Below are 144179 nucleotides of genomic sequence, written 5' to 3' on the forward strand. Positions count from 1 at the left end.
GATAGCTGTCTCACTTTATAATGAAGCGATGATTTGCCATAATCAGATACAGTGAATCATATTTTGCGTACAGTACCATCACCATCCCTCTGTATATGTTGTCCCAATAGAAGGCAGGGATGCTGGCAAAGTAGTAAATAGTTGGCATGGTGTTCCTTCGAAATCCAGCCTCCGTGATTGACTAGTATCTGAAATTATTCTAGTATTCTTCATTACCATTTGCTGTTATTAATATTAAAAACAAAACACATGGGAGTATTGCACTTCCTTGATTTTTTTTAAAACACAAATAGCACAAAGAAACTTTGCGAATCATCAAGGGATATGTATTGGTTTCTTCCCTCTTGCACAATTTATTAACACCTCTTTCCTTTTTCTTAGAATTGATATCGTATTTGGTGGCTTGAAACTGCTTGTAAACTGTCGTGACTTTTGTTCACATTTTGTCCGCCGACAAAAGTTTTAACTCACTTTATATGATACAGGGAGAAGAAAACAAATTACTGTTGAAGCCAGAGGCACTAACTCTTGCAAGAAGAGCAAAACAAAGAATCCAGTGAAATTTCCATGCTCCACAGGAATCAATAAAAACTATGAGATGTATGTTGTCATGCGCGCAGGAATGTCAACAAGGCCGGTCGTGTATGGGATATGCTGGTCTGAATAAAGCTGAGCACATTAAACAAAATCTGCTTAATTTGCGACTGGAGTCCTGTTTAGACAACAGTTGGGAAAGTGAAAACTTTCATCCCTTAAATTGCATGACTGAAATTGATGCTGTCACGACCACTTGCTGTTGCTCATTAGTGGTATTTTCTCCAGATCGCATCACAAATCAATAGAAGGTCACTGAAGTCAATGTTGAAATTGCCAGTCGCATTTGCTGGGCAACCAATAGTTACGGCTCAGTTGCCCAAAAGACATCATAACTCCCCCTGAAACAAGTCTCCCAAACTAGCAACTCCTCTCACTGCCCATAGTTTGAAACCTGAGTACATCATCCCCGGTTAGAACCCTGGCATACCAACTATATGTGTAAGTGGCGACGCCTTGGATAAACAACCCTAACTCTGACGCATCGCCCTCTATGCCTTGACTGTACTAATGGGGTTCCGGCAGTGGTCCATAATTGTCCTCATCTTATCCATGAAAAACCGGTTAATAGGAGGGCACTTTGCTTGGGAGGTCTCAATATCCAGCCATATTGAGTTTGGATTGTTACCTACCCAATCGCAGACAAAGGACAGCAGGGAACTCAATTGATAAATTCTGATGTCTGGGAAATCAACTCCTCCCCCTTCTTGAGGCAACTGCAATTTAGTAAGGACCTGGGAAACATTATAGGGAGCATACATATGGGATAGAGCAAACGAGGAAGAACATTCATCGTAATGAGAGATATTCGGCCCAGCCATGAAATTGGAAGAGCTTCCCATCTCTGGAGATCTTACTTAATATTGTCGAACAAGTGAGCAAACGTAGACCGAAATAACAGATAAAACTTGGGGGTAATAAAAATGACTAGGTATCGGAATCCTGCCCGTGACCACGGAATTTAGGGCCGCTTTCAACTTCTGGTACATCCTTGAGTTTCCCCAAAGGCAAAGCCTCCGATTTTGTAAAGTTAATCTTATATTCTGAAATAACCCCAAATGAATTGATACATTGTATCAAATGGGGTACGGAGGTCATCAGGTTCGATAAAAACACAAGGACATCATCCGCATACAGCGCAATCTTGTGTGCCCTCGGTCCCACTTCCGGAGCGGTTACTTGGACGTTCTGACGAATGGCCTCTGCCAGCGGCTCTATCACCAACATAAACAACAACGGTGAGAGAAGGCAGCTTTGCCGACCAACCCTACTAATCCTAAAATTCCCAGACTTCACTCAGCTGGTGATGACTGCAGCCAGAGGGAGGTGATATAAAACCTCCACCCACCTAGCAAAGACTCCACACAGCCCAAACTGTTCTCAGACATAAAAAAGATACGGCCATTCCACCCGGTCAAATGCTTGCTCTGCCTCTAGGAAAATCACCAACTCCTGAATCGATCGTTGCTGACAAACTTGGACCATATCCAGCAACCTTCTAATATTATTAGAGGACCTACGGCCCCTTTTAAAGCCTGTCTGGTCCTCTTTGATAATATGGGGCAACACCCTTTCCAATCTCAGCGCCAGGATCTTAGACAGAATCTTCAAATCTGAATTTAATAGAGAAATGGGCCAGTTTGAGGCACGATCCTCAGGTACCTTCCCCATCTTAAGAATTAAGGAAGTATTAGCTTCGTAAAAAGATGGTGGTAGACATTCATGCATGTAGGAGTGATTGTACGTCTCCAACATCGGCTCTGACAGAATACCTATAAACTCCTTATAAACATCACCCGGGAGACCATCAGAGCCAAGCGGTTTCCCAGTCTGACGTTGCCTAGCTGCCTCCTGTATTTCCTGAACTTTCAAGGGGACATTAAGGAGAGAGGCCTGTTCCAAGGTTACCCCTGGGGGGTCCAGGTTCTTAAGAAAAGATCTCCATTTAACCGTCCTGATTTCGCAACCTTCAGACCAATACAATTCAGAGTAAAAGTTCCGAAAAGCCTCATTAATCTTTTTAGCATCGTATGTAAGGACCCCGGCACTATCTCTGATTGCAGTAATGGATTAGGGAGCACGCTTTTTCCTAGTCAGGTACGCTAAATACTTCCCTGGCCTATCTCTATATTCGAACAGTCTCTGTCGAGCAAAATCAGGTTCTTCCTTTGCGTTTTGCATCAGTATTGAATTCAAGGCGGCCCGGAGGACCGTTATCCACTGTAGCTTAGTCACCAAAAGCCACGCGAAATGTGCCGCCTTGGCGGCTTTCAACCGTGTCTCAAGTAGACGCTGCTGTTCCTCCTTCTGTCGTTTCCAGCTAGCCGAATAGGAAATAGCTAACCACCTAGCAAAGGCCTTAGCAGTTCCCACAGCACAGATGGACTACTAGTCGTTGATAGTCAAGAATTCCTGAAACTCCTTCAAAAAGTATTCCACAAATTTGGAATCCTGAAGGAGAAAAGGGTGCAAATGCCAATGCCGCAAACCTAGCCCATACTCTTGGCCTTAAGCTCCAAATATACTGCCCCATGATCAGAAATAGATATGCCCAATTTTACAACCCATAATCAAATCCAGAATTGCCGTGGGAGCCAGAAAGAGGTCAGTCCTCGTGTGACATTTATGTGTGCTCGGAAACAAGATGAAATCCCTGCAGGTAGGGTGAAGACATCTCCACATATCCACCAGCCCCATAAGACTTATCCTCGCATAAGTCAACCACCTGCTTGGCCTGCGAAGAAATAGTTAGGGGCCCACAAGGCATCCTGTCCACTGTTGGATCCAAAAGAAAATTACAATCCCCTCCTATAATAATGTGCCATGTTCCAAAAGCACTCAACTTAGAGAAAGCACTAATCAAACATTTGAGGGGATGCACTGGAGGACAGTAGACGTTTAAAATGCCATCTTCCTCCCCATGTATCAGGGCTTTAAGTATCACAAACCGTCCCTGCTCATCTTTCACCTGCTCTCATAATGTGAACGGCAGAGTTTTATGGATAAGTACCCCCACTCCCATTACTTTTAGTAGTAAAGGTGGCACAGTGGTTAGCACTGCTGCCTCACAGTACCAGAGACCTGGGTTCAATTCCCGACTCAGGCGACTGACTGTGTGGAGCTTGCACATTCTCCCCGTGTCTGTGTGGGTTTCCTCCGGGTGCTCCGGTTTCCTCCCACAATCCAAAGATGTGCAGGTTAGGTGAATTGGCCATGCTAAATTGCCCTAGTGTTAGGTAAAAGGGGTAAATGTAGTGGAATGGGTAGGTTGCGCTTCGGCAGGTCGCTGTGGACTTGTTGGGCCGAAGGGCCTGGTTCCACACTGTAAGTAATCTAATCTAAAAACAAATACCCGGTCATAACCGCCCTGTTGTAATTTCATGTGTTCACCATCATCAAGATGGGTTTCCTGCAACAAAGCGATATCAACCCTTTCCCTCTTCAGGCTAGAAAGCACTTTTTTTCCTTTTGATAGACAAATGACTTGCCTTAATGTTCCGGGTGCAACATTTAATAAGCCACTTAGCCACGTCCCCTTTCAGAGACCCTTGAAACCCTCGGAGGAAGAACCTTGCTTACAAAGCGCCCATAATAAATTAATAAAGACTCAGATAATCGAAAAACTATACATACAAAAACTACTCTATCATAACTTTAAAGAACTATTATTATCAAAAATCTACAAAGGAAACTAACTATAAAATCTTGAATAGAAGACGCTTCCCCCTGCCCATAGGAGGCACTCACCCTACCCATCCCCTCCTTCACAGCTCCTTCAAACCCGGACTGTGGCCCAACCTTAGGCCAGAAAACAAAACAAGGAGATGATTCTTAAATCAACAGAATAAAGACAAAGTCAGGATGAGCCCTCCACCCATTCCTGGATCCATATCATCCCTACCTGTGACTAAAAGGGAAACAGAAAAAGCACAAAAAAAGGGGAGAGACAAGAAAGAACATTCACAAAAATTTCCATCAGAAAATCCAGTTATTAAAAGAAACAGGAACAACGTATTCCAAGGTCTTTCCCCCCCCTTTCCAAAAAGGAAATTGTTACGGAGCAAGAAAGGGATTTAAAAAAGGAAGAGAAAACTTAGGGAAAGATAGAAAAGAGAACGAAAATTAAGGCCAATCCATCTATTTTAAAGTGTCTACAAAGTTTTTAGCCTTATCCGCCAAGTCAAATGTATAAACTGAGCCCTCGTGGCTGAAATGAAGCAGTGCAGAGTATTTCAGGGAGTACTGGATGCCCAGGTTCCTCAGCCACTTTTTACCTAAATCGAAGGAATTCCTCTTTCGAATTACAGCTGCAGAGAAACCCTGGAAAAACATGATTTTTGACCCCTTATACAGCAGTGCCTGTGGATCCTTACCCAGGGATCTGGAAGATTTTATGACTTTTTGCTTGACCTGAAATGAATGGAAGTGCACTAGGTCCGAGCGGGGGCGCTGCACCTGGGCCTGACGAGTGCACTGTAATCTGATAAACCCTTTCAATCTGTAGCCTGCTGGGCTTGATGTGTACGCCCAAAACCTTCGGCAGCCAGCTTTGAAAGAAGCAAACTGGCTGCTCACCTTCCGGGAGCTCGACAATTTGGAGATTTATCCCCCGACCTCGATTTTCGAGGTCGTCGATATGGTCTCGCAAGGCCCGTGCCTCTCGCTCCAGCACCTAGATCCGACTGGATGAGGACTCCAGCACAGCTTCCGAGGCCTTACTTCAACCCTCCATCTCCTCCAGCCTCTCCCCGAGGCTCTGGATATCCTGCTCATGCTTCTGCAGCATGGATGCAATAGTTTGGACCTGGGCACGTATCTCCCCACGGATCTCCTCAATCGCAGCCCCAACTTTCAAGGTAAGTCTCTCCATCGCCGCAGCCAATTCCTTTGAGTCTGTTGGGTCTCCGGGGGGTTCAGGAGAGGCTGCTGCCTCTGCTGTCTCTGGTGTCGTAGGTGCTGCAGGGGGGTGTCCTCTTTGCTGTTGTTTGCTTGTTCCTTTTCCCTTTCGCATCCTTCCCACTCCCAAATATTAACAAATATGTGATCTGTAAGGACTTAATCTAATAATTCCACCACATAAGTTGGCCAGGGATGGCAAAGAAAAACCCACCAGTATGCCTTGGCTGTTAGGCAGAGCTCTCCACAGTAGTTCTACAGAATCGCCGCCATCTTGCCGAGTCAACAGCCATCTCTAATGTCTTGCACAATTAGGCTTGGCTGATCCTGTAGCAGTGGTTAATACAGCTTTCAGACTGTCAAATGCCTTCTGGCGGTCTGCTGTTTTCTGAAACTTCTTGCCTTTCTTGAGCAACTTATTGGCTGGAGCAGCCAAGCTGCCAACCTTTGGTACACGTTTTCGATGAAATCCACTCAATCTCAGGAATTATTGTACTCATCGCTTTGTCCATGGTATGGGAAACTCCCCAATTACTTTTGTTTTTGCATCCCGTGGGGCCTTTAATAATATCCAACAAAGTGGCCAAAGAAAGTGACTTTGGCGTTGATAAATTCACTTTTAACCAGATTTATCATCAAGCCTGCCTTCCGAAGTTGATCGAACAAGTCGGATAAATATTGTAAATGTTCTTTCCCTGTGCGATAAAAGTCACTATGTCATCGATATATACAACGCAGTTGGGTCGACCGGCAATTAACCTGTTGGTTAGTCTCTGAAATTTGGCTAGCGCATTTCTCATACCAAATGGCATGACTTCAAATCGATACTGTCCATTCAGTGTTACAAAAGCCAAAACTGCCTTCGATCTTTATGACAAAGTACCTGCCAGTATCCTCTGAGCAAACTCCCACTCAGATGTATAAGCTGCTTGTCCCACTTTCTGAATACAATCTTCCAAACGAGGAATCAGATATATACATCAATCTTTTTAACTGCATTTAATTTGCAACAGTTCACACATAACCCTTTGGTACCATCTGGTTTGACTTCTTTACGATTGCTGAGCTGCAGTCACTATAATTCGCTTCGACTATGTCTTCTTGGAGCATGCGTCCAGTGTCCTTGTGAACCTGCGTCAATTTTAAAGAGTTATGACAAATAAATGTTGCTTAATAGGAACAGCATTTTCTGGATCTACACCATGTATAATTAGGTTAGTACTTCCCAGAGTATTTCCACACATCTCCCGATGTGATAGTTATCACTCTTTCAGGGCATTTCAATTTTCCTCTGGAAAGTAACTCAATAATTTACCCCAAGCTTTGACAACTTTCTCATTGTCCAATTTAACTTGAGGAGTGTCTAATTCAGAATCCCCTGAACTTGGTTTTTCCTTGTTTGTAAGCAATAATACAGTCTTCTTTGGCTTTCATTCCCTATCAAAATACCATTTGAGCACATTAACGTGAGAATTGTTCTGTCTGGAGTACTTTCAAATAGCTCACCTCACTCAATTTCCTTTCGAATTGATAAAGTTCACTAAACCTTGTTTTTAAAGGTACATCTTTCACGAGAAATAACACTAACACCTTCTCCCCAACAACAAAATTGCGACTTTTTGATTTCTTGTCTGCTTCCTGTCTCATAGTGTGCTATGATACTTTTAAATGCAGTCAAGCCAACATTCCCGCTCCATTCCTTAAAGTTTGACACGTAGTCCAAATACGTGATCTCTGAATTATGACTTACCCATTTCTCCTTAGTCAGTATTAGCGGTGATCTCACTTTATGTCCATAAACTAATTGAAATGGACAGAATTTGGTCGACTCATTTCGTGAAACTCTGACCGCAAAAAAAAAGCACAAACGAAATTCCCTAGTCCTATTCATCGAGATCGTCTTGACTATAAACCCTCAACATGATTTTTAATGTCTGATGCAACATTTCCAGCACTCCCTGTGACTCTGGATGGTATGCAGTAGATTGGAACTGTTTTATTCTTAAGATGCCCATAATCTTCCTTGAATAATTACGCTGTGAAGTTGCACCCTTGATCTGACTGTATCTCTGTCAGTAGTCCTATGTCGCGAAAATTTTGAGCAATCATCTACAGTCCTTTTCCCTGTTTTATTACGATTCTGGAAATATAGTGGACACATCTATTATTATAAACAAATACTGACTGTCACGTTTGGGTTGAGGAAGGGGTTTTCTGCAATTAATTAAGACTCTTGTAAAATGTTCCTCAAATGCAGGAATAGATATTAAATATATGGGTTTTATCATTGACCGTGGTTTTCCAATTACCTAACATATATGACATATCAGGCAAAATTCAACAATTTCATTATGCAGTCCAGGTCTATAAAAATGACTTTTGTATTTTATCTTGAGTTTTTCTTACTCCTAAATAACCGCCAGAGGTAGCTCACGCGCCACTCGCAACAGCTACTTTCTTCAACCCCGAGAATAAGACTTGATGAACTTCTGCTCATCTGAAATGCCTGAGTATGTGATGATCTCCATTTCCTCATTAAGACGTCATTCTACGATAATAATATTCAGGGATACAATCGTATTCTTTTTCTGTGAATGCCTTTTGATACAATGGCTTAAAATTTTCACTTTCCTCCTGTAACTCATTTAATTTAACTGAGCTAAAGATGTCTGCATTTCCATTTATCGGCTTCGAGCGTGTCTCAACCTATATAATGGGAAGTGCCATTTCTGAGTGGCTGGCAGGGCTGCCTCACAACACCAAAGGCGTGGGTTCGATTCAACACTCAGGTGAGTGTCTGTATAAAGTTTGCACATTTTTTAGTGTCTGTGCAGAATTGTTTCGATTACTTCCCAAAGTCCATTAATGTGCAGATTAGGTGGTTTGGCCATGCTGAATTGTCCATTGTAAGCAGGGATATGTAGGCTAATTATGATAGCCATGGAAATGCAGAATTCCATGGATAAGGTAGAGTTTGGGTGAGGTTCTCTTCACTGGGTCAATGTGGACTTAAATGGCCAAATAACCTGCTTCCATACTGCTTCGATGATGAGATGTCTTGGAAAAGTTTACACTGTAGAAGGAACTAGAATAACTATTTGATCCCACAGTAATTGAGATTCATCGGGTAATTGTCGTGATTCCCTTTAAAGGCCAATCTAAGAATTGTGAATTTCCACACATTCGCATCCAGGCAGGCATTTAGTTGAGCTTTTATGAGCAGCCAATTGTACACTGTAAAAAGAAAAGCCCTCCTGGCAGGGAAAATAGAGCGACAAATGATGTAAACAGCCAATCATTTGGAGAGCAGAAGAGATTTCAAAGCATGGAAAATAATTAATTGCAGCTCAAGTACAGATCTTTGCATCCAAAGATCAAGGGAAAGTTGACATTAACTGAATTTCACCTCTTCATCAATGAATTTCGAATCGATGCTATCTTATTTAGTAAAGAGGTCCAGCCTAGGATCGAGACATTGAAGGTTATTGAGAATTAAAAGTTTGCATCAAAACCAATGTCCAGCGTGCAAATTGCAGGGGTCCTCAACTATAGTTGCAAAACAGAGAGACTGTGTTTGATCTCCCAGTGTTGAGCGAAAGAGAAGCTGTCCTCTATTTCTTAGGCTTGTTAAAGAAATAATTGTAGAAATGCACATTCTTTTGTGGGAAGGGGCCAGACTGGAGCTGGTATTGGGGAATGAGCTAGACCATTTTGAGCATTACACATTGAATCTCAATTACTGTGGAATCAAACAGTCATTTTAGCTCCTTCTACGCTGTAAATTTTAGGCTGTTTGTTCCAAGACATCTCATCACAGAAGCAGTATGGAAGCAGGCCATTTGGGCATTTAAGACCACATTGATCTACTGAAGAGAACCCCACCCAAACGCAATCCTCTACCTTATCTATGTAATTCCGCATTGCCTATGGCTATTATAATCAACCTACATATCCCTGCTTACAATGGAGAATTAAGCATGGCCAAACCACCTAATCTTAACATTAATGGACTTTGGGAATAGTGACCACAATTCTGTAAGTTTTTGAGTACTCGTTGACAAAGATAAGAGTGGTCCTAAGGGAAAGGTACCAAATTAGGCCAAGACAATATACATCGAAATTAGGCAGGAGCGCGCAAATGTGGTTTGGGCATAGCTATTTGATGGAAAGTCCATATTTGATGTGTGAGAGACTTTCAAATATAGGTTGAAGATAGTGCAGGATAGGCATGTCCTGTTCAAAATAATGGATAGGACAGGCATGATTTGTGAACCATGAATGACAAGAGAAATTCTGCAACTAGCCAAAAGGAAAAGGGAAGCATACATAAGATTCAGGTAGATAAGAACAGAATGGGGCTGAAAATGTGTTGCTGGAAAAGCGCAGCAGGTCAGGCAGCATCCAAGGAACAGGAGAATCGACGTTTCGGGCATCAGCCCTTCTTCAGGAATTTTCTTCTTCAGGTTCCTGAAGAAGGGCTCAGGCCAGAAACGTCGATTCTCCTGCTCCTTGGATGCTGCCTGACCTGCTGCGCTTTTCCAGCAACACATTTTCAGCTGTGATCTCCAGCATCTGCAGTCTTCACTTTCTCCAAGAACAGAGTGGGCCTTGGAGGAATGTCGGGAGAGTAGGACCAGTCTTAAACGAGGAATCAAGCAGGTTAAAATGGGTCATGAATTATCTTCAGTGATTAAAATTTAGGAGAATCCCAATGCCTTTTTTTCTTATATACGAAGCAAGAGGGGAACTAGCGAAAGGTTGGTCCAGTAAAGCATTAGGAAGAAAGGTTGTGTCTAACCTGAGAAAATGCGTGAGATTCTCAATTATTGCTTTGCATCAGTGTTCACTGAAGAACGGAAGGTGATGAATGTTGAGATTAGAGACTGAAGTTTGTTTATCAGGAGCACGTTGACAGAAGGAAGGAAGATGTGTTGGGTAGACTAAGGGATATTAAGGTGGACAAATCCGCATGACTGGATGGGATCTATCCCAAACTGCTGAGGGTTGCGAGAGTGGAAATAGCTGGGCCTCTGACAGATTTCTTTGTAGCATTCTTAAACACAGGTGAGGTGCTAGAGGACTAGAGGATTGCTCATGTTGTCCCCCTGTACAAGAAGGATGGTAGGGATATTCCAAGTAACTACAGACCAGTGAGCCTGACGCCAGTGGTGGGAAAGTTGATGCAGAAGGTACTGGGGGATAAAATCGCTTTATGTTTGGAAAAAAATGGACTTATCAGTGATAGGAAACATGGGTTTGTGCGAGGAAGATCGTGCCTTACCAACTTAATAGAGTTCTTTGAGGATGTGACCAAGTTGATAGATGAAGGAAGGGCTGTAAATGTCATATACATGGACTTTAGTTAGGTGTTTGATAAGGTTCTCCGTGGTACACTAATGTACAAAGTGAAGTTACATGGTATGCAGGGTGTTCTAGCTAAGTGGATAAAGAACTGGTTGAGCACTAGGAGACAGAGAGCAGTAGTAGAAAGGGCTTTCTCGAAAGGGAGAAAGGAGACCACTGACGTTCAATAGGGATCAATGTTGGGGCCACTATTGTTTGTAATATGCATAAATGATCTGGAAAAAGGCATTTTTGGTTTGGTCAGTAAGTTTGCAGATGACACAAATGTTAGTGAAAAGCAGAATGCATAGGGGATTGTCAAAGAATACAGGAGAATATCGATAGACTGGAGAGTTGGGTGGAGAAGAGGCAGATGGAGTTCAATCCAGGGAAATGGAAGATGATGCATTTTGAGAAGTCTAATTCTAGAGCCAAATACACTGTAAACGGAAGAGCTTTGGGAAAAGTTGGTGAGCAGAGAGATCTGGGAGGTCTGGTCCATTATACCCTGAAGGCGGCTGTACAGGTGGGTAGAGCGGTCAAGAAGGCATACGGTATTCTTGCTTTGATTGGACGGGGTATTGGGCATAAGAGATGGCTGGACATGTTGAAATTGAACAAGACTTTGGTACAGCCGCATTTAGAATACTGTGTACAATTCTGGTCGCCACATTACCAAAAGGATGAGGACCCATTGGAGAGGGTGCAGAGAAGGTTTACAAGGATGTCGCCCGGTATGGAAGGCGTTAACCATGACGAGAGGTTGAATAGGTTAGGAATATTTTCATGAGGAAAAATGAGATTGAGGGCGACCAGATTGAGGTTTACAAAATCATGAAGCGTAGATAGGGTAGAGATAAGCATTTTTCCCAGGGTGAGGGATTCAATAACGAGAAATCATGAGTTCAAGGTGAAAGGCGAAATGTTTAAGGGGGATATACGCAGCAAGTACATTACACAGAGGTCAGTAGATACCTGAAACGTGTTGCCAGCAAACGCGGGAGAGGTAGGCACGGTAGATTCACTTAAGGAGTGTCTGGACAAATGCATGAGTATGTGGGGAGCAGAGGGATACCAATGCTTAGGAATTGGGCGATAAGTTTAGACAGTGCATTTGGATTCGCTCAGGTTTCGAGGGCCAAAGGGCATATTCCTGGGCTGTAAATTTTCTTTGTTCTTTGTTCTTTATTATTTTTCTCTTGTTTGAAATAAGGTAATTAAGGAATTTGGAAAAAATCATTGCGGTAAGTTATTATCCAGTTTCTTATGATTAGAAATAGACAACATTTCTTTGTTTTTGGGAAATCATGTCTCACAAACTTGATTGAGTTCTCTGAAGACGTAACAAAGAAGATTAATGAGGGCAGAGCGGTAGACATGTGCTATTTGGACTTCAGTAAGGCTTTCAACAAGGTTCCCAATGGTAGACTGGGTAGCAAGTCTAGATCTCATGGAATACAGGGAGAACTAGTCATTTCGACAGAGAACTGGCTCAGAGGTAAAAGACAGAGGAGTGACGGTGGAGGATTATTTTTCAAAGTGGAGGTCTGTGACCAAAGGAGTGCCACAAGAATCGCTGCTGGGTCCACTAATTTTCATAACGTATATAGATGATTTGCATGTGAACAGAGGAGTTATAGTTAGCAAGTTTTCAAATGACACCGACATTGGAGGTGTAGTGCACAGTGAAGGAAGTTACCTCAGAATGCAACGGTATATTGGTCAGATGGCCAATGGGCTAAAAAGTAGCAGGTGGAGTTTAATTTAGATGAATGTGAAGCGCTGCATTTTGCGAGAGCAAATCTTAGCAGGACATAGACGCTTAATCGAAAGATATTCGGGAGTGTTGCTGAGCAAAGAGACCTTGGAGTGCAAGTTCATAGCTCCTTGAAAGTGGAGGCGCAGCTACATAGGATAGTGAAGAAGGCTTTTCGTATGCTTTCCTTTATTGGTCAGAGTATTGAGAACAGGAGTTGGGAGGTTATGTTGCGGCTGTACAGGACATTGGTTAGGCCACTGTTGGAATATTGCGTGCAATTCTGGTCTCCTTCCTATCGCAAAGATGCTGTGAAACTTGAAAGGGTTCAGAAAAGATTAACGAGGATGTTGCCAGGGTTGGAGGATTTGAGATATAGGGAGAGGTTGAACAGGCTGGGGCTGTTTTCTCTGGAGCGTCAGAGACTGCGGGGTGACCTTACAGAGGATTATATAGTCGTGAGGCTCATCGATAGGATAATCAGACACGGTCTTTTCCCTGGGGTGGGTGAATACAGAACTAGAGGGCATAGATTTAGGGTGAGAGGGGAAAGACATAAAAGACACCCTTTTCTCTCAGAGGGTGGTACGTGTATGGAATGAGCTGCCAGAGGATGTGGTGAAGGCTAGTACAATTGCAACATTTAAAAGGCATCTGCACGTGTATTTGAATAGGAAGGGTTTGGAGGGATATGGGCCACGTGCTGGCAGGTGGGACTAGGTTCGTTGGGATCTGGTCGGCATGGAAAAGTTGAGCCGAAAGGGTTTCTGCGCTGTGCATCTTTTTGACTCTATGACTCTTTAACTTGATTTAAGTGGTACATGTCTGGGGAGGAGAATAACTGTCAAATGCATTGTAAGATCCGAAGGACTAATAACGGAGATGACTGGTAGACATCAAGAGATTATGGGAGGAATGAAGGCTGTCTATTGAGCTGTCCGTCATTGATCCTGTGTTTACAGCTTTGAATGTATAGATTAGGGGTGTAGCTAATATTGGCATCCGTGTTGCGTGGGATTATTTAAATGTGAAATGTCCAAAAGTGTTGTGCTTCGTTGGGTAACCAGAATGTCGGAGAGAGAGAGAGAGAGCCCTCTCAAATGCCAGCTGATAAAGGGCTCTGAGCAATGGTCGATTTGTTCTCCTGCACACGGGAATCAGGAGTCCACTTTGTCATTTCTCTCTAACAGTGTCTAATCTTGTCAGTGACTTTACATAAAGTGCTGCACAATCGGTGTCCATTTTCTCTTGCCCCCATTACCCTGAAATTTCACATCGGTCCGTTTTTAACCTCAAAATGGCAATCTAGTTTACTTGGACCGGACGCCTGCGTCCACGGTACCGTCTCAGCTTAAAAAAGAGTGTGATGTTGAGTCTGAAGCTATTTTAACAGCTAAGCTTTACTGTCTGAATCTCTGCAATGCGCAGTTTGTTATTACTATTGAATTTTACTCCATTCCCCTTCCCTTTGGTTTCCTGTTGGAGGAGTGTAATCACAATATCCATTAGCCCAGCTTAACCAAAATATAAAGCTTAGGTAATCATCATCTCATTGGCTGGGTCCCCTGTAAAAGAAATGTAATTTCTGATCTTATTTGCAATTTATTGTCATTTATTTTTCTTTAGTGAGCACATTACTTACATGCTAAATTTCTGCACCCCATCGGCAATTCATGCAAATCAGTGTCACTTCTAATCGTCCATCACTTCATTTAGCGCCATATCGTTTGCGGGGTTAACCACGTCAGTAAATATCCCGCTAGTTTAACCTTTCTTTCTTTATCTCTTGTTTTGTCTCATGATACCGCAAAAGCATTCTATTCCTGGAGGCTTCGGGGAGTGGTATATTTAAAAGGGTAATTGCCCCACCATCTGGTTCGAGTGCTGATGTATACATGGCCAGTCTAACCCAAAGTCTCCCAATTCTGGGACATCACGAATTACTAGAATTACGTGCTTATGGTGGCAATTTTCGTGTTTCATCCAAAGGGCTGTAACTACTTATTTTGGTATCAGCGATTATTTGGAGCTGAAATCGGTTTACATATTGTGGGGCTCACGTTATCTTCTCACCTCATATTGTCCTGCAAATCTCAGGACCATTTGGGTGTATTTGATGCGCAGGTACCTTTACCTTTTGCCAGCTTGCGGCTCCAGTGGTTTTGCCTTGGAGTCAAAACATGCGTTACATGCTTATCCATGATATTTGCAGCTACGTAGTTCAGCATTTCTACACTCTCAACCCCTTGTTTTATTCACTTGTCTTTCATTAATCCGTCTACTTCTGTTGGCTCTGGTCTTGACTAACAGTGGCTGGAGGCCACGCATCTCTCTGCCTGTCATGAAACTATAGAGGAGGCCATAGTTTTTGCTGCTATTATCAGGACATGAGGCTATTTGTCAAGACTATTTACCAAGTGTTGTAGAGGAGGCCATAGTTTTGTAGAGGAGGCCATAGTTTTTGCTGCTATTATCAGGACATGAGGCTATTTGTCAAGACTATTTAACAAGTGTTCTGATATTGCTGTACCATTTTGGTCAGCATGTCCTCCAGGGTTCTATTCATTCTCTCCTTTACTTCACTGGATTGTGGCCCAAGGTATGTTGAACTTTTGCTTAATCCCTTGTCGTGTCATGGCACTCTACATCAACTGGGCCATAAAATACTTCATCCTTGATCTGACTTATACTCGTCACGCAACCCCAGTAATTAACAACCGTTTCCAACGTAGTTGGTGGAATCTTAGTAGTGTTAGTTTGAGTGGGAAACACCTCAACACATTTGGTGATTTTATCCATTATCAGCAGGATATGCTGATGTACTCTCGTGATAAGGGGTTGTGGAAACCTAAAGTCAATTTGTAGATTTGTGCAGGGCGACTCGATTCGCCTTGTGGGTCTAAGAACTATTTCTTCACATTTCTGCTGATATTAATTGAGCAATTATTGGACAAATTCTTATGGATTGTTGCATGTCCCCTTCATTCGTGGCCACCAAAATACCTCGTTCTGCCTCTCCACAGTATTCATCCACCTTGATATCCATATATATTGTGGTAAAAATAAATCATCTGATTCCTTTCTCCCTGAGGTACGGCAAATTTCCTTCAGTACAGCCACACCTTCCTTTCTATGTATGCCCTTTTATCACTCAAGTTCCACCGATTTCTGCCCTTTCAATACTTTTTGCAAATCTTTGTCTTTTCTTTTATCTCCTGCCAAATCAATTCGAAACTATTCTTTCTCTTGCTGCGCTTCGATTCCTTCAATGTGCGCCAAACATTCTTCTTCACCAGTTACCTCATTTTTTGGCACATCGACCTCGTGATCACTTCTAACGAGTCTTCAGTTTCATTATTCCATGTTCTCGTCCTTTCACCATTTTGAAAGTATATCGCAGTAAAGGGGCGGATGGTAGGACATTTCCGTCGCTCAGTGCATATTCTGTCATGTCCCACAAAGAAGGTATTCTTTCAAATTGCTGCGCACATGCATACTATCTGAATAGATGGCAGATCCTGAGCGATATTGTACTGGGTACTCACTATATATACTACTGCTGTCAACTGAGTTGCTTGAGCACTCTTTGTCAGTTTAAGAGCTCTACTGCCAACTTCGTCTCCATGTTAATCGTCTACATTAATAACACAACCTGTTTTCCTTTCTCGATTCAGATAAGGAGCCGTCACAAATTATTTTAACATGATTTTGCATTCTCCTGTTGATCTCCTACTTCTGCCTCTATCTGTCTCCTGTCATAAATAATCACGGTGTTGTTGTCGTGGAAACTAAATTGACTCGACTCAAATGCTAGCAAGAGCAAATAAAACAATTTTACATGCCTTTGCAAAGGGACCCTCTGCACTTGACAAAATGCCTTATGCAAGGGGTCCCGAGTATCATTCACATGTTTTCTTTATAGCATACTTCGCTCAGCCTTATCTCACCTCAAGGACAATCAGCTCGGGAACAGTTCGAGCCCTTTTCCACATAAGGAATTGTTTTCCTTTTCCTTTACTGTTGAAAAATGTGTTTCTGCCCTTGAGTTTTCCCCTGACTCTGCCGAATTAGATTGTTTCCAAAACTTGCAAGGACAGGCTGTCTGTCCACAGAACTCAGCGAAGTTAGACTGTCTGCATTAAATTGACTTAGGAGGGCATTCTGTTACAGATTTCACAATAAATCTTAGCTTTGTTAATTGTCCTGTTCGCCGAGCTGGAAAGTTTTGTTGCAAACGTTTCGTCCCCTGTCTAGGTGACATCCTCAGTGCTTGGGAGCCTCCTGTGAAGCGCTTCTGTGGTGTTTCCTCCGGCATTTATAGTGGCCTGTCCCTGCCGCTTCCGGTTGTCAGTTTCAGCTGTCCGCTGTAGTGGCCGGTATATTGGGTCCAGGTCGATGTGTTTGTTGATGGAGTTTGTGGATGAGTGCCATGCTTCGAGGAATTCCCTGGCTGTTCTTTGTTTGGCTTGCCCTATAATGGTTCTCACAAACTTTGAACACCTACGGGCAAGAGACGCTAAGACAAGCCAGGAAATGGGAATCCTGCGCTAACCGCCTAAGCGCCACATACGAACAACTCCGGTTCCTGCATGAATGCCGAAAGAATCGAATCCTTCCACCAAGTGTCAGATACAGACCGCCAGTCAACAACCCACAAGCCAGAGACACAGCCAGACAGAACGGACTCAGGATGATCCAGGTAATGATGACAGACGCTCACAACCGACTTCACAGATACAGACAAGGAATTGCGCGCCAAAAGTCGTTAATTTCAAAAACCACTAATCAGGAATGGACCCGGACCATAGAACAGGCTGTCACCATAGGACAGAACAGGACTACACACCGCAAAAAAACGGCACTAAAAGAAAAAATGGCCAAACTAACACACAACAAAGTGAACACCACAACACACACCTGGGTGAAAAACCTCTCCCACAGACAGCTCACAGACACGGAAAGAACAATACTGGCCAAGGGACTCAACTACAACCACAGGGACGCCAAGACAGCAGACTTCCTAGCAGCACGAGAATGCACACTCAGGAACAATGGACTGATAGAAGAGACACAACAAACAGTGAGACAAAGTATCGTACCGCTGATAACAAGGAAAAGACAAACACATAACCTCAACACCAAGGAGAGGGAAGCACTAAAATCACTAAGAAACGGTAAGAACATAATCATACTACCAGCAGACAAAGGCAGAATGACGGTCATCCTGGACAAAGCAAAGTACATCCAAAAAGCACAACAACTACTTACAGATACCAACATTTACCAAAAGAGGGAGTTTGACCCCACCCCACAGTTCACCAATAGGATAAACAACACACTGAGGAACCTACAAAAAAACGGACAGATAACCAGGCCTGACTTAGAAAGAATGAAACCTGAAAGCAACAACACCCCCAGATTCTACGGACTACCTAAAGTGCACAAACCAGACATCCCACTAAGACCCATAGTATCACTACCAGGGACACCATCACACAAACTGGCTAAAGAACGACAGCAGAAACTGAAACACCTGATCAGCGGATCCAGACGTAGTGGGCGGCACGGTGGCACAGGGGTTAGCACTGTTGCCTCACAGCGCCAGAGACCCGGGTTCAATTCCCGCCTCAGGCGACTGACTGTGTGGAGTTTGCACGTTCTCCCCGTGTCTGCGTGGGTTTCCCCCGGGTGCTCCGGTTTCCTCCCACAGTCCAAAGATGTGCAGGTCAGGTGAATTGGCCATGCTAAATTGCCCGTAGTGTTAGGTAAGGGGTAAATGTAGGGGTACGGGTGGGTTGCGCTTCGGCGGGTCGGTGTGGACTTGTTGGGCCGAAGGGCCTGTTTCCACACTGTAAGTAATCTAATCAGACACTCTATACAATCAACACAGGAATTATTGGACATCATCAGAAATATACACATAGACAAGGAAGAAACCATGGTCTCATTCGACGTAACGGCACTGTTCACCTCTATTGACAAAGCCCTAGCCAGAGAAACATTAGCCAACCTGAAAACAGACATAACAGACAACAGGACGTTGAACCCATCAACAAAGATGGCAAACTTAAACTACTGGACATGTGCCTCACAACACACTTCACACTCCAGATATACGAACAAATCAACGGAACACCCATGGGCTCACCGATCTCGGGACTCATAGCAGAAGCAGTAATGCAAAGGTTAGAACAAACAGTCTTACCACAAATTCAACCCAAACTCTGGGTCAGATACGTTGATGACACCTTTGTAATCATTAAAAACACGGAAATAGAGAAAACACACCGGATCATCAACTCCACACTCACAGGAATCTGATTCACGAGTGAGGAAGAAAAGGACAACCAACTCCCATTCATAGACGTGAGGGTACAGAGAACACCAAACCGAGAATTCACCACTAAGGTACACAGGAAAGCCACACACACAGACCAAGTCCTGAACTATGAAAGCAACCACCCCAATACACACAAACGTAGTTGCATCAAGACACTATTCAAAAGGGCCACAACACACTGCAGCACACCAGAACGGCAAAAAGCGGAAGAGGAACACCGATACAAGGTATTCGCCAAAAACGGATACCCGGGCAATTTCATCAACAGATGCCTAAGGGAAAGACAACGGAACGAGGACATGCCGCAACCCAAAGGACTAGCCACACTACCATACATCAAGAACATCTCTGAAATGACAGCCAGACTACTGCGACCACTAGGACTTATAACAGCACACAAACCAACAGCCACACTCAGACAACAACTCACCAGAACGAAGGACCCGATACCCAGCATGAGCAAAACTAATGTAGTGTACAAAATCCCAATGCAAGGACTGCACAAAACACTATATAGGACAAACAGGAAGACAGCTAACGATCCGCATCCACGAATATCAACTAGCCACGAAATGACACGACCAGCTATCCCTAGTAGCCACACACGCAGACGACAAGCAACATGAATTTGACTGGGACAACACTACCATTATAGGGCAAGCCAAACAAAGAACAGCCATGGAATTCCTCGAAGCATGGCACTCATCCACAAACTCCATCAACAAACACATCGACCTGGACCCAATATACCGGCCACTACAGCGGACAGCTGAAACTGACAACCGGAAGCGGCAGGGACAGGCCACTATAAATGCCGGAGGAAACACCACAGAAGCGCTTCACAGGAGGCTCCCAAGCACTGAGGATGTCACCTAGACAGGGGACGAAACGTTTGCAACAAAAATTTCCAGCTCGGCGATCAGAACCACAGCAACGAGCACCCGAGCTACAAATCTTCTCACTAACTTTGTTAATTGTCCATCACCGTTGTTTTTAACAGTTTTCCCTTCTGTTTGTTTTGAAAGAAATGGTGCCTTGGGATCTTTTGTTATCACCACCTGATACTCATGGAGTGGACCCTGATAATCAATTTGTCTGCTACTACGGTCGTACATTTAGCCCTAACTGACCCCTTGATTCTCCCTTGTACTATCAATATCCATGGAGCAATTGTTTTTGGCTCATGATGCCAGCTTTAATATATGGATTCAGCAATAGTTAGTCGGTGTATGTTCCGTCAAAATTGTGAATATTTCAATCCTACAATGCAGGTAAAACGTGGTATTCTCCAGAACACTGTCAATAAGTGACTTTTGCACGCTGTGTACACCAGATTCACCGGTATAATCATGCGTGAGGCATAGATATTTGATCTTAAATGACCATGATCTTCTTGCAGAAAGACCATTGTTTTGGGGAATTAATTGCCACAATTTCCAGGGGGAAAGATTCAGTTGGTACCATTGTTGCCCATCGCTGATTATGACAAAAGACGTTTTCTTCCAAAGAGTATGACTGGTCGAGGACAGTAAACGTTCCAGGAGTAGCAAGTAACATTGAAGGGTTAACTGTTATTCGTTCTGAAAAGACGTTTTCTGATCTTCCTTGTATTTTCAGCATTTTTCGATATATTCCATTCATTGGAGGTTAGTTTCAGTGCTGATAGCGTTATTTTAGAATGGTTGCATTGGTGATGCCCAATTCTGGTTATAATGCCATACTGTATTCTAATTCAAGTATTTTCAAGTGCAGGGCTGGCAATCAAGACTGAAAAAGTTAAAAGTGCAAATATGTGAAATTATGGAATTGCAATTTCAGGTATTCACCTGAATATTCAGGTCTTTTCTTTGAGGAAATTTAAATAGTACACAGTTTAAAGGTCCCTTTGAAGCGATTCATTATAATTTTGTCCATGCTAAGACGAGTAAGGATGAGCAGTGCTAGTTGGGTGAGGCAGTAGTTATCAACTTGAACACGACAAGTTTCTAAAATTACATTGAAGTAAATGTTGAGAATTTATTTTGACAATCTGCTGTTCATTGAGAAAGGAATGCTGAAGAATCTACGGAATGATCATTTGCTGCTCTACTTACTTCCACAAAATGGCGAAATGACAACGGGTGTTCACCAAACGATCGATTGAACAACCATGCACATCCAAAAAACATCTAGCAGATCCACATTGTCAATCAGACGATAGTGATCAGACACCCTATTTCCACCTTACTCCCACTCTGGTCACCGCGGAATTAAAAATCTATTGCAATAATGTAAAGGGACAAGAATTTACACTGCTCTTTCGTTCTATTATAAATTTCTGTGAAATCTCACTGAATGACTGAGAAACAGGAATAGCATGTAGCAAGAGAGACGAAACACGCGACTGTATCACGAAATATGGTTTTAAACATTTTCTTCATGTTCCACTGACGTCAGAATAATTTGATATTCATATTTTATTGATACTGCATATCTCATTTGGAGTTATTAACTTGGTCACAGAAAGAAGAGAAAGGAGATAATGTTGCAATTTACCAACACATTAGTTCAGTCTCAACTGACGTATTTTGTACAATTTTAGAGTGCTTTGGAGAGACTTCCGCAGACATTTATGAAAATGTGTGCAAGGATTCAGAGCTTCACTTAAAAAGTAAGATGTGAGAAATTGGGACAATTTCCCTCGGAAAGGACAAGATTCAAAAGAGGTATCATAAGTGGTTGCAAAATCATATGAGGTTTAGAGAGAAATATAGAGATAAACTGAACCCAGATATGAAAAAAATACAAAATGGGAGGGCACAGATTAAATTGAACTTGCAAATGAATCAAATTCTGGAGAAGAATATATGCCTTATCACACAGCTAGTGGTCAAGTTCTCGAATGCACTTTCTGGAATACTGGAGCAGGCAAGCTCAATCAAGGCAATAGGACTGCCATAACATATTTATTCAAATAGAGTAATAGCAAGGATACTGGTAAATGGTAGGAAAATGGTACTACGTCACAACGCCCACTTGATATCACTCTGCAGTGATCGTAAACGCTATGAACACTCTTAAGAATGCACCTGTGATCACGCAGCCAAGAGAGTTTGAAAACTAAGAAAAAATATTTATTGGAAGAAGGGCTATTTGAAATTTGGGCATTTAGAGGAAACGTGTTATCATAAACTACTGGTGCAGAATTTTCCTGTTGTCATAGGTTGAGTGACTTACGTAATAACCTCAATGGATACTTCACCCCATTCATTAATTCTGCTCTGAATTTAGCCTGCACTCCAGCATAAATAAAGGGATTGATGCAAGAACTCAGAAGCTGAAGCATAAATCCATATTCCTCAAGACTGAATGTTGGTTCACCAGAATCAGAACCTGAGAAATAAGTAACATTGGCAATTCGGACATAGAGAATCGTTATCATGAATAGTAAATAGAGTAGGATGAAATTGCACGAAATGGCAAAAAGTAAAACAATGGACTTTTTCCGCTTCTCAACTTCTGGGTCATTCTGGTTCTCTCCATTGTTCTGAGCCCGAACTCTCCTGCGGGCTTTATTAGCTGCTAGAACATGTCTGACCGTCAGAGCATTGAGCAGTACAATCAGAATGAATGGGAGACAGGGGGTTAGAATGGATCGCATCCAGTCAAATGCAGCCCAGGCAGGTGACGTGTAAAATATAACTTTCACACGACAGAACCATGGCATATTTTTAATTACGTATATAGGGTCATATACAAAATAAAAGAAGGCATTTTTTATACAACTCAACGTGCACACGATTCCTATAACCCATGCAGCCACCATCTCAGTGCAATACCGTATTTTCAGCTTCTGGCATGAAATGGCCACAAATCGGTCAAACGTAAAAGTGACTGTTAACCAGGCAGAACTGTCTATAGATGCATAAATCAAGGCAGAACGTAAACTGCACAATGGAGTGATGGAAAGAAAACTTAATGGAAAATAAATACCAGCTATTCGGTTTAAGAGGACAGCAGTAAATATGACCAGAAGATCTGCCACTGCCATTGATACCAGGTAATAGGTGATACAGCAAGAGAGGCCACATGTTCTTCGAGACAGGATCACAATCACGACCAGGTTAGCTGTAATAAACAAGGGAGGCAGTTAGAGACTTCGTTGAGCTCAAAACGAAAACTGCATGGGTTCATAAACATAGCAAGGCAATACAGTAGGAATGAAGAAAATGGAAACAATACTAAATAAAAAGGTGCATAATAATAGACTGGGAAACTAAAACTAACCAATATGATATCTCTCCCTGAATGCATACGATTCATTCAAATGTGTGTAGAATACGTCATCAGTGTTCGGGAACATGTAAGCCAATTTGCTCAGAATTATTCTTAAACAGAGGTAAATAAGCATGCAATGGACATTTTAGCCGACAGTGCGAGCAAATAAAAATGTTAATTGCCAATCACGGGCACTGAAAACTTGGAGCCTTTCCGTGTGCAGTAAAATGAATCTTCTGTTGAACCATCGGAGTTCTGAGTCGAAGCAATACCCTCCTACTTGTAACTATTGATTACCCTTACCCTGCAGTAGATATTTGAAATAAAAGTATTTCACTTTCCATTTCAGAGGTGCTACCAGATATAGTTTCACACTCAACTTGGAAACATTGTTGAAGGTGGAAAGAATATAACACATTACCAGATGTTGTGAGCAGGAGAAAATCCGACTCTCAACAGTTGACAGAGTAGTGCCATCAACAGTGCAACATGCGAGAGAATTGGAATCAAACAATGAGTTTGGGAGAACGAGAATAAAGCAGCTTGCTCTGTCATCTATAGACAGTTACAATTTCACAGAGATAATCCAAAATCTTACTGTCTTGTACAACTGAAACCATAGCCATGCTGCACTGTGCCTGTTCAGGAAACTACTGTATCAAAATCAGCAAAAATACTTCAATATTCCAAAATCGCTCTCAACTGATAATTTGCAGTATCATCACTTATGTACACATTGAATAACGCCGTAACACTTCGTCGACACTCTGAGAAACTTGTGATATTAGGCACACAATGCACTGACAATTGGATGTCACATGCTAAGAAGAGTTTGTTAATTGACACTTGAATTATGTGAGCCACGGAAGAAAACAATATTTTTAAACTGACAACACCAAGATAAACCACATACAATAAGCTCATCAATAATATAATGGGATGCTAGTTATACCTTGAAAACCGATCAAAGATTCGGACGAGACCAATGGCGAGAACAGGATTATATTCGTACTGTAATAACAAGAAGAAAGCTACATACGAAAGCGGTGTGAAAAAAGAGCCCAAGTTTATCTACGTGATGGGTTGTTATTGGTAAATGAAGAAAATATGTAACTGTCAGCAAATAGCAAAACTCAAAAGACGTGTAACTATAACAGATTTGTAAGAGATGTACACTGACAAGTGGTTACATAATAATATTCAAGAAGAAAATTAAGCCACTACTACTGAGAAGTTATGTTACCATTTTGTCGATTGTGTCATCTGAAGACGAATTAGTAGCGTTGTCGTGATTTTGTATCCGGGAAGAGATTAGACAAGTAGAGCAAAGAAAACCTACCTTGACGAAAGTTAATATGCATCGTGAGAGGGAAAGGGAGATGCATTGTTGATTGAATGGTACAAAAAATGCAGTTCAGTGATGATTTGCTGAGTTACTAAGTCCAATACTTAACCTGGAATCCCGGTAACTGCAAGGATAGGATAGTAAATTGAAAACAGCAGACCCTTCGGTATTCCATGCATTTCTGCTGAAGCTCTGAGCGCATTCTGCAATTCACTGAAGATTGGTGGTAATAATAGTTAATGCCAGGCCCCAGGGGGCTAATTAGATGGTTGATTCTTTAAAACTTAGTTTGAGAATAAAATGAGTGCATCTGCTGCCTGCCAGATTTTGCTGGGTGGCACAGATTTATTTTTTTTGTTTTCAGATGGTTTAACATGGCACTAAAGTGAGCAAATAAGAGATTACATAATCATTAATGTCTCCATCTTCTCAAACGCATAATAGGCACTCTATGAGTAGTTGGATAAAACTTGATATCCATGACACAATACATTCAAAAATACTGTATTTTCCGGATGTGAGAGTATATGTACATGTTGACAGAAATGCGCTACTGTTCGCCCACGTACAGCAATAAATATTTGAAAAGGTGAATGGAAGATAGTATGGAATAATGAATGTAAAGGCTAATTATAATTATCACCAGAGAGAAATAACTAGGTAGATGAATTAACCCAAAAAGAAGCAACGACTGAAGAAGAATGACTGCTACAAATTGAAGGAAAAGAAGCGCTGGAAAAGAAAGATGGGGCCCAATTGATTTGGCAGGAGAACAAGGAAAGGATGAAGAGTTTCAAAATGTATTGGAAGGCAAGGCATCAGAGGAAATTAAGACACAAATGACAGCCATTCAGAGGAGGGTGTGGTATTTTGTGAAATTAATTTTGCAGCACGCGAGGCAGACAGGCATCGGATGATTTATTGTTACCATTTTAAATATGGATATCACCGGTGGGTGACCACTATGGAGAGGCCAAAAGAGATATGGTCATGGCAGCCAACAAAAGTACATAGCGAACATTACATTAAAAATATCCAATATCTGTCCAAAACTGACGAAGAGAAATGAGAAGAAGGGAGTGGAAGGTCCCTGATATTGTGTTTCCTCTACCCATTATCGGGGACGATATAAACATATCCTGTTCATAATAAGTTTCTTCACCAAACAGATAGAAACGTTTCCAACTCGAACGTACAGGAGTCTGGAGGTCATGTTACGGCTGGACAGGGCATTGATTAGGCCACTGTTGGAATATTGCGTGCAATTCTGGTCTCCTTCCTATTGGAAAGATGTTGTGAACCTTGAAAGGGTTCAGAAAAGATTTATAAGGATGTTGCCAGGTTTGGAGGATTTGACCTATAAGGAGAGACTGAACAGACTGAGGCTGTTTTCCCTGGACCGTCGGAGGTTGAGGGGTAACCTTATAGAGATTAACAAAAGCATGAGGGATGTCGATAGGATAAATAGACAAAGTCTTTTCCCTGGGGTCAGGGAGTCCAGAACTAAAGGGCATAGGTTTAGGTGAGTGGGGAAAGCTATAAAAGAGTCCTAAGGGGCAACGTTATCACACAGAGGATGGTAAGTGTATGGAATGAGCTGCCAGAGGAAGTGGTGGAGGCTGGTACAATTGCAACATTTAAAATGCATTTGGATGGGTATATAAATAGGAAGGGTTTGGAGGGATATGGGCCGGGTGCTGGCAGGTGGGACTAGATTGGGTTGCAATATCCGGTCGGCATGGACGGATTGGACCGAAGGGTCTCTTTCCATGCTGTACATTTGTATGATTTTATGACTCTATATCTAATGCCACAAAGCTGGATGGAAAGTACGTTGGCAAAGATTTGTAATAATTGATGTTTATTGACGAGTATAATATCAGGTCAAGGAAGAGGCACTTTACAACTCGATGCAGAATGCAGTAACGCTGGAAGGGATTAAACAAAGGAGTCATGTACCTTGGATCACAATCAAAATGAATAATGGAGAGAATGAATAGAACCTTGAAGAACCTGTCAGCCAATATGGTACAGCAATGTCAGAACGATTGGCTGATGATTATACCTCATGTCTTGATGATAATAGGAATTTCTGTGGCCTCCTCTACAAGATGTAGACTCTCGTGATTACTGACAGGCAGAGAGATGCGTCGCCTGCATCCACTGTTAGTACAAGCACGGCACCAACGGAAGTAGGCGGATAATTCAAAGACAAGTGGATACAACAGCTAATTGAGAATAAAAAAGCGCGAATTATGAAGCTGGAAATACCATGGATATGAATATGCAGAAAGTCTCGCATATTTTGTCTCCTACACAATGCCAGTGAAACTGCAGAATTGGCAAAATGTAATGATACCTTTCCTAGACCCTAGATTTGCAGGACCGTATGAGGTGCTAGGTAAGGTAAGCTCCTTAGTATACAAAGTGCTGACAGAGCCAAACAAGAGTGAGTGATACCAAGGTGAGTAGTTGAAGGCTCTTGATGAAAACACGACAATTACCATCATAAACATCTAATGCGAGTAATTCATAATGTTCCAGAATTGATGGACTTTGGGTTGGATTGACCATGGATACAGCAGCACTCGCCTCAGATGATGCGGCAGTTACCCTTTTAGATATCCCACCCCATCAAAACCTCAGGAAATGGAATGCCTTCGCAAAATCAATAGATAAAACAAAAAGGAAAAAAGAAAGAAAGATGCATCTGGGGGATGGTTAATTATGCAGTTAACCCCACAACCAACATGGCGTTAAAGAAAGGGATGAAACTGGAACTGGCACTCAATGTGCATGAATTGCTGTAGATGTGCAGAAAACGGGTTTGAAAGCAATATACTCATTAAGGAAAAATAAACCATAACAAATTGTAAATAAGAGCAGGAAACAAGTCTCTTTAAAAGGGGGCAAAGTGCAATGACAAGAAGATTACTAGAGAGTTAAAGTTTGGAGGATCTGGGCTAATGGGTAATGTGATTGTATTCCTGCAACGGGAATCCAAAGGAAAGTGGTGGAGTATGAAGGGAATGAAGTAACATGGAATAGCAACAGGGAACTGTGCATCCTAGAATGACAGGCGCTACAGTTCAACTGTGAAGATGGTTTCAGACTTAGCATCTCGCCCTTTTTCGTGGTGAGACGGTAATGAGGACGACATGTACTCTGTTTGGGATAACAGAATTCCCACTTTGAGGTGGAACCAGACCCATGTGAAATAGTTGGGGAATGGAGACATCATAAATGGTACACAGATCATTAGTGACAGGAGTTTGATGCCAAGTCAACTGACAGTTTGGACATTGTTGAAGGGAAATATTCGTCTTTCGTGGAATAATTCGAGCTCTTTATCATGTAGCATTGGAGAGGACCCTCACTGGGACACTCTGGTTTGCCGAGTCTGCAGCTTCACTGGCATTGTGTAGGATTCAAATGGATAGCCTTTTTAAACATTTCCTTTCAAATAATGGCATGCAACATCGATGCCATTCTTTGCCACACACCCCTAATCTATGCATCCAAATCTGTAAACGCGTGATCAATGATTCACAGCTCCATGGACAGCCCAAGGTCCTCCCATAATCTCATGATATTGACCAAACACCTCAATCACTTCCGTGGGATCTTACAATGCATGTGACAGTTATACTCCTTCCCAGGCAATTACCAGCTACCTCTTGTTCATTACTAATAAATTGGATATCCACTTACTACGATGAAATCTTCCAAATTCCCTCATCACTTTAGTATAAACAACATAACAGGATGAGAATATCTACACATTTTAATAAAATTTGTAACCTCAAAGTTATATACTTACATTTCATGTTATAGTTTTTTTAATAAGGCGATCAAACAGACAACATTTTATGTCGCTCTCGAACCTGGAAGATCGATGTCTCTCTGGTTTGCAATTGCAGTTTATGAACCTGCAGTTTTCATGCTTCAAATTGGGTTTAAAACAGGAAGGTAATTCTTTATAAACCTAACTCTCTCTATCCATCGGTGAGGGTGAAATTCGCTCACTCTTTGAATGCAAGGATCTGTAATTGAGCTACAGTTGTTTATTTACCATGTTTACAAACTTTTCTGCTCTCTTAGTGATGCTCTGTTTACACCATTTGTGCTCCATTTTCCCCGTGAAGTGGCCTTTTTTTTTTCTTACTGTCTGCAGTTGACTGCTTCGAAAACGTCAACTGAATTTCTGCCTGAATGCCTGTGAGTTGCATTTCGGAATTGTTTTAATGTTAATGACAGTTATCAATGAATCTAAATTACTGTACATTCATATATCTACTTGGGGTATTATTAAACTGCAAACTTCAGGGTGTTTGTTCCTGTACGTCGCTTCATAAACACAGTATGGAAGCAGCCCATTTGTCCCATTGAGCGCACACTGACCCAACCAGACTCAACTCCCTCCCCTATTCATGCAATTCTGCATTTTCAATGGCTAATTCACTTAAGTGACACATCCCTAGTTACCATGGGCAACTCAGCATGGTCACCTAAGCTGCACATTCTTGGACGGTGGGAAGAAATCGATGACATTTACACAGACACCAGGGGAAAGTAACAAACGCCACACAGACGGTCACTCAAAGCTTGAATGGAACCCATGTCCCTGGCACTTAGAGGCAGCAGAGTCAATCACTCTTTATCTTGGCATTTCAGAGATGCTTTCTCTCAGAAAAGCTTGTGTAATTCAGTGCAAAATATCTATCAATTGAAAGAAAACTATTACTATGTTTTACAAATATACAGGTTTGTGTGCACTCATTTATGTAATTTCCAAATTCCTGAACATGCTTTAATTAAGGGAATTCACTTTACTTTCTACTCTGTATCAATTTGAACTTTTACATTAGTTTGCTGAAATGGTTTTCATCTATGCCTCTCTTATGAAGAATGCCTGACTGAGCACTTCTGCCTTTTCTCTTCTATTCTCTTATCCGGTGACCCTGTGTGTATGTCACCAGTCTGGCTGTGAACATCTGCCATAGATAACTATGTAAACCTCTTTCAGCATTTTCTGTCAACTAAAAAGCTCCAGCCAGCCATATTGTCAGCTTTAACCATAGGCCTTTACAACAACAAGGAACACAAGCTTCTTGACAGTTGGGATTAGAGACGTGAACTAACATGGGGAATGCTGGAAATATGATGCCAAATCTGAGATTGATGCTAAGCTTAGATCTGTTCCTGACTGAAAGTGAAACAGTAGGTTCAAGCTTCCATTCGGACAATGACCGTGGATATGAGAGTCTGACAATTTAACATATTTATGTAACATTCCCGATTCTCCTGAGCAGGCAATGAGTTCTTTCAAATAATCGTTCCTGGGTTGTAGATGAATCCGTGCTGGGCCACCATTTATTATCCATCCAGAATTGCACACAGGCCAGTTAAGCATCAACTGCATTGCTGTCATTCTGGAGTCACATGTGGGCGAGATTAGCTAAAATTGCAGTTACCTTCCCTACGAGATATTTGTGAAACTGACGGTTTTCTTTCCCAACAATCAACAATATATTTCATCATTCCACATTTAGCTCCGACTTTTTTGTTGTTGTTGTTGTTTTGAAATTCCATCAGCTGCTTTGATTAAATCTCAGGTCTCGAGAACAGTACTTGCTGTTTGGATTAACAGTCCAGTAATAACGCCAGTTGGCAGTAATCCCACCCCACCTCCTCCACCCTAAGTGACATTGCTCCAGGACTGTGATTAAGAACAGCAAAAATAACAATACTTTTTGCTTCGTTTGCTGAACTTGCATGCTAGTATTTCATGTTAGAGGATGTGGTCACAGTCTGCTAATAGCATTACAATCCAGAGTCATAATGTGGGAACATTCATTGAAACCCCAGAATGACTTACTTTTTTGGGAAGGAAATATATTGCTCCTGACATATCTTTCCTTTGGCATTACCCGAAGCCACTTCAATGTGTTGCTGTCAAAGACCGTCTGAGCAATTCGAAATCAGCATGAAACGTAAGCCAAACCTAATTGTTATGATGTGGAGATGGCAAATGCGAGTTGCAATTTCACCATAGTGTGAAATTGACTTCACTGACATTAAATTGATTGTTGTCTGGTCTGCGGAAATTCCCATGACTGAGCCACAGAAAGTGGTCGTGAAGGCATCAATTTTAGTCATGCATTTTAAGGAATGAAAATTTCCACTGCCCCAACTATTGTCTGCACAGAATTCCAGTGGCAAATCGGGGGAGCGGGGAGGGGGGGTGGTGGTTGTTGTTTAATGCACTCAGCTTTAATTACTCTGATCATCAAAACACACACACGACTGGTCTTGGTGCCATTCCCGCGTGCATTCTTGTGCATAACAGCAGACACCTCACTATAATGATGAATTCCTGTGGAGCATGGCAAATTCAATGGATTCTTTATTGGTGTCTTTATTCCAAGAGTTTTTGCCAATGGCTGCATTTTGGGCATCAGTAGCAAAAATGTTCTTTTGCTCTGCATATTTTATCACATATAGTGAGTTAAAACTCTTGTCCTCGGTACAAAACGAGATACGTCTAGCAGTAACTTGCTAGCAGTTTCAAGTCATCAAATAAGAGATAAATTTTGAGAGAAAAAAATGAGTGTTAATAAATTGCGCAAGATTGAAGAAACCCACGCATATCACTTAACCATTTACATTATTTTCTGCAATTTACAATACACAAAAAAAATCCAAAGAAGTTTAATACTCTGTTGTGGCTCTGAAAAGAATACTGATAACAGGGAATGGCAATGAAGAAAATACTTTTGATAATATAAAAATTATGGAGGCTGGATTTCTCCGGGAACACAATGCCGACTCTTTCCTACTATGTTAGCTTCTCTGTCTTCTAATGGAATGTAATACACCTCGGAATGGTGATGGCACTGTCTGCAAAATATGATTCATTGCGTCTGACAATGTAATTGACTAGAAAGTGATACAACTCCTGTCGAACAGAAATGCAAACAGCTAGCAGTTGTCCTCTTTGCATTTAGTATCTGGTGCTTGCAGCTATCAACGTTCCAGTTCTTTTTTGCAGTTAGTTACTGTGCAAATCAGGTATAACAATTCTCCAAATTTACAATAATCAATCTCTACCTTAGTGATATCCCTATCCCAATGAACAGATACAATCTTCGAATTTGCACTGTACATTTTGCAGTTCAGTGGTTATCACTGCTGCCTCACAGCCTGAAGCAATTCTGCATGTGAAGTTTCATACATTCTCCCTGCGTTTGCGTGGATTTGGGAGGTCCGGTTTTCAACCATAGGACTAGGATGGGCCAATTACACCGGTTGACTATACTAAATTTCCCATCGTGTCCAAGGCAGTGCAGTCTATACAGATTTGCCACATAAAATGCAAAATTTCATGGATAGTGTGAGTCCGGTGGTGGAAGCAGGAACGTTCTGGGTGGGATGTTCTTTGCTAGGAAGATAGATTCCCAACTTTTGCTGATATACTTTCTTCCTCAGCAATATTCATTCACCGTTTTATGTTTACTTGGCATTTGCTGAATAGATATTGAATAATCTTTGTGTTATTTTATCCAAGTTAACATAATTAGTACAGCTTATGATCATTGAGCTTTATCATATTACCTCTACAAATCATCCCCTCAAAGGCGATATTAGCTTCCTGAGGCAGGTACCAATGACAACAGTTGAATTCATGTAAATGCAGTTTTTTATTAGATGTTAATCATGATTTAAGTGCAATACCATTGAGTTAACGACTACAAAGAAAGAACGAAAGGAAGAAAGAATACATAAAAACTATACATGCGTAAAATGCCACAAAGTATTTGTAATTACAAAGACATTCAACAGGGTTTTGGTACAGCATTTGCCTTTTCATTCTGACACACCCATCACAGTGCCAATGATGTTCTGTTGAGTTGTTGCCAGTGCTGTTGCTAGTGAATAATCATCGTGCAAATTTGGACTTGTTTTGCCATTGGTTAAAAAAAAGGAAAGGGAGAATTTTCGTAAGTGATACATTATTTGAGACCATTGAAATATCGGATGAACCCTAATTGAGTTTATTTGAATAAATTATTGGACGGGCATCATGACCAACGTGTCCTGAAGCAATGTTATGTTTGTTGTTTATTGGTTGCTTGCTTTCTGTTTATCACTAACTGAACAGGATTCTTCAGTTCTCAGCTGATTATAAATTAATGACTCCTACAACACAGAACCACAACAATACAGCACAGTACAGGCCGTCAGCCCTCGTCATTGTGTTGTTTATCATACTGCAGGATCAGACTAATCTACATGTCTTCCGTTCTAAAAGCTTTCATGTGCCGATACAAGACTCGCTTACATGTCACTAATGTACCTGACGCTACTACCACTGCCGACAGTGCATTCCATGTACCCAACACTCTGTGGAAAGAACTAACCTCTGACATCTCCCCGAAACCAACCTCCAATTACCTTAAAATTATGCCACCTCTTGATACATTTATTAATCCTCTGGTGTACCACTATCTATTCCTCTCAGCATTTTGTATACCTCTATTTAGACAGATCTCATCCCTCTTCACTCCAATGAGAAAAGACCAAGATCCCTAAAACTTTCTTGATAAGACATGCTGTCCAGATAAGGCAGCATCCTGGTAAATTTCCTCTGCACTTTTTATAAAGCTCTACACCTTCGTTATAATCCGGCCACCTGAACCAAAAAAAAAACCAAGTGTGGTCTCACCAGGGCTCGATCGAGCAGCGGCATAAGCTTAGAGTTCACAAACTCAACCCCCCTACTAATGAAAGCCAACATACCATGCGCCTTCAGAACCATATCGCTCGGGTGACAACTTTGAGGAATCTGTGGACATAGACACCAAGATCCCTCAGTTCCACCACATTGCCAAGAATCCTGCCATTATCCCAATATTCTACATTCAAAGTTGATGTTCCAAAGCGAATAACTTCCCACTTTTCCAGGTTGAACCCTATCGGCCACTTCTCAGCGCAGTTCTGCATCCTCTCATTGTCCCATTGCAACCTACAACATCTCTCTACACTATCCCCAACCCCATGAACCTTCGTGTCATTGGCAAACTTACTAACCCACTTTTCCATTTCCTGATCCAAGTCATTTTAAAAAATCACGATGAGCAGAGGAACCAGAAAACATCTCTGTGAAATGCCCCTGTTCACCAAACTCCAGGTTGAACACTCTTCGTATTCTCAATTAAAACCATTGTTACACCTGAGGTCAATACCTAGGCAGTTCAAGTTCTAATGAAGAAATGCAACTGGGATCATAGAATTCTGCTGGACCCTAGTCAATACCATGAATCAGTCGATTCTACCGAGTCATATACAACAGTACAGCATCCTCTGCACTAACCTGTTTCTTTGCGCAAATCTAAGTAAACCAGACTATCAAGCCAGCTAGCAATTTATCTGGAGCCCACTGGTGCAAAATGGGCAAAGACCTTCTGGCAGTAATGCATGCAATACTCAAAAGTATGGTGTTTACCATTTTCGATCCTGTCCTTGCAGCCATTGGAATTCAAAATAAAGTATTGCAGTAAGATCGGAACTAATCTGTTTCATCAGATGAAGCAATTGCCCCCATTTTACTAGAAATGCTTCTTCACGTTCCAGACATAATTTCTCCAATATATGTTTTCTCTTTACTACTACAGCATGTTCAATGTAACCATTTTTCTCCTGTTTTGCATTGCAAACGTACTCTGACTTCTGACTATTTATGAGTTTTAAGGTATGATTTGTTACATTCCCTGACATCATTGCGCAGTGTTAATTTTATCGTTTTCCCATTTACAATTACCATTTTACCAACATTATGGATTCTTCATATTATTTACAGTTTAGTCATGTTTTACATTGAACTATCCTACCTTGAAAGTTAACATTTTGATGTTTAATTTAATAGGTTTTCGTAAGTTGAACGTGGTTCTGCCGTGCTATTATTCTTGATGTGAATTGCACTTGTCATTATCCCTTCAAAAGATATTTCTAGAATGAAATGAAACACTGCCAAGAATATAAATGCAGGCTTGCAATCATGAAATTGAGTATTAATCTGACTTTGACACTGCATTCACTTTTAATTAAAATACACAAAGTCTGCTTGATCGATTTTGTTTAGGGTGGTGAATTATTGGCCAGCCCCGTTTGCTTTTATTAAGTTCAATCAAGTGACTTGGAGTCATAGAGTCTTACAGCACAGAAACAAATCCCATGATCCAACCAATCCATATTGATCATAATCCCAAACTAAACTCGTCCAACCTGCCTGCATTTGATCCATGTCCTTCTAAGCAGTCATGTACGTATCTGAATATCGTTTAAACGTTGCAACTGCAGTTCCATTCACCAACTCCTTTCGAAGTTCATACCACACAGAATTAATCTCTGTCGAAAAAAGATTGCTCCTCATGTTTTCTTTAAATCATACCCGTTTCACTCTATAGATGGGTTCCCTAATCTTGTAATTCCTCACTCGAGGGAAAAGACACCTGGCATTAAACGCATCTCTACACCTCCATTATTTTATATCTCTACAATATCATCCCTCTGCAGAGAAAGAAGTCCCACACAATCCAGCTTCTCTTTATAATTCAAAAACTCCATTCCTGGAAATAGCCCGGTACATCTCCTCTGAACCCTCTCCTTCTTATAACAGGGTGACAAGAACTGGACACAATCTTCCAGAAAAGGTTTGACTACCTTTCTGTGCACTCTCAACATCACGCTCTGACGAGTACATTGAGAAGTCTATGTATTGAAGGCAAGCATTCCAAATGCCTTCTTAACCATCGTGTCGGGATATGATGCGAATTTCAAAGAATTATGTTTTGAAATCCTTGCATCTCCCTATTATGCACAATGTCGCACCTTTCAATGAACATGTATTGCCTTTGTTTGTTTTCCACGATGTACTACATCTCATTTATTCAACGTAATATACATATGCCACTCTTCAGCCCATTGACCCAACTGATGAAGATCACTTCTTAATTTCAGATAACTTGTTTCACTGTCCACTCGACCACCAATCTGCTGTCACCCGTAAACTTATCAATCCTGTTTTTTATATTCTCATCTAAATCATTTATAAAATGACAAATTCAATTAGATACAGCATCGATCCCTGTCGAACACCGCCAGTCTCAGAGGTCTAGTTCGAAAAGCAAGTGTCAACCATTTCTCTTGGTATACTGTTGCTAAGCCTATTTTGAATTCAATGAGCAAGCTCACCCTGAAACCCATGTGATCTAACATAACTAATTAGTCTACCATGTGGAACCTTCTCAGAAGCCTTAACGAAGTCTAAGTAAATAAAGTCTATTGCACTCCTTTCATCATATTTCTTGGTTACTTCCTCATATACAGAAAATTTGCTTCTACCTGAGTTTATATTTCTGGACGCTTTGTTCAATTGATTCTGAGAATCCTTAGTCCAAAAAAAATCTTACTTGCATTAATCAGAAAGATGTATCTCGACAGGTTACCTTTTACATTTTAAGTAATATTAAAAGATTCCCTTTATTGTCATTTCTCTTGACGTGTGATCGCAATATCTAGCTGCCTCAGCATTTCTGTGTTACCTGGTTGACCTTTAGAAATTGCACTTTGAAAAATGTTTTCCTCGTTCCACCTCACTCTCATCATATTTATCATATTCCACGACTCTTATCACCTGGCACATTTGGTTCTCCTTAATCTCTTCCCTCTGAAAATAAACCTTTTCTGCACATGTGTGTGACGTATCTGATTTTTTGTCCGATAAGCAGAGATATTTATCAAATAATTCACTTCACTAACTGCTCAAACAACTGCATATGGATCACTTAAATTGACTTCCACGTATTTAAGTATTAACGATTGTATCAACACTTCATTCTCCGTCTGAAACAAGCAGCTGAGTGTTTATCTACACATATTTGCCAATGACAACTTGGAATGTTCCTCTGTTATTGCGCGCTAATAGCAGTATTTCAAGAAACACTGACCTGTCGCCCAGCATTGACAATTCACCTTTATCATTCATTAAGAGCTTTCTTATCAAATTAAATTCCCCACGAATCTCATGATTTAAAATCTATTTGAATGCGGAATATCCATTTCATCTATTTGGAGACTCTCTTGTTAGAAATAAAAGCAATTTAGGGTGGCACAGTGGCTTAGTGGTTAGCACTGATGCTTTCCAGGTTCGATTCCAGCCTCTGACAGCTATCTGCGTGGAGTTTGCACATTCTCCCTGTGGGTGCGTTCCAGTTTTCTCGCACAGTCCAAATATGGGCAGGTCAGGTGAATTGGACATGCTAAATTGCCCATGGTGTTAGGTGCATTCGGAAAATGGGTCTGCGTGGTTTACTCTTCGGAGGATCGGTGTGGATTGGTTAATCCAAAGGGCCTGTTTTCACACTATAGGGAATCTAATCTAAATTATTTCTTATACTGACCCTTTGGGTATTTGTGACGTTGTGCCTTAATCGTGTCTTTGAGAGTCTAATTGTTCTGCTCCAAAGTGATTTCAACCATTTTATGCCCCAAAATGGTGATAATTTCAAAGAACAAAAAGAAAAGAAAATTACAGCACAGGAACAGGCCTTTCGGCCCTCCAAGCCTGCGCCGATCCAGATCCTCTATCTAAGCCTGTCACCTATTTCCAAGGCTGCCTGCCCATACATCTACCTGTCGAAATACATATTAACTGACGCTATCGTGCCCGCCTGGAATATTACTTCCTCGAACTTAATATCCCTCATCTGATCATGTCTCGTCAGTAGTCTAAACGATTAAAAAGCTATGCTAATGCTTCAAATGCTGGGCCGGTTGTAATCATTATTGAAGGAACAGCTTCTGGAAATTGCGTGATCATGTACGTGATGTTAACATAATACTGATGTTCTGTTTTTGCTTCTGACACTCGCCTGAACCAAATCCACGAACATTCAACCGAATTGTTATTGAAAAACTGCGATGGGTATACTGTTAATAATTCTTATAATAAATACACGCTTTTAAAAAAAAAACATATGCAGGACAATAAAAGCAAGCTCCTATTAGCCAGCTTCGTTTTTTTTGCAATGTTGCATTTTCACTTTTGCAATAGGTGGCCATATTGCAATTGAACATGAAAGCAATTGTTGACTCAAAATTTCAGTCAAGGCCGTCAGAGATTATGGCAGATCAAATACGATATTGGGCAAGAAACAGGAGCTAGTAATTCCAAATAAACTATAACCTAAAGAAATTAGAAGCTTTAAAACAACAACCTATTGGAGTTCATAGCTTTCAATGAGATTTTGAGACCAACGGTAAGTTCAGGAAACGTTTATTGCAACCCAACTTTGTTGCACCTTCAGATCTCTCCAGCAAAAACGCTTACAGAAATTAGCTTACCTTGAAAAAAAAACAACAGCTCCATGTCGAAGTGCACACATTGCCCACCACACCCCCACTTTCTTTAACATTGGTCAGCTGAGTTGTCCCTTTCTAACTGGATTCTTGGTGCAACCGTAACTGAAGGAAGTATTTCCTCCCCCAGCAATTTCAAGTTATATCCTGTATCCAAGTGAGCAGAATTAGAGATAATCCTAAGCCGTTTATTCATATATAAGAAGCAGGAGGATAACGGAAGAAAAGTCCATTAAATGATAACGAAGGAAGGTTGTGTGTCGAACCTGAGAAAATGGGTGAGATTCTCAGTGATTGCTTTTGCGTCAACGTTCAGTGAGGAGAGGGACATGATGAATGTTGAGATTGGAGATAGAATTTTGTTTACTTTGGATCATGTTGTCGTAAGGAGGGAAGATATGTTGGGTAGGCTAAACGACATGAAGGTGGACAAATCCCTAGGATCAGATGGGATCTATGCCAGGTTGCTGAGGAAGGTGAGAGAGGAAATACCTGGGGCCCTGACAGATATCTTTGTAGGATCATTAAACACAGATGAAGTGCAGAAGTACTAACCGGTTGCGTATGTTGTCCCTCTGTACAAGAATTGTAGGAGGGATAGTCCAGGTAACGACAGACCAGTAAGCCTGACGCCAGTGGTGGGCAATATGGTTTTGTGCGTGGGAGCTCGTGTTTTACAAAGTTGATAGAGTTCCTTGAGGAAGTTACCAAGTTGGTAGATGCAGGAAGGGCTTTAGATGTCATATACATGGACTTTAGTAAGGCGTTGATGAGGTTCCCCATGAAAAACTAATGGAGAAAGTGAAGTCACATGATGTGCAGGGAGTTCTAGCCAGTTGGATAAAGAACTGGAAAAGCAACAGGAGACAGAGAATAGTAGTTCAATGGAGTTTCTCGAAATGGAGAAAGGTGACGAGTAGTGTTCCAAAGGGATCAACCTGGGGCCGGTGTTGTTTGTAACTTACTTAAATGATCTGAAAGAGGGCATTTTTGGTCTGGTCAGTAAGTTTGCAGATGACACGAAGATCGGTGGAGTAGCAGAAAGCATGGGGACTGTCAAAGAATGCAGGAGAATATAGGTAGACTGGAGAGTTCGGCAGAGAAGTGGCAGATGGAGTTCAATCCAGTCAAATGTGAGGTAATGCATTTTGAGAAGTCTAATTCTAGAGCGGACTATATTTTAAACAGAAGAACCTTGTGTTAGGTTAATGAGCAGAGAGATTGGTCACGCATTCAAGGTGACAGGTGAAACGTTTAAGAGGGATACATGTGAAAATTACTTTAAACAGAGGGTGGTAAGTGCCTGGAACTTTTGTCAGCAGAGCTAGTAGAGGCAGGCACGGTAGATTTACTTGAGGTGCATCTGGACAGGTTTATGAATAAGTGGGGAGCAGAGAGGTACAGATACATATTAACTGGGCAATCGGTTTAGACAGTGGATTCGGATTGGCTCAGGCTTGGAAGAGTGAAGGGCCTGTTCCTGGGCAGTAACGTTTCGTTGTTCTTTGTTTTTTTTTGTTCTAACTAAACCGTATTGTCAACAGTATTACGAGTAGTTGGAATATATTCAAAACATGAGTAGTGATCATTTAGCGAATTTTGTTAAAGCTTTGTCACATTTCAAACCTAATTGAGTGTGTAATGCTGGCCATTGCTAAACCTCGCAGATGCTTACTGCCAGTGAGATTAAACTGAGATTGTTGAAACGCCTAACTATTTAAGAGACTACGTGTTTCAAGTAACCCAGTTACACGGTATGCCCAGCAGGTAAACACCTGGAAAGCCACTGGCAATTGAACCGTCACTTAACAGTTTTATTTTTGGTGATGCTAATTTGAGTTCTCAAACCAATTTTCATGAAAAAGCAATTGGAACCAAACCAAACTCAGGATCCACTGAGCACAAGTTTCATTTGTGAAATGAATTACTAACATAAGTAGGAATTTTAAACAATTGTAACAGTTGCCAAAAATGTTCATACTTCTTACCTGCAGTCACTATGACCATGGTTCCTTATTCCCAGTAATCGTGATAGTCGCAGAGTTACAGTGGGGGTGTAGGTCTTCGTTGCTTGAAATTGGAGTCTCAGATACAGGCTGGTGAAGAAGGCGTTTAGCATGCTTGTCTTCATTGGTCAATGTTTTGAGCATAGGAGTTGAGATGCTGTGATTCTTGTGTACAGGACATTTGTTAGGCCACTTTTAAGATTTGGCATTCAATTCTGGTCTCGCTGCTGTAGGAATGATATTGTTAAGTTAGGGAAGGTTGAAAAAAAGATTCACCAGGATTTTGCAGGGAATGACGTTATAAAAATAGGTTGGTTACGCTGGGTCTTCTTTGACTGGAGTTTCAGAGGCTGAAGAGTGAAGTTTATAAAATCATGAGGGGCATGGAAAGGGTTAATAGTCAAGACAATTTTCTCAGGGTATGGTAGTCCAGAACAAGAGAGCAGATGTTTAAGGCAAGAGCGTAACATTTAAAAGCAATGTATTTGGAAACTTTTTCAAGCAAATGGTGGTGTGTGCATGGAACGGGTGGAGCTGATGCAATTGCAACACCGAAAAAGCATCTGAATGAGCACATGAATAGGAAGGGTTTAGAGGGATATGGGGAAATTGGTGGAAAATAGGACTCGATTAGATGGCCAGCATGGACCAGAGGGTTTGTTTCCGTGTTGTATAATTCGATATTTTCACAACTCTTATTTCCAAAGAAAGATAATGTTTTAATCATTGCAGCTGTGAATGACCATATTGTCTTTGACATTGTTTTGCACATTCTGTCGAAGAATCTGTTCCTCTGCACGTGTTGTATTCAGCTTTCAGTTCCTTAAATTGTTCCCATAGCTATTCTAATAGCAATACCAAACTAAATACTAATACCAAGACTCGACAGGAAAAGTTCAAAGGAGATATGTGAGCAATTATTTAACACTGAGAGTGGTAGGGGTCTTGACCACGCATCCAAAGGTGGTGCAGGAGGCAGATATGTTAGGGACATTTCAGGGACTTTTAGATAAGTTCATGAATATGCAAGGAATGAGAGATATGGACGAAACACAGGCAGAAGGAATTAGTTTAATTGGTGTAATGTTCAGCATAACATCATGGGCGGAAGGACTCGTTCATGTGCTGTACTGTTCTATGTTCTAATCAAAAGTCTCAATAAAAGCATGACTGACTGAACAAAGGTGTTGAAATCACAATTAGTGCAATTTGGCAACTTAACCACATGAAACGTGCTACTTTATTTGTGTTACTGCACTAAAGCAGTCAAATATCAAGGTATAATTTCCCAGGAACGTCCCCAAAGAGAATACAATGTTCAGTATAACATCTGGGCACATGCGATGTAACTGAAATGCTCCTCTCTGCTTCGAGCAACTTTTATGTACAGTTTAAAAATTCACTGAAAACCTAAGCCCAAATGAATGTTATGGGGAACGGCATCAGTTAACTGCTGATAATTGGAGTATGCACAAATTATCTAGTAACGAATTTGGCAGCACTCTGCAATAAGCCTACTTTAAATTTACATCGGGATTGATCTAATGTCTCGTTTGGACTGACATAAAGACGTTGAATATCACCCGATTTTCATCATCAAAAGTTCAAATATCGTCCTTTATTTACTTTGCTCAAAATATAGTATACTCCTAGTAGAGGAGGTTTTTGTGCGGACACTGTCACTTCTTTCCACACTGTGTGCAAGGCACAAAAGTAGGTTCCAGTGTCTGTTAGACGCCAGCTTGATATAATCAGAGAGCTGCTTTTCTCTTCGCTTCGACTGACGGCTCGAAATCTACCATTACTTGCTGTCTCGCTTCCGGTCACCATTACCAATATCTTCAGACTCTGACTCGGAGTTTGCATGAACCAGTATATCGCAAAGAATGAAATGGCTGTGTGACAGTGTATCGATACGGTCTTCCATTCACTCGGAGTCTGAGATGGAAATGACTGTAAAACAGTCTCTTCACCTGTAACATGCAATGTGATTCGCATGTAAAGCACAAAAGAAGCTTGCTTCCCTTCCGATTTGTATTCCAGAAATATAGGGACCTGGTCCAAATTTAATTCATTCACAAAAGATTTGCAGCTCACATCCACTCTCCAATACCCAAAGATCTTTTTCTTAGCTAAGGTACAACTTTGCCAAAACTTTGCAAAGGTTAATAATCTGACAAAAGTGGATCAAAAGTTGGCAGTTATTTATTTATCTTTTCACAGGACGATGGCGTGGCTGGCTACATAGCATTTAATGCCCATCCTTAATTATACAGCGAACACTTAATATTCAGTAACATTGCTATGAATATGGAGTCGCAAATTTTCCAGGCCAGGTAAGGATGTTAGTTTCCTTCCCTGACGGAGATTATTGAATTAAATGGGATTTTCTGACAATCGATTATGCATTCTTGGTCATCACTAGATTCTTCATTCCAGACCATTTAAAAAAAATAATTCAAATTTAGCGGTAGGAACTGATGCAACTTCGTATGCAAGCGTATACTGATCACATGTTCCTGAAACATATCTTAAGCGGGCAGAGCACAAATTAATATTAATGCATGGATATAAGGAAGGTGGTGACACAGATTGGCAAGGTCTGGAGAAGCCAAAGGACTACGGGTCTTCATAATAGAAAGTAACAGAAAAGCAGAGCTCTTCCACCGAAGTGAGGCATAAACCATTGCAACTGAAAGAACTGTTCTGATTTCCATATTGATAATGCTGCTTTTACCCAGCGGAATTGGGCAATGAGCTTTGAAATATGGAACTTAGTATGTCAATCCTCTAAAGAGAAGGCTGAGAGTTTACAATTGAATGTTTTCTGATTAGTATGCAGTTTTATAAAATCAGAACAGAGAAGGTGGTTCAAACTATGCAGGAGGCATTTTTGGTGAGGTGAATTGTCTGTTTTTGTTCTGTAAATCCGAAACTACTCTAGATAACGTCCCCGTTATTCCCTAACCAAACGCATTTTAGTAGTGAGAAACCCGCACTGTTATCATCCTTTGCATGTCATTTTACCTATAAGTTAACATTCCATTCCCATTATTGTGTTGGTGACTTGCGCTGTGTTAAAAAAAAACGATTGCTGGAATGCAACAAATAGTGAATAATGTTTGTCAACGGGCTTCACACAAATAAAGATTTATGTTCACTACTTCACAGAGTCACAGAATCAGTACAGTGCTGAAAGAGGCCATTCAGCTTATCCAACCCAGACCCACCCTCTCCCCGTGATCTCACACTTCCCAATGGCTGATTCAAGCAGCTTGCACATTTCTGGCCGCTGTAAACAATTTATCATGTCCAAATCTTTGGATGTAGCCGCCCTCCCCTCCATCCTATAAAAAGGGTAAATTTTAATTTATCATTCTGATTGCATTTTGAACCTCTCTACTCTCTTTGTATTGTGAATTTCGGCTCTCAAGTATTCCATGACTGTACATTTCTCTGATTAGATTTTAAGGATGTTTGCTCTTGCTTTTACCAAGAGTTCCCCTTTATCTGTTTTTTTTAAAATCTACTAAATTGATTTATGGATTTATTCTGTACATCTTTACACTTACTGCTCTCTTTAAGTTTATGAAACATGCCGAATTGGATACACAGCGCTCCTTACACATTCAAAAATCTCATGACAAATGTGATTATTCTACAAGGAGGACGCAAGAAAGCATGAATTTGAATTACAAATGATTATCCATTAACTATTACTTTAATTGAATGATCCATTAATTTAATTACTTGCATGTCATAAATCTGAGGAAAACATTAAATACTAATATCCACCTGAAATATAATTGCATCCTTCACATTGACAACCAGTACAAGAACAAGTGAAGTATTACCACATAGTAACTGAATCATTTATCAAAAACAAAGGGGAAAGCTACTTCTCTCATATATCTGTTTATTTTTCCGGAAAGTAAAGTAGAAGTCCAATTAGCGTCGTAGAATCTGGCCACGTGCATCAATATCAGCATTTGAAAAAGGATAAAAATATTGCAAAGCTAATCCAGCGTTTTCATGTGCAGTCCAGAGGTTAACGTTGATAGGTCCAAACCCTATGTGAAGATCGACAGCTAAAACAATGTGTCCAAAAGTGTGGTGCTTGAAATGCGCAGCTGGTCATGCAGCATCCCGGGAGTAGGAGAATTGACGTTTCGAGCCGAAACGCGTTATCAGGATACATATTAGAATGCGGTGTAGTAGATTAAGAATACTATTTAAAAAAAACGCGCGGAGTAATCGTGTTACTGATAGAGGAACAGTATACAGGACTGAATTGGAATATGTTATGCCTTACGGATTTGCCGATAGTATATCCTGATTCGGATTTATTAGTTTTACTATAGAGGATATTAGTGATTGCCTGTTTGTTGCCGAGATAAAGATGGAGAATTATAGTTCATGAATCCTTTACAGAAAATGAGACACAGGTAGACTTTAAACTGAAATAGCGTTACTTGAGTACTCTGGAATAAAAAAAAGTCAGGAACACTGCACTGTTAAAATCAGATCAAAATGAATTTCATACGCAATTCTACGGAATGATGGAGTACACCTGATGATTGAATGAACTAATCTTCCTCCTGATTCTTACTTCTGGTGCTTTTATGCGCTGATATAAAGCGATCATGTTACAAGTATTTGCTTCTTGCCATCAGTTAGAGATGAATTAAATGGTTATGCTTCTTGTGATGACTTTCGTGAAGTATCTAATTAACATGAGAGATCAATTATATAATTAGATGGATCAGCTTAATGCTATGCTTAGAAGATATTTCGCAAGTGAATAGGGCTCAAAATCATTATTCTCATTTTAGCGAACTGTATTGAAGAAGTTTACTTGTAAAATCTCTGATGCAGATATGATGGGATGCAAGCTACGTTTGCTACATAATGCGTATGATTTTAATACAATTCACTTTGGATTTGTGATCTTCCATATTCACGCTAATCATTTGTGAGACATGATTAAATTCAAATTTCCACTCGTTGAAGGCATTCAACACTTACTCTTCAACGATTTCCTCAATAGCTTTTGCCAAGTTAACGGCATTGTCATCAGAAATACCTCGTACAATGTGGCTGAATTTTGCACTTGCAATTCATTTGTCGAGTTCAGGAAATAAAGGACTGCAGCTGTGTAAACAGTTCTGCTTTCCAGATTTTACATTTAGGTTTGTAAAAATTAAAGTTGCACAAGTAATTCTTAAGTAACTTCCCTTGAAGTTTGCACTGAGTATGATAATACACGTGTATAGTGTAATTTCTGAGACATTCCCCTTTCAGGTGAAAAGCATGGAATCAGTTCTTGAGTTGTGAAGTGCCTGCCCAAACACATTGTTAGTTTAGTCAATGGCCGCATTCAACTGGCGTCACGCACAGCGTCAAGCAGACACTGACACAAAGCTTTCATTGCTGTCCTAGATTGTGCCTTGCTCTGTAGCTGTAATACGTTAACTTGAAGGTAAGCACATACGCATTGAAGTGCTGTCTATCTCACTGCTGACAAATCCATGTTCTGAATTTGATTTAGCTGAACTTTTTTAATAGCTTGATGACACATTTAATCTAAACGGAGATTATTTCCTGAAAGTCGCTTAACCGACAAAGGATAAATTAAATTTGAAAGAAATTCTATAAAATAAACCGTTCCGTTGAGTTAAGTCCTTTTGGTTTTGGTTAAGAATTGAACATAAGAATTGCAATTTCACCATTACACCGGTCACCAAAACAAACTTCGAAAGCTCACTATAGCTGTTGACGTGATTAGGAATTGGATTGAGTCGGAAAGCAGTATCTTTTCCAGTTTGTACTGACGTGATCCTGTATCACTCACATCACACCGAATATCGAGTGATATTCCTCCAAGAGGATGACTGCAACGCCACACATAAAGTCTATCGCCAAGCAACAATGACCAAACAAGTCAGTTGGAAGTGTCCAAATATTTCTGGCAATGAGAGTCAGCAAGCAGGTAAAATGAACTGCCTCAGTCGCAACTTGAGGATTACCAAACTGAAAACGGCATTCGAAGTATACAGCACTAAGGGATAAATCACTCTGACCAGAGCTACCCTTATTTCAATGCCACTGGTTCGATGCTCGGATATTACTGCGTCAACAATTAGTAGAAGGGAAATGGTGATATCGTTGCAGTTGAAAGTTATACTGCTCCTTTCTGTCTTGATTGCTTTTGTTAATCCTTGCTTCACAGAGGTTTCCTGACCATGACCAACAATAAATGAAACTCAAAGTCACATACACGACACTTTTCAGATAATGGTGGTTTTCGCATTTGACCCATAATCGATCGCCAGAAAGCGACCTGTATCAGGTGCTGCAAGCACGGCCGTAATGCCGAATAAATTAATTGCAAGTGTTATTAAACAAACGGGAAGTAGAAATTGCCACAAGATATTCGCTGAAACTATTTGTCTCGAGGGGCAGTGTCCTATTAATATCACGTTTCTATGCCATAATGCTCACTGAAGTGGGGAATAAAGGGAATAACCTCCACCCAGTGGCAAAATAAATGTTCTAATCGCACAAAGCGCCTTGAAAGATCAAGAATAGATAACGATTTGATTTGGAACAAATAATAATTAAAATTTCATAACAGCTTTATCACACGATTAGAAGATATAAAATTGAGTTGAGGAGAAATTATTTCTTTCATAGGATCGCGAATCTTCACTACTGCAGAGTGCAATGTATGTCAAGACATTGAGTTGAGTTAAGAAGGCAACAGATACATGTTTAACTAGTAATGATTAATGTGTTATGGAGTGCAGTTGAAAAGTGGAGGCTGAGATAAGATCAGCCATGTTTTCCTTAAATGGTAAACAGGCTGGATGGGGCTGAATTACCTACTCCTGCACCGAATTTTGATGTTTTTATTTCTGTCCCGCAGTAACTATAAAGTTACTATGATCAAGAAAAATAGTCAAAAGTATTCCTTCCTATTTTTATTTAAATAACAATTAAATTCCAGAACTTCGTTTCATAATTTAATACATAAATGAAATGGAAATGGATATCTCGTAGAATGCCTTTGCACCGATTATGACATGCTTGCCTTGTTGTAGAGCCATGCCAGGTGTCAAGGCAGTTGGTTCTCTGTATGGATTTCACAGGTAATAACCAATGGCCATGCGTTACACAGTTTTACTTCTCTGAATACGCCTGTTTAATTCACAGTTAGCACCTGCTCGTGAGAATGGTATTTCAGTCAGTTTGCATTCGTCCACTCTGGGACTCTACCTGCAACTTTGTTAACATAATGATGGAACTGGTCATTAAGTTGCATATCGGTTTTTCATGAGAGAGAAAAAAACTTGAGTATCTATTTTAAAACTTTGGTGCTGCTGTAACCTGGCAGTGACAGCTGCGGTCCAGGGTATGTGAGAACGTGACAGGTGCATTCCGATTCTAATGACAGTTTCTTACTTCAACTGATACGTGACAGGAAAATAAGTGACTGCGATAATGAGGATTGTTTAAAGACATTACAGCCTGTGCAACTATTGGTGATTGCAAATGTTCACCACTTCATTTAATTCTGTTCTCAATTAAGTTTTTTTTCTCATTGAAAACTTTGACCTCATGAAACTTAACACGTTCAGGGAATATTCCCTTGACATTTAGCACGAACTTGAAACTCTGGGGATTTGGATAGTTTTTACCCATGTATATAGTCAGTAAAAGATGCATGGTCCCCTAATTTTGTGGTATTTTCTTTATATCCGGAAGATTAAGAAGTGATACAATGTATCGAGACTGAGATTTTCAAGTATTATAAAAACACGTACTCATCCTGCCTCCCCCGGCCCCCACTGCACCCTGGTCCAGTTAGAAGCTTTTCGTGACAATTGATAGAGACGTTATAAACAAATAAAGATTCCAGATTAATTTCCCTTAAATTATCTTCAATTCCACTTCGCCGATTCCTGACCCTTGTCAATGGAGAAAGTTTGCTCTGTCACCCTTCCATTTCACCCTCACCAAACCCTGTCCCTCTTAATGTAACAATACCCCTCTCCCAAACCCTCAATCCTTATAAACAGTGCCACAAAATATCTCGTTTCTCTTTTCTCTAAAAATAACAGTCTCAGAAATTCCCACAAATCTGCATCCCTGGACATCTTACAAGACTGATAATTGTGATGGGATTTTTAAAAATATTGTCAGTCATCAGCACAGAAATTTGAAGGAAACAAAAGATAGAAATCCCAATTTCCAAAGGTTTGAAACTTTCAAAAGTGTGAATACCTAAATGGAGAAGGAAAACTTCCCCATGGGCCACAAGCCGTCAAAACAATGTTGGCTTGTTTAAGATGATGGAAGATTGGCTCTGATGTGAGACATTAAACGATTATTCTTCCTGTGCAGTGGGAATTTAAACCTCATCACTTTTTTCAGACTGTCAGAATAGTTGAGAAGAAACAAGACAATGTTCTGGTTGAGGGATAGAACTGATACCAGGGGACATGGAATATAGGGAGAGGCTGAATAGGGTTGGGCTTTTTCCCGTGGAGAATCAGAAGCTGAGGGGCAAGCATATAAAAGTTTACAAAATCATGACGGGAAAGATTTGGTGATTAGTTAAGTTCTTTTTCCTAGGGCAGCGGAGTCCAAAATTACAGGGCATAAGTTTGGGATCAAAGAGAAAAGATTTTTTTTTAAACTCTGAGGGGTAACTTTTTGGTACAGAGGACGGTACGTTTATGCAACGAGCTGCCAGGGGAAGAGGTGGAGGCTGGTATAGTTACACCATTTAAAAGACATCTGGATGGGTGTATAGACAGGAAAGGTTTAGAGCGTTATGGGCCAAATTCTGGCAAGTGAGAGTGAGTCAGATTGGGATGTCTAGTCGGCGCAGATAAATTGGACTAAAGTGTCTGTTTTAATGTTCCAAGAATCTATGATTCTCTGTGTCTACAGTGATTGAGATTGAACTGTTCCCATGTCTCCACACTAAATGACCCGAGCTTTACTTTGATGGAGGCAGAGAACTTCAAACTGGGCAATTGGAAGAAATGCTCTGCTTCCATCAGACGTGAATTCAACGAGTCTTTCTCTCACTACCATACTGCTGTGACCTCTTCAGCCCATCAGCTGTTTGACCACACCATGGAACAAATCCGCTCCCACAGTCATGTGAAATTTCTTAGACGCTATCCAATCCATCAACGCTTAAAAGTACATTTTAAAACCCCCACATTTGGACCTTCCTTAAAAGGATGCCCAACATCATTTTGCAAGGGTGAGATCGATTGAGGATAGTTACCATTCCAGGATAAGCAGGCAACATTGAAGAGTTAACTGTCATTCTCTCTCTACAGACATTTTGTAAACGTCGTGGTTTAAAGAGCATATTCCATTCAGTGGGAGTAATATTCAGTGCTGATATAATCATTACATAATAACTACATTGATGATGTCAATGCTTGTACGACATGGCAACTTTTATGACAGGTTTGTCCAATTCAAGTATTTTCAACTAACAATCAAAATTGAAAACGTCAAAGGCATACATATTTTAAAGCACTTGGAAGAAGGATAAAAGCAAAAGATGTTTCAGATCATACAACAAAATTGAGGGCAAGTCTAATATGAGAAAAGTGTTGAGGAAATTACAGAATTGTATTTTCAGATATTCACCTTTAGTCTTTTTAGATTGGAAATTTTGGTAGCACAAATTTTAAAGGTCCCTCTGAGACAACTCGTTTTGTTTTTGACCGTGGTCTTAGTGTCATGCGTGATGCATTGAAGATGGGTGATGCTGTAATTGTCCATTTGAAGACGATAAATTTGTAAAATTGCAATAAAATAAATAGTGAGCATTTATTTTGCTCAATTTGATTTAATTAAGAAGTGTTGACAAATTCTGGATATTCAATTGCTGCTCTACTTTCTTGCAATGAAGAGGGAAATGATCACTGGCGTGCACCAGACAATTGATCCAACAACCATTTAAATCAAAAAAGCATCGAGGAGAAGCCAAGTTGTCAGTTGGATACTCATTATCATTGACATCAATTCACCCCAGACTTACTGCTTCCACTTCACTTCCACCTTGTTCACTGCGGAATTAAAATTCGATTGCAATAATGGATAGGAAGAAGAATTTACATCCCTCCTTTCATTCTATTGCTCTTTTCTGTGCAATTGCAATGAATAATTGAGAAGCGGGCACAGCAAGTAGCAAGTCAGCAGAACCACACAATTTCCTTATAGAAGATATGTTTAAACATGTTCTACATGGATTCAATGGAGTGAGAAGTGGCTCGATATTAATATTTTATTATTAGAGCATTCAGTAGCTTAGGCATTATTAACTCAGTCACAGACTGCACGAGGATGGAGATAATGCTACACTTTAATCAAGGCATTAGTTAACCCTCAGCTGAAGTGTTTTGCACATTTGTGGACATTCGAGGGAGGGTAAGAAGGAATTGGTTAGAATTCTGCTGATATTTATGGAAATGTTTCTGGGCATGAAGAGTTTCAGTTAAAAAAAGTGAGTTTCGAGAAATTGGGTCAATTTCCCTTGGACAGGAAAAGGTTCAAAGGAGATCTAATAGATGACTGCAAAATCCTGTGAGGTGCAAGGCGGAAAGAAAGGCAAAACACTCTTCCCCCTTCTGAAGAGACAGAGAACGTGAGGACAAAGATTAACGAGAACTTGCAAATGAAGCAAATGCTGTCGAAAAAACAATGTATTTTACGCAGCTGTGGTCAAGTTCTGAAATGCACTTTCTGGAATGGTGGACGAGGCAAGATCATTCAAGATAATGAGTTGGTGTTGGATGATTATTTAGGGACATCAATGGCAAGTTTATGGGGAAATAGTAGGAACACAGCACAAAGTCATAAACTCTACTCGGTGCGTCAGTGCCAGAAAAATGGGGAGAATGATGTTATTTTGTATAGTACCATTTCTTACATTATTTGATATCACTCCACAGTGATCATCGGTGCCATGAACACCCATAAGAATGCATGTGTGACTACCCGGCTAAGAGTGTTAAATGCAATCACTGAAATTATTCACTGATCGAATTTAGAAAGCTATTTTTATGGAACAGGGGCTAAATGAAATCTGGACATGGAGAAAAATAAACGTCGGGATATCACAAACTACGTTTTCCTAACGTGTTGATAAATAACTTAATTTTCCTTCCAAATTCGTATTATAAAATGACATTGCCTAGATTTGAAGTAAGTGGTTAGTTTCTAGAACGTTTGCAAAAAATATTGCATTATCAAGATGCCTATTTATCTTCCTCACAGCTCGAAGTTAAGACGGAATTTTTTTTCACTTTATGCACGTGAAAGCAAAAGTCAAATATGTGATGAGTCTGCAATATTTTCATATACCGAGAGTGGGCATTTGTCACTGGAGTACGGCAAGTTATGAGGAATCCTTGTCAAGGTTTATAAAATCATGAGGGACATGGATAAGGTGAAAAGCAAAGGTCTTTTCCCTCTGGTAGAGGAGTGCAAAACTGAAGGGCATACTTGTATTGCGAGAGAACAAAGATTTTAAAGGGACCCGAAGAGCAGCTTTATCATACAGAGGGCAGTTTCGTATGTTCAGAGAATCTTGGGCAAGGAAATAGACTCTCTTCATTACAAGTTATGCACTTCGACCAAGTTTCCCAAACTAAATCTGCAGAAGCTCTGGGTGCATCTGTAATTCATTGAAGACTTCAGTCAGTGAAAGAGAGAAAACACTGGAGATCGGTACAAATTAAATTGGAGAATCGATGTACCTAACACATCCTTCACACAGTGATTAACTTACTGGAATAATTTATCTGAAACTCTGACAGCTGCAGTCACCAGATACTAAATAGCATCAATGTGAGCTCTTTGTGCATTTCTATTAGATGATTTGCAAATTTTTGGCAGTCTGTTGAGAACTGGTAAAACTTTTACCTAATGTAAGGTTCGAGGGAGCTAATTAATGATTTAGGGTTTCAGACTTATTATATGTATACTGAAAGGAAATAGGTTTACGAACTGACTGATGTTTGTGTTTTGATGGAATACGACTTAAAAACATTCTTCTGAAAGACAAAGAAACTTCAGAATGATCGCAATTACTTGCTTTCTTTTACATAGTTGTCAGACCTAACATCTGGCAGCTAGTGCCAAAATGGGAAAAGCTGTGTCACTTTCTAGTCAAGCAATGGTTTGCCATCGTCAGATACAGCGAATCACAATATCGAGTTATCTTCCTCCCACTGCAGTGTCGCATTTAAGGTTTAACACCAAGTAACAAATAACCAAACGAGTCAGTTGACCAGGGTCCGAGTAGTTCCTGTCCATGAGACTCAGCACCCAGTCAAAATGAACTGCATCAGCCGCAGCTTGATGATTATTAAACTGAAGGCGCCATTCGCAGTATCTGGCACGAAGGGTTAAATTATTCCGAGCAGAACTACCTTTAATTCGATACCTCTGGTTCGATGCTCTGGATGTGGGCGGCACGGTGGCACAGTGGTTAGCCCTGCTGCCTCACAGCGCCAGAGAGCCGGGTTCAATTCCCGCCTCAGGCGACGGACTGTGTGGAGTTTGCACGTTCTCCCCGTGTCTGCGTGGGTTTCCTCCGGGTGCTCCGGCTTCCTCCCACAGTCCAAAGATGTGCAGGTCAGGTGAATTTACCATGCTAAATTGCCATAGTGCTAGGTAAGGGGTAAATGTAGGGGTATGGGTGGGTTTCGCTTCGGCGGGTCAGTGTGGACTTGTTGGGCCGAAAGGCCTGTTTCCACACTGTAATGCAATCTAATCTAATATTACTGGGTCCGCAATTAGCAGATGTAAAGTTGTGCTATACTTGCAGTTGAAAGTTATAATGCTTCTTTCTACCCTGTTCGCTTTTGTTCATGACTGCTTCACAGAGATTTTCTGACCACGACCAACCTCACATGAAAATCAAAGTCACGACAACACACTTTTTAGAAATATTATGATTTTCACACCATCAATCAGCAGAAAACAACCTGAATCAGGGGCTGCAAGTACGGAGCTAATGTCGAATAAATTCATGGTCAGTGCTATTAAACAAGTGACAAGTCGATACTGGCCCAAGATATTCCTTGAAACTACTTTTCTCGAAGGACAGTGTACTCTTAAAATCCCTCTCATGTGCCATAATTCTCACTACTTTGGGGGTAAAGGCAATAAACTCCAACTGATGGCACAGGAACTTTCCAAATCCACAAACTGCCACCAGTAACGATGAAGATTAGATAGAGTTTATTTGGAATAAGTGATAGCGCAATTTATAATTACAATTTCATAGCAAGGGTAGAAGATTTAGAACGGAGTTGAGGAGAAATTACGTCTTTCAAATGTAATGAAGGTGTGGGTACCCTTTATGCAATTTAAAAGCAGCAGAACTACTGGACAAAGCACCAAGACTTATCAATAAGGCCACAACGCAATACTTGGCCTAACAACTCAAGTGGTTCATTCCCTGGAGACAAAAACAAATTCAATTTTGGTCCATCAATTTAAACTATACCCCGAAAAGTATCAACATCATCCAGTTTATATTTTGTATATTGACAATCTTAAAAACCAATGACAAATCCGATGCTTTGGGGATATAATACACGGGAAAATTGAACAGTTGAGAGGAGAACTGCCAAGCCCAACGTGTAAACAGACTGCTTGAAAAAAAAAAGCTCTTTTAGAATTACCTTTTCGTTCAGTAACCCGTGACACAGAAATTCCTCTGAAAAGATAAAAGAAGACACAGGTAGATCCGAATCGAAGAACGAAAGCTGCCCGATTTTGAGATAAGATGTGTGTTTTTTTTATATACATGTGAATTGGGAGTTTTATCGGACTAGTATTACAGTAGGGAAGGTAAAATATAAGCTCGAGGAAGAAATTGGAAATAGTGGTGAGTTAATTATTCTCTGTTATACTTTAGGAAATAAAATTGTTAATTTTCACTTTAAATAATCTTTGACCATTTAATTTTTTTAATAGATTACTACATGGGATAAATCTCTTCTGCACAGCTGGCTTTAAATTAAACAGGCGGGTTATCACGTGTCGTAACACAAAGGATTGTGAATGTTCACTACACCAGACTGCAATGGATGGCAAGACATTTAGTTAAGTTAAGGAGGAGATAGATAGATTTTCAACTTGTATCCTTTGAGGTGTTACTGAGTGCGGTTGGAAAGTGAAGACTGAGGTAGTTTCAGACATGTTTGCATCAATTAGCACAACAGGCTGGATGGGCTGAATTACCTACTCCTACACCCACGTATGCTTTTTTAAATTATTTCTGCAATGCTCAGCGTGACTATAAAGTTACTACGATCATGAAAAATGCTCAGATGTATTCCTTCTTAGTTTTATTCAAATAATGATAACATTCCAGAACTTCAGTTCATAATTTAACAGATCAATCAAATGGAGTTGGATATCTTGCTGAAAGAATTTGCACCTATTATCTCATGCTATCTTTGTGTTAGATACATGCCAAATGTCAAGGCTGTTGGTGCTCTGTATGGATTTCACAGGAAATAACCGTCGTCCATGCACTACAATTTGGCTTCTCTGAATACATCTATTAAATTGTCAGTTACCACCTGCTCGTGAGAATGGTATTTCAGTCTGTTTTTATTCTTCCACTCTGAGACTTTAACTGCAAAATTGTTCATTATGTTGCATATAGGTTTTACTTGAGAAAGCAAAAACATAGCATGAGTATCGATTTTAAAATTTTAATGTTATGTTCGGAGCAACCTTTTCCTGCTGCTGTAATCTGGCAATGACAGTTGCGGTCCAGGGTATGTGAGTACTAGACAGGTTCATTTCCGATTATAATGACAGTTTCTCACTTCCGACTGATTCGTGTAAGGAAAATATGTAACTGTGATGTTGAAGTTTTTTTTTTGAATCGTTACAACCTCTGCAAATATTGTTGATAAGAAATTTAGATTTAGATTACTTACAGTATGGAAACAGGCCCTTCGGCCCAACAAGTCCACACCGCCCCGCCGAAGCGCAACCCACCCATACCCCTACATTTACCCCTTACCTAACACTATGGGCAATTTAGCATGGCCAATTTACCTGACCTGCACATCTTTGGACTGTGGGAGGAAACTGGAGCACACGGAGGAAACCCACGCAGACACGGGGAGAATGTGCAAACTCCACACAGTCAATCGCCTGAGGGGGGAATTGAACCCGGTCTCTGGCGCTGTGAGGCAGCAGTGCTAACCACTGTGCCACCGTGCCGCCCAATGTTCACTGCCTCATCCATTTTTTTTTGTTGTTGTCGATAACGTCAATTAGATTTTGTGTCATCGAATGCATGAATAAATTAAATTATGTAAGATCGAAATAGGAGGAAAGATTTGTGATGGAAAATAGAAAATGTTAAGTGGTCACATACGCCAAACCTATTTGAGACGCGATTTGGATGTGAACGGAGACCTTGACCATTCTGGTGAAAGTGGAACATGATAACCAACTACATCGAGACTTTTACGAAAATCAGACGGCCTAAAATGTCATTGCGAGTTTAAATTAATTGTTTTTTTTTTCGGACTCGTCATTATTGTATTGTAGGATATATGGTCCAACATATTTGCATGCTTAGCAGTCACAGCCTGAAACTGGATCATGAAAAAACACGCAGCACTTGTGGTACTGTTCAAAGGTTCAACATTGGCCAGGGCAAATTCCAGATCTCTTCTCTTCTTTGAAACTATCTTATCCAAACAAAGCATCTCAGACAGTGCTGCACACCACGGCTTGTGCACTGCAACTATAACCATAATTTCCATGTTCATATCTTGGAGTAGGGGTTGATCTCAGAATATGTTAATCGCAAGGCAGGTTATTATCATCTGAGTCTTGAATGAATTTTATATGCATGTTCGGGCAGATAGCAACCTGCTTCTTCACTTGATTGGATTTAGAAAGATGGTGGGTCACAAAGAGGACAGGTAAATGGACAAACGATAATATTAAAGTGGAATCCCAGAGTTCTGGTGATTTTTAGTTGAATAAAGGGACACAAATGATCAAGTAAATAACATTGCAATGATTGATAGAGTATAGCATTGATATGTTAGATAGTTGCATAACTAGAGTGGAGTATGGACATAGAGCGGGACAAGACCATGTCATGATTTGGAAGGTGGTCGTCTTTTTAAAAGAATGGAGGCGTTTCTGAGACGGGAAGTATGGAAGACGAGAGGGCATGGGCAAACTAAAATAAACTTCGGTTATACCCTTGGAAGGAAAGTTGACAATACAATAGTTACCCGCTTAGCATGGCTGCAGAGTCTAGGGCATTAGATTTAGGTTTGTGTCTTATTGGAGGCGTGGTTTTTCATGCTACCACCTCAGGCCATGCAATTGAATGCACTTTTCGAGTGATGGAGAAATCGACGGTGCATTGTTGACTTTCAGCAGGAAGAAAAAATTGGATTGCATACATTGCAGGGTGACTGAGGAAAAGACTGGTTGACTGACACTAGAAGATGCAGTGAGTTATACTTTGTATCTTCTTTAACAAGTTGTTAATATTATACCAGCAAAGTTGGTGCAAATTCAAAGCCTGTTGTCAGGTTTCAATTATTGAAGCAAAAGGTTCGAAAACTGGTTGGGTTTCTCTGAGCAGGTTGAAATGCTAATGATTAGGTTTTTCATTAAACATGAGTTGAAACTGTCGGATTTATTCTCTAACATATGGACAGATCGTATTACCTCGTGTTTAGGCTAGGACAATTATCATTTCTGATCAATCGTTCAAGCTATTCATTCAAACGTGCCCTCCAGGCCTATTTGCCCCTTTCTGTGCTGAATCCTTCTGGACTTGTCTCCTGTTCATCCCAACCACTGCAAGCACTCCACCTTCATTCAACTCTTCCGAGAAAAAAGAAATCATCTTCTCCCCTTGTGTTCAGCTGGTTTCACCACACGAAGCTTAACACGTTCCGGGAGATATTTCCTTGATATTTAGCACGGATATGAAACTCCGCAGATTCCGATAGTTTGATACGATCAAGAAGAGATGTATGATCCCCTAATTTGGTGGAACACTCTTCAGGAAGAGTGAGAAGTGAAACCAAGCGTCGAGACTCAAATAGACATCAAGTATTCTTTAAAAATCGTATTGACTCTGACCCCCACCCACCACCACCATCTTATTCATTCTGGTCCAGTTTAAGGTTATTTGTGACAAATGATACAATGGATATTAACAAATGAATACAAATAAAGATACCAGAGATTTTTTTTCCTTAAGGTTTCTTCAGTTCCACTTCTTCGATTTCTGACCCTCGTCAGCAGACACAGTTTGCTCTGTCAGCATTCCATTTCACCCTCAGTGAACCCTGTCCCTCTCAATGTCCCCAACCTCTGACCCCTCAATCCTTATAAACAGACGCATGAAATATCTCGGTTTTTTTCCCTTGGAGAATCGGGGGGCTGAATGTTTGGCTTACAAAGGTTTACAAAATTATGATGGGCAAGGGCAGGGTTTTAACCAACGTTGTCGACAATTAGAAAGCGTAGGTTTAAGATGAAAGGGGAAAGATATTTTTATAACGCTGAAGGGTAACTTTTTCGCACAGAGGTTGGCATGTATATGGCAATTGCTGACAGTTGGTATAATTACTGCATTTAAAAGACACCTGGTTGGGTGTATGAATAGGAAATGTTTAGAGCGTTTTGAGCCAAATACTGGTAAATGAAACTAAGTCAGATTGGGATATCTGGTCGGCGCAGACGAATTTGACTGAAGGATCTGTTTCAGTGTTGTATGACTCTGTGATTTTATGCGCCTGCAGGGAGTGGAATTGGCCTGGTCACATTTTTCCACGCTAAGTTCCTCCAGCTTTACTTTGAGGGAGGCAGAGAACGTCTTCAAAGTGGGCACTCATCAGAGGTGAGTCTCTCTCACTGCCATGCTGCTGTGACTCCTCAGTCCTTCACTTCTTTGACCACACTATGAAACAAAAACCTCACTACAGCCATGTGAGATTGCTCAGCTGCTGCCTTCACGACAATCTCATCCCTCAAGGCGTAGTGGTACATTTTAAACCATCCACATTTGTACCCAATTTCAAAGGATGCCCACCTTAACCTTGGAAAAGTAAGACTGATTGAGGACAGTTACCATTCCTAAAGAGAAGCACAGAAGAATTGAAGAGTTAACTCTCATTATCTCGCTGGAGATGTTTTCTAGTCTTCGTTGCATTGTAGGGCATATTCCGTTCAGGGAAGGTTTACATTCAGTGCAGGTACCGTCATTCGAGAATAACAGCAACGATTATGCCAATTCTAGTCGTACATGGTAACTTTAATGAAAACCTCGTCCAATTCATGTATTTTAAGTAACAATCGAATTGAAAAAGTTAAAGTCGTAAATATTTAAAGCACTTCGACGCAGGATAATGGCAAAGAATGTTTTAGATCATGTAAAGAAAACTGATGGTATGTCTGGTATTAAGAATGTCTTGAGAAAATTATGGAATTGCATTTTCAGGTATTCACCTATATTACTTTGAATAAAAACTGTAAATGTTAATAGCACACATTTTAATGATCTCTTTGAGGCAACTCACTGTATATTTGGCCAGGGCCTAAGTGGCATGCGTGATGCATTGAAGATGGGTGATGCTGTAATTGTCAAGTTGAACACGACAAATTTCTATAATTGCATGAAAAATAGTTATAATGTCTTTTTCTCAATCTGTTTTAATTAAGAAAAAGATGTCGACAAATTCGTGGATAATGTTTGCTGCATTATTTTCTTCCAATGAAAAGAGACATGACTACCAGCGTACACCACTCAATCTATATAACTATTCAAATCAAAAAAAGCAGCCAGCAGATGCCAAGTCGTCAACTGGACATTCATTACCATGAAAACCAATCCACCCCAAAATTTGATTTTCCATTTCACTCCCAATCTGTCCCCTGCAGAATGAAAATTCAATTGCATTAATGTTAAGGAACAAGAATTTATATCCCCCTCCTTTTCTTTTTATTATTACTTTCTGTTACATTGTAATAAATAACTGAGAAACGGGAACAGCAATTAGCAAGACAGTAGAACCAAACAATTGTCTATTGGATGGTGTCTTTAAGCATTTTCTGCATGAATTCAATTGAGTGACTAATGGCTGGATATTCATGTGGTATCACTAGAGCATTCAGGTTTAATTAACTCGGTCACAGACTAGAATTGAAAGGAGATAATGTTGTACTTTATCAAGACTTATGTCAGACCTCAGCTGAAGTATTTTGTACAGTTGTGGATATTTGAGGGCACGACGGAATGAATTGGTGAGAATTCTGCAGACATTTATGAAAATGTTTCCAGGGATAAAGAGCTTCAGTTAAAAATATGAACTTGGAGAAATTGGGACAATTTCCCTTGGAGAGGACAAGGTCTAAGAAACGATTGCATTATCGCATGTGGATCAGGCAGAAAGATAGGGATAAATGCTTCCTACTTGTGAAACGATAGAGAATGGAAGGAGAAAGATTAAAGTGAACTTCCAAATGAAATAAATGGTGTGGAAGAAAATATGCTTCATTACACAGCTCGTAGTCAAGTCAGGAATGCAAGTTCTTGAATAGTGGACGAGGCAAGATCATTCAAGGCAATGCGGTGGGCATTAGATGAATATTGAAATGCGGTAATGTAGGGTTTACGGTGAAATGGTAGGAAAACAGCACGAAGTCAACCCCACGTGAAGTGTCAGTGCCTGCACAACGGACAGAATGGTATAATTTGTACAATACTATATGGTTGATTAATTGATATGACTACACAGTGATCGTCAGCGCCATGAACACTCATTAAACTACCCAGCTACAACAGCTGAAAATAAAATCATTGAGATTATTCACTAATCGAATTTAGAAACGTAATTCTTTGTAAGACGGGCTATCTGTAATGTGAACATTGAGAGGAAACGTCAGGATAATGCAAATTACGGATGCAGAATATTCCTAATGAGATAATAAATAAATTAATTTTGCTTTCACCCTCTTATTGTAACATGATGTTGCTTAGATTTGAAGTAATGTGTTGATTTATTGATGGTTTCAAAAAATTGCGTTATCAATGTGTCTATTTATCTTTCTTGAAACTTGAGCTTATAATATAATTGGCTTTTATGTGCACGTGAAAGCAAAATTCAAATACGTGAAGGTCCAACAATATTTTCATGCACATTGTGTGGACATGTTTTACAGCAGCACTTGAAGTGGAGACGTGACTTTGCAGAGGGTCATAAAATCACGAGTGGCATGGATAAGGTGAATAGCAAAGCTCTTTTCCCTCTGGTCGGAGTGTTCAAAACTGAAGGGCTTATTTTTTTATTGTGAAAGGGCAAGATTTCAAAGCGACCTGAAGGTCAGATTTATCACACAGTGGGTTGTTACACACGTGGAACGAAGTGACAATGGGAGTGGTAAACGTAGATGCAGTGCCATACTTAAAAGACATATGTATCAGTACATGAATAGGAAAGGTTTAGAGTGGTATGATCAAATGGAGACAAATGAGAAGGTTTTCGTTTTGTAACCTTGACGAAGTGGATGATTGGATCGAATATTTCCTTGCTGTCAGACTCTGTGAACAGATTGTCACAGTTTGAAAGACTTACACAATAATCTTAATGGATATTTCACTCCATTTATGAATTCTGTCCTGAATTTAGCCTGTACTCCTGCATAAATAAACGGATTGATGCAGGAGCTCAGAAGCTGAAGCATAAACCCATATTCCTCAAGAACGAATGTTGACTCATTGGAATCAGAACCTGAGAAATAAGTGACGTTGGCAATTCGAACATAAAGGATTGTTATCATGAATAATAAGTAGAGTAGGATGAAATTGCACGAGACGGAAAAAAGTAAAGCAATTGACTTTCGCCGCTTCTCCACCTCTAGGTCTCTCTGGTTCAGTCCATTGCTCTGAACCCGAACTCTCTTGCGGGCTCTATTGGCTGCTAGAACATGTCTGACGGTCAGAGCATTGAGCAATACAATCAAAATGAATGGGAGACAGGGAGTTACAATGGATCGCATCCAGTCATATGCAGCCCATGCAGGTGACGTGTAAAATATTAACTTTGCGCTGCAGAACCACGGCATATTGTTAATTATGTACATTGGTTCATATACAAAATATAAAAAGGCATTTTTTATGCAACTCAGGGTGGACACGAATCCTATAGCCCGTGCAGCGACCATTTCAGTGCAGTATCGTATTTTCAGCTTCACGCATGAAATGGCCACAAATCGGTCAAAGGTAAAAGTGACTGTTAACCAGACAGAACAGTCTATAGATGCATAAATCAAGGCAGAACGTAAACTGCATAATGGGGTGATGGAAAGGAAAGTTGTTGGAAAATAAATCCCAGCAATCCGGTTTAAGAGGACAGCAGAAAATATGACCAGGAGATCTGTCGCTGCCATTGATACCAGGTAATAAGTGATACAACCAGAGAGACCGCATGTTCTTCGAGAAAGGATCACAATAACGACCAAGTTAGCTGTAATAAAAGAGGGAGATAATGAGAGAGTAAAATCATTTATCATAGATAGAGAAATGCAGGCAGAAATATTCCAAAGAGATCAAAATGAAAATACAATGGACTTAAAAACACCAAATATTAATGCAGCAGTATTGAATAAGCAAAAAATCAAAACTCCAATAACAAAACATTGAAAAAATATGAAGGTGCAAAATAATAGACTGGAAAATTTAAAGGATCCAGTATCATATCTCACTGAATCAATGTGATTAATTCCAATGTATTGATATCAAACTAATCATTGTTGAGGAAAATGAAGTTAACTTGATTATAATTGTTCCTACACAGATGAAGTGAACATGCAATCAACATTTCGATAGATACTGCAAGCATAAAATAATTTGGTCGCTGGTCTAGGGTACAGATAATTGTTATGACACGTGCCAAACTCTCCTGCTTAACTTAAAGCATTGAAAAAACTTATCCCGTGGACTAATCCATAAAACGTCGAGTGTCCAAGGGCTATGTACAGTAAGAATTAACAACTTTATTTCTTAAAGTATAAAAGAGAATAATTAACTAACCATTATTTACAAATTCGTTGTCTAACATATCTTATACCCACCCTTCTACAACACTAGTCCGATAAAACTGCAAATCAAGATTTACAAAACAACATTTCTTATCTCAAATCAAGGCAGCTGTAGATTCTTGTCTTCGGTTCTTCCTGTGCCTTCTTTTCTCCTTGTTTTGGAATGTCTGCGTCACAGTTACTGATCGAAAACGTACGTTTAAGAGAGTTTTTTTTTCAAGCATTCTGGTACATGCTGGGTTTCGCAGCTTTCCTCTCCACGGTTCAATTTTCCCCCAGTCTTATAACCCAAAGCATCGGACTGTGTCATTGGCTTTTAAGATTGTCAATATACTCAATTCAAACTTGATTGGAAATTGGTATATATTTTTCGTGGTGTAAGTTAAACTGATTGACCGAATTGGAATTTAGAATCATAGAGTCATAGAGATGTACAGCACGAAAACAGACCCTTCGGTCCAACTTATCCATGTCGACAAGATATGCCAACCCAATCTATTCCCACCTGCAAGCAATTGGCCCATATCCTTCAAAACCCTTCCTATTCATATACCCATCCAAATGCCTTTTAAATGTTGCAATTTTATTAGCCTCCACCACTTCCTCTGGCAGCTCATTCCATGCACGTACCACTCTCTGCGTGAAAACGTTGCTCTTTAGGTCTGTTTTATATCTTTCCCCTCTCACCCTAAACTTATGTCGTCTAGTTCTGGACTCCCCCGCCCCAGGGAGAAAAAAAATGTCTCGTTACCCTATCCGTGCCCCTCATGATTTTGTAAACCTCTATAGGGTCACCCCTCAGCCTCTGATGCTCCCGGAAAAACAGCCGCAGCCTGTTCAGCCTCTCCCTGAAGCTCAAATCATCTAACCGTGGCAACATTCTTGTAGATCTTTTTTCTGAACACTTTCAAATTTCGCAACAACTTTCCAATAGGAAGGAGACCAGAATTGCACACAATATTCCAACAGTAGCTTAACCAATGTCCAGTAGAGCCGCAACATGACTTCCCAACGTCTGTACTGAATACTCTGACTGATCAAGGAAAGTATACCAAACGCGTTTCCACTATCCTATCTACCTGCGACTCTACTTTCAAGGAGCTATGAACCTGCACTCCAAGGTCTCTTTATTCAGCAACGGTCCCTCGAACCTTACCATGAAATGTATAAGTCCTGCTAAGATTTGCTTTCCCAAAATGCAGCACTTCACATTTATCTGAATTAAACTCCATCTGCCACTTCTCAGCCCATTGACTTATCTGATTAAGATCCTGTTGTAATCTGCGATAACCTTCTTCACTGTCCACTAAACCTCCAATATTGGTGTCATCTGGAAACTTACTAACCATATCTCTTATGCTCTCATCCCAATCATTTATATAAATGACAAAACGTAGTGGACCCAGCACCAATCCTTGTGGCACTCCACTGATCACAGGCCTCCAGTCTGAAAAACAAACCTCCACCACCACCCTCTGTCTTCTACCTTTGAGTCAGTTCTGTATCCAAATGGCGAGTTCTCCCTGTATGCCATGAGATCTAACCTTGCTAACCATTCTCCCTTGGGGAACCTTGTCGAACGCCTTGCTAAAGTCCATATAGATCTTATCTAGCGCTCTGCCCTCATCAATCCTCTTCGTTATTTTTCAAAAAACTCAATCAAATTTGTGAGACATGATTTCCCATGCACAAAGCCATGTTAACTATCCCTAATCAGTCCTTGCCTTTCTAAATACATGTCCATCCTCCCTCAGGATTCCCTCCAACAACTTGCCCACCACCGACGTCAGGCTCACTGGTCTATAGTTCCCTGGCTTGTCCTTATCACCCTTTTTGAGCAGTGGCACCACGTTAGCCAACCTCCAGACTACCGGCATCTCACTGCATGGATGATACAAGTATCTCAGCAAGAGACCCAGCAATCACTTCGCCAGCTTCCCAAAGAGTTCTAGAGTACACCTGATCAGGTGCTGGGGAATTTTCCACCTTTATGAGTTTCAAGACGTCCAGCACTTCCTCCTCTGTAATATGGACATTTTCAACACGTGACCATGTATTTCCCTACATTCTATATCTTTCATGTCCTTTTCCACAGCAAATAATGATGGAAAATACTATTTTAGTCTCCAGGCAACAAGCTAATCGAAATGTTTGACAGAGTGTTACATTGATACCTTCTCGAGAACATGGGCTGCTCTGTCCGGCAGTTCTGTTGCTTTTAATTCTCTGAATGGTACGCACACATCTTCTAAATATTATTCAGACCTCTTGAGCAAACTGAACCCTCTCTTAAACCATTGGAACTCGCAGATGAAGAGTTCTGACACAGAGAAATACCCTCCTACTGAATTCTGGCACGAAATCACTTCATCGGTACTGGCCAGAAATCCATGTAATAAATGATTAAATTTATCCTGCAGTTTATACTTGAAATAGAAATGCTGTGCCTTTCATTTCAGAGATGCTTGCAGTTATGATTTCCCGCTCTACTTGGAAAAAGTGCTGAAAGTAGAAGAAAATATTACTTATTGTCAGAATTGGAAGCAAGAGAAAATCTCACTGTCAACAGTTGTCAGTGCAGTAACACCAGTGGTCGATCATGTGGAAGTGGAGAATGGAATTCAAAGTGAGTATTAATGATTGAGGAAAAAACAGCCTGCTCTGTCATCTATGGACAATCACAATATCTTCGTTAAATGATAAGAGTTTACCAGCATTTTATCTGAAACTGTACATCAAAGTTAGGGAAGCATACTTCAGTATTTCAGTAGCATCACGAATTCAAAAAGTGAATAATGCAGTAATTCCTCATTTACATTGAATAATATTGTGATATTTTACACACAATATGTAGACTATAACACATGACACGCTGAGAACTGTTTGTAATTGCCCGTTTAAATAGTGTCAGCCACGCAACAAACAATATTTATACAGTGATAAAAATAAGGTGAACCACATACAATAACGTCACCAGTAATATAGATGGACGCCAGTTACATTGAGATAACAGTTCAAAATTTACATTGCCAATGTCTCACCAACTGTACATTTACATTTTAATACCGTTACATTACATGACCTCAACAGCAATGGCAATCATATTATAGGGGTGTATTTGCACTGTAATACCAAGAAGAAAGATTCACACAAAATGAATGAAAAAATCGAATCTTATGTACATGATGAATTGTTAATAGCAAACGCTGAAAATATTAAAAAACACAATGATGTAGTATCGTCACAAGATAATATAACTGAAAGTGGATCAAATTATAATGGTAACACAAGAAATGTTCACTGCTAAAGTGATTGCGCAACAATATTCAAGAAGAAAATTATGCTACTAATACTGAGAAATTATGTCACCATTCAGTAGATGTTTTCATCAAAATGATGAATTAATGGCGTTAAGGTTTTATATAGGTGGATGGCTTAGACCAGTTAGAGGAAAGAAAATCGACCATGAAGAAAGATAATACACATCATGAGAGGGAAAAGCAGATGCTCTGTTGATGAAAGGGTACGAATGATGCAGTTCAGCAATAATTGACATAGTTACTCAGTAAATCTAATACTTAACCTGGAATCCCGATAATTGCAAGAATAGGATAGTAAATGGAAAACAGCAAACCGTTTGGTATTCCATGCATTTCTGCTGATGTTCTCAGCGTATTCTGAAATTCATTGAAGATTGCTGGTAATTATATCCAATGCCAAGTACCAGGGGAGCTTATTAGATTGTTGTTCATTTAAAATTAATTCGACAATACGATTACTGCACGTGCTGCCTGCTAGATTTAGTTAGATGCATTAGAATGTATTTGCTTTCATGAGGTTTGTCATGGTAAAAAAGTGAAAAACCAAGACATTATATAACAAACAAATTGTGTGTTTTATCAAATATACAAAAAGCAGACGATGAGTGTCGACGCAAAACATCATTTTTCATGACACAGTATGCTCAAAAATATCATTCTTTTCAGAAAAATTGCTATCCGTGCAATCTCACTTCTGATAAATTTACTACCAGTGCAATGATTAGTCAGGTGTAATGCTTAATCTTTCTGAGACGGTAAATTATTTTTACTACATGGAACGTTTACATCTTGTAGACAGGCCTAAGTTTAGCAGAATTAGATTGTGTCTACAAAGGTGCCTGGTTCAGCATTTGTATACTGAACAATGTGGGTTTTGTTATGTATGACGCGGATAGCTGCAGTACTCACTGTTGCATTAAGCAAGATCACATCCAGTACTCACGTTTGCTGCTACTTTTTTCTGTTTAGTGCGTGTTAAGTTAGTGATTTTTCTTCTGGTCAGTAAAGTTATATTCTACATCTACAGCTTCAGATTAATTCATATTCATTCAGAGAATTCATATGTCACCAGCATCATTCAAGCCTCTACCAAACCGGATAACTAGATTTCAGCATAGCTGTATGCATATGCTGCCGAAACAACACTCGCTCACAATAAAGGATAGCCGAGACTAAAATCTCTCTCATATACACACAATCTCCTGTATTTCAGCTCGTGGCTTACAAAAGAAGTATTGATATGGCAGGCGTTTCTGGTTGCATTTCGTCAATGTTTTCAGATTTCTGGTTTAAAGTTGTGAATCTGTGGAATTCGCCTGTTCATTAAGTGCAAACTTTGCATTATCGTGATCATTCTTCCTATCCAGTTTCTTGTCTGGTGTAGCATTTGTTCTGATGTAATCTATGCCGTACTTGATAGCAATACTTTCACGTTCGATTGCTTTGTTGTCATTTGATACAAGAATTTAAATTTGCACAGAGAAAGTGGTAGCGTGTGTAAGAGGACCTTGCCTTTATTGTACATTATATTAAAAAATCTTGTGAATTTCTTATAAAGACCCATATACATAATTAAGTTTACTCTGGTTCTACCCATTGCTATTTTTGAATTACAATTCATTCGGGTGTTAGTGAATTGTTTCAGGCGGTTATCAAAAACAAATGCAGTGCCTCAATGTTACCATATCATTATGGGCATGATCACCCAATTGCCAGAAGATATTCCTTCAAAGATTATTACAGTTAGCACAGTATTTGTAGCATTAGCACAGATTTTACTTATATAGACTGCCGATGAAATATTTTCAGATCAGTGACACAATGTTCCCGGAAATCACGAGCATTTCGTGCATAAAATGTTTGAAATCAATATGAATCATTGACAAACACATATAACTTTGGAGAGGGACCATTAGAGTCTCAAAGGCATGATTAAGGCACAATGTGACGAATACCCAAAGGATCAGAACAAGCGTTAGCGTTTCATTTGTTACCAGAGGTTCTCCAAAATATTCCATTGAAGTTTGCCTATTCAATTAGATTTCAAGTCATGATATGTCCACTTAATTTGGTTAGTAAGAAGTTATTTAGTGATAACAGTACATCCTCAATTTTAAGTTACTAAGCCATGCTCAAGAAAGATTGATCTTAGCATGCAAAATAGCAGAGAAACATTCAAAATTCTTATTGACTGAAAGAAAATTTGCAGATAACTATTCAGCGCTAGATATTAGATGGAAAATGAAATGTTAATGCTATTATCATTATTACATAAATCTATCAAAGTGAAAGTAAGTACCCCATATACCTTTGGCAGAATATTAAGCCAAGTGACTTGTTTAATAAGTACCTCTGATTATCGGAAAAAAAGAAATCAGTATGTTACACGAATGTGCAGAATGTTTTTCATAGGGGAAAGCATAACGAGAACCAAAGTTTGTCAGGTGGTAACAGTCATGAGAAATGATAGAGATAATAAGAGTGAAGTGGAACAAGATAGACTGTACTCAGAGTCAATTTATATAGACCAGCTAACACAAAGATTCGAGGGCAGTTAGATTGTGTGATCTAGAAAAAGGGACAGTAACGGGATCGCATAATATTACTTAAAATACATAAGGTAGCCTGTAGAGCTAGAGCTGCATGCATTGTTTTCGATAAATGCTTTGTTGACGTAGCATTGTCGGAATCAATTAAACAATCGTCATTCTTGTTTCAGTCCAGAAATACAAACTCAGATGAAAATAAATTTTCAGTATATGGGGAAGTAACTTTGACGAGGACAGAGAAATAAACATTGTTTACTTGAAATTTGATGGTGGATGGTTGTTTTTCGAAGTGGAAAAGTGTGACCAGCGGTGTTCCACAGGGATCAATGCTGGGTCCACTTTAGTTTCTCATTTATATAAATAATATCAAATGGGAATATAGGAAGCACGGTTGGTAAGTTTCTGAATGACACACAGATTGGTAGTACAGTGAAAAAGTGAAAAAGGTTATGTAAGATTACAAAGAGATCTTAATCAGATAGGTCAATCGGCTAAAGAGTAGCAGATGGAGTTTGATTTGGTTATTTGTGACGTACGACATTTTGGAAAAAGTAAAAAGACAAAACTTGCTCATGTAAAAATGCAACTTTGGGCAGTGTTGTAAACGTTAGTGAGGCCTCTTCTGGAATACTGTGTCCAGTTCTGGTCTTCCCATCATAAGAAGGATATTATTAAGCTAGTGAGGGTTCAGATGCGATTTCCCAGGATTTTTCCAGCAATGCAGGATTTGAGTTACACATATAGGGTGGAGAGATTGTGACGTTTACCATAGGACCGTAGGAGTTTGGTAGATGACCTCCGTGAGGTTTAGAAAGTAGTGAAGGGCACAGATAAGGTGAGGGTCAAGTGTCTTTTTCCTCGAGTGGGGGATTTCAAGAATTATCATCATAGTTTTAAGGTGAGAGGAGAAAGAATTCAAAAAGACATCAGAGGCAATTGATTTATACAGAGACTGGTTCGTGTGTGGAATGAATTCCATGGGTAGTAATGGACGCAGTTGCAGTTGTAATGTCTGAAAGACATTTAGGTAAATGTGTGAATAAGCAAGGCTTCGAGGGAGAGAGGCCCATGTGTGACCATGTGCGGGCAGGTGGAACTAGTTTAGTTTGGAATTTTGGTTGACCTGGACTGGTTGGATGGAAGGGTCTGTTTCCTTGTTGTATGACTGGAAATCACTTGATTCAACTTAATAAAACTAAATTGGTTGCCAATAATTCACAACCCTAAACCTGGCTATATCAAGCAGAATTCGTGCAGAATATAGAAAAATGAGTGCAGTGACAAAGTCATATTGATACTCAATTTCTTGATTGCAAGTCTTCATTTCTGGTACTAGTAGCTTCTCATTCTTTTCTAAAATTATCTGTTGAAGGGATAGTGGCAAATGCAATTAATATCAACAGTCATAGCATAGAACTATGCTCATATCATGAAACGTTATAAATTAAGTACCAAAATGTTAACTTTCAAGGAAGAATATTAAATATAAAATACGACTACACTTTAAATAATATTGGGAAACTATCATGTTGTCAAAATGGGAATTCTCAGTGGGAGAATTATAACATTAATTGTGCAGTGTTGTGCCAGTAAATGTAAAAAGTCATATTTTAATACTCATACAGTTAAATGAAATACATAATAGGTTTATTGTGAAACATTTGGAAAAGATATTGGTTATATACTGATCATACTGGAGCAGTAAAAGAGAAAACGATGCGGGAGAAATGATGTCTGGAAGAGCATTACTGGCATAATGGGAGCAGTTGCTTCATCTGATGAGTCGCTCACTATGTTATGGACTAACTGCAATACTTTACCTGGAATTCCAATGGCTGCAAGGACGGGTAAGTAAATGGCAAACAACATACCTGTTAGTATTGCTTGCATTTCTGCAAGTGTTTCCTCGCTCATTTTGAACTAGTGGGCTCCAGGTAAATTGCTAGCTGTCTTGTTTGTTTAGTTCAATTAAATGTACTTTAGCAAACAGGTTAATGTAGATACTGTTGCACTGCTCTTTAAGACACGACAGAATAGACTTATTTATGTATCTACTAGGATCCAACAGGATTATAGTCTTAAATATCAAGAGACTATATGATGATCCCAGGTGTAATTCTTTATTACACAAGAATTGCCGAGGTAAGGTAAAAGCATTGATTTTCACTGAGAAGGTCAATTTTGATTATCTAATTTCTTCAGAAAATGAAGCCGTGTTCTGTCTCTTGATCATTATTCTGTTTGCATGATCACAAAAGAGAAGAATTACGGTGGTCAATGCCCCTGCAACTGTACAGCCAACTTAATAAAACGTGTCAAGTTAATTTGGGCAGCTGGTGTTAAGTTCTGTGTGCATCAGACCATTTTTTTATTATATTCAGTACGTATTTTATTTGTAAATTGTCTCAATATTCATTGTTAGCATGTCCAGTTTCCCACAAAGTAGTCCAATGAAGTTCAGTTACTTTCTATTTTGAACTAGATCAATTTTGAACTGATAGATTAGGTACTAAATTATCCTGTTCAGGATTTTAATATTCATTATAGATTTTCCTCTTCAGAATGGTCACATTCTGTCTCTTCATATCCAGTTTGTATCGTTCGATGTGCAATCGTCCAGACTGATACAAGTACCAACCCAAGCAGATCATATGCATCACTCTAAAACGCACAGCTGCTGGAGGAGGGCAACGGTGATGGGACTAACAAAATAGATATAGATACCTCACCTCACCAATCTGCTAGCCACAGATGCACGGCAATATCAGTAAGAATGATTACCACACTGTCCTTCTTTACACAAGTCCCGCTTTTACATTGGAAATGCCGTCCACAAAACTATGTGGCACAATTTCTGTGGGAAATGGAACAGATTTTGAATAGATCTAGCAACTCAACACAAAGGTGTTGTGAACCCTCAGCAGCAACAACAGAATTGTACTCCAGTGTCATCTTCAATCTCAAGGACTGACTCACTCTATCATGGCCAGCAAGGCAGAGGATGTTCAATTGAGAAAGGAGAAGGGTAAGACAGAAACAGCACAAGACATAAAACGATGCACCAACATGGCAAACGTACCAATGGGTCTATTCGTCTGCCAAACAGCATAATTGCAAAGTAAAAGACAAAGTCAAACGATTCCTAATAAATGGATCAAACGGAAGTTGTGCACTGCTGTCACATTTTCAAAAATGATGGTGGATAATCCAACAAATCACTGGTGGAGACGGCGGAGGAGGCTAACAAAAACCCTTCTGCTCAATTTAGCACATCAGAGCAAAAGGTAAGGCTGAAGAAATTGCCAGAATTTACATCCAAAAGAGCCAAGAGAATGATCCATTCCAGCCTCCTCCAGTGTTTCCCAACAACACAGATACCAATCTTCAACCAATTCCATTTACTGCACGTGTTATCAAGAACAGATTGGAGTCATTAGATATGCAAATATTATGGGTCCTGGAAGCAGTGCTGCAAATTGTTTAGGAATTCCATAGACCTCTCATCTTGCCTATAAAGTACAGCTGCAGCACTGAATCTCCTTGCCAATGGACAAAATTGTCCCACTCTGTCGTGTACATAATAATATGTCAAATCCAATCCAATATATTACCATCTAATCTGTCTAATCTCGAGCATCAGCCAAGTGATGGAGGTTTAATCAACAGCGCTATCAAGCATTACCAGCTCAGCAATGCCTTGCTCAGTCATGCCCATTTGGGCTCCTGTTTTCCACTAAAGTCGTGACTTCATTAAAGCTTTGGCTCAAAAATGGGCAAACAGTTTTAATTCATGAACTCAGGTGTCGTCAAGGCCAATTTCACCAAGTGTTGTTTGAAGGTCTTAGATCCTAACTGGAATGAGTAGGTATCACGAAAAGCTGTTCTTTGCCTGCACGCATATCTGTTAGATGCTCCATAGTTCTGGTTGGTAGAGGCCAGTGATCTCAGCACCTGGACATTTCTGACATCTGTGCTCAATCCAAGAACCTTCAGATGTTTCATCAATGATACTCAGACCGTTCAAAGGTAATTCCAGAATATGTATCACAATTCACAATTCCGCAGATACTGAAGTGGTCCTCGTCCAAATGCACATCAAGCTTACTGTTATCCACATTTGAGCTGAAATGTGGCAAGCAATAGTTATATCAAACAGGCACCAAGCGATGGCTATCCCCAACAAAACGAGAATCTAGTCATCGTTCCTGCACATTCATTGGCATTGCAATAACTAAATCCCTCACTGGTAACTTACTAGGATATTATGGTTGTCCAGAAAGTGAACTGGACTGGCCCTATATGGGCTATAACTTTTATCCTGACTCTACAAGTCATGCTCCCTATCTTGAAGGCAAAGTCAGGAGTACGTTGGAATATTCACCAGTGGTATAGCTCCAAGAACACTCCAGAAGCTTGACACCTTCCAGGACAATGCATCTGACTTGATTGGCATTACATGCACAAACATCCACTCCCTTCATCACCAATACTCATTAGCAATAATGTTTATTGCCTCATCATAGGCGTTGAGCTTCTGCAAGGTAGACATTAGCATCCCAGAAAACAACAGCAGCACCCTTATCAACAGACGCAAGTATTTTCCCAACTGTTGATGGAAGACTTACAAATCTGTAGATTCCCCTTTTATTTTTGGCTCTGCATAAACTAATGGGATTGCATTTGTTATTTTTTAATCTTCAAGAATCACTTCAGAATCTCCTGAATTTTGATAGATCGCGAACAATGCATTATCTGAAACCGTAGCTCCTCACTCCATCTGTGAAATAATTAGAATAGAGTGTTGAACGTTAGATTTTGAGGCATTTGTCATCTTTCAATTCCACTATTTTTTCAATCCATATTTCTCACTCCTAATCATTTTCTTTTTCATTTTCTCAGCGTCCCTCATTCAGTGAATGACTCATTCTGAGATATTATTTTTTTAAAAAACGAATATTAGATTAGATTATAGATTTTTAGATTAGATTATATTACAGTGTGGAAACAGGCCCTTCGGCCCAACAAGTCCACACCGACCCGCCGAAGCGAAACCCACCCATACCCCTACATTTACCCCTTACCTAACACTACGGGCAATTTAGTATGGCCAATTCACCTGACCCTGCACATCTTTGGACTGTGGGAGGAAACCGGAGCACCCGGAGGAAACCCACGCAGACACGGGGAGAATGTGCAAACTCCACACAGTCAGTCGACTGAGGCAGGAATTGAACCCAGGTCTCAGGCGCTGTGAGGCAGCAGTGCTAACCACTGTGCCACCGTGCCGCCCATATGTTCAGTGAAGGCACATACAAAATTGTTATTTAGTTTTTCAATAATGTATCTGTGGCACAGGCCTGTGTTTTCCTGTTTCTGTCTGAACCATGCAGTGTTACAAACAATGTCAGCGATGCTTCTTGTGGTGGCGTTTCATCCATGTCGGGAAACAGAGAAGATGCAGTCTATGTGATGCAGTTCCTTGTGCAAGGAACAGTGAAAATGCCACACTCTGGGGTCGTCAATTTAGATTCAGCTGAGAACAAAAGCATACTGTTCAGTCAGTGACAGACAGAAAATATTGGAAGCCGGTATAAGTTAAATTGTAGAATCGATGTACCAAACATATGATTTCCACAGTGATTAATTGACTGCAATAATTGATCTGAAACTCTGACAGCTGCAAGCACCATATACTACTTGGAAATGGACATAAATGTTAGTTCTTTGTGTAATTCTATTAGATGATTTAAAACCTTTGGCAGCCTGCATTGAACTGGTAAAATTTATACCTGATGCAAGGTTCGAGGGAGATAATTAGATGGCTTTGTGTTTCAGGTTTATTATTGTATATTGAAAGGAAATGAGGCTACGAGTCAGCTGATGTTTGTGTTTTCATGGAATGCGACTTAAAAACGTTCTTCTGAAAGACAAAGAAACTTCAGAATGATCTCACTTACTTGATTCTATCCATGTCCCAGCCAATTTTAGTCACTATCTCTAGTGTGCTGTTGCAGAGTGGGATCACTGGTACCAGAATTGCATGCAATACTTCAAAAGTGGCCTGTACAATGTCCTGTACAGCTGCAAGATGACCTCCCAACTCTTGTACTCAATGCACTGACCAATAAAGGTTAGCATGCCAAACATCTTCACGAACCTGTCTTCAAGCGAATCCACATTCAAGGATCTATGAACCTGCTATAGAGTCATACAGCATGGAAACAGACTTCCTGTTCAACCGGAATCACAAATTAAACTGGCCCCTCCTGCGTGCTCCTGGACTGAATCCCTCCAAACCGTTCTAATTCACGTACTTATCCAAATGTCTTTTAATTGTACCCACATCCACCACTTCTTCAGAAAGTTCATTTCACACAGGTTCTACCATCAGTTTAAAATTAGTATTTGAATGGCAAATAACTGATAAAATTGAACAAATGATGCAGTTCAGTGATGATTGAACCAGTTACGAAGTAAGTCCAATACTTTACCTGGAATCCCGATAACTGCAAGGATGGGATAGTAAATGGAAAACAGTAAACCACTTGGTTTTCCATGCATTTCTGGTGAAGCTCTGAGCGAATTCTGTAATTCACTGAAGATTGGTGGTAATTATACCCAATACCAGATACCAGGGGGCTAATTAGTTGGTTGTTTTATTAAAAATTAATTTAGCAATAAGACGAGTGCATCTGCTGCCAGATAAATTTTGTTAGTTGGGACAGAATGTTTTTGGCTTTCAGGAAGTTTGACATGGTAATAAAATGGGGAGAAAGTGAGGTCTGCAGATGCTGAAGATCAGAGCTGAAAATGTGTTGCTGGAAAAGCGCAGCAGGTCAGGCAGCATCCAGGGAACAGGAGATTCGACGTTCCTGAAGAAGGGCTTATGCCCGAAACGTCAATTCTCCTGTTCGCTGGATGCTGCCTGACCTGCATGGTAATAAAGTGAAAAACCAAGGGATGACATAATAACACACTTGTATGCCTTTTCAAATATAGAAGGTGCAGACGACGATTGTCTCGACAGAACATCGTTGTTCATGACACAATACAATCAAAAATATAATGCTTTTTAGAAAAAAATTGCAATCAGCGCAATGATTAGTCAGGGTCATTGCTAATCTCTCTGAGACAGGACATCAATTTTATTACACGGGACTGTTTATATACTATAGACATACGTAGTTAAATATTTTGTCTCGAATGGTGCATATGGATTTGCATATTGGTCCATGTCAGTTTTGTTATATATGATATGGATAGTTGCAATAATCAGTGTTGCCCTCAGCATCGTCATATCAAATACAGCACCCTCAAATTTGTTGCTCACCTTTTTTCTATTAGCATGTGTGAATTTAGCAGTAGTTTTTTTGCTCAAGCAAGTTATGTTCTGCACCCACATTTTCATTAAACTCCCTCAATAACATACGTCAACAGATTCATTCTAACCAGCTGACATGCTGAATAACTACAATGCAGCATCGCTGTATTCATATGCTCCCGTGAAAGGGCAATCCATCACAATGATAGATATGATAAACAAGAATTTCTCTAGTTTGTACGCAATTGCCATCTATTTCAACTAGTTGCGAACAAAAGGCTCCCTGGCAGACCAGATAGTTGTGTTGTTATTCAGTGTGAATTTCATCAGTTCTTCGTCTGAACATCCATTGTTGGCATTTCCAGTTTCCAGAAAAATAGTCTATTGAATCTCAATTATTTTTCATTTAATCCTGATCAAGTTTCAACAGATGGATTGGATACTAAATTGTCCTGTGCAACATTTTTATATTCACTGTAGATTTTCTTTTTCAGAATGGACATATCCTGCCTGTACAATTTCAGGTTTATGCCAATCCATGTGATATGATACAGATTGATTGGAGTATCAAACCAAGCAGATCATATCCATCACCCTAAAATCAATTTAGACTTTAAAAGCACAATCCCAAGACATCTATAGTGGACAGAGCAGTTCCATACATGTTGACCTCAATTTGACAAACACATGAATCAATACTCATACATGCCAAATAACACTTGGAGTAAGCACTGAGGGTGCAACGTGTACGGAATGTTGTGTGGGTGCGGGACTTTAATCACAAACACCAAGAGGGTCTCGACAGCTGCACTAGTGCCTGGTTAGCTGAGACCTAGTGAGCATTGTTGCTGGTCCAGGTCAATGGTGAGGGAGGCAACAAGAGAGAAATCCGTGCTTCACCTCAACCTCACCAATCTGCCAGCGACCGATGCATCTGTCCATGGAAGTATCAGTTATAATTAGTACCACATAGTACTTGTGGAGACAAAGTCCCGCTTTTATATTGAGAAAACCGTTTATCCCCCTTTCTGGCACTATTACTGTGCTAATTGGAACAAAGTTTGAATAGATCCAACAACTCGAGACTGAAGTGTTCTGAGAACCCAACAACAGCAGAATTGTACTCCAATGCAATCTGCAATCTCAAAGACCGACAAATCCCCATCTCCACCATGGCCATCAAGGCAGGGGATTTTTAAGAAACTGCGGAGAACGGTCTAAAAGCGACAATATGAGAGTTACTAAAATGATGCACCAACATGACAAACGTATCAAAAGGAGTATTTGTCTGCCAAAAGGCATACGCAGCAAATTAAAGACAAAGTCAAGTGATTCCATAATCAATGGATCAATTTGAAGTTCTGTCATGCTTTCCTACAATCATAAATGATACTGGACAATTAACACACTGGAAGAAGAGGAGATTTACAAATATCCTCATCATCAATTCGGCCCATCAGACTAAAAGGTAAGATTGAAGCATTTGCAAGAACCTACAGCCGGAAATGTCAAGTGGATGATCAATTCCAGCCCCTTTACTGTGGTACTCGGCATCACTGATGCCAACCTTCAGTCAATCAATTGACTCCACGCGGCATCATGAAACGATTGGAGACAAGAGATACTGCAAATGCTATGGTCTCTGAAAATATCACTGCAATAGATTCTGATAACCCGTGTACAAGGAATTCCCTCCATTGCATATCTCACTTGCACGCCATTCTACTAACCACAGGCAGAACAGTGGCATCTACTTGTCAATGTACAAAATTGTCGCAGTGTATCGTGCACACAATAGAATGTCAAATCCAACCCAATAACTTACCACCCCACCAGTCTACACTTGTGCATCAGCAAAGTGACAGAAGCTCTCACCAACAATGCTATGAAGCAGTACATGCTCAGCACTAGGAGAAAGTGAGAACTGCAGATGCTGGAGATCACAGCTGAAAATGTGTTGCTGGAAAAGCGCAGCAGGTCAGGCAGCATCCAAGGAACAGGATAATCGACGTTTCAGGCATGAACATGATTCCTGAAGAAGGGAAAATAGACTGACCATATATGGGCTGCAACCTACCCCCTCACACTCTAAGCCCTGTCCACTGTCTAAAAGTCAATGTTTAGCGTGTGATGGAATATTCCCGAGTTGCCTAGCTCCGGCAAAACTTAAGAAGCTTGACACAACTAACGACAAAGCAGCCCACTTCATTGGCATTACATGCATATACATCCATTCTCTTCATCACTGATGCACAATAGAAGTTATGTTTAACGTGCATATAACAAATACATGACGCCCTGCAGAAATTCAGCAATGTTCCTTAAACAGCATCTTTCACATACACAACTACCACCATCTAGAAGGGCAAGGACGAAAATAAATTGTAACACAATCATTTGCAGTTTCTTGTTTTAAGCCCTCCTTGTTAGTCAAAGGTAAAAGTAGAGTAATGGATGAGGGAAATTAATCAGAGTGGGTTACACTTTGGAGGGTTGGTTTGGACTTGAGCGAAATGGTCTGTTTCCATGATTCTATGATTGTTTTAACTTAACATTTTCTTATGCACCATCAGTATCATTGGACAAATATCCTGGACCTCTTCTCCTAATGGCATTGGACTGAGGCGTTTCAAGAAGACAACTCATCATTACCACTTTCTCAAGGGTGGCAAAGGTGGTCATTAAGTACTGACTCATCTAGCGACTCTCATATTACAGAAAGTGACGTGCTACAAACAAATGATTGATGCACAGCCATGCTTCATAGTAGAGAAAAGCTAGTTTCTGATTGTCGTTATTCAACCTCTGCAAGGTGGAGATCAGCACACCAGATGACAACTACATCACCGTTATCAACAGAATCAAACATATTCCCAACGGGTGGTACAAGGCTAACCGATCTACGGCTCCCACTTTTCTTTCTGCTTGTGTCTTAACATAATCGGATAAAATTTGTTAATTCACAAATTTCACCAACCATTTCAGAATGTATGGAATTTTGGAAGATCATCATCACTGCACTGTTGACCTTCATTACTCCCACATCCTTTAGAAGATTAAGGACAGAATGCTGAATATTATGGTTCAACCATTTGTCATGCTACAATTCCACAAATTTCTTCAACACAATTTCTCACACCAAATCAGCTTCCTTTCCTTTTCTCCACGTCACTGGCTCATTGAGCCACTTATTCGGAGATGATCTGTGAAGGCACACAAAAAAAAATCATTATTCAGCTTGTTTGTCATATCTATATGACACTGGCCTCTTTGTTTTCCTGCTTCTGCGTGGAACATTTAGTGTTATAAACACTGTTTATGTGGTTTCATCAATGGGGAGAAGCAGCAAAGATGCAGTCTGTCCGACGCAGTTCCTTGCACGAGCAACAGTAAAAATGCCACAGTCAGGAACAGACAGGAGATCTTGTACTCGTGAACGAGACTACCGGATGATATGTTACCTCCCGGATCAGGGATGGCTCGGATCGAATCTACACGATTCTTAAGGGGGAGGGAGAGCAACCAGAAGTCGTGGTACGTATCTGTCCCAATGATTTCGGAAGGGAAAGCGAGGAGAAACTGAAAATTGAGTAGAGGAGATTAAGTTGGAAGCTAGAAGGCAGGATGAGCGAATATTAATCTGAGCATTGCTACCGCTGCCAGGTGCTAGTGAGTAAAAAACAACACACCACCAGATTATAGTCCAACAGATTTATTTGGAAGCACTAGCTTTCGGAGCGCTGCTCCTTCGTCAGGTGGTTGTGGAGAATAAGATTGTAAGACACAGAGTTTATAGCAAAAGCTTACGGTGTGATTTGACTGAAATTATATACTGAAAAAGAACGTTTCAACATGTAATTTCAGTTACATCACACTATAAACTTTTGCTATAAATTCTGCATCTTACAATCATATTCTCCTGATCACCAGATAAAGGAGTAGCGCCTCCGAAAGCTAGAGCTTCCAAATAAATCTGTTGGAGTATAACCTGGTGTTGTGTGATTTTTAACTTTGTATACATCAGCCCCACACCCTTCTTTAATAAGGCGAACAAATAGGGGATATTTTTTGTCTCACTAGAATCTGGGAGATCAAAGTCTGTCTGTTTTGCAATCGCAGTTTATGAACCCTGCTTTTCAGATGCCGTGAATTGGTTTTAAAACAGAAGGTAAATTCTTTATAGATCTTACTCTTTCTATGCTCGATCCTTTCACTAAATAAGACAACATCGATTCGAATTCCATTGGTGAGGGTGAATTTCGTTCACTAATTGAATGCAAGGATCTGGAATTGAGCTACAATTGTTTATTTTCCATGTTTTACAAACTCTTCTGCTCTCTTAGAGATGTTATGTTTAGATCCTCTGTTGCTTCATCTTCCCTGCAAAGTGTTTTCTTTCTTTACTGTCCACAGTTGGCTACTCATAAAACTTCAACTAACTCCCTGCCAGAATGCCTGTGAGCTGCATGCCAGAATAACCTTTTTCTTGATATCCAATAACAGTTACCAATGAGTTTAGATAATTGTGGGTTCGTATACTTCTTTTGAGCCTTGCTAAACTTCAAATTTCGGGGTGGTTGTTCTGATACATCCCTTCATAGAAACAGAATAGAAGCAGGCCCTTTGGATTTCTGAGTTCACGCTGACTCACCCAGACTCAAACCTCTCCCCTATTCAAGCAACTCTGCATTTTCCAATTGACTTAACCGATACATTCCTGGTTACCATGGATAATTCTACATGGTAGGCTCAGCTGCGCATTCTTGAACGATTGCAAGAAATCGAAGGACATTTGCACGATAACATCAAGTGTACGTATATAACTTCACATTGGAACTGATGTTGCAAATGTTATAACAGTTGTAGAAATTCACATCCTTCTGTAATTTTTGTAATAAGGTGATGTAAGTTTTTGGAAGAATTCATCATGGTTAGCAGATATCCAGTTATTAGGGATTAACATGGGATAGCTCGTAAATGTCAGCAACCGTCAGAAGAATTGTAAGATCCCAAGGATGGATGATGGAAGTGTCTCGTCATTATCATGAGATTATGGGAGGACTTTGGGCTGTCTATGGAGCTGTGCATTATTGATCATGTGTTACTGAATTATATACATAGAGGTCTGTGGCTGATAATGGCATCAATGTTGCATGTGTTTAATTTAATTGGAAATGTTTAAAATGCTTTATCTTTTTTGGCCGAAACAGTGGGTCCCAGAGAGGGCCCTCTCCAATGCCACATGATAAAGAGTTCTGAATAAAGTTCGAATTGTTCCACTAAAGATGTGACTCAAGAATCCACTTTGATATTTCCTCCAGCAGTGTCCAAACTGGCCAGTGACTTGGCATCAAACTGCTGTCACTAAGGATCTGTGTCCCATTTCTGTAGCCACTATCCCCCTGCTAGTTCATATGGATCCGAATCTACCTCAAAGTGGTAACTCTGTTATCCTAAACAGAGTATCTGCCGTTGTCATTACGGTCTCACCACAAAAAAGGTTGAGGTGTTAAGTCTGAAGCCATCTTCACAGCTGAGCTGTCACGCCTGTCCCTCTGGGATGTGCAATTTATTATTACTATTGCATGTCTCTACATGCCCATAAATCTTGTAGAGGAGCACACAGAAATTCCTATTATCATCAGGACATGAGGGATAATCATTAGCCAAGCATTCTGACATTGCTTGCCATATTGGCTAGCATGTTCTTCAGTGTTCTATTCATACTGTACATTAGTCCACTTGATTGGGGCCCAAGGTACGTGAAACCTTTGATCAATCCGTTCCAGTGTCATGGCACTCTGCATTAAAAGAGCCGTAACATGATTCTTCCTTGACCTGATTCTATACTCCTCAGTAAACCCCAGTGATTACAAATCTTTACCAAAATATTTTGCTGCAATCTTTGTTGCATTAGTTTGAGTTGGAAACGCCTCTATCCATTTGGTGAAGGTACCTGTTGTCATCAGGATATGTTTATATTCTCCCCTGGTAAGGATGAGAGGAAACACAAAATGAATTTGTAGATTTGTGCAGGGACACTATGTGCCTAAGAATTCCTTTCTTCACGTTTCTCTTCAGTCTAATTTGGGCGCATATTAAATATTTTTTAATAATGTTCAATATCTCCTTTCGTTCGTTGACACAAAAATATCTCTTTCTGCCTCTCCACACTGCTCTCCCACCATTGATATCAATATTTAGTATAATATCAAAACAAATCTGATTCATTTATGCATCTGCGGCTGTAAAATTCCCTTTGCACAACACCACACCCTCCTCTACATGGACGTGATTTGTCCCTGAAATTCCTCTGATGCCTTGCCTTCCACTTTTGTTTTAAACTCATTATACTTTCTTTGATCTCCTGCAAAATCAATTGGGCCACCTTTTTCTTTTCCTGCCCTTCTTTTCATTCAATTTGCAACAGTCATTCTTTGTTAGTCGTTGCCGTTTTTGGCAAATTCATCTACCTGGTTATTTCTCTTTGGTGATAATATATAATGAGCCATTACATTCATTACTCAATTAACTCTTCCTTTCAACGTTTCTAAACTTTATTGCAGTAAACAGGTGAACAGTATGATGTTTGCGTCGACATATACAAATGCTATCACCTCTGACAAAGAAGGTATTTTTCAGCGTTTTGTGTAATGCAAAAGGAAGTTTTGTCCCATAGTCATAGTATGCTCATTGTACATTTGAGAAGAGGCACACATTCGTGATTATGAAATCTCTAAGTTTTTCACTTTATTGCCACGTCAAACCTCATGAAAACAAAAACATTCTATTCCACTTAAGAAAATCTAGCAGGCAGCAGATGCACCCATTTCATTGTTAAATTAACCTTAAAAAACAGCAACCATCTAATTAGGTCCCTGGTACCTGGCATCAGGTATAAATACGACCAATCTTCAGTGAATTATAGAAACCATTCAGAGTTTCAGCAGAGATGCATGGAATACCAAAGGGTCTGCTGTTTTCCATTTACTATCCCTTTCTTGCCGTTTTCGGGGTTCCAGGTAAAGTATTGGACTTAGTAACTCAGTCAATCATCGCTAAACTGCATAATTTGCACAATTTGACCAACAATGCTTCTCCCTTTCCCTTCCATGATGTGTATTAACTTAATTTAAAGCACACTTTCTTTACTCTAACTTGTCTAATCTCTTCTCCTGTACTAAATAATTTTCCACTGTAACGCTACTAATTCATCTGTGGATGACAGAATCTATCAGATGATGACATAACTTCTCAGTATTAGTGGCTTAATTTTCTTCTTGAATATTATTACATAATCACTTATCAGTGTAAGTTTCTTACGATGCCATTATAATTACACCCCTTTTGATTTTTACTATCTACTGACAGTACCATATTTTCTTCATTTACCAATAACAAATCATTGCATATATCAATTTCGAGTTTTATTCAAACTGCTTTTGTATGAAGCTTTCTTCTTCTTTTTTCACAGAACAAATGCAATCCTATTGTATTGTTGCCAATGCTGTTGTCGAAAAGTAACACAAAGATATTATACATTTATAGAGTCATTGGTGGTGTTGCTGTTGATGAATCATTGATCCGTTACCACAGTGTAACTAATATCCCACGAGATTATTGATGAGGATACTGTATATGGTTTACCTTACTGTTATCACTGTTAAATATTGCGTGGTTCACATAATTCAAGTGGGCAATTAACAAACTGTTCTCAGCGTGTGATGTGTTATTGTCAGTGCACTGTGTTTATAATACCACTATATTCTCACAGTGTCAGTGAGGTATTTTGGCGTTATTCACTTTGTGTATTAGTGATGTTACTGCAAATAATTAGTTGATAGCGAGGTTGAAATATTGAAGATTTTCTTGTTGAATTTGATGAAGCAGTTTCCTGAGCAGGCATCGTTCGGGACAGCTCTGGTTTCAGTTATACAAGCCAGCAAGCTCTTTGCATTTGTCTATGAAATTGTCACTGTCCGTAGAGGACAGAGCATGATGCTTTGTTCTCAGTCTCTAATACTCATTATTTGATTTCAGTACTCCACTTTCACATGTTGCGCTGTTAATGGCGCTAAATTGACAACTGTCGAGAGTCAGATTTTCTCCTGCTCACAGCATCTAACAATGCATGACATCCTTTCCACCTTCAGCACTTTTTCCAAGTTGATGAAGAAACTATATCTGGCAGCATACCTGAAATTGGTGGTGCAATACTTTTAAGACCATAAGACCATAAGACATAGGAGTGGAAGTAAGGCCATTCGGCCCATCGAGTCCACTCCGCCATTCAATCATGGCTGATGCGCATTTCAGCTCCACTTACCAGCGTTCTCCCCGTAGCCCTTTATTCCTCTAGACAACAAGAATCTATCAATCTCGGCCTTGAAGACATTTAGCGTCCCAGCTTCCACTGCACTCCGTGGCAATGAATTCCACAGGCCCACCACTCTCTGGCTGAAGAAATGTCTCCGCATTTCTGTTCTGAAATGACCCCCTCTAATTCTAAGGCTGTGTCCACGGGTCCTAGTCTCCTCGTTTAACTGAAACAATTTCCTAGCATCCACCTTTTCCAAGCCATGTATTATTTTGTACGTCTCTATTAAGTCTCCCCTTAATCTTCTAAACTCCATTGAATACAATCCCAGTATCCTCAGCCGTTCCTCATATGTTAGACCTGTCATTCCAGGGATCATCCGTGTGAATCTCCGCTGGACACGTTCCAGTGCCAGTATGTCCTTCCTGAGGGGTGGGGACCAAAACTGGACACAGTACTCCAAATGGGGCCTAACCAGAGCTTTATAAAGTCTTAGTAGTACATCTCTGCTTTTATATTCCAACCCTCTTGAGATAAGAGACAACATTGCATTCGCTTTCTTAATCACGGACTCAACCTGCATGTTTACCTTTAGAGAATCCTCGACTAGCACTACCAGATCCCTTTGTGCTTTGGCTTTATTAATTTTCTCACCATTTAGAAAGTAGTCTATGCTTTTATTCTTTTTGCCAAAGTGCAAGACCTCGCACTTGCTCACGTTAAATTCCATCAGCCATTTCCTGGACCACTCTCCCAACCTGTCGAGATCCTTCTGTAGCCACCCCACTTCCTCAGTACTACCTGCCTGTCCACCTAACTTCGTATCATCGGCAAACTTCGCTAGAATGCCCCCGGTTCCCTCATCCAAATCATTAATATATAATGCGAACAGCTGTGGCCCCAGCACCAAACCCTGCGGGACACTGCTCGTCACCGGCTACCATTCTGAAAAAGAACCTTTTATCCCAACTCTCTGCCTTCTGTTAGACAGCCAATCCTCAATCCATCCCAGCAGCTCACCTCGAAAACCATGAGCCCTCACCTTGCTCAGCAGCCTCCCGTGTGGCACCTTATCAAAGGCCTTTTGAAAGTCTAGATTGACCACATCCACTGGGTTTCCCTGGTCTAACCTACTTGTTACCACTTCAAAAAATTCCAACAGGTTTGTCCGGCATGACCTCCCTTTACTAAATCCATGTTGACTTGTTCTAATCAGACTCTGCTCTTCCAAGAATTTAGAAACCTCATCCTTAATGATGGATTCTAGAATTTTACCAACAACCGAGGTTAAGCTGATTGGCCTATAATTTTTCATCTTTTGCCTTGATCCTTTCTTGAACAAGGGGGTTACAACAGCCATCTTCCAATCATCCGGGACCTTTCCTGACTCCAGTGACTCTTGAAAGATCTCAACCAATGCCTCTGCTATTTCCTCAGCCACCTCTCTCAGAACTCTAGGGTGTATCCCATCGGGGCCAGGAGATTTATCAATTTTAAGGCTTTTTAACTTTTCTAGCACTATCTCTTTCGTAATCGCAACCATACTCAACTCAGCCCCATTTCAAATCGTAACTGCAGGGTAAGATTAATCAATTATTACATGGATTGCAGGCAGCACTGATCAAGTTCTTTCATGCGTGACATCATAAGAGGGTATTTCTCTGAAACAGAACTCTTTACCTGTCAGCTCCAATGGTTCAACAGAAGATTCATTTTATTGTACACTGAAGGGCTCCGAGTTATCGGTGTCCTTGACCAGCAATTAACATTTTTTTGCCAGCTGTGTCCGCTAAACTGTTGGTTGCATGTTCATTTTCCTATGTTTAAGAATAAGTCTAATGAAGGAGACTTACATGTTCCCCAACTGTCATGAGTTTTTCGTAACACATTGGAATGAATCACATTGATTCGTGGTGAGATGTGATATTAGTTAGTTTTAGTTTTCCAGTCTATGATGATGCATCTTATGTTCAATATTGTTTCTATTTACTTTCTTGATTCAACTCTTGTTGCTTATTCAATCCTACTGCATTCCCTTGTGTTTTTGAATCCACAGTGTTTTCGTTTTGATGCCACTGGAATCTCTATCTTTCTTCACCTCTCTCTCACTCTCTGACACAAAATTTCGCTCTCTGTCACTGTCTTCCTCTTTCATCATAGCTAACCTGGTCGTTATTATGATCCTGTCTCGAAAAACATGTGGCCTCTCTGGCTGTATCACCTATTACCTGGTGTCAATGGCAGCGACAGATCTCCTGGTCATAGTTACTGCTGTCGTCTTAAACCGGATTGCTGGGATTTATTTTCCATTAAGTTTCCTTTCCATCACTCCATTGTGCAGTTTACGTTCTGCCTTGATTTATGCATCTATAGACAGTTCCGTCTGGTTAACAGTCACTTTTACGTTTGACCGATTTGTGGCCATTTCATGCCAGAAGCTGAAAATACGATATTGTACTAAGATGGTGGCTGCGTATGTTATAGGAATCGTCTCCACCCTGAGTTGTATAAAAAATGCCTTCTTATATTTTGTGTATGACCCTATGTACATAATTGACAATATACCATGGTTGTGTAGCCTAAAGGTTATATACTACACATCACCTGCCTGGGCTGCATTTGACTGGATGCGATCCATTCTAACCCCTTGTCTCCCATTCATTCTGATTGTACTGCTGAATGCTCTGACAGTCAGACATGTTCGAGCAGCTAATCAAGCCCGCAGGAGAGTCCGGTATCAGAACAATAGACAGAACCAGAGTGACCCAGAGGTCGAGAAACGGAGAAAGTCCATCGTTTTACTTTTTGCCATCTCGTGCAATTTCATCCTACTCTATTTACTATTCATGATAACGATCCTCTATGTCCGAATTGCCAAAGTTACTTATTTCTCAGGTTCTGATTCTAGTGAAACAACATTCGTTCTTGAGGAATATGGATTTATGCTTCAGCTTCTGAGTTCCTGCATCAACCCGTTTATTTACGCCGGAGTGCAGGCTAAATTCAGAGCAGAATTAATGAATGGGGTGAAATATCCATTGAGGTTATTACGTGAGTTCCTCAACCTGTGACAACCGTAAAATTCTGCACAAACAGTTTATGATAACACAGCGTTTCCTCTAAATGTCCTGATTGCAAATAGCCCGTTTTCCAAGAAATATTTTTCTTAGTTTGATCAGTGAACAATCTGAGAGATTTTGTTTTCAAGCTGTCATGACTGTGTGATCACAGGTGCATTCTTAAGAGTGTTCATGGCGCTGGTGATCACTGCAGAGTGAAATCAAGTCATGTGCCAAATTGTATGATACAAAGTGATACCATTCTGCTTATTGTACAAACACTGACTCTCGAAGTTGGCGTTTAACTTAGGACCATTTTCCTACCATTTCCAGTATCTCTGCTATTACTATATTAGAATAAATACCTTATGGCAGTCTTCTTGCCTTGATTGAGCTTGCCTGCTCCACTATTCGAGAAAGTCCATTCGTGAACTTGACCACTAAGTGTGTAATAAAGCATATTCTATTCTCCAGCATCTGCTTCATTCACAAGTTCTATTTAATCTCTGCACTCCCATTTTGCATCTTTTCATAACGGGGACCAGTGTATCGCTATCTTTCTCTTTGAACCTCCCACGATTTTGCAACCACTTTCAAGATTTCTTTTAAATCTCAAAGGGAAATTGTCTCAATTTCTCACATCGCATTTTTTAGCTGAAGCTCTTCATCCCTGGATACATTTTCATAAATGTCTGCGGAAGTCCCTCCAATGCACTCCCGTACTCCATCGAATGAGCAAATCTGTACAAAATACTCCAGCTGACATCGAACTAATTTTTTTGATAAATTACAGCATTGCCTCTTTTCTCTTGTAGTATGTAACCAAATTAGTAACTCCAAGCTACTATATGATGTATTAATAAAAATACGAATATCAAGCTTTTCTGACGCCATTGAATCTGTGAAAAAATAAAGTTTAGAACGTTCTTCTTTAAGACATTCAAATGTTTCTGCTCTCTTGATACTTGATATTCCTGATCCTCACTCATTCAGTGCAATTTCACAGAAATTAATAATAGAACAAAAGAGCGGTGTAAATTCTTGTCCCGTTACATTTTTGCAATTGATTTCTCATTCTACGGTGACCAGAGTGGTAGTGAGGTGGAAATAAGTGGTCTGCACGGTTGTTCAATCGATCGTTTTTTGAACACCCGTTGTTATTTCACTCTTTTGTGGAAATAAGTAGAGCAGCAAATTAACATTCCGTAGATTCACCAGCATTCCTTTCTCAATGAACAGCAGATTGTGAAAAATAAGTTCTCAACATTTATTTCAATGCAATTTTAGAAACTTGTCGTGTTCAAGTTGATAACTTCAGCCTCACCTGTCTTCCACTCCTCAAACATACTGTTCGCAACATGGCCAAAAATATAATGAACCGTTTTAAAGAGAGCTTTAATATGTGTGCTATTTAAATTTCCGCAAAGAAAAGACCTGAATATTCAGATGAATATCTTAAAATGCAATTCCATAATTTCAAATTTTTGCAACTTTAACTTTTTTCAATCTTGATTGCCAGTCCTGCAATTTAAGCTACTTGAATTGGAAGAGCCTGGAATATAATTGGGCATGTACAGCGAGAATTGGGTATCATCAATACAACCATTCTGAAATAAAGATATCAACAGTGAACTTAACCCCAATAGATGGAATATATCGAAAAATGTTGATAATCCAAAGAAGACGAGAAACGTCTGTGGAGAAAGAATGACAGTTAGCTCTTCATTGCTTCTTCCTACTCCTGGAACCTTTACCGTCCTCGATCACTGATATTATTCGAAATTAAAACTATTTTGTCATAATCAGCAATGGGCAACAATGGTACCGACTGACACTTTCTCCCTGGAAATTGTGGCAATGCATTCCACAATATCAATGGTCTTGTTGCAAGAGATTCATGGTCAGTCAAGACCAATTGCCTATGCCTCACGGCACGATAATACCAGTGAAGCAGGGATTCACAGCACGCGAAATGCACATATTGGCACTGTTCTGGAAAGTATCACGTTTTACCTGCATTGTAGGCTTGAAGCATTGACAATTTTGACGGAACATACACCCACCAACTATTTCTGGATGGATGTATTAAAACTGGCACCATGAGCCAAAAGGAATTGCTACATGGATGTTGCTATTACAAAGGAGAAACATTGAGGCAGAAAGGGTTAAAAGTACTTCAGTGTTCGCAGACAAATTGATTACCAGGGGCCAACCCATGAGTGTCAAGTGGTGATAGCAAATGATCCCAATGCACCATTTGTTTCAAAACAAATAGGAGAGAAAACTGTGAAAGAGAACACAGTGATTATTCAAGACAGGAGACAGATAGAGGCAGAAGCAGGAGAGCAGCAAGAAAATGCCAAACGCCCTCTTAAACATTTTGTGACGACTCCTTATTAGAACAGAATGGAGAACGGAAAACAAGTTATGGCATCAATGTGGACGATGAACATGGAGTCGAAGTTGGTAATATAGCTCTCAAACTGACAAAGAGTGCTCAAGCAGCTGAGCTGGCAGCAGTGGCATATATAGTGAGTACCCGGAACAGTATCGCACAGGATCTGTTATCTATGCATGTGTGCAACAATTTGAAAGAATACCTTCTGTATGGGATGCGTAAGAATATGTATTCGTTGATGGAAATATCCGACAATCTGCCCCCTTACTGCGATACATTTTCAAAACTGTGAAAGAACGAGATCATTGAGGAATGAAAGTAAAGGCTCATTCTAAGTTATCACGAGATCGATGAGCCAAAAAAAGGTAACAGCTGAAGAGAAATCCCCGCTAGAGATTGAAGGAATAGAAGCGCAGCAAGTGAAAGAGCTGGTTCTAATTGATTTGGCAAGAGATACAAGAAAAATGAAATGTTTGCGTAAAAAGTATTGAAAGGGAAAGAATCAGAGAAATATGAGTGTCTAAAAGAGCATGCATGCGAAGGAGGGTGTAGTGTTGTGTTGAAGGAAATTTGTAGCACCACGTGGAGAAAGGAATCGGGTAACTTATTTGTACCACTATATATGGATATCAAGGTGGAAGAACATTATGGAGAGGTGGAAAGAGGCATTTTGGTGGCCACGAATAAAGGCAGCATGGAACATTCCATAAACAAGTCTAATAATTGCCCAAAGTAATACCAACAGAAATATTAAGAAAGGAGTTTTTAGATCCACAACGTCAGTCGAGGGGCCCTGCATACAATCTACAAATTGACTTTGTGTTTCCACTGCCTTTATCACGGGACAATATAAGCATATTCTGGTGAGAATAGATAAAAATCACCAAATGGGTAGAGGAGTTTCCTACTTGAACTAACATTACTAAGATTCTGCCAACATTGTTGGAGAGGGTTTTTTTTAATATTTAGACTTTACTGACGAGTATAGAATCAGAACAAGAAAGAAGCATTTTACGGTCCACTAAATGCAGAGTGCCATGACACCGCAAGGGATTAAACAAAGGTTCTGCATACCCTGGGCCATAACCCAGTGGTATAATGGAGAGAATGAATAGAACACTGAAGAACATGCTAGCCAAAATGGCACAGCAATGTCAGAATACTTGTCTAATGGTTTTCCTTCATGTCCTGATGATAGCAGCAAGTATTGTAGCCTCCTCTACAAAATTTAGCCCCTATAGGCTAATGACAGGTGGAGAATGCGTGACCTGGAGCTACTGTTAGAATAAAACCTGAGCCAGCAGAAGTAGACAGATTAATGAAAGACAAATGGATTCAAGAGCTGACTGAGAGCGCAAAACTGTTGAACTACGTTGCTGCTAATATCATGGATAGTGATCTACAGCAAAGTAGCACATCTTATGACACCAAGGCAAAACCAGTGGAACTGCAAGTTGGGAAAAAGGTACATATCCCTGTGCACCAAATACCTCTTTTCTGGACCCGAGATTTGCAGGACCATATGAGGTGATAGAAAACGTGAGCCCCATAGTATATAAAGCAATTTCAGCCCTAAATAACCGCTAATGTTATCAAAACAAATGTTGATGCCCGTTGGATGAAAACACGACAACTATCATCATGAACATGTAGCAGTGGGAGTTCGTGATATTCTAGATTGGGCAATGTTGGGTTGGATTGTCTATGCGTACATTAGCACTCACCCCAGATGGTGGAGGTATTACCCTTTTAAACATACCACTCCCATAAGCCTCGATAAATGTAATGCTGTTGCGAAGTCGTAAGACAAAACAAAAGAGGAAAAGAAAGAATAATTTGGCGGGATGTTTACTGACGTAGTTAACCCCACAACCGACTTGGGGTTATAGGAAGGGACGTTTCGGGCATAAGCTTATGCCCGAAACGTCGATTCTCCTGTTCCCTGGATGCTGCCTGACCTGCTGCGCTTTTCCAGCAACACATTTTCAGCTCTGATCTCCAGCATCTGCAGACCTCACTTTCTCCTATAGGAAGGGATGAACGATTAGAACTGACAACCGATTTGCATGAATTGCCGACAGGGTTTAGAAATTGAACTTGCAAATAATGTACTCATTAAAGGAAAAGAAATGACAATAAAATTCAAATAAGATCAGAAATTATGTTTCTTTTTCAGAGGCCAACCCAATGAGATGATAATTTCCAAAGCTCTATATTTTGAATAAGCTGGGCTTGGGGCTGTTCTGATTACATTCCTCCTACAGGGAACCAAAGGAAAAGGGAGAATGGAGTAAAATGTAATAGTAATAACAAACAGTGCACCCCAGAGGTACAAGCGGTAAAACTCGGCTAGTAAAGGGCTTCAGACTTAACATCGCATCCTTTTTCGGCTGAGACATTACTAAGGACGGGAGGTGCTCTGTATAGGGTTATAGAATTACCATTTTGGATGGTAAACGGATGTGAAATTGCAGGGGTATGGGGCAGGATAAATTGGGCACAGATCATTAGGAGTGGCATTTTATGTCGAGTCACTGACCAATTTGGACACTTTTAGAGAGAAATATCAAAGAGGACTCTTGAGTCCAGCGTGCAGTCGAACAAATCGACCTTTATAGCCTAACATTTGAGAGGACTGTCCCTCGGACACTCTAATTTCCCCGAACAAATACAACAGTTTTGTACATTTCACATTAAAATAATCCCACGCAACATTGATTCCATTATTAGCCACACACCCCTAATCTATACATTCAATCATGTAATCACAGGATTCATGATGGACAACTCCATAGACAACCCTTATCCTCGTATTATCTCATGATATCTACCAGACATCTCCATAATCAGTCCTTCGGATCTTACGATGCATTTGACAGTTATTCTCCTCCCCAGACATTTACCAGCTGAATCAAGTTAATTGCTAATAAACTAGGTACTAACTTACCACGATGAATTATTCCAAATTCCCCAATCACTTTATTTCAAACAATAGAACTGAATGTGAATTTCAGCAAATTGCTACAAAATTTGTAATTTCAGTTCAAATATAAAGTAATATAGTTACATTTCGTGTTATTGTTCTTTAACAAGCCTGACAAATATAGGACAGCTTCTCTTTTGCTCAATCCTGGGAGATCAAACACAGTCTCTCTGTTTTGCAACTACAGTTTACGACCCCTGCTGTTTGCATGCTGCAAATTAATTTGAAGCAAAAGTTTATTTGTCAATAAACTTTATTGTCTCCATCCTAGACTAGAACTTCTTACTAAATGAGATAGCACCGATTCGAATTTCATCGATGAGGGTGAAATTCAGTTTCTGCCATCTTTCCCTTCATCATTGGATTCAGTGATCTGCACTTGAGCTGCAATTGATTATTTTCCATGCTTTAAAATCTCTTCTATTCTCTAAGAGATTGGCTGCTGACCCGATTTGTCGCTTCGTTTTCCCTGCGAGGAGGCCTTTTTTTCCGGTGTACAGTTGGCTTTTCACTAAAGCTCAATTAACTCCCTTCCTGGATGTTTATAAGTTGCATTTCACAATACTAAAGTATGCAATGACAATTGTCCAATGAATCTTGGTTTTTGTGGGATCAAACAATTATTTTAATTCTTGCTAAAATATAAACTTTAGGCATGTTTTTCCGAGACATTTCATCATAGAAGCAGTATGGAAGCAGGCCATTTGGCCAGTTAAGTCCACATGGCGCCACTGAAGAGAATCCCACCCGGACTCAATCCCCTACCATATCCATGTATCTCTGCAATTACCAATACTATCGTAATTAACCTACACATTCCTGCTTACAATGGGCAATTGAGCATGGCCAAGTCATCTAATTTGCACATTCTTGAACTTTGGGAAGTAATCAGAACAAATCTGCGCAGACACTAGGAGAATATACAAACTCCATATAGACAGTCACGTAAGTGTTGAATCGAACGTATGCCCCGGTGCTGTAAAGCACTGCCAGAGATGGCACAACACATCGTATAGGATGCTTTCTATCAGAAACACTTGTGCACTTAAAACTGCCTGTGTACTGAAATGCAATTTTATACCCCAAAGTCTGATAGACTGAAACTGAAATCACCACTATAACTGTACGAATGTATATAAGGTGTGTGTGTGTGTGTTTGTGTGCGTGTGTGTGTGTGTGTGTGTGTGTGTGTGTGTGTGCTTATTTATTATTTACAATTTCCTGAAATCATTTTAATTAAGTGGGTCCAGTTTCCCCTTCTGCTCTATATTAATGGAACTTTTACATTATTTTGCTGAAATGGTTTTCATCTGTGCCTCCCTTATGAGGAACGCCAGACGACACGACCCTGTCTTCTCTCTCTTATTTTCTTATCCGGTGATCCGTCTGGAGGTCACAAATCTGGCTGTGAACATCTGCCATATGTAACTGTCAAGCATCTGTAGTCATTTTGAATCTGCTAAAAAGCTCCAGGCAGTCATTTTGCAAACTAAAGGCATGGGCCACTACAGAAACATGGAAAATGAGACCCTCTACAAATGGGTTTCGACACATCAAGAAGAATGGGGAATTCTGGAATCGTGCTGCCAAATCTGAGATTGACGTCATGCTTGTATCTATTATTGATTGAATGTGGAACGGCATTTTCAAGTGTACAGTCCAATTATGACTGTGGACATTATAATCTGAGAAATCAAAATGTTCATGTGAAATTCCTGTTTTCCTAATGTAAGGCAATAACAAAAAATAACTTGCATTTATATTGAAACTTTGACGTAGTAAAGCCTCGATAGTTCCTTCAAAGTTAATCAGAAACTGCATTCGAAGAGCTAGATTTGAAGGAGGATCTTAGAGAGGGGATTTACGGACGGACTCCAGAGCTCATGGCCTCGACAGCTGACAGCACTCCACTAATGGTGGAGATTGAATTGAAATGATTTATAAAAGAAACAGTTTCTGCCAATTCCCCAACAGTAGCTTTGGTAACACTTCCAAACATGGTGTCTCACAAATCGCTACTTCCATGGAATGGTGGGGGAAATGAAGTGTTGGATTCACACAGGGGGATGTTTTCTGTGAGTGTGAAGATGAACCCCGTGCTATGCTTGAACTCAAACTGCATTGACTTGGAGGAGAGCAAAGGGAGTTTGCAAAGTTTCTGCCCCTTCTCACGTGCCTCAGCTGCAGGGCTTTGCAGGCACAGTGCAGGCCCACTGTCCGCCCCGGCCCAATTGTGGTCGTCACAACGCGAAAGTAGCCTTGTCAGTAACACAGGGAAAATCCTTTCATCTGGGCAATATATGGGACCAAATCAATGTGCCCCTTTTTCCATTCCTCATCCTGAGAGGGAGCGAGAGAGGGTGGGAGAGGTGGGTGTGTGTGTGGAGAGACACTGCTCACTTGTCAGAATTGAGTGAATCCATGGACGGAGCAGACTCTACAAAAGTACTGAGATATTCTGCGTTCCTCTTTACGGTATTTTCATTTTGTATCCCTCAGTTTGAAACGTACACAATTTTCACCCAAATAAAGGACTGCTTCTTTCCCCATGTCACTATTAATAGGATAATTTCTCATGTAACTGTGCACATTTTAAGGGATTGGCACATTGAAATAAAATGTGCATGTATGTTGCTTCATGTGTTGCATATCTGATATTATTCGCTGTTGTGAACGTTTCATGGCTATTATTTTTCATCTGATATCGTATTGGAGTAACATCCTGTATTTCTTGTTTTTTTTTTTATTTAATAGGGAAGCAGAAAGTCATTCAGCAACTTTACTGGCTTTCTTTCCTCAAGCAGCCCTGACATTTCATTAACATGCCTGTGATTCAGCTGTAGTTCCAGCACCTTTGTAGGCAGCTCGTTACCAGTCATTTCACCTAAATGAGTTTTTGTCCATGTATCCATAAGGATAGCTGGCTGCCCATGGGTTTCCCACAGTCCCCACATTTGTACAGTTTCTCCTTGAGGGGAACTTTCCTTCCGTTGCTCTAGGACCCCTGCACAAACTTCCGGTTCCCTTTTCATTCCCTGCCTGAAACCCATCTGCCGTTTCTGTGACCTGGGTAGTTTGTGATCTTCAGGCATCTGGCAATCTACAGGAGTTGCTAACTATGTTATATTCATTTAACTGTACTGACTGTGACCACTTATTTTGTGAGATTATTTTTGCAGGAAGACGTGGAAAGAAATCTGAAAACAAATGATACATCAACTTCTGACTGAGCCATTTGATTCATTTGGACTTGAACATCAGCAGCCATTCTGCTTAAGAGATTTTGGATATTAGTGCGACAGGACGAATGGTGAGAGACCCGAGTGAGGGAGATTCAGTGTGATGACTGTGAAGAGTGCTTCAAACCATTTACTCAGCTTGGGGGATCAAAATCTCACCACACTTGGTGGGGAAAGGCTATGTGCCCATTGTGCTTGTCATCTGAAACCCAGAGCAACGCAAGGGAAGCTCCCCTCACAGGAAAAGTGTCGAAATTTGGGGACTGTGGGAATGGATTCCCTTTCCCATCGGTGCTGGAAATGCACAGACCCGTTCACCTAGAATGACCCCCAACTATCCAAGTATCTGAATCCCTCCCTGCTGCACCATCCCTGTAGCCATATGTTCAACTCCTCTCTCTCCCTATTTCTCGTCTCGCTAGCAAGTGGCTTGGGTAACAAAGCAAAGATAACAACTGTGTTTGTTCTGACTCTAAGCTTCCACTCTAGCTCCCTGAATTTCTGCCTTAAATCCCAGTCCTTTTTCCTAACTATGTCGTGGTGTTATCTTGACCACAATTTGGGACTGCTCCTCCTCCTCCTCTAGGATCCCAAAAAACATAATCCGAGACATCATGAACTCTGGCACGTGCGAGGCCACCCACCAACTGTGAGTGTCTCTGGTTCCCACAGAATCTTGTATTCGTTCCCCTGACTATGGAGTCCCCAATGACAAATGATCTGCTCTTCCGCCACCTCCCCACCACCAGCACTTCCCTCTGACAACATGGACAGAATCAGTGCCAGAAACCTGTACCCCATGGCTTACCTTGGGATGTCGTCTCCCCGAAAAGTACCCAAAATGGTATACTTGTTATTGAGGAGAACGGCCATAGGGGACCCCTGCACATGTGCCAGTTCCATTTTCTTTCCCTGACTAAAACCCATCTGTCTTTTTTCTTGTATCTGAGGTGCGACTACCTCCATAACTCCTTTCAATTACCCCCTCTGCCTCCTGGATGATCCGAAGTTCATCCATCCCCAGTTACAGTTGCCTCAAGTGGTTCTTGAGGAGCTGGAGATGGGTGAATTTGCCGCGTATGAAGTCAGTGGGGATACTAGTGGTGACCCTGACTGAAACCCATCTGCCGTTTCTGTGTCCTGGGTAATATGTGATCCGCCGGCATCTGGCAATCTACAGGAATTGCTACCTACGTTCTGTTGATTCAACTGTACTGACTGTGATCACTTATTTTGTGAGTTTATTTTTGCAGGAAGATATGTGGAAAGAAATCTGAAAACAAATGATACATCAACTTCTGACAGAGCCACTTGATTCATTAGGAGGAGCATTCAACTGCTCTAACCTCCAATCCCACTGTTCGAATTCCCTCAGAGACTATTAGAGAGCAAGAGAGAGAGAACGAGAGAGAGAGGACGAGAGAGCGAGAGAGCGAGCGAGAGAGAACGTAACTTACCAAGCCAGCGCACAGAATCCTTTTTTTCAGTTAAAGGAAGGGGATGAGTGGGAGGCACTACTTGGGTACTGTTTCAGGTAAAGCGACCGCCCAAATATATTACCTTACTTACCCAGCCAACCTGTGTCCGCACCTGCTCAGTGTGCGCTCCACGTATTCCAGAGGGAAGCTTTTAAACAATTCATTTACCTTCCCAGCAGCACCCTGTTCCTTGTTCCAGCTGCAAATGGAGGCTCCTGACACTTGAGGTAAGCTTTTAAACAATTAACCTACCTTTCTTATCCTCGATTCAATTATATTTCCAGTACCTTTGTAGGCAACTTGTTATAGGTCATTGTCACCTAAATTAAGTTTTTCTCCAGATATACTAAAGGCTAACTGGCTGCAAGAGGGTTTTCAGGTTTCTGTGTCCTGGATAATATGTGGTCAGCAGGCATCTGACAATCTACAGGAAATACCATTTATGTGATGTTTGTTCAACTGTACTTGATCAACTGTGATCACTTATTTGGTGATTTTGTTTGGAGGAAACCTGAAAGAAAATGATGCATCAACTTCTGACAGCATCATTTGAATAATTTGGAGTTGAATGTCAGCGCGTTTCAAATCGTAAAGAAATGTTTGGTTTTGACTGCTTGAGAATATTTGGATACTGGTCCAGCAGGAAGAATACTGAGAGACTCGAGTGAGGGCGATTCGGTGCGCTGACAGTGAAAAGTGTTTCAACCCATTTACTCAGCTTAGGGGATCAAAATCTCATCACTCTTGGTGGGAAGAGTACCCGTTCTGTTTGTCATAAACCCAGATGACACAAGAAAAGCTCCCACCATGGGGAAACTGCGAAACTTTGAGGACCATGAGAATGCAATGTTGGAGGTTGGTGATAACTTGTAATGAGCCTTTATTTTCATTACTCCATTTTCTCTTATTTTCACCTTTTTGAACATGGATCACATTAAGGAAATGGATGGTCGCGTGTTTCTATCGACAGTTACAAATCCTCTCACCTCCGACAGAGAAGGTGCTCTATCAATCTTATTTGCTTTGGCAGTCGTGTTCTTTGACAGTTTGCTATGCCATCAACTTCCCCTCTTTGTTCATCCTCTGCATAGAGGTCACAACCCTTCTGTCCCGTTGACCTTTCTGTACTGATGAGGAGCTGTCAATGAAATGGTTCACAGGTGATCTGGAATTCTCCTAAATGTCCCCCACTTCTGGCTCTATCTGTCTCCTGTCTTGAATATTCCCTGTGATCTTTTTAAAAGTTTTTCCCTCTGTTTGTTTTGATACAAATGATGCCTTGGAATCATTTGCTATCACCAACCCTTAGTCATGGAGTGGCCCCTGGTAAATCAATTATCTGCTCACATAGTAGTACATTTAACCCCTTATACCTCAATGTTTCTCCCTTGTAATAGCAGCATCCATCTAGCAATCATGTTTAGCTAATGGTGCCAGCTTTAGTACATCCGTCCATGCATATCGGGATGGGTGGATGTTTCATCAAAATTGTCAATGGTTTCAAGCCTACAATGTAGATTAACTTTTGTACTGCCCAGAACACTACCAATAAGTTCCTTTCACATGCTGTGTACTGAGGCGTCACCAGTGTGTTCATGTGTGAGAACTAAGCCATTGGTCTCAACTGACCATGTACCTCTTGCAGCATGACCACTGATATTGTAAAATCTATTACCATAATTTCCAGGAGAATGCTTCAGTTGATGCCATATTTTCCCAACGCTGAATATGTTAAAAGGCCTTTACTTTGGAACAGTATGACTGATCGAGGACAGTAACCATTGCAGGAGTAACAAGAAGCATTGAAGAGTTAACTGCTATTCTTTCTCCACTGATGTTTTCTGGTCTTTTTTCTGTATTGCCAGCATTTTCTGATATATTCAGTTCAGTCGTGATTATGTTCAGTGCTGACATGATTATTTCCGAATGGTTGTATTGATGATGCCCAATTCTACTTGTACATGCTAAATGTTATGTCAGTCTTTTCCAAATCAAGTCGGTTCAAGACCCGAAATGTTTTACATATTCCAAAGTCCCTGGACGAAAGGCAAATGTAAATAATATTTCCAAAATTGCAGGAATGTCTAATGCGAGGATGGTCTTCATGAGAAAATATTGAAATTGCGTTTTCAGTATTTACCTATAGCTTTTTCTTCATGGAAATTTGAAGAGCACACGTTTTAAATCTGTTTGCGAACAGCCATAATATCTTTGACTGTTGTGCCACCGGCATGGATCAGGATTGGAAGGCGGCTGAAGCAATAGTTGTCAATTTGAACATGACAAACTTATAAAGGTACAATGAAACAAATGGCGAGAATACATTTTTAAAAACCTGTTGCTAATTGAGAAATGCATTTTGACCGGTTAATGGAATATTCTGTTGCTTCTCTACTTGCACAAACAAGTGAAATGACAATGGGCGTTCACGAAACGGTGGATCTAAACACTATTCATATACAAATAGAAAATTGTCAACTGGACATTGGGATTCAGCAATACCAACTACCACAGACCTCATATTGTTGCCTCATTCTCACCCTAGTCACCGTAGAATGAAAATTGACTTGCAATAATGTAAAGGGAAAAACATTTACAGCCCTCTTTCGTTCTATTATTACTTTCTTGAATTGCACTGAATGACTGAGAAGCAAGAACTGCAAGTAATAAGACAGGAGAAAAGCATGATTATCTTGTGGAAGATATTTTTAAAACACATTCTTCATAGATTCAAAGGAGTGAAAAAGACTTGATATTCACATTTTATGAGTGCAGCACACAAAATCCTAGGAATTATTACATCGATCACAGATACAAGAGAAAGGAGATAATGTTACACTTTATCAAGGCATTAGTGAGACCTCAGCCGAAATACTGTTACAGCTGTGAACAGTCGAGGGACGGTTGGAATACATTGGAGAGAATTCAGCAGTCATTTTGACAATGTTCCCGGGATATAGAGCTTCAGTTAAAAGTCAGATTGGAGAAATGGGCCAAGTGCCCTTGAAGAGGACAAATTTGAAAAGACATACAATAGATGATTTCAACATTATGTGTAGTCCAGGCAGAAAAGACAGGGATAAAAGCATCCCATGTGTAAAAGCATAAAGAATGGGGGAGAGGGTGGAGGGGGTCAAAGGTTAAGGGGAACTTGCAAATGAAGCTAACGTTGTCGAAGGAAATATACTTCATTACACAACTACTGGTCAATTTCTGAATGTACTGACCGGAATAGTGGACGAGGGATCATCAATCAATGGAACGAAGTTGGCATTGGATGATTATTTTAGTGGAGTTTTCGTGGGTTTACAGGGAAATTGTACGAGACCAGTACCAAGTCATAGCAGCTACTTGGACCATCAGTACCGGCAAAATATGCGGAACTTTGTACAATATCTTTTGCTTGATTGTCTGACATGACTCTGCAGTGATCGTCAACTCAATGAACGCTCATAAGAACGCACATGTGACAACACGGCTGAAAGAAATCTTAAAATCATGGAATCCCTGCAGTGTGGAAACAGGACCTTCAGACCAACAGGTCCACACCGACCCTGCGATCAACATCTCACCCAAAACCATTCCCCGAGCTTAATACTCTACACTTACCCCTAATTAATGCACCTAACATACATATCCCTGAATACAATTGGGAATTGAAAATAAAATCACTGAGACTAGTCGTTCATCGAACTTAGCAATGTAATTTCTTGGAAGCGGGTTCATATGCAATCTGGACATGGAGAGGAAACCTCCGAATATCACAACTTACTGATATATAACTTTCCTAATGTGTTGATAAATGGCTTGTTTCTCTTTCCAGTGGCACCTTGGCTATGTGTTCTATTGTCATAGTTTGAGTGACTTATGTAATAACCGTAATGAATATTTCACACCATTTATTAATTCTGCTCTAAATTTAGCCTGCACTCCGACATAAATGAAGGCGTTGATACAGGAACTCAGAAGCTGAAGCATAAACCCATATTCCTCAAGAACGAACGTTGATTCACTGGAATCAGAAACAGAGAAATAAGAAACATTGCCAATTCGGACATAGAGGGTCGTTGTCATGAAAAACAAATAGAGTAGGATAAAATTGCAAGAGATGGCAAAAAGTAAAACAATAGACTTTCGACGCTTCTCTACTTCTGGGTCTCTCTGGGTCTCTCCATTGTTCTTAGTCGAAACTCTCCTGCGGGCTCTGTTGGCGGTGAGAACATGTCTAACGGTCAGGGTATTGAGCAGTACAATCAAAATGAATGGGAGACAGGGAGTTCCAATGATCCACATCCAATCATATGCAACCCACGCAGGTGACGAGTAATATATAGCTTTAAGGCTGCACAACCAAGGTATATTGTTAATTATGTACATTGGTTCATATACAAAATATAAGAAGGCATTTTTAATACAACTCAGGGTGGACACGATTCCTATGACCCGTGCTGCCAATGTCTCAGTGCAATATCGTATTTTCAGCTTCTGGCAGGAAATGGCCACAAATCGGTCAAAGGTAAAAGTGACTGTTAACCAGACAGAATTGTCTATAAATGTATAAATTAATGCAGAACGCAAACTGCACAGTGGAGTGATGGACAGGAAACTCATTGGAAAATAAATCCCAGCAATCCGATTTAAGAGGACTGCAGTGACTACGACCAGTAGATCTGTTGCTGCCATTGACACCAGGTAATAAGTGACACAGCCAGAGAGACCGCATGTTCTTCGAGACAGGATCACAATCACAACCAAGTTAGCTATAATAAAAGAGGGAGAGAGAGAGTGAAATCGTTTTTCATAAGAGAGAGCGCTGAAGACAGAAAGATTCGAGCTAGATCAAAGCAAAAGTGCTATGGATTTGAAAACAAGAAATGGCATTGCAGTCATATTGAATAAGAAAGCAAAGACTAATCGAGAGTGAATTACAGGAAATATGAAGGTCCATAATCACAGACTGAGAAACTAAAATGTACAAATATCATACCTCACTGTGAATCAATGTGATTCATTCCAGTGTGTTACTGCCCAACTAATCACTGTTGGTGAACTTACCAGTCATCTCGGTTACAGTTATTCTGAAATAGAGGAAAATGAACACACAACCAAAATGTCAGTCGAGACTGCAGGGATAACATAAGTTGGACGCTGGTAGGGTCTTTAGTAATTCAAATCTCTTAAGCGTACAGCAAATTGTATCTTATCTTCAAGCGTTTGAACTGGTAGATGATGGGTTCTGATTCGGAGAAAGACCTTCCTACTGAGTTCAGGCATGAAATCACTTCATCATTGCTGGCCTGCAATCCATGTAACAATTGATGAACTTTATCCAATGGCTGATACTTGAAACAAAGGAAATGTGTGACATCTTACATTTAAGGGATACTATGAGTTATGGTTTTTCACTCAACTTGGAAAAAGAAATTTCAAAAATATAATGCTTTATGAGATGCTCAAAGCAGGAGAAAATCTGACTCTCAAACGTTTTCAGTTTAGCACCATCAGCAGAGGCTCATGAGAAAGTGAAGAATTAGATTCAAGCAGTGAGCTTTAGAGACCAATAAAAACGCATCTTAGTCTGTCATCTCAGGATATTTTCAATTGCATTGTCACATGACAACAACTTCTTGGCGTTTATGTTGGAAACCATGGCAGTGCCTAATAATTCCTGTTCATGAAAGCGATACATCAAATTTCGCAAACACTGCTCCAATATTTCAAACTCATTGCCAAGTTTCTTTTTAATTTTTCGTAACATAACAAATTCAAAAAGTGATTGGTGCAATAATTCCTCATCAACACTGATAATGTGGAATTTTCCATACAATACATTGATAATAACACAACATCACACGCTGAGAACAGTTTATTCATCGCCCACTTAAATTGTGTCAGCCACGAAAGAAAGAGTTTTTCTTTACTGTGATAACAGTAAGATAAACCCCATACAGGAACACCATCAAAAATGTAGTGCGGCTCTCGTTACACTATGAAAATGGAGTAAAGATTCACCAACAACAGTGTCAATGTCTCAGTAACTGAACTTTCACGCTATAATACCTTTACATTACCTTGAACCGAATAGCATTAGCAATAAAAAACAGGAATATCATTGAATTGTAACAATAAGAAGAAAGCTTTATACAATAATGGTGAGAATAAATGAGCATGCACATCATGATTTGATAATGGGAAATGAAGAAAATATAAATGACGCAATAGCATGGTACTGTCACATGAAAATAAAACTGAACGGGGTGAAATACTATTGGCACCACAAAAAATGTACAATGTTAAAATAGTTAAATAGATTAGATTACTTACAGTGTGGAAACAGGCCCTTTGGCCCAACAAGTCCACACCGACCCGCCGAAGCGCAACCCACCCATACCCCTACATTTACCCCTTACCTAACACTACGGGCAATTTAGCACGGCCAATTCACCTGACCTGCACATCTTTGGACTGTGGGAGGAAACCGGAGCACCCGGAGGAAACCCACGCATACATGGGGAGAACGTGCAAACTCCACACAGTCAGTCGCCTGAGGCAGGAATTGAACCCGGGTCTCTGGCGTTGTGAGGCAGCAGTGCTAACCACTGTGCCACCGTGCCGCCCATATAATAATATTCAAGAAGAAAACTATGCCACTAACACTGAGAAATTATGTCACCAATGGTCGATGGTTTCATCTAAATGATGAATTAACAGCTTTCAGGTTCGAAATGATTTTGGATAGGAAAATAGAGTTGCAAAGGTACAGCAAAGACAATCTGCTTTGTCCAAAGATAGTAAACATCATGAGAGATAAAAGGAGATGCACTGTTCATAAAATGGTATAAATAATGCAGTTCACCGATGAATGACACAGTTTGTAAGTAAATCCAATACTTTACCTGGAATCCCTATAACTGCAAGGATAGGATAGTAAATCGAAAACAGCAGACCCTTTGGTATTCCGTGCATTTCTGCTGAAGCTTCTGAGTGCATTTGGTAATTCACTGAAGACGGGTGATAATTATACCTAACGCCAGGTACCAGGGGACTAATTCGATGGTTGTTCTTTCAATATTAATTTAATCATAAGATTAGTGCATCTGCTGCCTGTTTGAATTTGTGAGGTGGAAAAGAATGTTTTTGCTTTCATGAGGTTGAACACTGTAATAAACTAAAAACCAAGGGATTACATATAAACGATTTGTACATCTTCTCAAACATATAAGGAGCAGATTATGATTTCCTGGACAATACACGGTGTTCATGACACAATGCGGTCAAAAATATAATTCTTCTTCAGAAAAAATTGAAATCAGTGCAATCTCACTGATGATAAATATCGTACTGGTGCAATGACTAGTCAGGTGCAATGTTAATTTTCTCTGAGACAGTACATCAATTTGACTACGTGGGGCTGTTTATATTCTGTAGACAGACGAAGTTGAGTAGAGTTACATTCTGTATACAACAGTTCATGTGGATTTGCATATTGGTCCATGTGGGTTTGTTTATATATGGTGTGGATATTTGCAGAACTCACTGCTGCCTTCAGAATTATCACGTCCAGTACTGCACACTCACATGTGTTGCTGACTTTTTTTTTCTGTTTAGCATGTGTGAATTTAGTGGAAGTGTATGGACTCAGAAAAGTTATATTCTGCACCCACATCTTCATTTGCCTGGCTCAAATACATATGTCAGTTGATTCGTTCCACCAGCTGACATCCCGGATAACTAGACTCCAGCATCGTTGTCTTCATATGCTCTCGAGAAAATAAGAATTCTTCACAATGACCGATAGCATAAACAAGAATTTCTGTTGTGTCTACACAATTCCACTTTATTTCAGCTAGTTGCAGACAAAAATCTACCTGGCATGGCAACCGTTTACCAAACTCAAAGAACAGAATCGCACTCGAAAGATGAACTTTGGTGCTCATTCTATATATGCTGCCAAAGTCTCTGGCTGCGTTTCTATATCTCATTCAGATTGAAATTCAGATTTTTGGTTCAAAGAGAGACTTATCAATATGCGAATTGTCCAACTCCCGTGATTCAGCAAGTGCAGAAGTTCTTTCCTGTGATTTACATTCCATCAGTTCTTGTCTGATATCGTATTTGTTCTGCCATAATTTGTGATGGCCTTGACAGCTATGTTGAGTTAACAATTGCTTTTGCGTTCGATTGAATTGTGGCCATTTGTTGTCCAATGTAGAAATGCAATATTGTACTAAGAAAAATTGCAGCTGGGTAACAGGAGCTTGCCTTTATTGTACAGCATATTGTAAGAAAAATCTTTGTGTATTTTTATATGCGTGATTAACAGTGTACCCTGGTTCTACCCATTGTAGTTTTGATTAACAATTGGGTTGAGTGTTCATAGGTTGATTCAGGTTAGTGTCAGAAACAAATACAGGACACCAAAATTACCTTACGCTTATGGACATGATAACTCAGTTGCCAGAAGATATTCCTTCAAAGATCATTACAACTAGCACAGCACAATAAGCATTAGCACTTTTTTTTGACTCATATAAACTACTGGTGAGATGCGATCAGGTCAGGGACATAATATACCAGGAAATAATGTTCCAGGCGGGCACAATAGCGTCATTTTAGATGTATTTCGACAGCTATATGAATGTGAGAGGGAGCAGGAGGATACTGATCCTTGGAAAATCGGCAAGAGGTTTAGATAGAGTATCTGGATCAGTGCAGGCTTGGAGGGCCTATAATTTTCTTTGCTCTTTGTTCGTTGAAAGCATTAGTATTTTCTGCATAAAATCTTTGAAATCATTTCGGATCACTTAGAAGCATACAACTTCGGAGATGATGGCCCAAGAGAAGACAGAAGTATTGGCAGAGAAGTAAATAGTTGCCAAGGTATTCCTTAGAAATCCAGCTCCATGATTGACTAATATCGAAAATGTTTTGTTCATTGCCATTTATTGTTATTAATAAAACGCACTGGAGTATTGCACTTCTCTGATTTTTTTAAATCACAAATAACACAAATAATCTTTGCGAATCATCAAGAGATATGCATTGGTTTCTTCCTTCTTGCACAATTTGTTAACGCCGTTTTTTTTCTTAGAACTCATATCATATTTGGTGGCTTCAAACTGCTTGTAAGCTACTGTTGTATTTTTTCCCATTTTGTATTACGACAAGAGTTTTCGCTCACTGTATATCACACAGGGGAAAGAAAATCATTGCTATTGAAGCCACAGGCACTAACTACTGGAATAAGAGCAAAACGAAGAATTCAGTGTAATTTCCATACTCCAAAGGAATCAATAAGAACCGTGAGATGTATGTTTTTATGCACGCAGGAATGTCAACAAGGCTAATCGTGTATGCAATATGTTCGTCAGAATAAAACTGAGCATAAGAACTGGCCACTCGGGTGTTTCCAAAAAAAAAACAGAGCATATCAAACAACTACTGCTAAAATTTGCAGCGGGAGTCCTGTGTAGACAACAGTTAGGAGAGTGAAAACTTGCATCCCTTAAATTGCATGATTGAAATTGTGCCTTCACTTGCTGTTGCTTATTAGTGGTACTTTCCTAGATCACGTCACAAATCAATAGAAGGTCACTGAAGTCAATTTCACACCATGCTGAAATTGCCACTCACATTTGTCATTCCAGCACCATAACAAAGAAAAAGCTTGGCCAACATTTCACACCAATTTCTCATTGCGCATAGACTCTTTGACAGCCAACATGTTGAAGTGGCTTATGATGCAGGTCCAGTAAAGGAAGTAAATGGAGTCTTGTTCTTCATTCCTGTTCATTATCCCTCTACTGGAGCCATATTATATTGGAGGTGGGGGCTGGGGTAGTGTGATGACCTCGTGGTTTTATCACAGCTCTTTTATCCAGAGAGCAAGGTACTGTTCTGGGGACCTGGGATTAAATCACAGCAGATGACTGAATTTATAATCAATTTTAAAAATGTGGAATTAAGGTTAATAATGACCATCAAACATATTGTTGATTGTAGGGTTGTTATTATCCCGGACTGGCCCTGGAGTTTTGCAGCTGCTCGTGCTTTGGGATGGCACGTTGACCCAATAGTTAGTACTGCTGCCTCACAGCACCAGGGACCGGGTTCAATTCCAGCTTTGGATGACAGTCTGTGTGGAGCTTCCATATTTTCCCATATTTGCGTGGGTTTCTTCTAGATGCCCCGATTCTGTCCCACAATCCAAAAATGTGCAGCTCAGGTGAATTGATTATGCTAAATTGCCCATAGTGTTCAGGAATGTGTAGGTTTGGTGCTTTAGTCAGCTATAAACGTCGAGTAATAGGTTAGGCGAAGGGGTTTGGGTGGGATACTCTTCGGAATGTCAGTGTGATTTGTTGGGCCTAAAGCCCTGTTTCCACACTGTAGTAATGCAATGATTCTATGAATATACTTTCGCAAAGGCAAATGGGGCTTTATCTTGTCTACCCAACGTTGAATTCAGAACAACAGTGTGGTTGACTTTTAACTGTCCTCTGGGCAATTTGGGATAGATAATAAATTTTGACCTAGCCAGTCTTAATCCACAATCTATAAATGAGTTTTTTCAAAAATCATTGCTTGTACACTGCCAGATTGTTGGAGACTTGGTTGCGGATTGTAAGGCCAGAGAATAGTCATTCTGTTTAAAGCAGCAGACGTTTCCTGCAGTGCCTCGATCACAGACTGCATTTCAGAACCATGCTAGAGGCTCCAGGGAGGCAGTCACTCTCTGGAGCCTCTTGTAGCAGTAAGATGTTCAGAGGTCCCTGCACTACTTCAGTTCTGATTGGCATGGGCCAGACCCCTCAAAACATTTCAAAATGCTAGACTAGACCCTCACTTTCCTCGTTGCTTTAACCGGGTGTAAAGTGAATACTCTAGGAGAGATGCTGCTGGTCAAACCTTAACAAAATACAATTTATTTACAAGATTTCAACTACCAAATGAAGCACAAACTAAAGAGAACTGAATACAGAATAACTTAACATTTGTAAACATCCAACAGATTATCTCAACTTAATGGTGCTATTCCAATACTTGCAACAATTCTGTTAAAAACCCCTTGGCTCAAAAGAAAAAAAAATCAAACACAAGGTCTTACATGAGGGAAGTTTGGGAAAGAGGAGGATCAGCCTACTTCTTTGGGGTCCAGCAGCTTTTTCAACACTACTACTAACAACCAAATCAAACCAGAGAAAAGAGGAGCTGGGAAAACCGGGCACTCCCCTTTCATTATACATTTCTTTTATAAACTTGAAAGCCTTTTTGTTAGGACAGTATTTGTTAGCTATACTCAAATTGACCCTGAAACCATTTCAGAGTCTGTGTCTTTTACGACCTCTCTGTAAAAACAAAACACGCCAAGGACAGGGCGGCATGGTAGCTCAATGTTTAACACTGTTGCCTCACAGCACAAGGGAACCGGCTTCAATTCAAGCCTCGGGCAACTGTCTGTGTGGAGTTTGCCCATTCTCCCCGGGTCTGCCTGGATTTATTGCGGTTTCCTCCCACAGTCCATGCTAAATTGTCCATAGTGTTCAGGGATGTGTCACCAGGTGCTTTAGTCACGGGAACTCTAAAGTAATAGGCTAAGTGAAATGGTCTGGTTGTAATACTCTTCGGTGGGTCGGTTTGCACTTGTTGGGCCAAATGGCCTGTTTCCGCAGTGTGCAGATTCTATGAAATGACAGTATCACCTTGTTAAAGGAGCAATATTGTCACGGATCCTCCATTAAAGATGAACCAACGATATACAAAGATGGTTTTATTTTAAAACCGCTTAATCCTAAATTGTTAGTACTCGACACCACATATATGCATTGCATTGACAATAAACATGCAAACATGCACTACTAAATTCTGTTTTACTCCAGCCACCGAATACCTCCATTTCTCATTCAAGTCTTGACAAAACGTTAGTAATTATGTGTTCTTGTGCTGCCATACACACAATTTTCAAATTGAATGGTTGCAGCTAGCTGCATCTAAACAGTCTGGCATTTTTGTCCACACACTGCTCGATAAACTGCAGTGGGCTATGATCAGTGCATATGATTGTCTCAGATAATCTATTGGTAACGTAAGCATAGAAATGTAACGCCAACATCAAGCTTAATGTCTATTTCTCGGTCGAATATTTATGCTGATGAATGTTCAAATGCCAGGAGAAATACTCGATAGGTCTTTCCATTTTCTCGTCATCTTCTTGCAAGAGGATAGCACCAACACACACATCATTTGCATCAACAGCCCACATCACTTGCATCGATCGCCATCCTGAATGGCTCTGCGTAGTTAGGTGTGGGTAATACTGGGGCTGTGGTTATTATAGCTTTCAGGCTGTTAAATAACTTTTGACATTCCGCTGTTCACTGAAACTTTTTGCCTTTCGTTAGCAATTTAGTGACTGGAGCAACCACACTGCCAAACATTGGGGCACGTTTTCGAAGAAATTCACTCAATCCCAGGAATCATTGTACTGCTCTTTTTGTCCATGGTATGTGAAACTCCCCAATTACCTCTTTTTAGCATCCCATGAGGCGATTTGTCCATGTTCAATATAGTGACCAAGGAAAGTGACATCGGCATTGGTAAATTCACTTTTAACCAGGTTTATCACCAAGCCTGCCTTCTGAAGTTAATTGAACAAGTCTGATAAATGTTGCAAATGTTCCTTTCATGTGAGAAACATGAGAATGACGAGAACGAGGGTAGGTCCAATCAAGGACAGTAGTGGGAGATTGTGTATTGAGTCGGAAGAGATAGGAGAGGTCTTGAATGAGTACTTTTCTTCAGTATTTACGAATGAGAGGAACCGTATTGTTGAAGAGGAGAGTGTGAAACGGACTGGTAAGCTAGAGGAGATACATGTTAGGAAGGAAGATGTGTTGGACATTTTGAACAACTTGAGGATAGACAAGTCCCCCGGGCCTGATGGGATATATCCTAGGATTATATGGGAAGCAAGAGAGGAAATTGCAGTACCGTTGGCAATGATCTTTTCATCTTCACTGCCAACGGGGGTGGTACCAGGGGACTGGAGAGTGGCGAATGTTGTGCCCCTGTTCAAAAAAGGGAATAGGGATAACCCCGGGAATTACAGGCCAGTTAGTCTTACTTCAGTGGTAGGTAAAGTAATGGAAAGGGTACTGAGGGATAGGATTTATGAGTATCTGGAAAGGCACTGCTTGATTAGGGACAGCCAGCACGGATCTTTGAAGGGTAGGTCTTGCCTTACTAGTCTGATTGAATTCTTTGAGGAGGTGACCAAGCATGTGGATGAGGGTAGAGCAGTGGATGTTGTATACATGGATTTTAGTAAGGCATTTGATAAAGTTCCCCATGGTAGGCTTATGCGGAAAGTCAGGAGGCATGGGATAGAGGGAAATTTGGCCAATTGGATTAAAAACTGGCTAACCGGTCGAAGTCAGAGAGTGGTGGTAGATGGTAAATATTCAGCCTGGAGCCCAGTTACAAGTGGAGTTCTGCAGGGATCAGTTCTGGGTCCTCTGCTGTTCGTAATTTTTATTAATGACTTGGATGAGAGAGTCGAAGGGTGGGTAAGTAAATTTGCAGATGATACGAAGATTGGTAGAGTTGTGGATAGTGAGGAGGACTCTTGTCGGCTGCAAAGGGACTTGGATATGATGCAGAGCTGGGCTGAGGAGTGGCAGATGGAGTTCAACTCTGCCAAGTGTGAGGTTGTCCATTTTGGGAAGACAAATAAGAATGCGGAATACAGGGTTAACAGTAGGGTTCTTAGTGAGGTGGAGGAACAGAGGGATCTTGGGGTCTATGTTCATAGGTCTTTGAAAGTTGCCACTCAGGTGGATAGAGCTTTTAAGAAGGCCTATGGTGTATTAGCGTTCATTAACAGAGGGATTGAATTCAAGAGTCGTGAAGTGATGTTGCAACTGTACAGGACTTTGGTTAGGCCACATTTGGAGTACTGTGTGCAGTTTTGGTCGCCTCACTTTAGGAAAGATGTGGAAGCTTTGGAGAGGGTGCAGAGAAGATTTACCAGGATGTTGCCTGGAATGGAGAATAGGTCGTACGAGGATAGGTTGAGAGTGCTAGGCCTTTTCTCGTTGGAACGGCGGTGGATGAGGGGTGACTTGATAGAGGTTTCTAAGATGATCAGAGGAATAGATAGAGTAGACAGTCAGAAACGTTTTCCCCGGGTACAACAGAGTGTTACAAGGGGACATAAATTTAAGGTGAAGGGTGGAAGGTATAGGGGAGATGTCAGGGGTGGGTTCTTTACCCAGAGAGTGGTGGGGGCATGGAATGCGCTGCCTGTGGGAGTGGTAGAGTCAGAATCTTTGGTTATCTTTAAGCGACAATTGGATAGGTACATGGATGGGTGCTTAAGCTAGGACAAATGTTCGGCACAACATCGTGGGCCGAAGGGCCTGTTCTGTGCTGTATTGTTCTATGTTCTATGTTCTATGTGTGACTAAAAGTCACCAAGTCATCAATATATACATTACAGTTGGATAGTCCGGCAATTACCTTCTTGGTTAGTCTCTAAAATGTGGCTGGTGCATTTCTCATACCAAATGGCGTGACTTCAAATTGTTATTGTCCATTCTGTGTTACAAAAGCGAAAACTGCTTCCGTTCTTTGTGACAAAGGTACCTACCAGTATCGTCTGAGCAAGTCCAACTTAGAAATATAAGTTGCTTGTCCCACCTTTTCAACACAGTCTTCCAAATACGGAATCGTACATACATCCATCTTTGTCACTGCATTGACTATGCAATAGTCCACACATAATCGTTTGGTACCATCTGGCTTAGGCACCATTACTATTGGTGTCCACCAGTCGCTGTAATTCACTTCGATTATGTCTTCTTGGAGCATGGGCCCAATGTCCCTGTGAACTTGTGTCAACTTTAGAGGGTTATATCAGAAGGATGTTGCTTAATAAGAACAGTATCTCCTGGATCTGCACTATGCATTATTAGGTTAGTACCTCCCTGACTATTCCCACATATGCCCCCACGTGATAGTTATACTCTTTTCGGGCATTTTTCTCTGGAAGGTAACTTAATAATTCAGCCCAAGTTTTGACACATTTCATATTGTCCAATTTAACTTGAGGAATGTCCAATTCAGAATCCTCTTCACTTGTTTTTCGTTGTGTTGTAAGCAATAACACAGACTCCTTCGGCTTTCCTTCCCTGTCAAAGTACTATTTGAGCATATTCACCTGAGATTTGTTCTGGCTGGAGTCCTTATCAAATAGTTCACCTCACTTAATTTCCTTTAGAGTTGATAAGGTCCATTAAAACTTGCTTTTAAAGTTTAACCTTTTACTGGAGGTAACACTAACATCTTGTCCCCAATAGGAAAATTGCGACTTTTTGATTTCTTGTCTGCTCCCTGTCTCATAATATGCTGTGAAACTTTTTAAAGCTGTCTAGCCAACTCTCCCATTCTATTTAATCGTTTCCTAACATTTGACATCTAGTCCAAATGTGTGATCCCTGAATTATAACTTACCAATTTCTCCTTTTTCAGTTTTCGCGTTCCTTTCACTTTATATCCTAAACCTAATTGAAATGGATTGAACTTGATCGAGTAATTTCGTGCATCTCTGATCAGAAAAAGCACAAACAGAATTCCCTTATCCCAGTCGTCTGGATAGACTTGACTATAAACCCTCAACATGGTTTTTAATGTCTGCTGTAACGGTTCTAGCACCCCCTGTTACTCGGAATGATATGCAGTAGATTTGAATTGTTTTATTCCAAAGCTGTCTACAACTTCCGTGAATAATCTTGATGTGAAGTTTGACCATTGATCTGACTGTATCTCTGTCAGTGGTCCGTATCTATTGAAAATTTTGAGACATCCTGTACAATCGTTTTAGCTGTGATATTGTGCCTCTGGAAATCTAGCGCGCACGTCGCTCCACATCAATTAAAACTCTTGTAAAATGTTCCTCAAAAGCAGGAATAGATATTAAAAGTACGGGTTTTATTACTGCCTGTGATTTTCCATGTTTGACATGTCAGGCAAAATTCAGTTGTATCCTTGTGCTGTCCAGGACAGTAAGAATGTTTTTTTTGTATTTTAGCATGAGTTTTTCTCACTCCTAAATAAACCGGTGGTAGCTCATGCACTACTCGCAACACCTACTTCCGAAAACCCACTGGGAAAATGACTTGATGAAAGTCTGCCCATTTCTCGTATACCTGAATATGTGATGGTCTCCATTTCCTTATTAAGATCTCATTTTTATGATCATAACTTTCAGGAATACGTTCGGATTATTTTTCTGTGCATTCCTTTTGATGCAATGGCTTTAAATGTTCAACTTTCTCCTGTAAGTCATTTAATTTATCCGAGATAAAAAATGTCTGCATTGCCACCTATCTGCTCCTGGCTTGTCTCAACTTTCTGATCAAATAAGGTCTCTGCTAATTCCACTCCAACTTCCTTATCTGTACGCTTTAATTTCTCCTGTTTCAACTGGTGACTTTCTGGCCTTGTTACTACACAGTCAGGAAAAGTCCCAGGATATGAGTCCTGCAATATTTCAGTTGCCTGAGTTTTGACTGGCATTTCACCCACTGTAGGCAGCACTCCTACCGGTGAATCAGCTAGATCATTAGCAAGGACAATTTGTATTCCTGGAACTGAAAGTTTGCCTAGCACTCCTAGTATGACTTTACCACTCTTCATTGGACACTCTATCCTCACTTTACATAATTGAGGACTCCTTGTCTTACCGTGAATTCCTGTGATGCGGCGTCGCCACATAACCCTTCCCTATGTCACAGATAAGTCAACCCACCATTAGTGGACTGCTGTCAGCTGCCGAGGCAACGAACTCTGCATTCCCTCCGTAAATCCCCGCTCTAAGATCCTCCTTCAAATCGAGCTCTTCGAATGCAGTTTCTGATTAACTGCGAAGCAACTATCGAGGCTTTACTACGTCAAAGTTTCAATATAAATGCAAGTTATTTTTTGTTATTGCCTTACATTAGGAAAACAGGAATTTCACATGAGCATTTTGATTTCTCAGACTATAATGTCCACAGTCATCATCGGACTGTAAACTTGAACATGCCGTTCCACATTCAATCAATAATAGATCCAAGCATGACGTCAATCTCAGATTTGGCAGCACGATTCCAGCATTCACATTCTTCTTGATGTGTCGAAACCCATTTGTAGAGGGTCTCGTGCTCCATGTTTCTGTAGTGGCCCATGCCTTTAGTTGGCAAAATGACTGCCTGGAGCTTTTTAGCAGATTCAAAATGACTGCAGATGCTTGACAGTTACAAATGGCAGATGTTCACAGCCAGATTTGTGACCTCCAGACGGATCACCATATAAGAAAATAAGAGAGAGAAGACAGGGTTGTGTAGCCTGGCATTCCTCACAAGGGAGGCACATATGAAAACCATTTCAGCAAATTAATGTAAAAGTTCCATTTAATATAGAACAGAACGGGAAAATGGACCCACTTAATTAAAATGATATCAGGAAATTATGAACAATAAATAAGTACACACACACACACATTTTATACATTCGTACAGTTATAGTGGTGATTTCAGTTTCAGTCTATTAGACATTGGGGAATATAGTTACATTTCTGTACACAGGCAGTTTTCAGCACACAAGTGTTTCTGATAGAAAGTATCCTATATGATATGTGGTGCCATCTTTGGCAGTGCTGCTTTACAGCACCAGGGCATAGGTTCGATTCAACACTTACGTGACTGTCTATATGGAGTTTGTATATTCTCCTAGTGTCTGCGCGGATTTGTTCTGATTACTTCCTAAAATCCAAGTATGTGCAAATTAGGTGACTTAGCCATGCTCAATTGCTCATTGTAAGCAGGGGTGTGTAGGTTAATTATGATAGTATGGGGAATTGCAGAGATACATGGATTGAGTCCGAGTGGGATTCTCTTCAGTGGCGCCATGTGGACTTAACTGGCCAAATGGCCTGCTTCCATACTGCTTCTATGATGAAATGTCTCGGAAAAACAAGCCTAAATTTTATAGTTTAGCAATAATTAAAATAATTGTTTGATCCCACAATAACCAAGATTCGTTGGTTAATTGTGATTGCGTACTTTAAACGCCAACCTGAGTATTGTAAAATGCAACTTATAAGCATCCAGGAAGGGATTTAATTGAGCTTTAGTGAAAAGCCAACTGTACAACGAAAAAAAGGCCTCCTCGTAGGAAAACGAAGCGACAAATGGGATCAACAGCCAATATCTTAGAGAACAGAAGAGATTTTAAAGCATGGAAAATAATCAATTGCAGCTCAAGTGCTGATCACTGAACCCAATGATCAAGGGAAAGATGGCAGAAACTGAATTTCACCCCCAACGATGAAATTCGAATCGGTGCTATCTTATTTAGTAAGAAGTTCTAGTCTAGGATGGAGACAATAAAGTTTATTGACAAATAAACTTTTGCTTCAAGACTAATTTGCAGCATGCAAACAGCAGGGGCTGTAAACTGTAGTTGCAAAACAGAGACTGTGTTTGATCTCCCAGGATTGAACAAAAGAGAAGCTGTCCTATATTTGTCAGGCTTGTTAAAGAACAATAACACGAAATGTAACTATATTACTTTATATTTGAACTGAAATTACAAATTTTGTAGCAATTCGCAGAAATTCACATTCATTTCTATTGTTTGAAATAAAGTGATTGGGGAATTTGGAATAATTCATCGTGGTAAGTTAGTACCTAGTTTATTAGCAATTAACTTGATTCAGCTGGTAAATGTCTGGGGAGGAGAATAACTGTCAAATGCATCGTAAGATCCGAAGGACTGATTATGGAGATGTCTGGTAGATGCCATGAGATAATGCGAGGATAAGGGTTGTCTATGGAGCTGTCCATCATGAATCCTGTGTTTAAATGATTGAATGCATAGAGTAGGGGGGTGTGGCTAATAATTGAATCAATGTTGCGTGGGATTATTTTAATGTGAAATGTACAAAACTGTTGTATTTGTTTGGGGAAACTAGAGTGTCCGAGGGACAGTCCTCTCAAATGTTAGGCTATAAAGTTTGATTTGTTCGACTGCACGCTGGACTCAAGAGTCCTCTTTGATATTTCTCTCTAAAAGTGTCCAAATTGGTCAGTGACTTGACATAAAATGCTATACCTAGTCATCTGTGCCCAATTTATCCTGCCCCCATATCTCTGCAATTTCACATCCGTTTACCACCCAAAATAGTAATCCTACAACCCTATACAGAGCACCTGCCGTCCTTAGTAATGTCTCAGCCGAAAAAGGATGCGATGTTAAGTCTGAAGCCCTTTTCGTAGCTAAGCTTTACCGCTTGAACCTCTGGGGTGCACAGTTTGTTATTACTATTACATTTTCCTCCACTCCACCTTTTCCTTTGGTTCCCTGTAGGAGGAATGTAATCAGAACAGCCCCAAGCCCAGCTTATTCAAAATATAGAGCTCTGGAAATTATCATCTCATTGGGCTTGGCCTCTGTAAAAGAAATGTAATTTCTGATCTTATTCGAATTTTATTGTCATTTCTTTTCCTTTAATGAGTACATTATTTGCAAGTTCAATTTTTGAAGCCCTTCGGCAATTCATGCAAATCGGTTGTCAGTTCTAATCGTTCATCCCTTCCTATAACCCCATGTCGGTTGTGGGGTTAACCACGTCAGTAAACATCCCGCCAAATTATTCTTTCTTTTCCTCTTTTGTTTTGTCTTATGACTTCGCAACAGCATTCAATTTCTCGAGGCTTATTGGATTGGAATGTTTAAAAGGGTAATACCTCCACCATCTGGGGTGAGTGCTAATGTACGCATGGACAATCCAACCCAACATTGCCCAATTCTAGAAAAACACGAACTCCCACTGTTACATGTTCATGATGATAGTTGTCGTGTTTTCATCCAACGGGCATCAAACATTTGTTTTGATATCATTAGCGCTTATTTAGGGCTGAAATCGCTTTATATACTATGGGGCTCACGTTTTCTATCACCTCATATGGTCCTGCAAATCTCGGGTCCAGGAAAGATGTATTTGGTGCACAGGGATCTGTACCTTTTTCCCAACTTGCAGTTCCACTGGTTTTGCCTTGGAGTCAAAATATGTGCTGCTTTGCTGTAGATCCCTACCCATGATATTAGCAGCTACGTAGTTCAACACTTGTGCACTCTCAGCCAGCTCTTGAATCCACTTGCCTTTCATTAACCTTTCTACTTCTGCTGGTTTAGGTTTTATTCTAACAGTAGCTCCAGGTCACGCTTCTCTTCACCCGTCATTAGCCTATAGGGGCTAAATTTTATAGAGGAGGCCACAATACTTGCTGCTATCATTAGGACATTAGACAAGTATTCTGACATTGTTGTGCCATTTTGGCTAGCATGTTCTTCAGTGTTCTGTTCATTCTCTCTATTATACCACTGAGTTATGCCCCAGGGTATGCAGAACCTTTGTTTAATCCCTTGCGGTGTCATGGCACTCTGCATTTAGTGGACCATAAAATGCTTCTTTCTTGATCTGATTCTATACTCGTCAGTAAACTCTAAATATTACAAAAAAATACCCTCTCCAACAATGTTGGCAGAATCTTAGTAGTGTTAGTTCAAGTAGGAAACTCCTCTACCATTTGGTGATTTTATTCTATTATCACCAGAATATGCTTATGTTCTCCCGTGATAAAGGCAGTGGAAACACAAAGTCAATTTGTAGATTGTATGCAGGGCCCCTCGACTGGCCTTGTGGATCTAAAAACTCCTTTCTTAATATTTCTGTTGATATTACTTTGGGCAATTATTAGACTTTTTTATGGAATGTTCATGTCGCCTTCATTCGTGGCCACCAAAATGCCTCTTTCTACCTCTGCATAACGCTCTTCCACCTTGATATTCATATTTAGTGGTACAAATAAGTTATCTGATTCCTTTCTCTCTGTGGTGCTACAAATTTCCTTCAACACAGCACTACACCCTCCTTCCCATGCATGCTCTTTTAGTCTCTCATATTCCTCTGATTCTTTCCCTTTCAATACTTTTTATGCAAATCTTTCTTTTCTCTTGTATCTCTTGCAAATCAACCAGAACCAGCTCTTTCGCTTGCTGCGCTTCTATTCCTTCAATCTGTAGCGGGGATTCCTCTTCAGCTGTTATCTTTTTTTTGGTTCATTGATCTCGTGATAACTTAGAATGAGCCTTTACTTTCATTCCTCAATGTTCCCGTCCTTTCACATTTTTGAAAATGCATCGCAGTAAGGGGGCAGATTGTCGGACATTTCCATCATCTAATACATATCCTTACACGTCCCATAGAGAAGGTATTCTTTCAAGTCGTTGCACACATGCATAGATAACAGATCCTGTGCGATACTGTTCCGGGTACTCACTATATATGCCACTGCTGCCAACTCAGCTGCTTGAGCACTCTTTGTCAGTTTGAGAACTATATTACCAACTTCAACTCCATGTTCATCGTCCACATTGATACCATAACCTGTTGTCCATTCTCCAATCTGTTCTAATAAGGAGTCGTCACCAAAATGTTTTAGAGGGGGTTTGGCATTTTCTTGCTGCTCTCCTGCTTCTGCCTCTATCTGTTTCCTGGCTCATGGTGCCATTTTTAATACATCCATCCAGAAAAAGTTGGTGGGTGTATGTTCCGTCAAAATTGTCAATGCTTCAAGCCTACAATGCAGGTAAAACGTGATACTTTCCAGAACAGTCCAAATAAGTGCATTTCGCGTGCTGTGAATCCCTGCTTCACTGGTGTAATCGTGCCATGAGGCATAGGCAATTGGTCTCAACTGACCATGAATCTCTTGCAACAAGACCATTGATATTGTGGAATGCATTGCCACAATTTCCAGGGAGAAAGGGTCAGTCGGTACCATTGTTGCCCATCGCTGATTATGACAAAATAGTTTTAATTTTGAATAATATCAGTGATCGAGGACGGTAAAAGTTCCAGTAGTCGGAAGAAACAATGAAGAACTAACTGTCATTCTTTCTCCACAGACGTTTCTCGTCTTCTTTGGATTATCAACATTTTTCGATATATTCCATCCATTGGGGTTAAATTCACTGTTGATATATTTTTTCAGAATGGTTGTATTGATGATGCCCAATTCTCGCTGTACATGCCCAATAATATTCCAGGCTCTTCCAATTCAAGTAGCTTCAATTGCAGGACTGGCAATCAAGATTGAAAAAAGTTAAAGTTGCAAAAACTTGAAATTATGGAATTGCATTTTCAGATGTTCATCTGAATATTCAGGTCTTTTCTTTGTGGAAATTTGAATAGCACACATATTAAACGTCTCTTTAAAACAGTTCATTATATTTTTGGCCATGTTGTGAGCAGAATGTTTGAGGAGTGGAAGACAGGTGAGGCTGAAGTTATCAACTTGAACACGACAAGTTTCTAAAATTGCATTGAAATAAATGTTGAGAACTTATTTTTCACAATCTGCTGTTCATTGAGAAAGGAATGCTGTTGAATCTACGGAATGTTAATTTGCTGCTCTACTTATTTCCATAAAAGAGTGAAATGACAACGGGTGTTCAAAAAACGATCGATCGAACAACCGTGCAGACCACTTATTTCCACCTCACTTCCACTCTAGACACCGTAGTATGACAATTCAATTGCAAAAATGCCACGGGACAAGAATTTACACCGCTCTTTTGTTCTATTATTAATTTCTGTGAAATTGCACTGAATGAGTGAGGATCAGGAATATCAAGTATCAAGAGAGCAGAAACATTTGAATGTCTTAAAGAAGAACGTTCTAAACTTTTTTTTCACAGATTCAATGGCGTCAGAAAAGCTTGATATTCGTATTTTTATTAATACATCATATAGTAGCTTGGAGTTACTAATTTGGTTACATGCTACAAGAGAAAAGAGACAATGCTGTAATTTATCAAAAGATTAGTTTGATGACAGCTGGAGTATTTTCTACTGATTTGCTCATTCGATGGAGTATGGGAGTGCATTGGAGGGACTTCCGCAGACATTTATGAAAATGTATCCAGGGATGAAGAGCCCCAGCTAAAAATTGCGATGTGAGAAATTGAGACAATTTCCCTTGGAGATTCAAAAGTGATCTTAAAAGTGGTTGCAAAATCGTGTGAGGTTCAGAGAGAAAGATAGCCATAAACTGATCCCCGTTATGAAAAGATACAAAATGGGAGTGCAGAGCTTAAATAGAACTTGTGAATGAAGCAGATGCTGGAGAATAGAATATGCTTTATTACACACCTAGTGGTCAAGTTCACGAATGCACTTTCTAGAATAGTGGAGTAGGCAAGCTCAATCAAGGCAATAAGACTGCCATAAGGTATTTACTCTAATATAGTAATAGCGGAGATACTGGAAATGGTAGGAAAATGGTCCTAAGTTAAACGCCAACTTCGAGAGTCAGTATTTGTACAATAAGTAGAATGGTATCGTTTTGTATCATACAATTTGGCACATGACTTGATTTCACTCTGCAGTGATCACCAGCGCCATGAACACTCTTAAGAATGCACCTGTGATCACACAGTCATGACAGCTTGTAAACAAAATCTCTCAGATTGTTCACTGCTCGAACGAAGAAAAGTATTTCTTGGAAAACGGGCTATTTGCAATCAGGACATTTAGAGGAAACTCTGTGTTATCATAAACTATGCAGAATGTTACGATTGTCACAGGTTGAGGATCTCAATGGATATTTCACCCCATTCATGTTGTTTCACTAGAATCAGAACCTGAGAAATAAGTAACTTTGGCAATTCAGACATACAGGATCGTTATCATGAATAGTAAATAGAGTAGGATGAAATTGCACGAGATGGCAAAAAGTAAAACGATGGACTTTTTCCGCTTCTCGACCTCTGAGTCACTGTGGTTCTGTCTCTTGTTCTGACACCGGACTCTCCTGCGGGCTTGATTAGCTGCTAGAACATGTCTGACTGCCAGAGCATTCAGCAGTACAACCAGAATGAATGGGAGACAAGGGGTTAGAATGGATCGCATCCAGTCAAATGCAGCCCAGGCAGGTGATGTGTAGTATATAACCTTTAGGCTACACAACCATGGTATCTTGTCAATTATGTACATAGGGTCATACACAAAATATAAGAAGGCATTTTTTATACAACTCAGGGTGGAGACGATTCCTATAACACATGCAGCCACCATCTTAGTACAATATCGTATTTTCAGCTTCTGGCATGAAATGGCCACAAATCGGTCAAACGTAAAAGTGACTGTTAACCAGACGGAACTGTCTATAGATGCATAAATCAAGGCAGAACGTAAACTGCACAATGGAGTGATGGAAAGGAAACTTAATGCAAAATAAATCCCAGCAATCCAGTTTAAGACGACAGCAGTAACTATGACCAGGAGATCTGTCGCTGTCATTGACACCAGGTAATAGGTGATACAGCCAGAGAGGCCACATGTTTTTCGAGACAGGATCATAATAACGACCAGGTTAGCTGTGATGAAAGAGGAAGACAGTGACAGAGAGCGAAATTACGTGTCAGAGAGTGAGAGAGTTAGGTGAAGAAAGTTAGAGATTCCAGTGACATCAAAACGAAAACACTGTGGATTCAAAAACACAAGGGAATACAGTAGGACTGAATAAGCAACAAAAGTTGAATCAAGAAAGAAAATAGAAACAATATTAAACATAAGATGCATCATCATAGACCGAAAAACTAAAACTAACTAATATCATATCTCACCACGAATCAATGTGATTCATTCCAATGTGTTACGAAAAACTCATGACTGTTGGGGAACATGTAAGTCACCTTCATTAGACTTATTCTTAAACATAGGAAAATGAACATGCAACCAACAGTTTAGCGGACACTGCAGGCAAAAAAAAATGTTAATTGCTAGTTAAGGACACCGATAACTCGGAGCCCTTCAGTGTACAATAAAATGAATCTTCTGTTGAACCATTGGAGCTGACAGGTAAAGAGTTCTGTTTCAGAGAAATACCCTCTTATGATGTCAAGCATGAAAGAACTCGCTCAGTGCTGCCTGCAATCCATGTAATAATTGATTAATCTTACCCTGCAGTTACGATATGAAATAAAAGTATGGCACCACCAATTTCAGATATGCTGCCAGATAGAGTTTCTTCATCACCTTGGAAAAAGTGCTGAAGGTGGAAATGCATTGTCAGATGCTGTGAGCAGGAGAAAATCTGACTCTCAACAGTTGGTAGTTTAGCGCCATTCACAGTGCAACATGTGAAAGTGAAGTATTGGAATCAAATAATGAGTATTAGAGACTGAGAACAAAGCATCATGCTCTGTCATCTACATACAGTGACAATTTCATAGACAAATGCAAAGAGCTTACTGGCTTGTATAACTGAAACCAGAGCTGTCCCGATCGATGCCTGCTCAGGAAACTGCTTCATCAAATTCAACAAGAAAATCTTCAATATTTCAACCTCGCTATCAACTAATTATTTGCAGTAACATCAATAATTCACAAAGTGAATAATGTTGAAATACCTCACTGACACTGTGAGAATATAGTGGTATTATAAACACAGTGCACTGACAATAACACATCACACGCTGAGAACAGTTTGTTAATTGCCCACTTGAATTATGTGAACCACGCAATATTTAACAGTGATAACAGTAAGGTAAACCATATACAGTATCCTCATCAATAATCTCGTGGAATATTAGTTACACTGTGGTAACGGATCAATGATTCATCAACAGCAACACCACCAATGACTCTATAAATGTATAATATCTTTGTGTTACCTTTCCACAACGGCAATGGCAACAATACAATCGGATTGCATTTGTTCTATAAAAAAAGAAGAATGCTTCATACAAAAGCAGTTTGAAGAAAACTCGAAATTGATATATGCAATGATTTGTTATTGGTAAATGAAGAAAATATGGTACTGTCAGTAGATAGTAAAAATCAAAAGGGGTGTAATTATAATGGCATCGTAAGAAACTTACACTGATAAGTGATGATGTAATAATATTCAAGAAGAAAATTAAGCCACTAATACTGAGAAGTTATGTCATCAAGTGATAGATTCTGTCATCTACCAATGAATTAGCAGCGTTACGGTGGAAAACTATTTAGTACAGGAGAAGAGATTAGACAAGTTAGAGTAAAGGAAGTGTGCCTTAAATTAAGTTAATACACATCATGGAAGGGAAAGGGAGAAGCATTGTTGGTCAAATTGTGCAAATTATGCAGTTTAGCGATGATTGACTGAGTTACTAAGTCCAATACTTTACCTGGAACCCCGATAACGGCAAGAAAGGGATAGTAAATGGAAAACAGCAGACCCTTTGGTATTCCATGCATCTCTGCTGAAACTCTGAATGGTTTCTATAATTCACTGAAGATTGGTCGTAATTATACCTGATGCCAGGTACCTTGGACCTAATTAGATGGATGTTTTTTTTTTAAGGTTATTTTGACAATGAAATCAGTGCATCTGCTGCCTGCTAGATTTTCTTAAGTGGAATAGAATGTTTTTGTTTTCATGAGGTTTGACGTGGCAATAAAGTGAAAAACTTAGAGATTTCATAATCACGAATGTGTGCCTCTTCTCAAATGTACAATGAGCATACTATGACTATGGGACAAAACTTCCTTTTGGATTACACAAAACGCTGAAAAAAACCTTCTTTATCAGAGATGATAGGATTTGTATATGTCGACGCAAACATCATACTGGAAATTAGCTAAAAATAGCAACGACTAACAAAGAATGACTGTTGCAAATTGAATGAAAAGAAGGGCAGGAAAAGAAAAAAATGTGGCCCAATTGATTTGGCAGGAGATCAAAGAAAGTATAAAGAGTTTAAAACAAAAGTGGAAGGCAAGGCATCAGAGGAATTTCAGGGATAAATCACGTCCATGTAGAGGAGGGTGTGGTGTTGTGCAAAGGGAATGTTACAGCCGCAGATGCAGAAATGAATCAGATTTTTTTTTGGTATTATACTAAGTATTGATATCAATGGTGGGAGAGCAGTGTGGAGAGGCAGAAAGAGATATTTTTTTGTCAACGAACGAAAGGAGATATTGAACATTACAAAAAGAAAATTCCAATATGCGCCCAAAGTAGGCTGAAGAGAAACGAGAAGAAAGGAATTCATAGGTAAACAATCTACAAATCTACAAATTCATTTTGTGTTTCCTCTCATCCTTACCAGGGGAGAATATAAACATATCCTGATGATAACAGGTACCTTCACCAAATGGATAGAGGCGTTTCCAACTCGAACCAATGCAACAAAGATTGCAGCAAAATATTTTGGCAAAGATTTGTAATCACTGGGGTTTACTGAGGAGTATAGAATCAGGTCAAGGAAGAATCATGTTACGGCTCTTTTAATGCAGAGTGCCATGACACTGGAACGTATTGAACAAAGGTTTCACGTACCTTGGGCCCCAATCAAGTGGAATAATGTACAGTATGAATAGAACCCTGAAGAACATGCTAGCCAATATGGCACAGCAATGTCAGAATGCTTGGCTAATGATTATTCCTCATGTCCTGATGATAATAGGAATTTCTGTGTGCTCCTCTACAAGATTTAAGGGCATGGAGTAACATGCAATAGTAATAACGAACTGCATATCCCAGAGGGAAAGACGTGACAGCTCAGCTGTGAAGATGGCTTCAGAATTAACACATCAGCCTTTTTTGTGGTGAGACCGTAATGACAACGGCAGATTCTCTGTTTAGGATAACAGGGTTATCACTTTGAGGTAAAATCGGATCGATATGAACTAGCAGGGGGATAGTGGCTACAGAAATGGGACACAGATCCTTAGTGACAGCAGTTTGATGCCAAGTCACTGGCCAGTTTGGACACTGCTGGAGGAAATATCAAAGAGGATTCTTGAGCCACATCTTTAGTGAAACAATTCGAACTTTATTCAGAACTCTTTATCATGTGGCAGTGGAGAGGACCCTCTCTGGGACCCTCTGTTTCGGCCAAAAAAGATACAGCATTTTTAAACATTTCCAATTAAATTAAACACATGCAAAACTGATGCCATTATAAGCCACAGACCTCTATGTATATAATTCAGTAACACATGATCAATAATTTACAGCTCCATAGACAGCCCAAAGTCCTCCCATAATCTCATGATAATGACGAGACACTTGCATCATCCATCCTTGGGATCTTACAATTCTTCTGACGGTTGCTGACATTTACGAGCTATCTCATGTTAATCCCTAATAACTGGATATCTGCTAACCATGATGAATTCTTCCAAAAACCCTCATCATTTTATTACAAACAATACAAAAGGAGGAGAATTTCTACAACTGTTATAACATTTGCAACATCAGTTCCAGTGTGAAGTTATATACGTACACTTGATGTTATCGTGCAAATGTCCTTCGATTTCTTGCTATAGTTCAAGAATGTGCAGCTGAGTCTGCTATGCAGAATTATCCGTGGTAACCAGGAATGAATCGGTTAAGTGGATTGGAAAATGCAGAGTTGCTTGAATAGGGGAGAGGTTTGAGTCTGGGTGAGTCAGCGTGAATTCAGTAGGCCAAAGGGCCTGCTTCTATTCTGTTTCTATGAAGGGATGTATGAGAACAACCACCCCAAAGTTTGAAGTTTAGCAAGGCTCAAAAGAAGTATACGAACCCACAATTATCTAAACTCATTGGTAACTGTTATTGGATATCAAGAAAAACGTTATTCTGAAATGCAGCTCACAGGCATTCTTGCAGGGAGTTAGTTGAAGTTTTATGAGTAGCCAACTGTGGACAGTAAAGAAAGAAAACACTTTGCAGGGAAGATGAAGCAACAGAGGATCTAAACATAACATCTCTAAGAGAGCAGAAGAGTTTGTAAAACATGGAAAATAAACAATTGTAGCTCAATTGCAGATCCTTGCATTCAAATAGTGAACGAAATTCACCCTCACCAATGGAATTCGAATCGATGTTGTCTTATTTAGTGAAAGGATCGAGCATAGAAAGAGTAAGATTTATGAAGAATTTACCTTCTGTTTTAAAACCAGTTCATGGCATCTGAACAGCAGGGGTCATAAACTGCAAACCAGAGAGACTTTGATCTCCCAGATTCTAGTGAGACATAAAATATCCCCTATTTGTTCGCCTTATTAAAGAAGGGTGTGGGGCTGATGTATACAAAGTTAAAAATCACATAACACCAGGTTATACTCCAACAGATTTATTTGGAAGCACTAGCTTTCGGAGCGCTGCTCCTTCATCATGCGATTGTGGAGAATATGATAGATGCAGAATTTATAGTAAAAGTTTATAGTGTGATGTAACTGAAATTATATGTTGAAACGGTCTTTTTCAGTATATAATTTCAGTCACATCACACCGTAAGCTTTTGCTATAAACTTTTGTGTCTTACAATCTTATTCTCCACAACCACCTGATGAAGGAGCAGCGCTCCGAAAACTGGTGCTTCCAAATAAATCTATAATCTGGTGGTGTGTGGTTTTTTTTTACTCACTAGCACCTGGCAGCGGTGGCAATGCTCAGATTAATATTCGCTCATCCTGCCTTCGAGCTTCCAACTTAATCCCCTCTACTCAATTTTCAGTTTCTCCTCGCTTTCCCTGCCGAAATCATTGGGACAGATACGTACCACGACTTCTGGTTGCTCTCCCTCCCCCTTAAGAATCCTGTAGATTCGATCCGAGCCATCCCTGATCCTGGGACCCGGGAGGTAACATATCATCCGGGAGTCTCGTTCACGAGCACAATATCTCCTGTCTGTTCCTGACTGTGGCATTTTTACTGTTGCTTGTGCAAGGAACTGCGTCGTATAGACTGCATCTTTGCTGCTTCTCCCCATTGATGAAACCCCATAAACAGTGTTTATAACACTAAAATGTTCCATGCAGAGGCAGGAAAGCAAAGAGTTTAGTGTCATAGATATCTGACAAACAAGCTGAATAATGATTTTTTTGTGTGCCTTCACAGATCATCTCCGAATAAGTGGCTCAATGAGCCATTGACGTGGAGGAAATGAAAAGAAAACTGATTAGCAGTGAGAAATTTATGTTGAAGAAATTAGTAGAATTGTAGCATGACAAATGTTTGAAACATAATATTCAGCATTCTGTCCCTAATAATCTAAAGGATGTGGGAGCTATGAAGGTCAATAGTGCAGTGATGATGATCTTCCAAAATTCCATACATTCTGAAATGGTTGGTGAAATTTGTGAATTAACAAACGTCATCCGATTATGTTAAGACACAAGCAGAAAGAAAAGTGGGAACCGTAGATCGGTTAGCCTTGTACCACCTGTTGGGAATATGTTTGATGCTGTTGATAACGGTGATGTAGTTGTCATCTGGTGTGCTGATCTCAACCTTGCAGAGGTTGAATAACTACAATCAGAAAGTAGCTGCTCTCTCCCATGAAGCATGGCTGTGCATCAATCATTTGTTTGTAGGACGTCACTTCCTGTAATATGAGAGTCGCTCGATGAGTCAGTACTTAATAACCACCATTTGATACCCTTGAGAAAGTGGTAATGATGAGTTGCCTTCTTGAACCGCCTCAGTCCAGGTAGTCCTCCAATGCCATTAGGAGATGAGGTCCAGGATATTTGTCCAATGATACTGACGGTGCATAAGAAAATGTCAAGTTAAAACAATCATAGAATCATGGAAACAGACCATTTCGCTCAACAAGTCAACACCAACCTTCCGAAGAGTAACCCACTCTTACCAATTTCGCTCATCTATTACTCTACTTTTACCTTTGACTAACAATGAGTGCTTAAAACAAGAAACTGCAAATGATTGTGATCCAATTTATTTTTTGTCCTTGCCCTTCTAGATGGTGGTAGTTGTGTATGTGAAAGATGCTGTTGCAGGAGCATTGCTGAATTTCTGCAGGGCGTCATATATTTGTTCAATGCACGTTAAACATTACTGCTACTGTGCGTCAGTGATGAAGAGAACGGATGTATGTGCATGCAATGTCAATGAAGTGGGCTGCTGTGTCCTTAGTTGTGTCAAGCTTCCTGAGTTTTGCCAGAGCTAGGCAACTCGGGAATATTCCATCACACGCTAAACGTTGCCTTTTAGACAGTGGACAGGGCTTAGAGTGTGAGGGGGTAGGTTGCAGCCCATATATGGTCAGTCTATTTTCTGAACAGCAATAACCCCCAGGAAATTAAAAGTGAAGGAATCAGTAATTGCAATGTCAATAAATGTGAAGAAACGATGCTTAGTTTCTCTTTCTGTTGGAGATAGCCATTGTTTGCCTCTTGTATGATACAAATATTTGTTGCACATTTCAGCCAAAACTGGATAATGCTCAGCTTGCTGCGCATTTAGACAGAGATCACTGCAGCAGCTGAGGAATTGTCAGTAGTCATGAATTTGTGGAATCACCTTTGATCATTCCCACGTCTTCTTTTCTTATGATGGAAGGAATATCACTGATGAAGCCTCTGAAGGTCCTTGGAATGTGAACATACCCTAAGGAACTCTGACAGAGAAGTGCAGGAGCTGAAATCACTGACCTCCACCAAGCATAAATATGTTCTTTTTGCTAGGTATGAGTCCAACCACAGACCAGTTTTCCCAGATTCCTATTGATTCCAGTTTTGTTCTTGTAACTTGAAATAACACTCGTTGAAATTGGCGTTGGGGACAAGGATGGCGACTTTCGCCTGAGTGTTTGAATCTAACCTTTTGTGCACGTTTGAATCAAGGCTGCAATTATTTCAGGAGCTGAATAGCCTTGTCTGAGTCCAAATGGACATCACTGAACAGAGTTTGGGAGAACCACAACAATCACTGAACAGGTTAGTGCTGAACCTGTACTGCTTCATAGCATTGTTGGTGAGAGCTTCTGTCATTTGCTGATGCACAAGAGTAGACTGATGGGGTGGTAATTTATTGGGTTGGATTTGACATTCTATTGTGTGCACGATACACTGCGACAATTTTGTACATTGTCAAGTAGATGCCACTGTTCTGCCTGTAGTTAGCAGAATGGCGTGCAAGTGAGATATGCAATGGAGGGAATTCCTTGTGCACGGGTTATCAGAATCCATTCCAGTGATATTTTCAGAGACCGTAGCATTTGCAGTATCTCTTGTCTCCAATCATTTCATGATGTCGCGTGGAGTCAATTGATTGACTGAAGCTTGGCATCAGTGATGCCAAGTACCACAGTAAGGGGCTGGAATTGATCATCCACTTGACACTTCCGGCTGTAGGTCCTTGCAAATGCTTCAATCTTACCTTTTGCTCTGATGGTCCGATTTGATGATGAGGATATTTGTAAGCCTCCTCTTGTTCCAGTGTGTTAATTGTCCAGTAATATTTATGGAAAGCATGAAAGAACTTCAAATTGATCCATTGATTATGGAATCACTTGACTTTGTCTTTAATTTGCTGCGTATGCCTTTTGGCAGACAAATAGTCCTTTTGATACGTTTGTCATGTTGGTGCATCATTTTAGTAACTCTCATATTGTTGCTTTTAGACCGTTCTCCACTGTTTCTTGAAAATCCCCTGCCTTGATGGCCATGGTGGAGATGGGGATTTGTCGGTCTTTGAGATTGCATTGGAGTACAATTCTGCTGCTGTTGAGTTCTCAGAGCACCTCAGTCTCGAGTTGTTGGATCTCTTCAAACTTTGTTCCAATTAGCACAGTAATAGTGCCAGAAAGGGGGATAAACGGTTTTCTCAATATAAAAGCGGGACTTTCTCTCCAATAGTACTGTGTGGTACTAATTATGACTGATACTTCCATGGACAGATGTATCTGTCGCTGGCAGATTGGTGAGGTTGAGGTGAAGCATGTATTTCTCTCTTGTTGCCTCCCTCACCATTGACCTGGACCAACAACAATGTTCATAAGGTCTCAGATAACCTGGCACTAGTGCAGCTATCGAGACCCTCTTGGTGTTTGTGATTAAAGTCCGCATCCAGACAACATTCTGTACACTTTCCACCCTCAGTGCTTACTCCAAGTGTTGTTTGGCATGTATGGGTATTGATTCATGTGTTTGTCAAATTGAGCTCAAAATGTATGGAACTGCTCTGTCCACTATTGATGTCTTGGGATTGTGCCTTTCAAGTCTAAATTGATTTTAGGGTGATGGATATGATCTGCTTGGTTTGATACTCCAATCAATCTGTATCATATCACATGGATTGGCATAAACCTGAAATTGTACAGGCAGGATATGTCCATTCTGAAAAAGAAAATCTATAGTGAATATAAAAATGTTGCACAGGACAATTTAGTATCCAATCCATCTGTTGAAACTTGATCAGGATTATATAAAAAGTAATTGAGATTCGATAGACTACTTTTCTGGAAACTGGAAATGCCAACAATGAATGTTCAAACGAAGAACTAATGAAATTCACACTGAACAACAACACAACTATCTGGTCTGCTCCATACAGAACTTAACGCCAAATGCCAACATTAAATTCGCAGGTTTTATTAAAGTGGTTTTTTCAGTTGCAGAGAAATTGTCCTCCATGGCTCAGCTCTTTTGTGATCATGGATAGAACAATGATCAAGAGCCAGATCAGGGCACCAATTTCTGAAGAAATTAGACAATCATAATTGATCTTCTCAGCAAAATCCATTGTTTTAACCTCAAGCCAATATCCAGGAAGTTCTGATTCTGATAAAGGAATGCAAATGGGATCATAGTGTAGTCTCTAACACGACAATCTATTGGGTCCCAGTAGATACCATGTGTCAGTCATAAACGACAGTGCAGAAACATCTATACTAACCTGTTTGTTGGAGAAAATTTCATTAAACTAAGCTATCAAACCAGCTAGCAATTTACCTGAGGCCCACTAATGCAAAATGGGCAAAGAACCTTTGGCAGAAATGCATGCAAAACTCAAATGTATGGTGTTTGCCATTTACTATCCCGTCCTTGCAGCCATTGGAATTCCAAATAAAGTATTGCAGTTAGTTTCTTCAGATGACGCATGCCGACATTTTTCCAGAATTGCTTTTCCAAGCTCCAGACATAATTTCTCCAATATACTTGTTCCCTTTACCGCTACAATAACTTCAGTATAACCATTTTTTCCTGCTTTGCAATGCAAACCTATTCTGATTTCCATTTAATGGTATGGGTATTGAAATACAGTTTATTACATTTACTGGCATAATTCTTCAGTATTATGGTTATAGTTCTCCCATTTACAGTTAACATTTTACCATGTGATAGTTTCTTCTTATTCTTCACAATCTAGGCATCTTTTACATTGAATTATCCTTCCTTGAAAGTTAACATTTTGATGTTTAATTTATAGCAAGATCTCTTTGGAATATTCGAGAACCTTCTTCACTGTCCACTGTACCACCAATCTTGTTGTCATGTGTAAACTTCCCAACGCTGCTTTCTATGTTCTCATTTAAATTATTTATATAAATGATGAACTAAAGTGGATCCAGCATTCATCCCTGTGGAACGCCGCTGGTCACACAGCTATAGATCGAAAAACAGGTTACCCTGTAAGTTGTCAGTAATATTATAAGATTCCCTTATTGTCCCTTCTCTTGATATGTCATCAGACTATCTAACTGCCTCAGCATTTCTCTGTTAGCTGGTTAACCTTTAGAAAGTTCACTTTGTGAACTGTTTTACTCGTTCCACCTCATTCTCATCATATCTATCATGTTCCACGTCTCTTATCACTTGACACATTTGGTGCTCCTTATCCTCTTCGAAAATAAACCATTTCTGCGCATGTGTCTGACATAACTGATTCTTTGTCCGATAACCAGAGGTGGTTATCAGATAATTCACTTCACTAACTATTCAAACAACTGCGTATGGAACACTTAAATTCACTTCCACGTATTTAGCTATGAATGACAGTATCAACACTTCATTTTCCATCTGAAGCAAGTCGCTGAGTGTTTATCTGCACATCTTCTGTCAATTACAAGTTTGAATGTTTCTCTGCTGTTGTACATGCTAATATCAGTCTTTCTAGAAGCATTCACCTGTAACCTAACATTGAGAATTCATCTTTAATATTCAATAATTTTTTCTTTATCAAATTAAGTGGCCCATGATTCTCATGACTAAGAAATAAATTTAAATGAGGAACATCCAATAGATTCATTTGGAGACTCTCTGGTAAGAAACGTCTAAAAATTGAATTCTTATCCTTTGGATATTTGGGACATTGGGCCTTACTCATGCCTTTGAGAGTCTGATTGTCCCTCTCCAAGCTCCTATATGTTTCTGAATTATCCAAAGTGATTTCAAACATTTTATACCCAAAATGGTAACGCTTTCAAAGAACAAAGAGCAAAAATAATTACAGCACAGGAACAGGCCCTTCCGTCCTCCAAGCCTGCGCCAATCCAAATCTTCTATCTAAACCTGTCCCCTATTTTCCACTGATCTGTATCCCTCTGCTCCCTGCCCGGTCATCTGTCTAGGTACATCTTAAATGACACTATTATGCCCACCTGGAATATTATTTCCTGGAACTTTATGTCCCTGAACTGATCATATCTCAACAGTAGTCTAAACGATTAAAATACTGTACTAATATTTTAAGTGGTGGACTAGCCTATTCATCTCGGAAGGAATATCTTTTGGCAACTGAGTTATCATGTCCACAATGGTAAAGTAATATTGATGTCCCACTTTTGTTTCTGACACTCGCCTGAAACAACCGAATCCCACTCAACCAAATTGTTACTCAAAAACTGCAATGGTTAGAACCAGGGTACACTATTAATAATGTATGTAATAAATACACAAAGGTTTTGTTAATATATGCAATACAATATAGGCAAGCTCCTCTTACCCATGATGCCATTTTCGCAGTGTAGTATTGCATTTTCACTTCGTATAACAAATGGCTGCAATGCTATCGAATATAAAAGCAGTTGTTCACACAAAATAGCTGTCAAGGCCGTCAGAGTATGGCAGAACAAATACGATATCGGGCAAGAAACAGACTGGAATCCAAATCACAGCAATACAACTTTTGCACTTCTTGAGCCACCCGATTTAGAGAACTCCAAACACAGACAACTCTCTCAGAACCAAAAATCTGAATTGAAATCTGAAAGAGCTGAAGAAACACAGCCAGAGACGTTGGCAGCATGTATAGAATGAGCAGCAAAGTTTATGTTTTGAGTGCGATTCTGATCTTCGAGTTTGGTAAGCTGTTGCCATGCCAGGTAGCCTTTTGTTAGCAACTAGTTGAAATAGATGGCAATTGCGTACAAACGAGAGAAATTCTTGTTTATCATATCTATTATTGTGATGGATTACCCTTTCACGGGAGCATATGAATACAGCGATGCTGCGGTGTTCCGCAAGGATCTGTTTTGGGACCATTGCTGTTTGTCATTTTTATAAATGACCTGGAGGAGGGGCTAGAAGGTTGGGTGAGCAAGTTTGCGGATGATACGAAAGTCAGTGGAGTTGTTGACAGTGAGGAAAGATGTGTCAGGTTACAGCGGGATATAGATAAGTTGCAGAGCTGGGCAGAAACGTGGCAAATGGAGTTCAATGTAGGTAAGTGTGAGGTGATTCACTTTGGTAAGAGTACAAAAAGATGGGGTACTGGGCTAAAGGTCGGATACTTGGTAGTGTGGATGAGCAGAGGGATCTTGGTGTCCATGTACACAGATCTCTGAAAGTTGCCACCCAGGTAAATAGTGCGGTGAAGAAGGCATATGGCGTATTGGCTTTTATTGGTAGAGGAATTGAGTTCCGGATCCCTGAGGTCATGTTGCAGTTGTATAAGACTCTGGTGCGGCCGCATCTGGAGTATTGTGTGCAGTTTTGGTCGCCATACTATAGGAAGGATGTGGAGACACTGGAACGGGTGCAGAGGAGGTTTACCAGGATGTTGCCTGGTATGGTAGGAAGATCGTATGAGGAAAGGCTGAGGCACTTGGGACTGTTTTCATTGCAGAAAAGAAGGTTTAGGGGTGACTTGATAGAGGTGTACAAGATGATTAGGGGTTTAGATAGGGTTGACCATGAGAACCCTTTTCCACGTATGGAGTCAGCTATTACGAGGGGGCATAGCTTTAAATTAAGGGGTGGTCGGTATAGGACAGATTTAGGGGTAGATTCTTTACTCAGCAAGTTCTGAGTTCATGGAATGCCCTGCCAAAAGCAGTGGTAGACGCTCTCTCTTTATGGGCATTTAAACGGGCATGAGATAGGCATATCGTGGGCTTGGATCGGCGCAACATCGAGGGCCAAAGAGCCTGTACTGCGCTGTACTTTTCTATGTTCTATGTAGTTATTCAGCATGTCAGCTGGTTAGAATGAATCTGTTGACATATGTTATTGAGGGAGTTTAATGAAGATGTGGGTGCAGAACATAACTTGCTTGAGCAAAAAACAATACTACTAAATTCACACATGCTAATAGAAAAAAGGTGAGCAACAAATTTGAGGGTGCAGTATTTGATATAACAATGCTGAGGGCAACACTGATTATTGCAACTATCCATATCATATATAACAAAACTGATATGGACCAATATGCAAATCCATATGCACCATTCGAGAGAAAAGATAAATCTATTTAACTACGTATGTCTACAGTATATAAACAGTCCCATGTAATAAAATTGATGTACTGTCTCAGAGAGATTAGCATTGACCCTGACTAATCATTGCACTAGTCTGACATTTATTAAGAGTGTGATTGTGCTGATTGCAATTTTTTTCTGAAAGGCATTATATTTTTGATTGTATTGTGTCATGGACAACGATGTTCTGTCGACACAATCGTCGTCTGCTCCTTCTATATTTGAAAAGGCATACAAGTGTGTTATTATGTCATCCCTTGGTTTTTCACTTTATTACCATGTCAAACTTCCTGAAACCCAAAAACATTCTGTCCCAACTAACAAAATCTCGCTGGCAGCAGATGCACTCGTCTTATTGCGAAATCAATTTTAAAAAAAAACAACCAACTAATTAGCCCCCTGGTATCTGGCATTGGGTACAATTACCACCAATCTTCAGTGAATTACAGAATTCGCTCAGAGCTTCACCAGAAATGCACGGAATACCAAATGGTTTACTGTTTTCCATTTACTATCCCATCCTTGCAGTTATCGGGATACCAGGTAAAGTATTGGACTTACTTAGTAACTGGTTCAATCATCACTGAACTGCATCATTTGTTCAATTTTATCAATAGTCCTTTTCTTTCTCATAATGTGTATTGTCTTCCTTCACAGTACATTGTCTTTGCTCCAACCCATTTAAGCTATCCTTCGACACAGTCATTTCCCACCTTAACGCTATCAATAGAACATAAAACAGTACAGCACAGAACAGGCCCTTCAGCCCACGATATTGTGCCGGTCATTGATCCTCATGTAAGCACCCTCAAATTTCTGTGACCATATGCATGTCCAGCAGTCTCTTAAATTCATTTTGATGAAACCATCTACCAAATGGCGTTATGAGTTCTGAGTATTAGTAGTATCACTTTCTTCTTGACTATTGTTGTGTAACCACATTTATCAGTGTACATTTCTTGTGGTACTATTATGATTTCCTCCCTTTTCAATTATCTTATTTTGTGACAATACCATGCCATTGTGTCAATTATATTTTTTTCATTGACCACTAACAACTTACCATGTATGTAAGTTTCGATTTTTACTCTCACTGTTTTGTATGAAGATTTCTTATTATTATTACAGCGCAAAGACATTCTGATTGTATAATTGTCATTGCTATTCTGGTCAGGTAATATAAAGGTATTATTGTGTAAAAGTATGGTTACTGAGACATTGGCACTGTTGTTGATGGCGAATCTTCGATCCGTTATTACAGTGTAACTGGAGTCCCACTACATTATTGATTATGTTACTGTATGTGGTTTATCTTACTGTTATCACTGTAAAAATATTGCTTTCTAGTGTGGCTGACACAATTTAAGTGGGAGATGACAAACTGTTCTCAGTGTGTGATATGTTATTGTCAGCGTATTGCTATTCACTTTTGAATTAATAATTTTATGAAAAATGATAACTTGGCAGTGAGGTTGAAATCTTGGAATACTCTTTGCTCAAATTGATGTATCAGTTTCCTGAACCGAAATTATTAGGCAATGCCATGATTTCAACTATAAATGCCAAGAAGATCTTGTCATGTGACTAAGAGATTGATGCCCTCCATAGATGTCAGACCATGATGCTAAATCCTCAATCTCTAAAACTGTTGTTTTAATCCAATTCTTCACTTTCACATGATCCACTGCTGATTGTGCTGAACTGACAACTTTGAGAGTCAGATTTTTTCCTGCTTCCAGCATCTGACAATGCGTTCCACCTTCATTCTACCTTCAGCACTTTTTCCCCCCAAATTCAGTGAGAAACCATAACTGGTAGTATCTCTTAAATGTAATACGTAATACTTTTTTTAAAATTTCGATTATCAACCATTGGATAAAGTTAATGAATTGTTACATGGATTACAGGCAAGCACGAATGAAGTGATGTCATGGCTGAATTCAGTAGGAAGGTCTTTCTCCGAATCAGACCTCTTCATCTACTAGTTCCAATGGTTATGGAAAAACTACAATTCACTGTACCCTTAAGATATCTGAATTATCAGTGCCCATGACCAGTGTCAAACTTACATTATCCCTGCAATGTTGACTGGAATTTTGGTTTCATGTTCACTTTCCTCTCTTTCAGAATACTTGTATTCAAGTTGACTTACGAATTCACTAACAGTGCTTAGTCATGCACTAAACACATTGGAATGAATCACACTGACTCACAGTGAGATAAGATAGCTGTTCATTTTAGTTTCCCAGTCTGTTATGACATACCTTCCTAGTTCCTTTAAGTCTTTCTGAATTAGATTTTTCTTGCTTATTCAATCTGACTGCATTGTCATTTGGTGTTTTCAAATCCATAGTGTTTTCCTTCTGATCTAACTCAAATCTTTCTCTCCTCATCTCCCACTCGCTATGACAACTGATTTCACTCTTTCTCTCCCTCTTTTATTACAGCAAACTTGGTTGTGATTGTGATCCTGTCTCGAAGAGCCTGTGGTCTCTCTGGCTGTGTCACTATTTACCTTGTGGCAATGGCAGCAACAGATCTCCTGGTCATAGTTACTGCTGTCTTATTAAACCGCATTGCTGGGGTTTATTTTCCAACAAGTTTCCTTTCCATCACCCCATTGTGCAGTTTACGTTCTGCCTTGATTTATGCATCTATAGACAATTCTGTCTGGTTAACAGTCACTTTTACCTTTGACCGGTTTGTGGCTATTTCGTGCCAAAAGCTGAAAGTACGATATTGCACTGAAAGGGTGGCAGCATGGATTGTAGGAATCGTGTCCACCCTGAGTTGTATTAAAAATGTTTTTGTATATTTTGGATATGAGCCCGTGTACGTAATTAAGAATATACCGTGGTTCTGCAGAACAAAATTAGTATATTACACATCACCTGCGTGGGTTGCATATGACTGGATGTGGATCATTGTAACTCCCTCTCTCCCGTTCATTTTAATTGTACTGCTCAACGCTCTGACTGTCAGACATGTTTTAGCAGCCAATAGAGCCCGCAGGAGAGTTTCAATTCAGAACAGTGGAGAGAACCAGAGAGACCCAGAGGTGGAGAAGAGGCGAAAGTCTATTGTTTTACTTTTTGCCATCTCGTGCAATTTCATCCTGCTCTATTTACTATTCATGATAACGATCCTCTATGTCCGAATTGCCAATGTAACTTATTTCTCAGGTTCTGCTTCCAGTAAATCAACGTTCGTTCTTGAGGAATATGGGTTTATGCTTCAGCTTCTGAGTTCCTGTATCAATGCATTCATTTATGTCGGAGTGCAGGCTAAATTCAGAGCAGAATTAATAAATGGGGTGAAATATCCATTTCAGTTATTATGTATGTCGCTCAAACTGTGATAATAGAACGCACATCCAAGGTGCTAATGGAAGGAAAAACAACTTATTTATCAACACATTCAGAAAATTCTGCATCAGTAGTTTGTGATATCTTGATATTTCCTCTCCATGTCCAGATTACAAATGACCCCTTTTCATTCTAGTTTCCCAGTCTGTTATGGCATACAATTGGAAGATTCTAAATTCGATCAGCAACTAATCTCAGTCACTTTATTTTCAATTCTCTTTGACGTGGTGTTACATGTGTATGCTATAGAGTTTTGATTGCGCTGACGGTCACTGTGGAGTGATATCAAATAATAAGCCAAGTAATATTGCACAAGATTCTGCCCATTTTAACTGGGACTGACGCTCTGCATAGCTGTTATGACTGAGTGCTGTTTTCCTACCATTTCCCGTAAACACACTATTGCTCCATTTAAATAAGCCACCAATGCCTACCACATTCCTTTGATTGATGTTTCCTTGTCCACTATTCCAGAAACTGCATTTCAGAACTTGACCACTGGCTGTGTAATGAAGCATTTTTTTTTTCGACAGTTTTTGCTTCAGCTGCAAGTTCCTCTAAATCTTTGTTCCCTGCATTCTCTTTCTTTTTATGAGTGGGAAGAGTTTCTCCCAATTTTTACACCTGAACCACACATGATTTTGTAATCGCCTACTACATCTCTTTTCAACTTTGTGCTCTCCAAGGGAAATTATCCCTAATTCTCCAGATAGACTTTTCCACGGAAGGTGTGGAAACATTTTCAGAAATGTCTGCAGAATTCTCTCCAATGTGTTCCCACTCTCACTCTACTGTCCACAACTGTGAAAGTAAATTTTAGCTGAGGTCTGACTAATGCCATGATAAAATGCAACATTATCTCTTTTCTCTTGTAATCTGCAATTAACTTAATAACTTCTGGAATACTGTGTGCTTCATTCATATAATGTGAATATCAAGCCATGTTTCAATCCATTGAATCCATGAAGAAAACGTTTAAAAATATTTTCCCTAAGACAATCGTGTGTTTCTGTGCTCTTGTCACTTGCTTTTCCTCATTCTCAATCATTCAGTGCAATCCCACAGGAAGTAATAACAGAACGAAGGAAGCTGTAAATTCTTGTCTCTTTGCGTTATTGCAATTGAATTTTCATTCTGCACTGACTAGGGTTAGTGTGAGGTAAAAATGCGAGGTCTGGTGACGACCAATGTGTGTTGACAACTTGTCGGCTGGATTTTAATAGTTGTCAGATAATTTTTTTAGTGAAAACCTTTGTCGTTTCACTCATTTGTGCAAGGAAGTAGAGAAGCACTATTAATTCGTCAAAGTGTATTTCTCAATTAACAGCAAATTGTGAAACATACATTATTACACTTTCTTTCATTGTAACTTTACAAACGTGTCATGTTCAAATTCAACACTAGTGCTTCAGCCACCTTCCATTCCTGATCCATACCGCTAGCAAAAGAGCCAAAGATATTCTGACTCTTCGCAAACAGTGTTAAAATCTGTGCTATTCAAATTTCCGTGAAGAAAAGAAAAGCTGAATACCTGCAAATGCAATTCCATGATTTTCTCATCAAGAACTGGCTAGCGTTAGATTTTCCTGCGATTCTGTAAGCATTCTTTCCATTTATCCTTCATCCAAGGACTTTGAAACATGTACAGCTTTAACCTTTTGAATCCTGATTGCCAATCCTGCACTTGAAGCTACTTGAATCAGAAGGGCAGGGCATAAACTTTGGTATGCACAACTAGAATTGGACATCATCATTGCAACCATTCTGTAATAATTATGTCAGCACTGAGCATAACCCCCATTCAATCGAATATATCAGAAAATGCTAACAATACAAAACAGACCAGAAAGCATCTGTGGTTGAAGAATAACAGTTAACTCTTCAATGCTTCTTGTTATTTCTGGGATGGGTACTGTCCACGATCAGTCATACTGTTCCAAAATAAAGGCATTTTGTCATATTCAGTCCTCATGCACGATCACACCGCTGAAGTCTGAGTACACAGCATGCAAAGGAGCTTATTGGCAGTATTCTGGGCAATACAACATTCTACCTGCATTGGTGGCTTGAAACCATTGGCAATTTTGATGGAACATCCATCAATCCTGATACGCCCCATAGACAGATGTATTAAAGATGGCAGCATATGTTGCATAACTGTTTAGTCATTTCTAGTGGCCTAGCAGAGGCTGATCGTCATGGATTCCAAACTTGGCTAAGGCCTCAACCGGGATCTTTGGTTCATGTCACATTACAGGTGACCCCACTACACTATATACACTCTCTCACACGCACACATACACAAGTGCACTTACATTCGCATACAGACCCTCTCTCGTATCCGAGAGTGACCGTGTGTATAAGTACATGCATCCACCCCCCACATCCACACACCCTCTCAAAGGCTTATTCTCCATCACACTCATGTACAAACTTTACACACACTCTTTACACACACATACATGCGTGAAAACTCACACACACACACACACTCTCATGCACTTACACATGCACACGCATGCACGCACATGCACACATAAGTCTATGGGGTGAATTTGCATTTGCAGAATTATATTTGCAGATACATTCTATTTTGCTCAAAAAGTACACAATCTGCAGGCAGTCAGTCCATGTAATATTTTAAAAAATTCTACTTGGGTAACAGAACCAGTCTGACTCAAGACTGGGACACAGGCAGACTCTAACCTAACGTCTTTCATGCATTGTCTGAGCTGAGATGTAAACTTTTTTAACAAAATCTTAAGTTATGTTGAGAATGTGACTTAAAATAAGTCATTGGATTTACAAATTAATGAACTGAAACCTGCAACCCCTTCGAAAAGATGAAATATTTAACAGTAAATTAGGTTTGTTCAATATATCATTTCACTTACATAACACTGTAATCTTTTGCTATAAGTTCTGTGTCTTATGATCCTGTACTAAAGCTACACAATGAAAGAACAGTGCTTGGAAAGCTAGTACTTCCAAATAAACCTGTTGGACTACAACCTGTTGTTGTTTGAATTGTTTCTAGTGTACACAGCCCACACCTCCCTCTGCTGCCAGTAAACTTTGCAATGCTCATGAAACAATGCAGTATCTGCAGTCCTAAAAATGAAGCATTTCTAATGATACTAGCATTTCATTCGCTGCTCCTTCTGATACACGACATTGGAAATATATTGTTGGAGACTGAAAGAAATGAGCAGCTTTAAAACAAAAATATCAAGGCCTGTCCATCTTGTCTTTATAATGCAAATCCTACATTCCTGGAAACATCCTGGTAAATCGCATCTGAACCCTCACTAGCTGAATAATATCCTTCTTATAACAGAAAGAGCAGAACTGGAAACAGTATTCCAGAAGAGGCCTCACTAACCTCCTATACATCCTTAACATAATGTCCTGACTCCTATATTCAAAACTCGGAGTTACAACGGCAAGCATGCTAAATGTCTTCTGACCATCGTGTCTATATGTGATACTAACTTCGACGAATTATGTACCTGAAACCCTAGGTAAGTCTGTTCTACAACACTGCCCAAGGTCACATCTCTACTTGAATAGGTCTTGTCTTTGTTTTTCAAAATGTAGTACATCACATTTATCCAAATTAAGCTCCATCTGCCACGCTTCAGCCCATTGACCGAAGTGATCAAGATCTCTTCGTAATCTTAGATCATCTTCACTGTCCACCACCAATCTTGATGTTATTCTTGAAACGAATCTTGTGGAACACCCCGCTGGTCACAGTTCTCCAGTTCAAAAAACGACACTCCACCATCAAGTCTATTGCTCTGCACTCATCAATGTTATTGGTTACTTCCCCGTATACTGAAATTGTATTTTCACCTGCGTTTGTATTTCTGGCCTGAACCAATAATGATGATTGTTTAATTAATTCTGACAATGATACATCCACAAAACATTTAGCTAATATAACATACGCAGCTGTACATCTACAGATTACCTTATATATTCTCAGTAATCTTAAACACTCCCCTTATTGTCCTTTCTCTAGATATGCGGCCACACTATTTAACTGCCCTCGAATTACTGTGTTAGCTGGTGAACCTGTAGCAAGTTCACTCTGAGAACAGTCTAGCTCATTCCACATCACTCACATCATCTCTATCATTTTTCACGACTGTTACCACCTGACATACTTGGTTCTTGTCATTCTTTTCCATATGAAAACAAAAAGTTTTCTGCCCATTTGAGTAACATAACTGATTTTCCCCCGATGATCAGAGGTACCCATTAAATAAGTCACGTCACTAACTGTTCTACCAACTGTATACAGACCACGTATATTCACTTTGATGGCTTTACATAATGATGACGACAGTATTAGCACTTCATTTTCCATCGCAAAACTAGGGCTGAATGGTTATCTGCACACTTTCGTCGTGTCAATGAGAATTTTGAATGTTCCTCTGCGTTTGTGCATGCTAAGATCAATCTTTCCAGAAGCATGGACTCTTCACCCTAACATTGAGGATGCATTATTATCATTCAGTAATTTCTTCCTTACCAAATTAAGTGGGCCACTACTCACATGACTAAAAAACTAATTGAACGGATAAATTTGGAGAATTTATGGTAACGAATGAAAAGAAAATCTAATCCTTGTCGTGATCCTTTGGGGTATCCGTCACATTGTGCCTTAATCGAGACCTTGATGGTTCCTCTCCAAAGTTCTCTGTATTTGTCTCTGATCCACAGTGATTACTTACTTACAGTGTGGAAACAGGCCCTTCAGCCCAACAAGTCCACACTGACCCGCTGAAGCGCAACTCACCCAGACCCATTCCCCTATATTTACCCCTGCACCTAACACTATGGGCAATTTAGCATGGCCAATTCACCTAACCTGCACATCTTTGGACTGTGGGAGGAAACCGGAGCACCCGGAGGAAACCCACACAAATACGGGGAGAATGTCCAAACTCCACATTGTCAGTCACCTTAGGCGGGAATTGAACCCGGGTCTCTGGCGCTGTGAGGCAGCAGTGCTAACCACTGTGCTGCCCACTGGATTTCAAACATTTTATGCCCAAAATGGTAATAATTTCCAGGAACACATCGCTGATTTGAACACACTTTATTTGCAGTTTATGTAAGTAAAAACCAGTGTTGACGTTTCCAATACTGTGCTAATTGTAATCACATTTAAAGGAATATCTGGCAATTGGGTTATCATGTCCATAACCGAAAGGTAACATTGATGCCCTGCATTTGTTTCTGACAATCGCTTAAAACAATCCACTAACGCGTGCATAAACAGTAATTCAAAAACAGAAATGGGTAGAACCAGGGTAAACTGTTAATTATGTATATGGGTCCATATAAGAAATACACAAGTTTTCCTTCACACATACAGTACAATAGCGGCAAGATCCTATTACACACACTGCCATATTTTTAGTTCAATTTTAAATTTGCACAGCAGATGGCAACAAAGCAGGGCTGAGCAACAGACCCCGTTTTCAGCGGCTGCCTTCACTCATACTACTCCTCCCCACACCGGGCGGTCTTATCAGCCAATGGCCCACTGTCCCAGGCTACACCAGCGGCCTCATCCCATCCTTCCTCAAATGGACGTTAGGGTGCCAAACACACACATTATTCTTCTTTGTGGTGATATCTCACTCATGAAAGAGTCTGTCTGACATATACACTTACACTGATTGCCCCAGGCACCCTTTCACTCCTGCGCTGACTTACGCACTACTGTAATAGCCATTTTGAAATCGCTGCACTGTTTCCTCAGTCTTCTGTCTGCACATTAGCCCCTTTTAGTTTTCACTTCTCTCCAGTTCTTTCATCTGCTTTTCACACCACATTGATATTAGTTCATACACCTCTCTGATTTTGTAAACTGTCGACCTTCTCCATCAGTCATTTTCTCTCTAAACCAGTTTGCCTCCTTTTGTTGCTGCTGGCTGCCTGTTTAATCTTCCAACAGATATCCCATTGCTACTGATTTCTGCATTTCCTAGCAAGCCCACCTAGGGGCGCCAAACTCTGTTGTCCATGTCTGAAAGACAACACTTGGTGCACAGAGAACAACTGAGTCTCTTAGAGCTCTTTAACAAGTATAACTTTATTTATGATTACTACTTTATATAAATACCATAACGCAATTTCAAGATATCCTAACCATTTCCCTCCGGACGCCCTGAATCCATGGCAACACAGGACAGCCTCAGCTGGCCAGGTTTGTACTGGTCGCCAAGACACCAAGACATCTTCTGACCTGGGCTTCCCTCACTTCTTCATGATGGCTGGTTTTCAGAATTGTCGCTGATCTCGGGGTCTCCTCAGGCTACTTGTGTTTTGGGCTCTGTCCACTGTACGACTTCATCCACCTTCCATGTTTGGGAACGGTTTGTTCTTTTACCCGATCTTAGCCCAAACAGTTTGACCGTATAATAGTCTGATCACCCCATTCCAGCCAC

At 40.1% G+C, this 144179-nt stretch overlaps 4 protein-coding genes across 4 annotated transcripts; 2 read left to right on the plus strand and 2 right to left on the minus strand.

Moving 5' to 3' along the window:
* Window positions 1–5785: 5785 nt before the first annotated feature.
* On the minus strand, window positions 5786–24710 carry LOC148143506 (putative G protein-coupled receptor 139). Its single transcript, XM_087975221.1, has 5 exons — window positions 24641–24710; window positions 22146–23036; window positions 16323–16399; window positions 6526–6621; window positions 5786–5935 (listed from the first exon to the last, which is right to left on the minus strand). The coding sequence occupies exons 1-5, from the start codon at window positions 24708–24710 to the stop codon at window positions 5786–5788; spliced, it is 1284 nt and encodes a 427-aa protein (XP_087831347.1).
* A 16842-nt stretch (window positions 24711–41552) lies between these two features.
* Window positions 41553–65755, minus strand: LOC148143507 (putative G protein-coupled receptor 139). The gene is made up of 3 exons (XM_087975222.1): window positions 65686–65755; window positions 60638–61528; window positions 41553–41929 (listed from the first exon to the last, which is right to left on the minus strand). The coding sequence occupies exons 1-3, from the start codon at window positions 65753–65755 to the stop codon at window positions 41553–41555; spliced, it is 1338 nt and encodes a 445-aa protein (XP_087831348.1).
* A 16489-nt stretch (window positions 65756–82244) lies between these two features.
* Window positions 82245–89358, plus strand: LOC122543623 (putative G protein-coupled receptor 139). The gene is made up of 3 exons (XM_087975223.1): window positions 82245–82314; window positions 85770–86660; window positions 89069–89358. Exons 1-3 carry the CDS (start codon window positions 82245–82247, stop codon window positions 89356–89358), a joined length of 1251 nt encoding a protein of 416 aa, XP_087831349.1.
* A 45465-nt stretch (window positions 89359–134823) lies between these two features.
* Window positions 134824–137708, plus strand: LOC148143508 (putative G protein-coupled receptor 139). Its single transcript, XM_087975224.1, has 2 exons — window positions 134824–134893; window positions 136798–137708. The coding sequence occupies exons 1-2, from the start codon at window positions 134824–134826 to the stop codon at window positions 137706–137708; spliced, it is 981 nt and encodes a 326-aa protein (XP_087831350.1).
* Window positions 137709–144179: the final 6471 nt, after the last annotated feature.

The sequence above is a fragment of the Chiloscyllium plagiosum genome, unplaced genomic scaffold, assembly GCF_037043375.1.
Source record: "Chiloscyllium plagiosum isolate Xiang-an unplaced genomic scaffold, Cpla_swu_hap1 HiC_scaffold_27, whole genome shotgun sequence".
Classification (NCBI taxonomy): Eukaryota; Metazoa; Chordata; class Chondrichthyes; order Orectolobiformes; family Hemiscylliidae; genus Chiloscyllium; species Chiloscyllium plagiosum.

Bases quoted from the DNA above. Each gene is read 5' to 3' on its own strand.
- LOC148143506 (XM_087975221.1), bottom strand. From the start codon at position 24,710: ATGCATGGAATACCGAAGGGTCTGCTGTTTTCAATTTACTATCCTATC. The intron at 23,037-24,640 runs GTTAAGTATTGG...TGTTTATTACAG, and splicing joins TGCAGTTACCGGGATTCCAG to CTAACCTGGTCGTGATTGTG. The intron at 16,400-22,145 runs GTAAGTCACTCA...TGCTCTTGCTAG, and splicing joins GTATCCATTGAGGTTATTAC to CATTTGAGTCGAGTCAATTT.
- LOC148143507 (XM_087975222.1), bottom strand. From the start codon at position 65,755: ATGCATGGAATACCAAACGGTTTGCTGTTTTCCATTTACTATCCTATT. The intron at 61,529-65,685 runs GTTAAGTATTAG...CTTTTATTACAG, and splicing joins TGCAATTATCGGGATTCCAG to CTAACTTGGTCGTTATTGTG. The intron at 41,930-60,637 runs GTAAGTCTTTCA...TGCATGTTACAG, and splicing joins ATATCCATTAAGATTATTGT to GTGAAGAGACTGTTTTACAG.
- LOC122543623 (XM_087975223.1), top strand. From the start codon at position 82,245: ATGCATGGAATACCAAAGGGTCTGCTGTTTTCCATTTACTATCCCTTT. The intron at 82,315-85,769 runs GTAAAGTATTGG...CTTTCATCATAG, and splicing joins TGCCGTTTTCGGGGTTCCAG to CTAACCTGGTCGTTATTATG. The intron at 86,661-89,068 runs GTGAGTTCCTCA...ACTCCTTATTAG, and splicing joins ATATCCATTGAGGTTATTAC to AACAGAATGGAGAACGGAAA.
- LOC148143508 (XM_087975224.1), top strand. From the start codon at position 134,824: ATGCACGGAATACCAAATGGTTTACTGTTTTCCATTTACTATCCCATC. The intron at 134,894-136,797 runs GTAAAGTATTGG...CTTTTATTACAG, and splicing joins TGCAGTTATCGGGATACCAG to CAAACTTGGTTGTGATTGTG.